Source organism: Hyperoodon ampullatus (genome assembly GCF_949752795.1).
Source record: "Hyperoodon ampullatus genome assembly, chromosome: 18".
Taxonomy (NCBI): Eukaryota; Metazoa; Chordata; class Mammalia; order Artiodactyla; family Ziphiidae; genus Hyperoodon; species Hyperoodon ampullatus.
This window is the reverse complement of record NC_136931.1, coordinates 19,058,337-19,182,130: the sequence shown is the minus strand read 5'-3', so window position 1 is coordinate 19,182,130 and position 123,794 is coordinate 19,058,337. Positions and strand designations below refer to the sequence as shown.

At 53.0% G+C, this 123,794-nt stretch overlaps 11 protein-coding genes across 16 annotated transcripts; 4 read left to right on the top strand and 7 right to left on the bottom strand.

Annotated features, from left to right (window-relative positions):
* Positions 1–9,415: 9,415 nt before the first annotated feature.
* Positions 9,416–13,521, top strand: NUTF2 (nuclear transport factor 2; the record flags this gene model as incomplete). Its single annotated transcript, XM_079722883.1, has 4 exons — positions 9,416–9,514; positions 11,070–11,141; positions 11,226–11,324; positions 13,010–13,521. 4 exons carry the CDS (start codon positions 9,416–9,418, stop codon positions 13,121–13,123), a joined length of 384 nt encoding a protein of 127 aa, XP_079579009.1. The 3' UTR covers positions 13,124–13,521.
* A 1,995-nt stretch (positions 13,522–15,516) lies between these two features.
* EDC4 (enhancer of mRNA decapping 4) lies at positions 15,517–26,618 on the top strand (the record flags this gene model as incomplete). Of its 5 annotated transcripts, none has more annotated exons than XM_079724178.1 (29): positions 15,517–15,601; positions 17,966–18,122; positions 18,530–18,641; positions 18,943–19,042; positions 19,340–19,529; positions 19,636–19,783; positions 19,873–19,977; positions 20,312–20,421; positions 20,504–20,587; positions 20,680–20,775; positions 20,869–20,971; positions 21,092–21,272; positions 21,367–21,439; positions 21,535–21,626; positions 21,702–21,889; positions 21,979–22,094; positions 22,197–22,350; positions 22,689–23,122; positions 23,240–23,311; positions 23,396–23,548; positions 23,634–23,670; positions 23,803–23,980; positions 24,083–24,238; positions 24,344–24,459; positions 24,551–24,716; positions 24,803–24,989; positions 25,082–25,301; positions 25,693–25,856; positions 26,086–26,618. In XM_079724178.1, the coding sequence occupies 29 exons, from the start codon at positions 15,517–15,519 to the stop codon at positions 26,276–26,278; spliced, it is 4,170 nt and encodes a 1,389-aa protein (XP_079580304.1). In that variant the 3' UTR covers positions 26,279–26,618. The 5 variants fall into 5 exon arrangements, with proteins under 5 accessions (XP_079580304.1, XP_079580302.1, XP_079580303.1 ...); XM_079724176.1 differs by having other exon boundaries at positions 23,207–23,311; XM_079724177.1 differs by having other exon boundaries at positions 22,194–22,350.
* Positions 26,619–27,012: 394 nt separating this feature from the next.
* Positions 27,013–28,404, top strand: NRN1L (neuritin 1 like; the record flags this gene model as incomplete). Its single annotated transcript, XM_079723967.1, has 3 exons — positions 27,013–27,088; positions 27,842–27,974; positions 28,092–28,404. 3 exons carry the CDS (start codon positions 27,013–27,015, stop codon positions 28,375–28,377), a joined length of 495 nt encoding a protein of 164 aa, XP_079580093.1. The 3' UTR covers positions 28,378–28,404.
* Positions 28,405–46,510: 18,106 nt separating this feature from the next.
* On the top strand, positions 46,511–68,443 carry PSKH1 (protein serine kinase H1; the record flags this gene model as incomplete). Its single annotated transcript, XM_079723580.1, has 2 exons — positions 46,511–47,467; positions 68,126–68,443. 2 exons carry the CDS (start codon positions 46,511–46,513, stop codon positions 68,441–68,443), a joined length of 1,275 nt encoding a protein of 424 aa, XP_079579706.1.
* Positions 55,924–56,434, bottom strand: LOC307066428 (small ribosomal subunit protein eS12-like). The gene is given in 2 exon segments (XM_079723581.1): positions 55,924–56,177; positions 56,180–56,434. Coding segments are annotated over 2 exon segments (396 nt in total). The 5' UTR covers positions 56,367–56,434; the 3' UTR covers positions 55,924–55,968.
* A 139-nt stretch (positions 68,444–68,582) lies between the features above and the next one.
* CTRL (chymotrypsin like) lies at positions 68,583–71,996 on the bottom strand (the record flags this gene model as incomplete). Its single annotated transcript, XM_079724038.1, has 6 exons — positions 68,583–68,615; positions 70,674–70,845; positions 70,927–71,033; positions 71,201–71,323; positions 71,489–71,767; positions 71,859–71,996. The coding sequence occupies 6 exons, from the start codon at positions 71,994–71,996 to the stop codon at positions 68,583–68,585; spliced, it is 852 nt and encodes a 283-aa protein (XP_079580164.1).
* A 2,606-nt stretch (positions 71,997–74,602) lies between these two features.
* Positions 74,603–77,050, bottom strand: PSMB10 (proteasome 20S subunit beta 10; the record flags this gene model as incomplete). Its single annotated transcript, XM_079724037.1, has 8 exons — positions 74,603–74,769; positions 74,885–75,036; positions 75,674–75,732; positions 75,838–75,953; positions 76,230–76,370; positions 76,479–76,576; positions 76,673–76,760; positions 76,995–77,050. 8 exons carry the CDS (start codon positions 77,048–77,050, stop codon positions 74,658–74,660), a joined length of 822 nt encoding a protein of 273 aa, XP_079580163.1. The 3' UTR covers positions 74,603–74,657.
* A 1,454-nt stretch (positions 77,051–78,504) lies between these two features.
* Positions 78,505–81,707, bottom strand: LCAT (lecithin-cholesterol acyltransferase; the record flags this gene model as incomplete). Its single annotated transcript, XM_079723167.1, has 6 exons — positions 78,505–79,082; positions 79,987–80,211; positions 80,298–80,393; positions 80,486–80,601; positions 80,680–80,836; positions 81,554–81,707. The coding sequence occupies 6 exons, from the start codon at positions 81,705–81,707 to the stop codon at positions 78,508–78,510; spliced, it is 1,323 nt and encodes a 440-aa protein (XP_079579293.1). The 3' UTR covers positions 78,505–78,507.
* Positions 81,708–81,930: 223 nt separating this feature from the next.
* SLC12A4 (solute carrier family 12 member 4) lies at positions 81,931–106,512 on the bottom strand (the record flags this gene model as incomplete). 2 transcript variants are annotated; one of them, XM_079722962.1, is made up of 24 exons in its annotated part: positions 81,931–82,502; positions 82,685–82,818; positions 82,939–83,126; positions 83,303–83,410; positions 83,489–83,620; positions 83,708–83,877; positions 83,990–84,185; positions 84,488–84,656; positions 84,912–85,016; positions 85,216–85,335; positions 85,524–85,622; positions 87,071–87,189; positions 87,601–87,775; positions 88,118–88,175; positions 88,471–88,569; positions 88,647–88,811; positions 89,368–89,582; positions 89,743–89,984; positions 92,757–92,887; positions 94,554–94,608; positions 94,694–94,840; positions 98,910–99,041; positions 100,426–100,520; positions 106,398–106,512. In XM_079722962.1, 24 exons carry the CDS (start codon positions 106,510–106,512, stop codon positions 82,411–82,413), a joined length of 3,261 nt encoding a protein of 1,086 aa, XP_079579088.1. In that variant the 3' UTR covers positions 81,931–82,410. The 2 variants fall into 2 exon arrangements, with proteins under 2 accessions (XP_079579088.1, XP_079579089.1); XM_079722963.1 differs by having other exon boundaries at positions 83,507–83,620.
* A 5,997-nt stretch (positions 106,513–112,509) lies between these two features.
* DPEP3 (dipeptidase 3) lies at positions 112,510–116,757 on the bottom strand (the record flags this gene model as incomplete). The annotated part of the gene is made up of 10 exons (XM_079724394.1): positions 112,510–112,746; positions 112,849–112,984; positions 113,463–113,538; positions 114,072–114,156; positions 114,674–114,850; positions 114,974–115,040; positions 115,285–115,426; positions 115,516–115,645; positions 116,122–116,248; positions 116,519–116,757. 10 exons carry the CDS (start codon positions 116,755–116,757, stop codon positions 112,510–112,512), a joined length of 1,416 nt encoding a protein of 471 aa, XP_079580520.1.
* A 2,214-nt stretch (positions 116,758–118,971) lies between these two features.
* On the bottom strand, positions 118,972–123,288 carry DPEP2 (dipeptidase 2; the record flags this gene model as incomplete). Its single annotated transcript, XM_079724395.1, is given in 11 exon segments — positions 118,972–119,172; positions 119,176–119,229; positions 119,330–119,465; positions 120,116–120,191; positions 120,860–120,944; positions 121,324–121,500; positions 121,621–121,690; positions 121,991–122,132; positions 122,359–122,488; positions 122,774–122,900; positions 123,227–123,288. Coding segments are annotated over 11 exon segments (1,224 nt in total). The 5' UTR covers positions 123,253–123,288.
* Between the last annotated feature and the right edge of the window lie 506 nt (positions 123,289–123,794).

Sequence of the window (123,794 nt, the reverse complement as noted above, 5' to 3'; positions counted from 1 at the left end):
TGTGTCTTTTTGAATTATGGTTTTCTCTGGGTATATGCCCAGTAATGGGATTGCTGGGTCATATGGTAATTTTATTTTTAGTTTTTTAAGGAAACTCCATACTGTTTTCCATAGTGGCTGTATCAATTGACATTCCCACCAACAGTGCAAGAGGGTTCCGATTTCTCCACACCCTCTCCAGCATTTGTTGTTTGTAGATTTTCTTTTTTTTTTTAATAAAATTTATTTATTTATTTTTGGCTGCGTTGGGTCTTCATTGCTGTGCGTAGGCTTTCTCTAGTTGCAGTGAGTTGGGGCTATTCTTCATTGCGGCAGGTGGGCTTTTCATTGCAGTGGCTTCTCTTGTTGCGGAGCACAGGCTCTACACATGCGGGCTTCAGTAGTTGTGGCTCGCGGGCTCTAGAGCGTAGGCTCAGTAGTTGTGGTGCACGGGCTTAGTTGCTCCATGGCATGTGGGATCTTCCCAGACCATAGGTCGAACCTGTGTCCCCTGCGTTGGCCGGCGGATTCTTGGCCACTGTGCCACCAGGGAAGTCCCGTTTGTAGATTTTCTGATGATGCCCATTCTAACTGGTGTGAGGTGATACCTCATTGTAGTTTTGATTTACATTTCTCTAATAATTAGTGATGTTGAGCAACTTTTCATGTGCTTCTTGGCCATCTGTATGTCTTTGGAGAAATGTCTATTTAGGTCTTCTGCCCATTTTTTGGTTGGGTTGTTTATTTTTTTGATATTGAGCTGCATAGGTTGTTTATATGTTTTGGAGATTAATCCTTTGTCCGTTGATTTGTTTGCAAATATTTTCTCCCATTCTGAGGGCTGTCTTTTCATCTTGTTTGTAGTTTCCTTTGCTTTGCAAAAGCTTTTAAGTTTCATTAGGTCCCATTTATTTATTTTTGTTCTTATTTCCATTATTCTAGGAGGTGGATCAAAAAAGATCTTGCTGTGATTTATGTCAAAGAGTGTTCTTCCTATGTTTTCTTCTAAGAGTTTTATAGTGTCCAGTCTTAAATTTAGGTCCTAATCCATTTTGAGTTTATTTTTGTGTATGGTGTTAGGGAGTGTTCTAATTTCATTCTTTTACATGTAGCTGTCCAGTTTTCCCAGCACCACTTATTGAAGAGACGGTCTTTTCTCCACTGTATATCCTTGCCTCCTTTGTCATAGATTAGTTGACCATAGGTGTGTGGGTTTATCTCTGGGCTTTCTATCCTGTTCCATTGATCTATATTTCTGTTTTTGTGCCAGTACCATATTGTCTTCTTTACTGTAGCTTTGTAGTATAGTCTGAAGTCAGGGAGTCTGATTCCTCCAGCTCCGTTTTTTTCCCTCAAGACTGCTTTGGCTATTTGGAGTCTTTTGTGTCTCCATACAAATTTTAAGATTTTTTTGTTCTAGTTCTGTAAAAAATGCCACTGGTAATTTGATAGGGTTTGCATTGAATCTGTAGATTGCTTTGGGTAGTATAGTCATTTTCACAGTATTGATTCTTCCAGTCCAAGAACATGGTATATCTCTCCATCTGTTTGTGTTGTCTTTCATTTCTTTCATAAGTGTCTTATAGTTTCCTTCATACAGGTCTTTTGTCTCCCTAGGTAGGTTTATTCCTAGGTATTTTATTCTTTTTGTTGCAATGGTAAATGGGAGTGTTTCCTCAATTTCTCTTTCAGAGTTTTTCATCATTATTGCATAGGACTGCAAGAGATTTCTGTGCATTAATTTTGTATCCTACAACTTTACCAAATTCATTGATGAGCTCTGGTAGTTTCCTGCTGGCATCTTTAGTATTCTCTATGTATAGTATCATGTCATCTGCAAACAGTGACAGTTTTACTTCTTCTTTTCCAATTCGTATTTTATTTCTTTTTCTTCTCTGACTGCCGTGGCTAGGACTTCCAAAACTATGTTGAATAATAGTGGTGAGAGTGGACATCCTTGTCTTGTTCCTGATCTTAGAGGAAATGCTTTCAGTTTTTCACCATTGAGAATGATGTTTGCTGTGGGTTTATCGTATACGCTGATGGGCCTCTTTTTAAAGTTATTTTTTTCTGAATAGCCATTTGAGGATGTTTGTGTGTGGGGGGTTGGATTTGAGTTGACTACCCCTTCCCCAACTTTGAGATTCTGTGATTCTCTTGCTTTGACCCTATGTGACAGGAATTCTTGAAGACTCTCTCCCTGAAGGAGGCCACAGCGTGTGGGTTATCCCTGCAGTGACTTCCAGGCCTGGAGTCAGTCTGGAGTGACTGATCATTCTGGTAATCACCCTTACCACCAGGTCTGTGTGGCACCTTCTCCTTCTCACCCTATCAGCTGGAATGTGTCTTCCTGAGAGGAATCATTTGCTCAGGTCTGGCTACGACTAGGGAAGTGTCTTAGTGGCCAGGGAAGAGGAACACAAGAGAGCTGGGGTTGGCCCTTCTCACTACCCTGGGCCTTTCTCTTTATTTGTTGCTGGTACCTGCTATGTACCAACTCCTTAAGCAACCAGGCTGGAGTGGGGGCTACGCTGGAGAAGGAGAACCTCCCCCTCATGAGAGGGGTGTGTCCAAAGTACCTGGGAACTGACGGTAGTTTGCCTCAGTAAACTGAGGGAATTCTGGAATGTTTGTTTCTTAAAGCCTCAGGTACTGCATTAGAGCCATTGGGTCTCACCAGGGCAGAAACTGTGGCCCCCTGGAAGGATGTCTGTAAAGAGACATTGGTTCGCTTGCAGAGATGGTCAGGCCCAGGTCAAGGCAAGTTCTCATTTGTAAGTTGTAAACCTGCTTTGACAGGCTGAGCATGCACTTAGAGGCTTTCTGTTCTGATGGCCATGGAGCTTGCTGATTTCAAAGGGGAGGAAAAGGCCTGGGCTCCATTCCTCACAGCCTCATTTTGCCATCTATGCTTTCTGCTGCTTGACATGGGCTCTCAGCTGTTCCAGTCCAGGCCAATTTTGTGGACATTTTAATGCTGACTATGCCAGTGGCCTTCTGTGGTCTTGAATTCTTTCCTAATCTCTCAGAGTCTTGGTTTCTTCATCTACAAAGTTATACTAATCACACCAGCTTTACAGGGCTGTGAGACTCAAATGAGAGAACACAAGTAACTGTTTGGCTTGCAGGAGTTTGACTTACAGTACATGAACCAGCGAGTTCATGGATGGGAGCTCTCTAGGACAGGGGCCTCAGAGATCCCTGAGCCATCTGGGAAGGGGTGGCCATTCAAGGACTGAATAAGCATGGAGCAGAGGGACTACAATGCAGGTCTTGGGATTCACCTTCTGGGCCAGCCAGGGCAGCCTGAAATCTCTGGAGCCCTGTCTTCAAATAGAAGAGAAGGAAAAGGCCCTTAGGGTGCTGGGGGCACCTAGACACCAGGGGTCTGCCCCAGGAAAGGGTTCTGTCCTGGTCAGCCATCTGGGCAGCAGACCTTAGCTGATTTCCCTCCCAACTTCAGGCAGGGGAGTGGTGGACGAGGCTGTTGCCAGTCCTCGGTCAAGGCTGCTCTTTAGTGTGGTGTCCCTACAGGAGACTGAGATACCCACCTTCTTCCTAGCTCTTGACCTAGTATTCCCCTAGCACCTGCCAATGACTGCTTACAGCTGAGTCCTGCTTTATACCCTCAGTTGATTACCCCTAACATCCTCATAATTACTGATGAAGAGACAGGGTCAGAGGGTCATACCATGAGGGAGAGAGAGGAGACGCAAGCTAGAGGCCAGGCCTTTGAGGGAAGTGGTTGTGTGCCTGCTATTCAGCCCCAGGTGTCCCTCAGGTGATCAGAACCTTGTGGGGGGAGGGAGGGTGTTTGGGGCTAAGCCCCACTTCCCACATGCCTCAGACAGATGGCTGGGTGGAAGGCAAAGGATTGTTTCCTGACAACTTGGACAGAAGGTGTGGGAGGAGGAGAAGTGGGTCACTTGGCCACTTAAATTGAACAGGGTTTGCCCAGAACTCACTCCTCCAGAGCAGAGGGGCTGGGCCAGGCACCATGGGAACAGGGGTGCCCCAGTCAGGGAGACGGACCATAAACAAATATGTAAATGTGACAATCTCACGCAGTGACAAGTGCTAAGAAGACGAAACGGGGTGGTGAAGTAAGTAACTGGGTGGCTGCTTTAGACGGAGTGGTCACAGTGTCTGAAGGTGTCTATGAGGAGGTAACATTTGGCCTGACACATATGTGACAAGGAGGCAGACACATGAAGATGTACGAAGAAGGGTGATCCAGGTAGAAGGATCAACAGTTGCAAACCCCTCCAGTGAGACAGGCTCAACATGTTCCAGAAACAGGAAAATGCCCAGAGTGGCTGCAGAGGACGGGAAGTAGTGGGTGGCAAGAGACAAGGTTGGATAGCTGGGAGGCCAGGTCACCCAGGGCCTTGAAGGCAGGGTAAATGGTTGAGACTTTGTCAGTGGGGAATGGGAAGGGAAGTCATTGGAGGGCCGTAGGACAGGATATACAGCACCCCTCAGATCATGGAAAGAGGTGCAGTTTGTTCCTGAAGGACAGGCACTATGCAGCCTTCCCTCTCACTCCCCACAGTGCACGCCTGTGCTCTGGGTTTAAGCCAAGGTTGTCTGTCAGTCCCACCTGTCGGAGTCCTTCTCAGCCTCTGCTTCAGGGCTCTTGGAGGCCTAGCAGACAGTAGGTGTGAGGGTAATAGAGATGGTTGGTGCCAATTTCAAGTGTCCTACTATAAGCTCAACACATCTGGAATTCTCTGCGGACCTTGGTGATGGGCCCTCAGATGTGAGCATCCTTCTGTTTTATTAGTCTGGAGTCAGTAATGTCCTCTTCCTCATCACTCTCCTGCCTCCAGCCCTGACCCAGGTCCAGCTAGGCCAGCATCTATCTCTGCTGAGATGGTAGAATGGGGTTGTGACTTTGAAGATTTGGGAAGACTGTGAGATCATCCCCCGTGAAAACACCCATTGTTTAGTGTGGCAGTCTGCCTGGTGCCTTTGTTTGGAGGCAGAAGCCCTGGTTCAGACCTGTCTTGCCCCTGTCCGAGAAAGCCAAGGTCAGAGATCAGGGCTTCAGCCCTACATGTTGTTCTTTTTTTTTTTTTTAATTTATTTTATTTTTATTTATTTTTGGCTATGTTGGGTCTTCATTGCTGTGCGCGGGCTTTCTCTAGTTGCGGCGAGCGGGGACTACTCTTCCTTGCGGTGCACAGGCTTCGTTGTGGTGGCTTCTTTTGTTGCAGAGCACAGGCTCTAGGCATGCGGGCTTCAGTAGTTGTGGCACGCAGGCTCAGTAGTTGTGGCTCACAGGCTCTAGAGTGCAGGCTCAGTAGTTGTGGCGCACGGGTTTAGTTGCTCTGCGGCGTATGGGATCTTCCTGGACCAGGGCTCGAACCCGTGTCCCCTGCATTGGCAGACGGATTCTTAACCACTGCACCACCAGGGAAGCCCCCATGTTGTTCATTTTTATCTCCAGACTAGTTATCACTGGGAGTCCTGGCTCTGGACTCCACTAAGCCTGGTTCCATCCAGTTCTACCATTTATTAGGCTTGTGACCTTGAGCAAATTAGTTGACCTTGCTGGGCCTCATTTTGCTCATCTCTAACATGGGAGTTGACTCACAGGGTGTTAGAATAAATGCATGTAAAGCCCTTAGCACATTTCTACACGTAATACACATTAGTGAAAATGAGACATTATCAGCCGGACATTGCTGTTTCAAGTTTCAAAATATGGAAACACTGACCCAGAATTTGAGGATAAAAATGAAGTTTTTTCTGTTACCCAATGGAATCTCCTGGGCCAGAGGTTTTAACCTGGGGTCTGTGACAACCTCAGGGAGTATGAATGACTTGAAGTCATTCACAAGGCTGGGGCATCTCTGCCTCTGCGCAAATTTATTGGGAAAGGGCTATGGTTTATGAGACATTTTTAGAGGGTCTTTGCACCCACAGAGACCTAAGGGTCAGTGAAGGCTGATGCTCAGTGGGTGAGAGGTCACCAAGGTCATTTCTGCTCCTCAAGGATCCTGGCCTTAGTCAGCCTAAGTGAAGCAGGAGACGGTGTGGTCAGCAGCCCTCTTGGAAGAGCTGTAGGAGAAGCTGTCATGAAGGTCACTCTCCAGTCTGATGTGAGGCTGCCCCTCAGCCTTGGCATTTTGTTTCTTTCCAGGCGGTTCTTTCCACAATAAATATATTAGAAACAAGGTCAGGGCTGGCTGGCCATCCTGGGGAACATCCTCCCAGCCTGGCCCACCTCTCCCCTATGTTGCATGGGGATGGGAGGTGGGCTCTGCGCCCTGTTGCTTTTTCTGGACTCAGGAATGCTGCCTCCTGGCTATGAGTGCAAATCTTTGTGGAAGATTTGGAGTCAGAAACTATAAATCCTGTAGTTTGCTGGACTCTGTGCTGGGAGGTTGAGGGGGTGGGGTCGGGTGTGGCAGGAACCACACTGGAACCCTCACAGCCCAGAGCCACAGTGTTTAGGCAGAGGAATGAGCCCTGGGTGTGTTGATATGGCTTTGCACGTGGGGTTGGAATCAACAGTTGAGTCTGGAAAGGAGGACCCAAATGTGTGGCATCTGAACAGTGACCTGAGGGGAGGGCGGGCATCACGGCTGGAGGACTCACCTGTGCAAAACACACAGGGAGCAAGCACTCAGAGAGTTCTGGTGTGTTTATGTGTGGAGCTGGATGGAGATAGGAGAGAATGGCTGAGGAGTCAGGGATGGGTGTGGATAGCCACCTGTGGGGCTTTGGGGGTTTGACCTTTAACCCAAGGGTGAGGGTTTTGTAGGGGAGGGACATGGACAGCCTTGTGGTTTAGAGCTCAGGGATGCAAAGTTAGCAGAAAGCAAGCAGTGGCCTTGACCAGAGAACCCAGTATCAGCACTGATGTACTGGGTGAGCTTGGGGCAACCAGCTGAACCTTGGTTTTCCCACCTGTAAAGTGGGCTGACAGTGGCATCTGACCACATGGCGATGTGATCACGACATAAACACATCAGGGTCAAGCAGGCCTTGAACGAGGTTGGTGTTGGCCTCAGCGGCCCCATTTGGCATCTTTAAAGCAAAGACTTCAGTCCACATACTTTTGAAGGTTCCTTCTTCCACTTTCTGGGAGCCCCTGAGCAGTCCTGTTCCTCAGGAGAGCTCACTCTGCCCTGCCCCACTCCACCGGGCCAAGGGGGTCTTCTTGTCCTTTTATCCCTCCACCTCTTTACTCCACCACTACTTCTGCCAAGTAGTTTTTGTATTAGCATGTTATCACACTGTTAAGAACAATGTTGAAAAAGGAAAAAACACCCCCCTACTTCCTTCACCTCACTGTCCCACCACATGGCGCCACTTTTTTTTTTCTTTGGATCAGCTTCTGGCCTTATTTCCCCTCATCCTCCATCTCCAGCTTCTCGGTTTCCTGCCCTAATCTCTTTCTATGGCTCCAGACATTTGCTAATGTTGTTTCCTCTGACTGGCATACTCCTTTCTCCAAGACCTTCCCTGAGGGGTGCTGAGGACAGAGGGGGAGATGGCCCTCATCCATTCCTCCAGCTTTCCCCCTGCCCCAGAGTTCAAGATGCTCAGCAAGGCATCTTGAGAGCATGATGTGGTAGGGTTGGGCCACAATGAGTGAGCCAAGCATAGTGAATACTAGGGTGGAAGGGGCAGAGATGCAAGATGTGGGGCTGTGTCCTGCCTCCAGTAACCCAAGTTTGCATGTGGTACAGTCACAGTCTGATCCCTTGGAAATGTGACCAAGACAGAGCAGCCGGGACCAGCTGTTGATCCTATGTTTTTCCCATTTGTTGATGTATTTCTTGGCAGAGTGTGAACTGGGACACACCTTGTCCCAAGCAGGCATGACCGGGTCCAAGCTTTCTCCTCTGCTTGTTTTAGACTTTCCTGGACATTTCTTAGTCATCCCAGCACTGAGCTGCTATTTTTAGTGCCACCACCTCCTAGGGGACCTAAAATAAAGCTGGCTCAGCTTCCTGGCCCCTCATTGGCTGGAGTGTTGGTCACAGGCAGGGAGATTGGCTGGATTGGGGATAAGCCACTGCCCACTAACACTGTCCTTCCCTCTGGCTTCTCTGGCCTTGGGTGAGGTCATAGGGACTGGAGCAAACTAGCCCTCACCATGTTGAGTTGAGGGCTTTACTAGGTTCCCTTAGTGAGACCACAAGCACTGGCAACATCAGGGTTCCACCCTCTTATACAGAAGGGGACTGAGGCCCTAAGAAGTGCAGTGACTTGCGTGAGATCCCACTACTGCCAATGGTTGTCTGCCAGGGCCAAACCCGCCTCCTTACTGCTTTGGTTCAGAGTTCCTGTTACTAGGAGAGAGGGGGTGGGCTCCTCTACAGTCAGAGATGACTACAGAGCAACACACAGGTCTGCTGTCATGGATCCTGCAGGGAGATGCACGCCACCCTACCCGGGCCTGCCAAAGCGTGAGCGACTCTTTCATCTAGGGCTTGGGTTTTCCGTCTAGCAGCTTGGGGTCCCTGATATCTGTAGCAGGGCGGGGGTTGGGGGGCCCTCCCCTCCCCTCCCTCTCCTCCCCTCCTCAGAGACTGGAGAGGGGCAGCCCTTCTGATGGAGCCAGTGCTGGGATGGGGATGTGAAGACATGACACATTTCCCCCTCACAGCCTTCATTTCCCCTCCCAACATTTCTGTTATTACCTGTGATCCTCTGAACCCATGGTTCCAGCTCTGAAGTGGGTAGATGTAACCCCCATCAGTGACGAAATCATGTCACTTGGCCTCAGTGATGTAAACTGCCCCCTTAAGACAAAGTGTGTGCGGGGGGAGTCCCTCACTGTCTTTGTTGCAAATGGGGCCTTGAGGAGCCATTTCCCCCCACTCTCACTGGGTCTTCTTCCACCTGCCAGTAAGCCCCGGGGGGCAGTGTTGAGGGACTGAGTGCTGAGTCTCAGCAGGACAAGGAGTGGGCCTGAAGGCTGCAATAGAAGACACTCCACATACAGACATCAGTAGTTCCCGACCTGCAAAGTGGGAAGAATAGCAATAACTCTTGCCTTGCAGGTTGTTGAGAGGATTAAATGAAAAGATATGGGGAGAGTGCTTAGCTCCTCCTTAAAAACCCATCCCTCCGTTGGACTTGCTCTGACCTTCCTTTGTCCTGGCTCCACCCTCAGTACCCATCCTGCTGTTTCATCCACCAGAGCCCTTCAAAAGGAGGGTCTGGGTCTGGTCCACCTCTGGGCTCCCTGCACTGGTCTGTACTGAGGGATCGCCTGTCAGTTCCCTGGGCCCTCTCTGTGTTTCCTGGGAGAACAGACCTCAGCAAAAGACTCCTTACTCAAGGAGGTCTGGGAGGGGTGGGAGTCAGTGAGGAGACTGGCTGGCTACCTCCTGCTTCCACGGTACCAAGGTACCAACACTACCCTCCCTGTCTCACTGGACTTGCAGGTCTCAACGAGGCCGGGTGACGCTCCAGAATGGGAGACAAGCCAATTTGGGAGCAGATTGGATCCAGCTTCATTCAACATTACTACCAGTTATTTGATAACGACAGAACCCAACTAGGCGCAATTTATGTAAGTCTTCAGCTCTAGGACCAGAACGGGACCTCAGGGGATCAATGCAGATGTTGGGCCAGTGCCTCCAGTTCACAAGTTCTGGCAGCCCTCACTGAATTTGGCTGTCCCCTTTTATCTGAGCTACTCTCTATGGCACAGGGGGCTTAAGGCCTAGCCCAACTCCCTGGTCCACTCATTGCTTTCTGTCATCTATAAGACTGGACTCTGATACCCTAGGCAGCAAGTTCTGGGCTTGCCATTCCATGATCCTGGGAGTGCCTCTGTTCTAGATTGGGCAGCAGCAGACAGAGGCTAGGGCTCATGGTGCCCTCTGGAGGCAGCAGCTGTAAGCATCAGTGCCCCGCTGATCTCTCCTGGAGGCCCCAGGTCCACCTTCCTTTGGGGGGCCAAAAGCCCCTGAATGCTCATGGGAAACGAATGGGGTTAGTCCAGGGAGGTTGGTGTGTCTTGAGAAACCCTTCTATGCAGGTATGATTTGCTGCTATTTTAGTGATGTTCATATATACCAAGAGTTAATTGTATTTGACCCTGCCCGAGACAGTAATGTGATTGATCAGGCCACCCCTAGCAGGTCTGCCCAGGATAGGAGAGGTAGGAGTCATCCAGCATAGCCTTGCAGTCTGACTGGGCTGTGGGCAAACTCCTTTGTGTCTCCCTCCAAAAAGTCAGGGCCAGTTCAGAAATTTTGAAGAAAAGAAAATGATCTTACCAGTGGAAGAACAAATCCAGCACAGGTATTTGATTGTCATTATCATAGGTAGAGAATTTTAAAAACTCAAACTGGTATGACTCTGGGATCCTTGGCACTTCTACCTTATTGCTTTTAAAATCAATTAAAGCAGGCCTGACCCAGAGAAGAGTTAGCAAGGTCCTAAAAGAGTACTTTATGTATGTCATTTCATATAAACCTCAGCACATGTTCCTTTTAAAGATCAGGAAACTGAGTCTCAGGGGGGGAAAAAAAGAGTAGCTTGCTTAATGTCAGAGCTGGTAAGTAGCAGAGGCACTTTTGAGTTCTGCCCCTGAAGGCTGTGGCAGGAGAGATGGGGTGGGGAAGAAGTGAAGGTAGTGGGTTACATGTTGATGGTAGGGAGGGTTCCAGGCAAGGCCTTGTCAGCCTCTATTCCTCCCTGACCCCATGAGAAGGGCCTCTGTGGAACTCACTGATGGCTTTTCTGGGACTGGTGCTGACTGACCATGCAGCAGCATGGCTTTTGACTGAGCCCTGGCCACATATAGCCAGCCTGGAGCTCGTGCATATCAAAGGCCATACAACTTCTTGAATAAAAGGTGGGAAGTGAACTTACTTATTAATAAGTTCATATTTTGTTATATAGTCTTTCGGAGCTTGGGTTCTGCAGTGCTGGGGTGTAATTAAAGAAGTTGTTCATCCTGTAAAGTTTGGAAGTTACCCTCATTTTCCTTCTTTACAGACAAGGAAACTAAGACATGAACTAATTTCCCCAAGCAAGACCCTTGTCAGGGTCCCTTCAGGGCCTCAGAGATACTCCTTGTGCTCTGAAGCCCTGACCCCAGGTTTCCTGGTTTTCAGATTGATGCGTCATGCCTTACGTGGGAAGGACAGCAATTCCAGGGGAAAGCTGCCATTGTGGAGAAATTGTCTGTAAGTAAGGGCCAGGGCTGGGCTGCAGGCAGCTCCTTCCCCACCCCACTGGCCACAGCCCACCACCCACTCTTTCCTTTGCAGAGCCTTCCGTTCCAGAAAATCCAGCATAGCATCACGGCGCAGGACCATCAGCCCACGCCAGATAGCTGCATCATCAGCATGGTTGTGGGCCAGCTCAAGGTAATAGTGCTGCTGCCTTGCAGTGCTGCTGTCCTGCTTCTCAAGGGACACCCAAAGTGATGCCTAGAGCTGTGTAGCTCAGTACAATAGCCATCAGCCACATGTGGTGATTTTTAAATTACATTAAGTAAAATGAAATAAAATTAAAATATAGTTCCTCAGTTGCATTAGTCATACTTCAAGTGCTTGTGGCCGCCTATTGGACAGCGCAAACATAGAACATTTCTGTTATTGCAACAAGTCCTATTGGAGAGCACTGGTATAGAGCATTTTTGGAAAAGGGACAAGAGGTATAGGAGCAGGATGGGGCTGTGATCCAAGCCACTGGGCCTTTGCACTGCCGCAAGGTGTAGGTGGGCCTTCTGCAGGCAGCTGATCCTGAACTGGAGTCCGTGCTGCCACTCCCCAAGCTGGCTGCTGATTCTTCCACCTGCTGAGCAAAGCAGATTCCTGAAACTCTTGCTTCTCTTTGCATTTCTCCTTCCACTTCTCAAGACCTGTTACCTTCAAAGCCTTCCTGTGGTCCCGTACCCCCCAGGAACTCCTACTTGTTATGCTCTAACAGGCTGAAGCCAGATTCTTGATTTCCAAAAAAAGCCTCTCCTCCTTCCCAAAGCAGGACAAATGAGCTGTCCCTTAACCAGGTTCCAACCTCCTGGGCCTGTGGCATCATGGGGCCCAGAATAACAGGCCCACATGCCTTCTCCCTAGGCTAGGCAGGGCTTCTTGAGTCCGATACAAGGGTGGAAGAAAGTGGGGGCGGCCTAGGCCTCTCCAGCGGACCCAGACGGACCTGGCTTCTGGCCTGTTCTTTCCTGTTAGTTTCTCCTGCCTGTCCAAGATACCGTGCCCAGAGAGTGTGCTCAAATAGGCCTTGGGAGTGAGGAGGTCTCTCCTGGCGTCTTAGTGCCCACTTTCCCAGGCTGGAATCGGGTAGCAGTGCCTCTTCCCACCTGGCTTCAGGTTCTTTCTGGTATTTTTGTCCAACCCCCAAAAGACTGATTTGCCTCCTTGCTGATGATAATTCCTGGAAAAAATAGTGATGTTAGAAACACCGTTGGTTGGCTGGGCTCCTACCTCAACTAGGCCTCATCTGGGTATTCTGCAGTTTGGGTGGAAGTCTCTTGCCTTTCTTTTTTCGTTGCAAATATGTTACATGACAAGAAACAGATTACCTGATAGTGCTGCATTGGTTTTTTTCCCCTGTAGAGCTGTAATCAGTGTGAGCTTGGTTTTGAGCCTTTTCTCATGTACTTGGCCATAGCCAGTATCAGTAGTAGCTTCTCCTGGTTGGACTAACTGGCATAATCAGACGCTAAGATTGTTTAGTTTTCAGATTACTGTGAGTTACATGGTAAGTGCTGCAGAACTCTTTCAAATTGATCACTTGTGCCCAGAAACATGGGTTCAGAGGCACGTACGTTCTCTGCTCTGTTGCTGTAGCTAACTGGTGAGTTGTTCTGCAGTTTGTGTACATAGCAGTGTGAGCTGCCATCTCAAGGCCCCTTTGTGCCCAGTTCAGTGTTTCATACATTGTGTCAATTCACAGTCACACGTACCCTTTAGCTCTCCTAGGATTTGCGCCCAAATTGTAGGGCCTGATCCCAAAGTCAGTGTTCACCTCCTGCTGAACACCCTTCCTGTTCCTTAGCCACCTTACTGAACCATTTTCTCTCTCCTCACAGGCCGATGAAGACCCCATCATGGGGTTCCACCAGATGTTCCTATTAAAGAACATCAATGATGCTTGGGTTTGCACCAATGACATGTTCAGGCTTGCCCTGCACAACTTCGGCTGACCTCCTCCCAGCCAGGCACTCATGCTGTTTCCTCCTCCCTCCTCTTCCCGATATTATTCATGCTCCTCCAGATGCTCCAAATATCATACACAAATGAGCAGGGCCGCGGTGGGAGTGGGCGCAGTGCGCTACTGCTGCCGAGGTATTGTGCATGATGTTTGGACGCTAGACTAGTTGCATCTGACGGGAGAAGTTTGTGTTGTACCAGCGCATGCCTTGGAAAGACTTAAGTAATGCGAAAGGTTGTATTTTTTTTTTTTTTTTTTAATCTACTGACAAGTTGCTCTAGTAACCCAAAGAAGTGAAGGAGAAAGCAGCTGCCTCACCACCGAGATATTGATTTGTTCAGATGTTTCAATGCCTCATGATACAATAAAACCACGAAAATTTTCTTAACAGTTTAAATTGTTTTAATTAGTTTAATAGTTGGCTGGGCATCAGTAACTACCCTGCCTCATTGGCTCTCTCATGTCTCACCCTCCCACCTCTACCCAACTTCAGCGATACCTGTTGCAAGGAGAAAACGCTGAAGCAGCACTCTCAGCTGGCTTCTCTCAGAAGCCCTGTAGGGCATAGTGTTCCCTCCATGGCCCACCTGGTCTTGGGAAAGTGAGCTGCAGACAGGCAGAGCTCAGGTCTGACCTGAAGCTTCCCTTGCACTGAAGCCTCTGCAGTCAGTTCTGACACCTCCTGTGACCTCTACACTGGGTAGGGTCAAGGCTCTAATGACATGTGAGATGACCCAGAACCCCACTGAAGATGGAAAAGCCTTGGCAAAAATGGCCCATTAGCTTCAGGCCCTCTGAACTGAGGGCTCAGCAAGACCAAGTATGAGCAGAGGTTTGAGGGAGAAGGGCCTGTTCTATGCACAGAAGGGTCAGGATCACATCCAGTGTGCCCCGTAAATCCCAAGCCAAGCAGAGGGCAGCTCTGATGCTCTACCATCTGCTGTGGATATCATTACCCAAAGGGGAGTAACTCGAACAGCCAGCCTCCAATGCCCGTGGAGCCAGGCCTGGTTGGGTTGGAGTATAGATTTAGAACTATGAAAGAAAGCATTCTGAGTTTGAGGGATTTAGGTTCTAGGATTTCTCACCCCTGAGACCTCTGCAAGACATCTCTAGGCCTCCTCCAATTCCCTCCCTGACCACACACACACACCTTCACACTATCTTCAAATCCCAGGAAGTCTCAGCTGTTGGGGCAGTTTCTGCTCCTCAGTTTTGGGGACAAGCCTTGCCTAGTACAAATCTAGCCCTTGAGCCCTGAGACCTTGGTGGTGTAAAACTCGTGGCAAGGTAGCAACCACAGGCTAGAACCAAACCCAGGACTTGGGCTGATGCCCTGTTAGGGGTTTTAGGATTGGTGAGGGCACCACAGCTTTGCCTGACCTGCACAGCCCCCTTCCCTCCTGCACTATGGATGGAAGCCAAGGACTTCCTCAGACCCCCACTGGTTGCCTGGCTACACTGGGCACTGGGCTGAATGATGTGCTGTTTGAAAGGACAGCATACTCAGGAGATTTCAGTGGGGCTGATTTCTTGGCTGCTGTGTATTTGGGGGGTGGAGTTTGGGGAGAGAGGTAGAAACCTGCTGCCTCTTAAACCACCCTGTATAAAATCTGCAATACAGCTTTTCCATGTACCTGTGCCTGAAATGTCTGCAATAAAGAGGTGTTTGTAAACTATGGTTCCTTTCTTTTTGCCTGAGGGTGCCAGGTCATGCAGGGGGATGCTGGGAGACATTAGGGAACAATGTGATGTTTGTGGTGGGACCATCTCCTCTGCCCTTGCAATTCCTGGGTCCGTGACTTCACGGGTCCCCACAGGTCTTGGGTTACATTGACCCACTTCCCAAAGGGAAAACCAAGGCTCCTGCCAATTTAGCTTGTTCCTGGGGCATCTGAGGGATTCAGCTTGGGCAACCAAATTGACCCGGTCCTAGGCCCACCATGAGCCCATGCTTTGGGAGTGGACATGGACCGGGCGGGATATCCTGAGGCAAGTAGGGCGCTTTGGGCGGTCCAGTAGGTGGACATTTGCTCTGCCTCAGCCTCAGCCTCGAGGAACTCCCCAGACCCTACCAGCGCAGGGGCAGGACCGCGGTAGGGGCGGGCTCCGGGAGGGGCGAAGCGTCCGACCCCCAGCCCGGAACCTTTCTTCTCCGCTCCGCTCAGGTTCCGGGAGCCGAGTCTGGGGCGGGCCGGAAGTGGAGGCGGTTGGTGGGGTTGGCGGGGCTCAGGGACGCGGCGCGGGCGGCGGTTTGCGAGCTTTGGGTGGACCGAGTGTAGTGACTGGTCCCACTGTCTGGTCCTGGCGGGGTTGTGCTTAGCTGGACGGTGCGCGGCGGCGGCGAACGAACGCGGCGCGGACCCGGTGCCCGCGGCTGGGCCCATGGCCTCCTCCTGCGCGAGCATCGACATCGAGGACGCCACGCAGCACCTGCGGGACATCCTCAAGCTGGACCGGCCCGCGGGGGGTGAGCCGGAACGGTGGGGGTGGGTCCTTGGTGAGCGGGCAGAAGGGCGGTGCGGGCCTCGACCACCCTCATGGCCCTCGGGTCACTCAGGACCGGCTCTGCATCCTCCCGGCTGGTGAGGGCAGACGAGTGTCGGAGCGGCAGATCCCTGAGCGTGCTTGCTGAAGGGCGCAGACCCCTGGGTGCGATCCTTCCCCATCCCGGAGCCGGGCCGTTCTGCCTCGTCCTTCAGCGTCTCGGCTGAAGGTGAGGCACCTTCTCTGAATTCGCAGAGCCCACCAGGTGTCCTGGCCGCAACGTCTCTAGTGTTCCTGGGACTGGCCCGGGTTCCCTACCCTCTTGCCATAGTTCAGAGGCCTAGTCTGGGCTCTGTATGCGGAGTTCTGGATCTAGACCTAGGCGCTGTGCTGAAGAGCCGCTGATCTCCCTATGCAACTTGCCCTTCCTTCTGGAATACAGACTCATGCGATTCTGAAACTGATTTTCGGGAGGAAGGTGACCACCCCCAATTCCGTGTCCTCTTTGGGTTTAAGGCAAATCACAGACTGCACAGTCCTGATTGGATTAGGCTACAAACATCTGCAAGCCTTAGTTTACGTCCATTCGTTTAAACTTTTCTTGGGTTTGCAGTGGTACCTCAAAGCTGCTCCTGCCCTCAGTGAGCTCCTAGGACACAGAGCTAACAAGGTGTAATACAAGGCTATTCTCATTGAAAGAGAGAAGTGTTTGGCACTGTGATGGGGATAGGTTGGGTGGGGTGGGGGCTGGAGAATGCCTGAGAACAGATCTGAGAGAAGAGCAATGTTTAGGCTAGGTCTTGTAATATGGAGAGGGGCTTGGGTGTCAGGAAAGGCATTCTGCAAAGAGGAAATAGCATATGTGAAAGTACCAAAGTTTCATGGCAGGTTCAGGGACCTGTGAAATGTAGTGGTTGAGAGACTGGCTGGTAATGGTGGTGTGGATATGCAGTGGCCAGAGCTGAGAATTGGTGTTTCCTCAGACCCTGTTCTGAAACCTGCTGGAAGGCCCAAACTGGCTCCCTTTGGAAGCAGGCACTGGTGCTCACTCCTGGGTTTAGCTAACCTCTAATCTCTGAGAAAATCTATCTGCTGCCTGGAACCACCAAGCCCTTTTCCCCGGGCCTGGAGTGTGTGCTCCCTGGACTCATGAGCTTGGCCTTGCCCTCTCATGCTTATTAGCTGCTAGCAGACTAGTCTTCACAAAGGTTTGGTAGAGCCTGGCATGGGTAACGTGTAGCTTGTTTGTTTGTCCTCATGGTAGCCTGCCTGGAAGGGAGAGTGGTCAGCGTACCCCTGGGCAGCTAAGGTGGCTCTGATGCAAGTGAGGTGGCCTGCAGTCTTTCCTCTTAACTCTTTGCTTATTGATTGGTACTTGATTCCCCTGTTTGCCAAGTAGCCCTTGCTTGTCTCCTCTCACTGGAGGACCATGTGAGACCTCAGGCAGTTTTGTGACTAGAAACTTGTCATATTCCTTGAATATGAGGCTCTACTCTCCTTGCTACCTGGGAGTTTTGGAGTAGTGTCTGAACCTATGAGGGTGCTTGAAACACGGCCAATGGTAAACAACTGAAAAGCTGGCTTTCCTGATTACACACCCTACCCCATAATTTCTCTACTCTTTGTCCAACTCCTTCATGTCCATTCCTCCAGGGTGGCTTCTTCTGAGCCATTTCCGTGTCAGGCAGTCTCCTTCCTTTCTTACTTCCACATCTTATCATGTCTTTCCATGCCTTAGAAGCCCACCCTCTCTTCTCCAACCCCTCCGCTACTTTGGTGTAGGCCCTGGTATCTCTCACCTGGATTCTCAACTATCCTGCATGCTACTTTAGAGCAGTCAGTCCTCTGGCCATAGCAGATCATGTCACTTTCCCATTTAAAACTTTTGTGGCTCTCATTACTACAGGGAAAATCTAAGCACCCTAGCCTCATACCTGAGACCTCTGCAGCCTTGTTTTCCCTCCATCCTTCCCATGTTTGTGTGTTCTAGCCACGCTGGCTCTGATGGCACCTCGTCTGTAAAGTCTGTCCTGACCCTTCCCATGCCCTTCTTCAAATACACAGAGTCCCTCTGTACTGACCCAGGCCTGAGTATTAATTGGACTCAGAGCATTCTTATACCCTTCCCCCAGGTAGAAGAGCCTCATGCTCATCCTTGGTCCTAGCATGCATTGGGTTCACCATCAGTGTTTATGGAATAAAGGTTGAACAAAGGGCCCTCCTCCCCACTGACAAGCCTTGTTGAGTGTTCCTAGAGCACCTCATGGTTCTTGAGTGAAGCTCTGCAGGAGGAGAGGCCAGTGGGCAGGTGGAATAACTTCATCAGAGTGGCCCTTTCTGTCTCTAGGTCCCAGTGCAGAGAGCCAGCGACCATCTAATGCCTACAATGGAGATCTCAATGGGCTCCTGGTCCCAGACCCCCTCTGCTCAGGTGATGGTACTTCAACAAACAAGCCTGGTCTCCGAGCCATGCCACCTATTAACCTGCAGGAAAAGCAGGTCATGTGAGTGTCTGGGAGATGGCAGTGGTGGCGATGGGGTCTTTGAGGCATTTGTGAACTAAAGGCATAAGGTGAGGGGAGAGGGTCCAGCAGCCTCTGCTGCTTCCCCACTAGATGACCTGGGGTGGAACACTTAAGCACACTGAGTTTGCACTAGGATGAGGGGCAACGACAAGCTCAAGGGCTTGGCCTGGATCTGAAGTTTGGGCACCTGATTTAGCATGGAAGTAGGGCCATTCCCAAGGAGGGAGGTGAGCAAGGGAAGCTGTAGGTTTGGGGACCAGTGAACCAGGCAGAGTTGGGCATCTGGGACTTTACACTTTCACCAGAGTGTCTGTATCTTCTCCCCACAACCCTGCCCATTGAGACTTTGGGTGGACAAGAGTCACGCTGTGCACCCCTCCCCCCAGCTGCCTCTTAGGAGACGACAGTTCCACCTGCATCGGGATTTTGGCCAAGGAGGTGGAGATTGTGGCCAGCAGTGACTCTAGCATCTCGAGCAAGGCACGGGGGAGCAACAAGGTGGGCACCAGGATGTCATGGCATGTATAATGGATGGGGCACACTTAGGCTGTCCCTCCCCCATTCCATGCTGCCAGTACCTATGGGGACTATCCTGACAGACAGGTAGTGTATCCCAGTCTCAGGAAGCCAGGGTTGGCTGCCAAGTCTCTGTGGGAATCTGGCCCCAAGAGTTGTGAATGGGTGGCTGGGCCTGTGCATATGGCCTCTACTGTCCCCAGGCATGCTGGGGGCTACCTCAGCTCCAGGAAAGCTGCCCCAGCCCTCGACTTCTATGACCTTCCTCACTCTTGATTCTCAGGTGAAAATCCAGCCCGTCGCCAAGTATGACTGGGAGCAGAAATACTACTATGGCAACCTGATCGCTGTGTCCAACTCTTTCTTGGCCTATGCTATTCGGGGTGAGTAGGCACAGTACGGAGGAGGGAGGTGTTCTGCTAGTAGTGTTCTGCTAGTTACTGCCAGATGCAGTAATCCAGAGATGCAGCTCTACTGTCCGGTCACTCAGCCCACTCAGACCGTAGAGGTATAATGGAAGGCTTGTCTGTGCTGGCCCCAGCTCTGCCAGGCCTTCTGGAGCCGAGTGAGAAAACAGAGATTGAGACTGGTAGTGGCAGAGAGGCAGGCAAGGGCAGGGTTTCTCTGCTGCTGCCTGGGCCTAGATACCTATTCATGGCCTACCGCTCTCCTGATTCTAGCTGCCAACAACGGCTCAGCGATGGTACGGGTGATCAGTGTCAGCACTTCAGAGAGGACCCTGCTCAAAGGCTTCACAGGCAGCGTGGCTGATCTGGCCTTTGCACACCTCAATTCCCCACAGCTGGCCTGCCTGGATGAGGCAGGCAACCTGTTTGTGTGGCGCTTGGCCCTGGTTAATGGCAAAATTCAGTATCCTTTCCCAGGGTGGGATGGGGGACTGAAGAAAAGTGGGCGGAGCTGGGTCTGCCAGACATACCTCATTATCCACCTGCCTAGCCCTTAACACCCTGCTCAGAGAAGAGATCTTGGTCCATATCCGACAGCCAGAGGGCACTCCACTGAACCACTTCCGCAGGATCATCTGGTGCCCCTTCATCCCCGAAGAGAGTGAGGACTGCTGTGAGGAGGGCAGCCCAACGGTGGCCCTGTTGCATGAGGACCGGGTGAGGGGGCTGGGCATGGGGGGAGAGGAGGGGACCAAGTAGCAATGGTGTGGTCATGGGCTGAACGCTCACCTCCCTGTACCTGCCAGGCTGAGGTATGGGACCTGGACATGCTCCGCTCCAACCACAGCACCTGGCCCGTGGATGTCAGCCAGATCAAGCAGGGCTTCATCGTGGTAAAAGGCCACAGCACAGTAAGCCTGGAACTGACTGCCTTTCCTGCCCTCCTCTCCCCACCCCTTTGTGTCCCTCATCTATTCCCTGTTACCACAGCTGCCCAGATAGCTTTCTAGCACTCTGCCATGGGAACTTGGAGCACAGAGGGACCCGTCTCCTGTGGCCCTCACACCTAACCATGCACCCTATGGATCTGGTCTTCTCTACAGCATCCCGCCCCCATTCATTGTCTTTCATACAAACACGCAGATCCGCTTTGGGTCAGCCTAGCTCACTGCCATCCTCACCTGAGGAGGACTTTCTCCCACCTCTAGTCAGGTGGCAAAGCAAGGCTTTTTGGGTTCTTCCTAGTGCCTAAGTGAAGGGGCCCTCTCACCTGATGGGACTGTCCTGGCTACTGCAAGTCATGATGGCTTCGTCAAGTTCTGGCAGATTTACATTGAGGGGCAGGATGAGCCAAGGTAAGGTGGAGCCTGAGGGCCTGGGCTCCCCCAGGTAGGAGATCAGGTCACCCACTCAGGCCACTCATATACCTGCCTGCAGGTGTTTGCACGAGTGGAAACCTCACGATGGGAGGCCCCTCTCCTGCCTCCTGTTCTGTGACAACCACAAGAAGCAGGATCCTGAGTGAGTGAGTGGGCGGGCAGGAGGGTGGTGGGCTGCACTTGGGGCTCCCAGCAGGGGCCCAGCCAGCCACTCAGTGCCTTGTTGCTTTGCAGGGTCCCTTTCTGGAGGTTCCTCATTACTGGCGCTGACCAGAATCGGGAGCTGAAGATGTGGTGCACGGTGTCCTGGACCTGCCTGCAGACCATTCGGTAAGCAGGGGCTGTGGGGCTGGGCAGGGGCAGGGTTGGGTTCCTTCCACCCTCTCAGTCTCATTCATCCTGCCTTGTGGCCACCCCCTCCAGCTTCTCCCCAGATATCTTCAGCCCAGTGAGGGTGCCCCCCAGCCTCAAGGTTTGCCTGGACCTCTCAGCAGAATACCTGATTCTCAGCGATGTGCAACGGAAGGTGGGCTGCAGTGGGGACACTCTGGGCAGAGCTGATATCATCAGGGAGGACAAGGGTGTGTGTGGCACATCCACAGCTTCCCAGCCCCTGAGCTCAGCTGTGAACTCGCTACCTGTGCAGGTCCTCTACGTGATGGAACTGCTGCAGAACCAGGAGGAGGGCCGTGCCTGCTTCAGCTCCATCTCTGAGTTCCTGCTCACCCACCCTGTGCTGAGCTTCGGTATCCAGGTTGTAAGTCGCTGCCGGCTGCGGCACACTGAGGTGCTGCCAGCCGAGGAGGAGAATGACAGCCTAGGGGCTGGTGAGCTGCTCAGGGTCAGGCATGTGTGTTGGGATGTAGAGGAGTGCTGAGGCACAGAGGGCCAGGGCCTTAGTCGTCCACATTGTCCTTGCAGATGGGACCCACGGAGCGGGTGCCATGGAGTCTGCAGCTGGTGTGCTCATCAAGCTCTTTTGTGTGCACACTAAGTGAGTGTGCTGGGGAGGCCCGCCTGTGCCCTGTCTGTGCCCCTCCCTACCCTGCTGACTCTGACTCTCATATTCTTCCCCTGCTCTCCCTGCAGGGCATTGCAAGATGTACAGATCCGCTTCCAGCCACAGCTGAACCCTGACGTGGTGGTCCCGCTCCCCACACACCCTGCCCATGAGGACTTTGGTGAGTTGGGGGTGACAGGAAAGCAGGTTCTGACTGGGGTCTGAGATCTGACTCAAGTGGCAGCTTTTCCCATAGCATTTGGAGAGTCTCGACCAGAACTGGCTTCTGAGGGCTTGGGATCGGCCACTCACGGCTCCCAGCCTGACCTCCGACGCATCGTGGAGCTGCCTGCACCTGCAGACTTCCTCAGTCTGAGCAGTGAGACCAAGCCCAAGCTGATGACACCTGACGCCTTCATGACACCTAGCACCTCCCTGCAGCAGGTATGCTGTGGGAGGAGTGTGGGGCGCAGGGAGGGAGGCCCTGGGAGTGCCCCCCACAGCCACAGCCCTCGTTCTCCACATCTCCCCAGATCGCTGCATCTCCCAGTAGCAGTAGCAGCAGCAGCAGCAGCAGCAGCAGCAGTTCCTCTCTTACAGCGGTGTCTGCCATGAGCAGTACTTCGGCCGTGGACCCCTCCTTGCCCAGGTGAAATGAGGGTCAGAGTTAGAGCGTGTCAGGGGCTGGTGCCAGGTGATGCCAGGTGATGCCATGCTCTGGCTGCTTACACTTCATCCTTCCTGCCAGCAGGCCACCTGAGGAGCTGACCTTGAGCCCCAAGCTACAGCTGGATGGTGGTCTGACAATGAGCAGCAGCAGCAGCCTGCAGGCAAGCCCACGTAGCCTCCTGCCTGGCCTGCTCCCAAGTCCGGCCGACAAATTGCCTCCCAAAGGGCCCGGGCAGGTGCGTATGTGGGTGTGTGTGAAGTGCAGTGTAGCAGGTATATGGGAGTGGGAAGGCTGGCGGCAGTCTCCTCCCACAGCACCCTGTCTTCTGGTCCTGCTCTTCCTCAGGTGGTCCATGTTTCCCCTGAGGGTATCTCAGTCCCTGGTGTCCCTGGAGGGCAGATCCTCAGCCTTTCCATCCCCACCTCCTCTCTTCCTGGGCTGCGGCCATTTTTGACCTTCCTCCCCCTTCCCCATTGTCCCATCTCTCATCACTACACACACCAGCACTTCGTCTCTGTACTCCTTTTAGTCCTACTTCCCACCACCTAAGTTCCCACCTTTGGCCCACCTCAGGTGCCTACTGCTGCCTCTACACTATCCCTGGAGCTGCAGGAAGTGGAGCCCCTGGGGCTACCCCAGGCGTCCCCCAGCCGCACCCGCTCCCCCGATGTTATCTCCTCAGCTTCCACTGCCCTGTCCCAGGATATCCCTGAGATCGCATCTGAGGCGCTGTCCCGTGGCTTTGGCTCCTCCGCTCCGGAGGGCCTGGAGCCAGACAGTATGGCCTCAGCTGCTTCAGCACTACACCTGCTGTCTCCACGGCCCCGGCCGGGACCCGAGCTTGGCCCCCAGCTTAGCCTGGATGGAAGCCCTGGGGATGGGGATCGGCATAGTACCCCTTCCCTCCTGGAGGCAGCCTTGACCCAGGAGGCCACGGCCCCTGACAGTCAGGTCTGGCCTACGGCACCAGACATCACTCGTGAGACCTGCAGCAGCCTGGCAGAGAGGTGAGGAGCTTAGGAGGGGGAAATGTGCTGATGGTAGGGGCTTCAGATAGAGTCATCCACTGCTGAGTTGGCCTGTCCCCCCAGCCCCCGGAATGGCCTCCAGGAAAAGCACAAGAGCCTGGCCTTTCACCGACCACCTTACCACCTGCTGCAGCAACATGACAGTCAGGACGCCAGTGCCGAGCAAAGGTAGGCACCACCCCGCACTGTTCCTCTCACAGGGAGGGCCAACAAGTGGGTAGGTGCCTATTTCTCTCCCTGCCCTTCCCACAGCGACCATGATGACGAGGTGGCCAGCCTGGCCTCTGCTGCAGGGGGCTTTGGCACCAAAGTTCCCACTCCACGTCTTCCTGCCAAGGACTGGAAGACCAAAGGATCCCCTCGGGCCTCACCCAAGCTCAAGCGAAAGGGCAAAAAGGATGACGGGTAGGACGGGTCCTGGGGCCAGGGAGAGGGGTGGTCTTCAGGCTGCCTGCTTGACATGGCCTGAGGCACTTCTCCTCTATGGCAGGGATTCGTCCGTGGGATCCCGGCTCACAGAGCACCAGGTGAGCGAGCAAACACCCTTTCTGCTTCTGGGACTCCTGCCTGTGGGGGTGGGGTAGGGTCCAAGCCTTCCCCTGGTCTGGTGTGTGGGGATGGGCGGGGCGGGCATCATGTGACTGTTGGTGTTCTGGCAGGTGGCAGAGGCCCCTGAGGACTGGCCAGCACTAATTTGGCAACAGCAGAGAGAGCTGGCGCAGCTTCGGCACAGCCAAGAAGAGCTGCTACAGCGTCTGTGCACCCAACTTGAAGGCCTGCAGAGCACCGTCACGGGCCACGTAGAACGTGCCCTAGAGTCACGGCACGAGCAGGAGCGTATCCTTGTGGGCAGTGGTGCAGCATGGGGCGGCAGCAGCATTCTTGGCCTAGGAAGGGATATGGGACCTGCTGCAGCCCTGTTCCTTAGCTAAAATGCAGAGCGGCGACTGGAGCGGGCACTGGCCGAGGGACAGCAGCGTGGTGGGCAGCTGCAGGAGCAGCTGACGCAACAGCTGTCCCAAGCGCTATCTTCAGCTGTGGCTGGGCGGCTGGAGCGCAGCATACGGGATGAGATCAAGAAGACGGTTCCTCCATGTGAGTTTTGCATGGAGACTTCTGGGTGGGCCAGATGGGAGTGGGGCCCCCTACCTGTCAAGCTTCCTCTCATGGCTCTACCTTTCCCTCCTCACCCTGTCCCAGGTGTGTCTAGGAGTCTGGAGCCCGTGGCAGGCCAACTGAGCAACTCGGTGGCCACCAAACTCACAGCCGTGGAGGGTAGCATGAAAGAGAATATCTCCAAGCTGCTGAAGTCCAAGGTGCTGTGGGGCCCAAGATGAGGGAGGTTGGTGGTTGGTGGTTGGTGGGCTTGGGCTCAGCTTTCAACTCAGCCCCTTCTTCCACCCCCAGAACTTAACAGATGCCATTGCCCGAGCAGCCGCAGACACGTTACAGGGGCCAATGCAGGCCGCCTACCGTGAAGCCTTCCAGAGTGTGGTACTGCCCGCCTTCGAGAAGAGCTGCCAGGCCATGTTCCAGCAGATCAATGATAGCTTCCGACTGGGCACGCAGGAATGTGAGTAGGGTCATATGCCCGAAGAGGGGAAGGGCTATCATCTTCTCCCTACCATCCCTCTCATGGCCCCCATGGTCACTTCTCAGACTTGCAGCAGCTGGAGAGCCACATGAAGAGCCGAAAGGCACGAGAACAGGAGGCGCGGGAGCCCGTGCTGGCCCAGCTGCGGGGCCTGGTCAGCACACTGCAGGGGGCCACTGAGCAGATGGCGGCTACCGTGTCCAGCAGCGTTCGGGCTGAGGTGCAGCACCAACTGCACGTGGCTGTGGGCAGGTGTGTGGGCAGGGCACTGCGCTAGGTGGTGGGTTTGGAAAGGGTCAGACCCAACTGCCTGTCAGCCTCATCTCCCTGACTTGCCTTTGCAGCCTGCAAGAGGCAATTTTAGCACAGGTGCAGCGCATTGTTAAGGGTGAGGTGAGTGTGGCACTCAAGGAGCAGCAGGCTGCTGTCACCTCTAGCATCATGCAGGCCATGCGCTCAGCTGCTGGCACACCTGTCCCTGCCACCCACCTCGACTGCCAAGCCCAGCAAGCCCATATCCTGCAGCTGCTGCAGCAGGGCCACCTCAATCAGGCCTTCCAGCAGGTAAGCCGGGCACTAAGCTCAGATAGTCAGGAGTCTCCTGACAAGACCCACACATCATACATTCCACTCTACCCATCAGGCTTTGGGTGGTCTGGCCTCAGCAGACTCTTTCTGGTTCTCTTTGGCCTCTAGGGCATTTCCCTTGCTTTTCCCTCTGTCTGGACCCTGGATCCCTTCCTTCCTACCTCAGTCTACCTTGTTTCAGAACTACTCTTCTCAGGAAACCTTTCCTGATTCCCTAGAGTAACAACACAGCCGTACAGTGCTCGTCTCTGGGCCCCAAAGCATTCCCCTCAGGATGCCCTACTCTGGTCATCCTCTCCCAGGCCACATAGCCAGACAAGCAGGCATTCCATCCTGACATTAGCTATAAACTCTGTTCTCTACTCAGGCCCTGACAGCTGCCGACCTGAACCTGGTGCTGTACGTGTGTGAAACTGTGGACCCAGGCCAGGTTTTTGGGCAGCCACCTTGCCCCCTCTCCCAGCCTGTACTCCTTTCACTCATCCAGCAACTGGCCTCTGACCTTGGCACTCGAACTGACCTCAAGCTCAGGTGAGTGGGCATAGTCAGGGACTAGGGCTGTGGTGAAGGGCGGGGAGCAGTTCAAAGCAGACTCCCACTCCTGCCTGACTCCCCTCCTTAATTTTCTCCACCAATCCCCTGTCCCCACCCATCTCAGGCTTTGAGGCCTCCGTTATCAGCCTCTGGCCCTCATTGCCACCAGGGGGCACTCCTCTCTGCTGGAGGTCACCTGTAGCCTGTCCTTTTCCTAAACCCTCAGCTACCTGGAAGAGGCTGTGATGCACCTGGACCACAGTGACCCCATCACTCGGGACCACATGGGCTCCGTCATGGCCCAGGTGCGCCAGAAGCTCTTCCAGTTCCTGCAGGCGGAGCCACACAACTCACTTGGCAAAGCGGCCCGGCGTCTCAGCCTCATGCTGCACGGCCTTATGACCCCCAGCCTCCCTTAGCTAAGCCTGCCTTGCCCAGGATGGGGTGGCACTGAAGGTCAGCAGACAGGCCTAGGCCAAAGCAGGGTCATGTCTGCCCTTTACCTGCTCAGGCTCCCACCTCTGGCGTGTTTGATGGGGATAGCACTGGCTATGGTCTATAGGCTGTGGTAGCCAGCAGGTTTAGGCTGGGCCCAGGGTGGGTATTGTGCCTTCTTGGGTTCTGCCATGCCTGGAGCATGACCCCTGAGATTATGACACCACTTTAGTTGAATTTTCCATGTTCCTTTTTACCACCGGTTTGGTTCTTTTTGTTTTTGAAAAACATTGAGAAATTCAATTAAATGCTTTTGGAATAAAATGGAGTATGTGTGTGCTTTTCGTATGTCTTTGGCATGACTTTGATAACTGCCCTTTGTTACCTGCCCCCTCTCCTGGAGCTCTGTCTAGGCCAACCCACCCCAGGGCCCTGGACACCCACCCTCATCTGCCCAACTGCCTTCCCAGATCTCCGCTCTCCATCTCTGAGGCAAGGCAAGGGCCCTGGGATCAGCTCAGCACCACCCCGTGCCCCTGGGTTCTCCTCTCTGGAGTCCCTCCCTTCTTTGCCTATCTGAACTGGGAGGCGGGGCTGCTGGCTGGTTTGAGCTCCACCCTCACCCCCCATCCAATCACAGTTCCTCCTTCTGGGGGCTGGGCCGAAGGGCTGCACTCCAAGCTGCTAGCTCTGGCACTAGGCTCCCAGCCTGGGGACGATGTGCTGCCGCTTCTGTCACCGCCGGCAACCGCCCTGTGCACTGGGGCTGTTGCTGCTGCTGCTGCCGCCCCTTGGTGAGTGCCGGTGTGCTGGACCCAGCCCAGTCCACACACCCCCTCCCCAGCTGGGTGTAGGTTGTGTGGGAGCTGAGGCACAGCCTTCCTGAGCGCTGAGAGTCAGGGTGGAGAGGAGGTGAGAGGGCTCCAGGGGGGCCAGTGGCTTCAGGATGTAAAGTGAGGGTGGGAACTGAACCCTAGTTTCAAAGGGGAAGAGCCCCCAAATTCCACAGTCCCCATCCTGATAAGGGGAGACTTGACCTCTTGTGGGACTCCCAGACCAACCGTGGGATCTTTGAGGTCCTCTCTTAGGGTCGAACCTGGATCCCAACCCCCTCTATTCTGCCCTACCCGTCAGAAAACACCTGTCTCTGGGGAGGGGATGGAAAGGCCAAACAAAGATTGTCTAGGCTGCAGAGAAACTGGACGTTGCCAGGGGACCTGCCTCCTTTCACCATGTCCGTACTCCTTCATTTGGACCATTCTCACCTGACCTGGGACCCAGAAGCTCGGAAGAAGAGCCAACCCCTGGGACGAGGCTTCTCCTTCCCCCATGCCCACCTATCCTGTCCAGGTCTGCCTAGAAGGGGGCAGAGGCAGGTGGTCCCCAGATGTGCCCCTTAGTTCCCTGGGGCACCGCTTTCACGCTGAGTCACGTCCCCAGAACGCTCCCTGGTAAACAAGCCCCTGGGGTTTGGCGGCGGGGGGTGGGGGGGGATGGTGAGGGCACACCGCCTCATCCTATCAACTATTCTCCACCCCCACCCCCAGTCCTTGTATCTCCCCTGGCAGCAACCACAGCGGTCCCAGGCCGCTGTGACACCATATACCAGGGCTTTGCTGAGTGTCTCATCCGCTTGGGGGACGGCATGGGCCGCGGAGGTGAACTGGAGAGCGTCTGCAGGTACGGGCAGGCGTGAGGGCAGCAACCCAACTCCACACCCTTGGGGTCTGAACCTCTTCCCTCCCATTCCAAAGCCCCCTGCCCCACCTAATTCCCTTAACCCCACACCCTTGACAGGTCTTGGAATGATTTCCACACCTGTGCCTCGCGAGTCCTGTTGGGCTGCCCCGAGGAGGCCGCCGCCGTGTGGGAGTCACTACAGCAAGAAGCTCGCCGGGCCCCACACCCAGATAATTTGCACACTCTGTGCGGCACCCCTGTACGCCTTCAGGACCATGGGGCGGGCCCAGAGACCAACCAGGAGACGCTGCGGGCGACAGCGCCAGCACCCACTCTGGCCCCCGAGCCCCCTCTGCTGGCGGCTGCTTTGGCACTCACCTGCCTCCTGGGTCCTCTGGCCTAGCCGGTCTGGCTGGGTAGCAGCACGCCCCGCCCCCCCCCTCCCCACCCCGTGGCTGTCATCGTGGCTCCTCAGGAGGCGCTCGGCTTTCATTAAAGGTATTTATATTTGTACCAAACTCCTTCCTTTCTTTCCACTGCGGCCCACCTGGCTGGGGGGGAGGCCTCAAGAAGCTGATCCCCAGGACGAGATGGGCGGGCTGAAGACCACCATAGGGGACTCAGTCTTTCTCTTCACAAACACTCATTTCCCAGGGGCAGTGCAGAGCTTTCCATTGCCAGCAGGTTCCAAGACTTCTGGTGGTGACCCAAGATGTGTGGGAATGCACATCTTTCTCTGTTCTCCCGGGCTGGCATTCCTAGCCCTACCTGCCCCTCCTGTCCTGGCCCCTAGGGGCCATGTGAGGTGATAGAGGGTCGGCACCCCCACCCTCAGCCAGTCCACCACCCCCCTCCCCAGGTTCTTTCCAGTTTCCAGGCTCCTGTCCATCTCACCTCCTCCTCCCTCTGCTGAACTACCACCTTAGCCTTCAAGACAGAGTTCAGATTAAGTACCCTTTCCTCTCCTTCTCTGGGGTCCTGATTCATCTGGGGGGAGCCTGTTCCAGAAGGTGGGGAGCCCCCATTGGAGTCTACATTCAAGTACCTGAGGTGACCTGGAGCTGCAGAAATTGGGGTCACAATGAGGGTTCCTCTGGCCTCACGCTCTCCACAAGCTTGTTCTTTGAGAAGATGTGTGCAGTGTGAGGTCAGAACAATCCCAGAAGGCTTTCTGGAAGCACAGATGAGTGTGTGATGTGTGAGGGGCCCCAGTTCATCATGGTGAGAAGAGAAGCCAGAATCAGAACGGGCGGAATCCTGAGGGAAGGAGGAGGCCTCAGAGAGGGTGAGACCCTCTATTGATCAGTCATCTACTGTCCCTGCTAGGACCCTCTTCCAAGCCATCACCCCACGACTTGTGTGGGCACTGCCATGGCCTCCTCACTGGCTTCTAGTCTCACTCCCTCCACTTTATTCTCCATTTTCTAAATTGAAAAACTGATCCTGATATTAAACTCCTTTTCATTGTCTATAAGGCCCTATGTAAGCCAGCTATGTGTATATATAGGACATTTTATTCACTCTACTCCTTCAACTCCCCCTCTGTCGTAGCACAGAGGAGTGGTCTACCTGCTCAGTCAGTCCTTGGGTTAAGGGGAGGTTTCAGAGAAGGACCATGATAGAGGGTGATAGGAGGTAAGGATACAAGACTTACAAATGGTGGAGGAGAAGTGGGGCTGAGTTGGAGAGGGCTTTACAAGAGGGGCCCAGGTAATCAGCTGGGAGGGGAGGAGGGGTGGGAGTCCAGAACTTGGCAGGCCAGGTTTGTACTAAAGCCCATGCTGGTAGGTTGTTGGCCCTAGGACAGAATCAGGCCTGACAGGACCCTTGACTAGGCTCCAGGGTGACAGGTGCCTCCAGAGACCTCCACCGTACTTTATCATGTAGGAGCCCTACTTCAGCAACGCTTCCCAAACACCCTCCCATTCCAATTAGCTAAGATGCCTCAGTTAACTCACTCTCTGCCCTGTCTTTTCTCCTGTACTTCATTCACCTTGTATTTTTATCCCCACTTCTCTCTCTCAGCCATTCCTTACCCATCTCACATCACCTGAAGGAGAAGGTTCAGGAAAAAAACCCTCCCAGATCCACCCCCTTTGACCACCAGTATCTTCCAGAAGGAAAGGCCAGCCTTTTATTCTTTGTACATCTGTTCTCTGTGCTCAGAATAACCTTCCTCATTTCCTCCTGGTGAACTCCTACTTCTTGTTCAGTATCACCTACCGCCTCCCTAACCCTGACTCCAAGCTGAATCAGAAGCCTCCTTCAGGTCCACACAGCTCCTGGGCTTTCTTCTGTCTCTGTACGGATAACACTGGTTCACTGTTACTGTCTGGGTCTAGGTCAGAATTCCCCACTCTGGATTCCCCAAGTGTCCTCTTTGTGTCTCTAGCACCCAGCCTAAGGCTGGGTAAAAAGAGTGTACTTGTGGGAGTGCGTGGAATGAAAAACAGAATTGCTAAATCCTGCATAGGAAGTGTTACAGTCAGCAAAATCTTGGACTGAGAATGACTTCAGTATGGAGGATGTGTCTTCTTGGGGCAGCCCTCTTAACCTGAGCATACTATTTGGAGCTGGGGCTCCAAACCCCAAAAGTCTTCCTAGAGCCACCCTTGGTGGGTGGCCAGGAGCAGGCTGCTTCCAGGAGCAGGGGCTCGATTGTGTTGGCCAGCCATCAAAGGGATTACCATCCTCCTGCTGTGACCTACTTTCCCCTGGTTTTTGCCCCCTAAGTCTCTGCTCTTCCCTGGAATTGAGTGACCTGGAGTGTGTGCAGGGGGGTGGGGTTGGGGACAGAATCTGCTCTCTGGCCAGGGGCTTAAGAGCTTTGTGTGTTTTATCCCAGAGCTGCAGGAAAGGGGTGGGCTGGGAGCCAAGTGGACTGGGCCCTAGACACAGCTGCCCAGGCCAGAGCATCATGATAATGGTGCTTCTCACGTTTGCAGTTCTGCAGACATGGAACAGCTTATTGTTCAGGGGAGAATCTGGGGGTTGGATATCCTGAGCCCAGTCCCCTCTGCATCAATATACCTCTTCATCTCAGGGCCCCCGTGTTCTTCACCAGAGCCCAGGCCAGCACCTTCCATAGCAAGGGCTCAATAAATATTTATTGAATTAATTTGCTGAATGTCTGCAAAATAGAGGTGTTGTGTGGAATTCTATATTATTTTCAACCCTCACAATAACTGTGAGGTCAAGATTATGATCCCCATTATACAGATAAGAAACATGAAGCTTAAGGAGGGGAAGATGTCTTGCTTAAGTTCAGTTCACACAACTGTGGAAGTGTCAGAGCTGGGATATGATCCCAAGTTTGCTTGGCCCCTAAGTTCATTCCCTTAAGCATCACACTAGACATATGGAAATAATTTTTTAAGTTTTCTTTTTTATTTTTATTTATTTTATTTTTGGCTGAGTGGCCTGTGGGATTTTAGTTCCCCGACCAGGGATTGAACCCACGCCCCTTGCAGTGGAAGCATGAAGTCTTAACCACTGGACCACCAGAGAAGTCCCTAAAGTTTTCTTTCTTTCTTTTTTTTTTTTTTTTGCGTTACGCGGGCCTCTCACTGTTGTGGCCTCTCCCGTTGCGGAGCACAGGCTCCGGACGCGCAGGCTCAGCGGCCATGGCTCACGGGCCCAGCCACTCCGCGGCATGTGGGATCTTCCCAGACCGGGGCACGAACCCGTGTCCCCTGCATCGGCAGGCAGACTCTCAACCACTGCGCCGTGTCCCCTGCATCGGCAGGCGGACTCTCAACCACTGCGCCACCAGGGAAGCCCAAGTTTTCTTTTTTAATAAAATCTTTTATGAAGCCCTACTACATAAAACAGACTGTGATATTTTATTGGTGTTAATATATGTTTAGGTTTAAAGTATAACATTAGCTTATACAGTTAAAGACAATTCCATGTATGAAGTAAGGGCTCAATAAAGATTTTAAGAAATGAACAGACTGCAATGAGGAAGATGTATGGAGATTACAATCCCACCATCACTCAAAAGTAGTTGTGGCCGGGGGGTTAAGGTGATGGACTAGAAATCCATTGGTGTTTCCCTGCGCAGGTTCAAATCCTGCCGAACTACGCCACCTTTCCCTTATGGTGATGCCTATTGAGTCACAGCCAGTTGGGGAAGACTGCTGTTGCCTTAAAGAAAGAAACTGGATTGTTCTCCAGCCCTGCTCTTTATGGTTGCCCAGTGAAAGACTCCACCAAGCGCGTGGATTGCGCCCCAATAGTAAATATAAGGTAAGTAATAAAAATATTATTAAAGAAGGAAAAAAAATCCCCTTATTACTTGAGACATTTATTTCCCCCCCATCTCCACCCCGAATCTGGGTTGATTGTAAAGTTAAGTGAGATAATTCTGACCCTATAGAGGAACTGTTAATGGTAACAATTTTTCTTTAATCTACTTGTTTTGCAGCCTCAGGTTATACTAAATTTAGTAACAATAAAAACAACAATAATTAAACTGTTACTCTGAAGTTGGCCCCAAACTAATTGCACCTATTCTCAAGTTAACCATTTGCACCTCCGCTGTGATGGAGGTCAAATTCAACATATCTGAGTGCCTGAATTATTTTAATTTCAGTTTAAAAAAATAGATTTGTTAATTAAATCTATACCGATCCTTTGCGGAGTTCCAGAGGCACTTCCAGAAACCTCCTGAAATGCACTACGTCCCCAACCACGCACTATATTGTTATTTTATTTTTGGCCGCGCCCCGCGGCATGCGGGATCTTAGTTTCCCCACCAGGGATCGAACCCGTGGCCCCTGCATTGGGAGTGCGGAGTCTTAACCTCTGGATCTCCATGGAAATCCCCCAACCTCGCACTATAAAGCGCCCTGCCCCTAACCTGAATCTTGAAACTTTCTCCCTACTTCCCACGGTGCCTGCCCCAAACCTAGGGTCGAGACACTTGGAGCGACACAGAGACTCACCTCCTACTCCCGGAGAGAGCCCAACCCCACCCTGAAGCCGTTGATTGGCAAGCCACGCTCGGAGAGCCGCCAACCGCGTAGCCCGGCCCTCTCGAGTCCGCCCCTGCCCCGCCCCGTGGGCGGCCCGGATTTGTTTTGGCGTCAAGCGCGCGCTGTGATGACGCCACGACGCTGACGCCTGAGGATGGCGGCGGCGGCGGTGGCGGTGGCCGGGGCTGTGTCTGCGGCCCGGAGAGGGTCAGCACAGTCGCCCAGACGCCGAAGAGCCCGCCGCCCGCGCGAGGTGAGGCGGCCCGGCCAGGACCGACGGCCCCATGGGCGGGAGGGGCTGACGAGCTGCAGCCACGGTCGCTTCCTGAAGCACTGGGCCCGTCCCTGCCCAGCCCGGAGCCCTCGGCCTGTGCCCGCTGCGCCGGGGCCTAGGGGGAGTGGGTAGCAGGCCAGGCGATGGCTGCTTGGGGTCCCTGGTGTCCGAGGCTTGACTGGCCTTGAAACATGCTGCTGCGCTGGGTAGCCCGTCTCTGAGGCCCCAAGGGCCAATTGGACGTGGTCAGCTGTCCTGCCAGCTGTTCAACCAGTCGACATCGGTCAGGGTGAACCAACCTGGTTGTCCTCATTACCTTCTCGTGTCTGGCACCTACTCCACACCTCCTCTTTTGCTACTGAACGACAGGGTCGGTGGGCAGCTAGTCTCTTCCTTGTTCAGGCTGGGGAAAATCACACCTGAGTCCAGCCGGGTCGCCTGCTTAGTAAGCCAGTTATCCCTCTGCTTTTATAAGGGGAAGCCCAGCTCCCCCACGCTCACTCCCTCTCCTGAAACTGTGAAGTGATAGTTCCCACTTGAAAATCTTAATAAGTGCTTCATTGCCTAAAACGGGCTCGTTGGTACCTGCAGGGTAAAGGCCAAACTTCATAGCAGGGCATTCAGGGCTCTTCATAATCTGGCATAACCCCGAAGTCAACACCTGGGCACTTCTGTCTCCTGCTTACATAGTTTGTTGTTGGGGGTATGTACATCTGCCGTTAGCTCTGTGTTTTAACACCCTTTCGCTTTAGATATGCAATTTTCTCACTTTGTAATACTCTTCTTTCCCCCCACCCCCACCTCCACCCACCAGTTTGGAAAATTTACATCTGTCCTTTAAAATCCACCTTAGATTTAATTTTCTTGGAAAAGCCTCCCTTCACATGTAACCATTGACTCCTCTGTACTTCAATTCATGTGACTACTGTTGGAGTTTATTGTGTTGTGTCACCTGATGGTTGGCCTGGGGATTGTGTCTTCTGTCTGCGTATCAGTGTCTGGCTCTGTGCTTGGCATAAAGTAGGAGCTGAGTCAACTGTGATAGGTTACTGATTTAAGAATGGATACAGATTCAGCTATACTACTGAGCACATATCAGGGGCCAGGACCTGAGATGAGCACAGCAAATGCGAGTGTCCTGTTTGCACATTCACACGTATGCATGTGGTAGGTGGTGCAGCCTTGTCAACCTGATGATCTAAAATCTCCTGGGGTGGTTTTTCAAAATACAAATTCAAGAGTCTCATTTTCGGAGATTTTGATGCAGAATATCTGGAATCTGGTGGGAATCTGTGTTTTTTTAAAACTCTCCAGGTGACTTTACTATGCTCCTTAGTTGAAAATCTTTGTCATCACTCCAGGAAACTGTTGTGTCTTTGTCCAGTGGGAAGGGCCAGCTGTGCCTTGTAGCACACAACTGCTGTTGCAGTCTCATTTCCCATATCCTGGGGAGGCAAGATGATTTGGTGGTTAGAAGTATGGGGTTTGGAATAAGAAAGACTTTGATTCAGTTCTTGACTTTTATGAGATCTTGAGGTTCTTTGAGTCCTAGTTTGCTCATCCCATAATAGGAATAATCATGCCTACTTTATGTGGTTGCAGAGAGGAGTGAGAATGCATATAAGACGCTTAGCACAGTTGGAACTTAGGAAATGGAAGCCACTGTTATTACTAATGGCTGTTCTTCCCGGAGTTCATCCCATGTCAAAAGGGGATCTCATCATAGTAAGCCTGTTTGCTCTTCAGACTGAGTCTTGTGTAGGAAGCTACCTTATGTTATGTGATTTCCTTGAGGTAATTTCTGATCATCAGAGATAGCTCTGACAAAACTGTGCTTCTACTCAGGGCAGTTGCAGCTGGCTATTCCCCTAGAAAAGATGTGGATTGCTGACTCACTGGAGGGCGGGTTTGCTGAATAAGTACGTTGTCCAGGTCTAATTGCAATTCTTGTTAAGTTGTATAAATGAGCTAAAGAAAGTGCAGCTTTCAGGAAACCTGTTTGCCTCTTACACTGAACTAGAGCTGAGCCTCACTTGGAATGGAATACCCCAGAAAATCCTAGTGTCTGTGAAATCTGAACTAGGTACTGGGGTTCTCTGTCACTCACAAGTTCATTGTTAAGTGAGTGAGACTTCGGTTTAGCCGTCTGTTTTTACTTTATAAGTGTGAGCATGTTACTTGGGCAACTTTTTTTTTTTTTTTTTTTTTTTTTTGGCGGTACGCGGGCCTCTCACTGTTGTGGCCTCTTCCATTGCGGAGCACAGGCTCCGGACGCGCAGGCCGAGCGGCCATGGCTCACGGGCCCAGCCGCTCCGCGGCATGTGGGATCCTTCCGGACAGGGGCATGAACCTGTGTCCCCTGCATCGGCAGGCGGACTCTCAACCACTGCGCCACCAGGGAAGCCCTATTTGGGCAACTTTGATCCTCTCCAGTGCCTCCTAACTGTGTGATGTGAATTGGCTATAGGTGTGCCAAAGTACTGACCCTTAAGCTTTGAGATAGCTGAGAACAGCTGTCTCCATTGGCCCAGGGTGCACAAAGAAAAATTTGAGAAGTACAGCCCTGGAAGAAAGGAAACAATTCCGCTTGTTGAGAGCTGGAGAGAGACTTATTTATTTGAACTTTCTTTTCTTCCAGGAATCTTACTCAGTAAGTATTAAGCCAATTTGTGTTGGCTAGGTCATCACTGAGCTAATTCTTGGTACAGCCCTCTGTTGCCATGGCATCTCATGTGATGCTAAAGTAGAAAAATGTGCTGTTTTCATTTGCTAGAGGAAAATTATCGCAGAGGGACCCCTTCCAGGCTGCCAGCCTTGAAGTGGCCTCACAGGGCATCATAAGAGTAATGGATCAGGGGACACTTGGTGTGGAGCCATTTGGGCTGTAAGTTCCTTGAGAACAGAGATTGTAACTGCCTTCTTTTTGTCTGTCACAGCCCCTGGCAGAGTTCCTGGCCCACAGCAGGAGCTCAGTAAATATTTATGGGTTTAACTTTGGGATTTTGGAAGGAGAACCCCAGGTACATTGCCAGAGGCTGTATTTCTGATGATGGGATGGGCAGTGGGTGGGATGTCTCAGATGGAGTTGAGGGTCAGGATAAAATGAGGAGGACACGACAAACTGTTGAACTCTCCTTCTCTCAGCCCTAAAGCAGGAGTCTCTGCTCACCAATTATTACCATGTAGAGCAGTGGTGCATAGAGTCCTTAAGAGGTGGAGTCCTGAGTTACTATATTCCAGAAAGAAGTTATAACAATTCTTATTATGAAATAGTGTTAAAAGTTAAAACATTACGGAAGTGAATAATGAACTGTGTCTTTAGATACAAACACTAATCTTTTTTTTTTTTTTTGCGGTACGCGGGCCTCTCACTGCTGTGGCCTCTCCCGTTGTGGAGCACAGGCTCCGGACGCGCAGGCTTAGCGGCCATGGCTCACGGGCCCAGCCGCTCTCCGGCATGTGGGATCCTCCCGGACCGGGGCACGAACTCGCGTCCCCTGCAAAGGCAGGCGGACTCTCAACCACTGCACCACCAGGGAAGCCCAACACTAATCATTTAAAGAATAATTTGGTGTATATTTGGTATAATAATTTGGTGTATATTCCCCCAGCTTTTTTTTTTTTTTTTTTTTTTTTTTGCGGTACGCGGGCCTCTCACTGTTGTGGCCTCTCCCGTTGCGGAGCACAGCCTCCGGACACGCAGGCCTAGCGGCCACAGCTCACGGGCCCAGCCGCTCCGTGGCATGTGGGATCTTCCCAGATCAGGGCACGAACTCGTGTCCCCTGCCTCGGCAAGCGGACTCTCAACCACTGCGCCACCAGGGAAGCCCCTCCCCCAGCTTTTTTCTTATGTATATACTAGTCTATACATTTCTACAATATGTATTTTTTAACTTTAAAAATATAATATGTGGTGATGACTTTAAAATATAGCAATAGCACAGAAGTATGTAACGTGAGAAGTAAGAGTCTCCCTTCCTTCCACCTGTTCCCCCCACATTCCCACACCCTAGAGGCAGTCACTGTCAACAGCTTCTCTTTTACCTTTCCAGGATATTTTTTTCCCATGTATACGTCTATACCTGTTTAGAAATTTCTCGTTAGACATATACTTCACATATTCTTTTTTTTTTTTTTGGCTGCAATACGCGGCATGCGGAACTACCCCGACCAGGGATTGAACCCCTGCCCCCCTGCAGTGGAAGCGCAGAGTTTAACCACTGGACCACTGGGGAAGTCCCTTCACAAACTGTCTTTTTTTTTTTTTTTTTTTTTGCGGTACGCGGGCCTCTCACTGTTGTGGCCTCTCCCGTTGTGGAGCACAGGCTCCGGACGCGCAGGCTCAGTGGCCATGGCTCACAGGCCCGGCCACTCCACGGCATGTGGGATCTTCCCAGACCGGGGCACGAACCCGTGTCCCCTGCATCGGCAGGCGGACTCTCAACCACTGCGCCACCAGGGAAGCCCCACAAACTGTTTTAAACTCCTTGGTACATCACAGACATGGATACCAGTACAAAGCCACTCAAACTGATGGGTATCTTTCTTTCTTTGTCAATATATATGGATTTACCTCATTCATTTCAACAGCTGCAGAGCATTCCATTATGTGAATGTATCTTAGTTTATTTAATTATTTCCTTCCTGATGAATATTTGGGTTGTTTCCTTTTTTTCATTATTATAAAGAATGGTTCCATGAGGTTTCTTTTGCAAATATATCTTTGTGTACTTGTAGAAGTGGTTTTGTAGAATTATTTCTGAAAATGAAATTGCTGGGTCTTGTGTCAGTTTCCCTGTTTTAATTTTCTAAATATTTATTTATTTTTGGCTGCATTGGGTCTTCGTTGCTGCACGCGGGCTTTCTCTAGTTGTGGCAAGCGGGGGCTACTCTTCATTGTGGTGCGTGGGCTTCTCATTGCGGTGGCTTCTCTTGTTGCAGAGCACGGACTCTAGGCGCGCGGACTTCAGTAGTTGCAGCATGTGGGCTCAGTAGTTGCAACACATGGGCTCAGTAGTTGCGGCACGCAGGCTCTAGAGCGCAGGCTCAGTAGTTGTGGCGCATGGGCTTAGTTGCTCGGCAGCATGTGGGATCTTCCCGGACCAGGGCTTGAACCCATGTCCCCTGCATTGGCAGGCAGATTCTTAGCCACTGCGCCACAAGGGAAGTGCCAGTTCTCCTGTTTCAGAAAGCAGAATCGTGTGGTTCCCCCTAAGGTTGCAGAGGTCCGTGTTCAGGGTTTTGTTTTGTTTTTTTAAATTTTACTGAAGTATAGTTGATTTACAGTGTTGTGTTTAATTTCTGCTGAACAGCAAAGTGACTCAGTTACACATATATATTCTTCTTCATATTCTTTTCCATTATGATGTATCACAGGATATTGAATATAGTTCCCTGTGCTATACAGTAGGACCTTGTTGTTTACCCATTCTATATACAGTAGTTTGCATCTGCTAATACTAGACTCCCAATTCTTCCCTCCCCCCCACCCCTTGGCAACCACAAGTCCATTCTCTATATTTGTGAGTCTGTTTTTGTTTTGTAGATATGTTCACTTGTGTTGTATTTTAGATTCCACATATAAGTGATATCATATGGTATTTGTCTTCCTCTGACTTAACTTTGCTTAGTATGGTAATCTCTAGGTCCATCCATGTTGCTGAAAATGGCATTATTTTAATGGCTGAGTAATATTCCATTCCATACACACACACACGCACACACACCCATCCCCCCCACATCATCTTTATCCATTCATCTGTTGATGGACATTTAGGTTGTTTCCATGTCTTGCCTGTTGTAAATAGTGCTGCTGTGAACATAGGGGTGCATGTATCTTTTTGAATTATAGTTTTTTCTGGGTATATGCCCAGGAGTGGGATTGCTGGATCATATGGCAACTCTATTTTTAGTTTCTTGAGGAACCTCCATACTGTTTTCCATAGTGGCCGCACCAATTTACATTCCTCCCAACAGTGTAAGAGAGTCTCCCTTTTCTCCACACCCTCTCCAGCATTTTTTTTTTTTTTTTTTTTTTTTTTTGCAGTACGCGGGCCTCTCACTGTTGCGGCCTCTCCCGTTGCGGAGCACAGGCTCCGGACGCGCAGGCTCAGTGGCCATGGCTCACGGGCCCAGCCGCTCCGCGGCATGTGGGATCCTCCCGGACCGGGGCACGAACCCGTATCCCCTGCATCGGCAGGCGGACCCTCAACCACTGCGCCACCAGGGAGGCCCTTCCAGCATTTATTATTTGTCCTTTTTTTTTTTTTTTTGCGGTATGCGGGCCTCTCACTGTTGTGGCCTCTCCCGTTGCGGAGCACAGGCTCCGGACGCGCAGGCTCAGCGGCCATGGCTCACGGGCCCAGCCGCTCCGCGGCACGTGGGATCTTCCCGGACCGGGGCACGAACCCGTGTCCCCTGCATCGGCAGGCGGACTCTCAACCACTGTGCCACCAGGGAAGCCCTGTCAATTTTTTAATTATGGCCATTCTGACTGGTGTGAGGTGGTACCTCACTGTTTTGATTTGCATTTTTCTGGTAATTAGCGATGATGAGCATCTTCTCAAGTGCCTATTGGCCATCTGTATGTCTTTTTAGGAGAAATGTCTACTTAGGTCTTCTAACCATTTTTCTTTCTTTTTTTTTTAAAGTTTATTTTATTTGTTTTATATTTATTTTTGGCTGCGTTGGGTCTTTGTTGCTGCACGCGGGCTTTCTCTAGTTGTGGTGAGCGGGGGCTACTCTTTGTTGTGGTGTGCCGGCTTCTCATTGCGATGGCTTCTCTTGTTGTGGAGCACAGGCTCTAGGCATGCGGGCTTCAGTAGTTGTGGCTCATGGGCTCTAGAGCGCAGGCTCAGTAGTTGTGGCACACGGGCTTAGTTGCTCCGTGGCATGTGGGATCTTCCCGGACCAGGGCTCGAACCTGTGTCCCCTGCATTGGCAGGCGGATTCTTAACCGCTGCACCACCAGGGAAACCCTAACCATTTTTCGATTGGTTTGTTTTTTTGTTATTGAATTGTAGGTGCTGGTTGTATATTTTGGAAATTAAGCCCTTGTTGGTCCCATCATTTGCAAATATTTTCTCCCATTCCATAGGTTGTCTTTTTGTTTTGTTTATGGTTTCCTTTGATGTGCAAAAGCTTATAAGTTTGATTAGGTCCCATTTGCTTATTTTTGATTTTATTTCTATTGCCTTGGGAAACTGATCTAGGAAAACATTGGTACGATTTATGTCAGAGAATGTTTTGCCTGTATTCTCTTCTAGGAGTTTTATGGTGTCTTGTCTCATATTTAAGTCTTTAAGCCATTTTGAGTTTATTTTTGTGTGTGGTGTGAGGGTCAGGGGTTTTTATCTAAAGTGACAGACTTCTTTGCCTGCTATCCCTGCTTGCCTCGTGATGGTTAGAAGTGCTGTTTAGCAGTTACTTATTTCTGGGATTCCTGAGAGATTACTGCCTACTTCATTTTGATAGACAAGTCTTTCAAAACATGGGAGCAGAATATAGAGATCTTTGCAGGCAAAAGGTTGTGAAGCTTTGCCGTGGAGAACGGTCTTAGGAGGTGTTATTGGAGAGGGCTGGGTGCCTGCCTGGGAGGCATCCACAGACTTCTGTGGCCAGGAAAATTGTTTCAGGATCCATCCCTGTCCTCTGCTCCTAGGCCCCTGGTCTCCCCACAGATGGGTCTGGCAGTTTATGGACAAACTTGCTTTGGAGTTCAGATAACAATCTGTAAGATCCGAATAGACCCGAGAACTTTGGCTTCCTTTGTTGTTGAGGACATTTATACAGGCGCCCAAAGAGCATGGCTCTGGTTTAAACACCAATCTGGCCTCTTCCTGCCACTTGAAAATTTCTGAGGTTCTGGGATTGTTGCCCTGCAGCAAAAAGAAACCTGAGAACCAGCCCACCTTTCACTCAGTGTTAACAAACATTGAATGCCTGCTCAGAGCTCAGCGCTTTGTTGGGAGCCAGAGAGTTCTAGAAACCTGAGAAGTGGCCCCTTCCCTCAAAAGGCTGACAACTCTAGTGATCCAAAGTAATCTAGAGTATAGCATTGAGTAGTGTGACCCAGATTGTACGTGGAATGCAGGTTTCGGAAGGCATGCCCTTCAGAAAAGATCCTCGGGCTTCCCTGGAGGCGCAGTGGTTAAGAATCCACCTGCCAATGCAGGGGACACGGGTTCGAGCCCTGGTCCAGGAAGATCCCACATGCCGCGGAGCAACTAAGCCCATGCGCCACAACTGCTGAACCTGAGCTCTAGAGCCCATGAGCCAGAACTACTGAGCCAGCGTGCCGCCACTACTGAAGCCCGTGAGCCTAGAGCCTGTGCTCCGCAACAAGAGAAGCCACCGTAATGAGAAGCCTGCGCACCGCAACGAAGAGTAGCCCCTGATCACCACAACTAGAGAAAACCCATGCACAGCAACGAAGACCCAACACAACCAAAAAAAAAAAAAAACAAAGATCCTCAGTAAAGGTTCGTTGATTCATCAGCTGAGTGGTATGAGGAAGGATTGAGGCCTTGACCTGGTGAGTCTGAGCCCAGCTGGGCCCCAGGCACTTCTGGAGTCTATCTGGTTTGGTGGAAGGAGCTCTGGATGGAGAATGAGATTTTGGTTCGTTCTCGGCTGTCACTATCTGAGTGGCTTTGGACAAGTTTCTACCTTTTTGGCGTGTCATTTCTATAAAGTGTGAGCAAGGACAGTAGTGCTGAATGCTCATGCCTACTGCTGCACTCTGTCCAATACACTTACCTTCTTTGAGGAGCGCTTTGGGTCAGGCTTGGAGTTGAAGGTGTGGAGGCCGACTCCAGAGAGTTCAGTACTTTCTGTAAGATGTGTTAGGATTGGTGTCGTGAGACAGAATAGTGACTTGTGAGAGCTGGCGTAGCATGACCTTCCTGGGAGGTCGCTTCTTGAGGCTTTCCTCATTCACCTCCACCCTGGTCACTCTGCTGGGGGCACATACATGAGAGCTGAGGACGGGAAAACACTTTGCCCTCTTCACGGAAGGAATTTTGCCAGCTGTTTCCCTTGTCCCTGTTTGCCTTTTCACCTAACTGATGTGAAAAGAGAATTTAACAGATGTGATTGGAGTGTGCAGCAGCTGTGATCACCTGGAGGTCATCAGCAGTTCCCCGCATCTGAGCTGGCACCTTCTTTCCTCCACTCTCGATCTGTAGTTGGGAAGGTGGAGTACCAGCATCAGCCTATCTTTGAAGAGTTTCTAATTGGAACAAATGTGAGAGAAACTGTGTCCCAGAAAGGAATAAGGAAGGTCAGAGAGGGATAATCCTTGGCTGTCTCACTGCTGACTTGAGATCCTTGCTTAGACTTTGTTTAAAGTGAAAAGTCACGCCTTTTCTTTTGTGAACCTTAGTTTTTCTCATCAGGACCAGACTAGGTATGCACATCTAAACAAAAAGAGCCTGTGGGTACACCTGGAGACAGTTACTTATTTTGCGGATCTAGGGTTGTACCTCCTCCCCAGGAAGAAGTGACATCTGAGTAGCTGTGCTGCATCACCCATGCAATTTGTCTTCTCGCTGAATGGTGGTAGATGTTGTTCACAGTGCGGTCTTGGGGATCAAGGCCTGTGTTCTGCCTCAGGAATCCTGGCCCAAGAGCTTTTTTTTCCTGAGCTGCAGCCCTTTCCTGTATTAAGTCTTGTATTTTCCCTGACGGAAGAGATGAGTCTGCAGAATTCCAAAGTCCACAGTTCTAATCTTTGGCCTCTGTGAAAAAGAACCTTGTTTCTAAATGCCTTTGTTTATTTTTTTAAATAATTTATTTATTTATTTATTTTTGGCTGCGTTGTGTCTTTGTTGCTGCGCACGGGCTTTCTCTAGTTGCGGCAAGCGGGGGCTACTCTTGGTTGCGGTGCGCGGGCTTCTCATTGCGGTGGCTTCTCTTGTTTTGGAGCACGGGCTCTAGGTGCGTGGGCTTCAGTAGTTGTGGCACGCAGTCTCAGTAGTTGTGGGTCGCGGGCTCTAGAGCGCAGGCTCAGTAGTTGTGGCATACGGGCTTAGTTGCTCCGCGGCGTATGAGATCTTCCCGGACCAGGGCTCGAACCCGTGTCCCCTGCATTGGCAGGCGGATTCTTAACCACTGCGCCACCAGGGAATCCCTAAATGCCTGTGTTTAAACATGATTTCCTAAGCTGCTATATGGGATCTCCTGGGCATTTGGGTGAAAACTGCAGCAAATCCTGAAGAGCTGGTGTTGGTTGAGGAATCTTTTCCTCTTATGTGAGGAAAGATAAATCTCATTCTGCTGAGAGTCATACTGACATACTGATTAAAACCTAAGCCCTTAATCTTTGGTCTTTTTGTCTGATGGATTGGTAATCAAGGTCTTTTGTACGTTTCAGAGGTGAGCTTTTTCCTTGGGAACATTGGTCAGTTATTGGTCAGTTATCACCACATTAGCCACATTGGTCAGTTATCACCATCTTGAATTCAGACCCTCACTCAGGGCCTCTGTGTGGGTTCTCTGTGACCCTCAAGGTGCCCCAGCAAAACCTCCCTGGGTCTCCCTCTGCTGCCTTTCATGGTATCTTTTGCTGGCTTTGAAACAGGTTGGGGGTGGGGGTTGGTGTTGCCCCTGGGCAGCCATGGAATCTCTGACCCTGACCAGCTCTTTTCCTTCTTCTTTTTTGTTTTTAAATTAATTTTTATTGGAGTGTAGTTGATTTACAATGTTGTGTTAGTTTCTGCTGTACAGCAAAGTGAATCAGTTATACGTATACATATATGCACTCTTTTTTAGATTCTGTTCCCATATAAGTCATTACAGGGTATTGAGTAGAGTTCCCTGTGCTATACAGTAGGTCCTTATTATCTATTTTATATATAGCAGTGTGTATATGTCAACTCCAATCTCCCAATTTATCCCCCCTTTTCCCCCTTGGTTGACCAGATCTTTTCAACCATTAGGTTCTACATCCAGCCACCCCACTGCAGCACTTCCAGAACTGAACTCTTCCTACTGCTTCCCAAACCTGTCCCTCCTGCTGCGCTCCTGACCTTCTGCCCAGGAGCTGGAGTGAGGGAATGGAGTGTTGTCCTCTCCTCCCTTTCACCCCTATGTCCAGCCTCCAGTCCCTGTCATTTCTCCTGCTGACCTCTCTCCATTCCGCCACCCTGTCTGTGCTGCTACCCTCCTCACTGGCCCTTTCAGTCCACTTTGACCCTCCTCCAGTTCAGCCTTATACTTCTTTCTAAACGCAGAGTCGCCTCTCCTTGTAAACCCTTTGGTAGCTTCCTTTCACCTCCCAGGAAGGTCCTGGCTCCTCGCTGTAACTTGGGGTGCTCTCCACAACCTAGTTCCTGCTGACCTTCCAACACTTCAGCCCCCAGTCCTGTCTTCACATCACCAGACTGCACATTCCCAGGCACGGGGTGCTGCTCTGGGCCTCTGAGCCTTTGAGTGTGTCATTCTCTCTGCCTGAAACAACATTCCCACCTTTCCTCACCTGCCTCATTCTTACTTCAAATTCAGCGTGGGGGTCGCCTCCTCCAGGAAGCTTTCCCTAATCCCTGTGTCATTCTTGTGTCATTCATGTATCTACTATTGTTTCTCAGGCCTAACATTTACTTTGTTATATTGAAATTACCTGTTTTGATGTTTTGCTCTTCATTTAGACTGTGAGTTTATTGACCATGTTTTGCCTGTATTGGGTATGTTAAAATATACCTGCACTGGACGTCTTATTCATTCCTGTATCCCAAGTAGATGTTCGGTAAACGCTTGTTCTGAGTTGATCATTTTATCCCCAATTCTGTATATCCTAATTAATAGGAAATTCTCAGCTCTTTTCTTTCACCCCTGGGGCCCTCAGATAGACTGAGAGAAGGGCAGCCTGGATAGAAGTGACCTCTGGAAAGTGGTACTTCAGCACTTCAACTTGTCCAGGGCCCCACCAGCCACAGGGTATTGATAGTTGGAACATCTTTGTCTGGAAAACAAATGGGAAAGTCTCCTGGATCCTCATCCCATGGAAGCAGAGTGCCCCGATCCACAGCCTGAGTCTCATCTGGATGAAGTTGTTAGTGTCCTTTCTGAGCTCAAGGCCCCCTCTGCCTCTTTTTTTTTGGCTGCACTGCTGCTTCTTTGCTGCGCGGGCTTTCTCTAGTTGCGGCAAGCGGGGACTACTCTTCGATGTGGTGCACGGGATTCTCGTTGTGGTGGCTTCTCTTGGTGTGGAGCATGGGCTCTAGGCACGTGGGCTTCAGTAGTTTTGGCACGCAGGCTCAGTAGTTGTGGCACACGGGCTTAGTTGCTCCATGGCATGTGGGGTCTTCCCGGACCAGGGCTCGAACCCGTGTCCCCTGCATTGGCAGGTGGATTCTTAAGCACTGTGCCACCAGGGAAGTTCTCCCCTCTGCCTCCTAAATGAAACCCAGGCTAGTTTGTTGGCTCTCTGGTGGCAGTGTGCTAAGACTTGTGGTTCCTACTTCACTGGAACTGATTTTAGCCATTTCTGAGACTTGTGTGGCATTTTAACCATCTATGTGGTAAACTGGGGAAGTGAGAGACCCTGGAACAGGGTGTTAAACTGCCAGGGTGAAGATGGTGCATTAGAAAAGTAGTGCGAGCCACCCAGGGAAGAGTGAGGTTAGGGCAGCACCCAGAGCAGTGGGTGGTGGTGGGTTGTTGCAGTGGGGGATCAACCCCTGCAGGAGGCCTAGAGGGCCAGGAAGGTATCCATGAGGGAGGAGGCCTTGGGGAAGTGGCTTTCTACACCCTGGTGGGTGATAGTGTTGGAGAACAGGCCTCCAACACTCCACGCCCCCGTTTCAGAAAAGATGAGTCAGAGTAATAAGAGGAATAATTTTAACCTTTAAAAAACATAGGACTTCAACTATGCTAAGGGACCCAGGGAGAGTAGGGAGGAGGGTGGAGGCAGTGACAGCTGAGCCTGGTGCATGTTCCTGCCCCTCTTCAGAGTTGAAGAGCAGCATGAAAATTATACCCAGGGAGATGTACATCAAGACCACGGAACTCAGACCCAGTCTTTCATCTGGATCCTTCATGGCATCTGGGCTCCTAGCACTCAGGGACCAAAGCCATTCTCCCTTCCAGGGAACCATACCAGAGTCAGGTCTTCAGGCTGGGTTTATCCAGGGCCAGGGGGGAGGGGGTAAGGAGGATGGCTGGGATCCCTCCAGAAGTGTCCCTGGCTATGCTGAGTTCCTTTCTTCTGTCTGTGTAGGTGTAGACGGGGCACTGCCTGCAGAGCAGGTTCTGCCAGCCTCGCTAGAGAGGATGCCCCTGTGTCCGTGATGGGCTGTGGGACAAGCAAGGTCCTTCCCGAGCCGCCCAAGGATGTCCAGCTGGATCTGGTCAAGAAGGTGGAGCCCTTCAGTGGCACTAAGAGCGATGTGTACAAGCACTTCATTACAGAGGTGGACAGTGTTGGCCCTCTCAAAGCTGGGTTCCCAGAAGCCAGTCAGGGTGCAAACCCCTGCCCTGGTGCCCCCACTACCGGCCACACAGAGCCTCCCTCAGAACCGCCACGCAGGGCCAGGGTGGCTAAGTACAGGGCCAAGTTCGACCCACGTGTGACGGCCAAGTACGACATCAAAGCCCTGATTGGCCGAGGCAGCTTCAGCCGAGTGGTGCGTGTGGAGCACCGGGCAACCCGGCAGCCATATGCCATTAAGATGATTGAGACCAAGTACCGGGAGGGGCGGGAGGTGTGTGAGTCGGAGCTGCGTGTGCTGCGCCGGGTGCGCCACGCCAACATCATCCAGCTGGTGGAGGTGTTTGAGACACAGGAGCGCGTGTACATGGTGATGGAGCTGGCCACTGGTGGAGAGCTCTTTGACCGCATCATCGCCAAGGGTTCTTTCACTGAGCGTGACGCCACTCGAGTGCTGCAGATGGTACTGGATGGCGTCCGGTATCTGCACGCACTGGGCATCACACACCGAGACCTCAAGCCTGAGAATCTGCTCTACTACCACCCAGGCACTGACTCCAAGATCATCATCACGGACTTTGGCCTGGCCAGTGCCCGCAAGAAGGGTGACGACTGCCTGATGAAGACCACCTGTGGCACGCCCGAGTACATTGCCCCTGAGGTCCTGGTCCGCAAGCCCTACACCAACTCAGTCGACATGTGGGCGCTGGGCGTCATCGCCTACATCCTGCTCAGTGGCACCATGCCCTTTGAGGATGACAACCGCACCCGGCTGTACCGGCAGATCCTCAGGGGCAAGTACAGTTACTCGGGGGAGGTGAGTCTTCTGTCTCGGGGATGTTGGGAGGCCCCTGGGTGGGTGGGGGCTCCTATCCTACAGCCCTTAATCAGGGGCATGCTCTCAGGGCCATGTTCGTGGGGCCAGACAGATGATGTAAAAATGGTAAAGTGAGACTAGTAGGGTATCTTAGCTTGGATTTCCCCAAAAGTGAGCCCTGAGACAAGGACTTGAGAGCAGATAGTTTAATTGGAATGTGATTCCAGTAAGCACAAGTGAAGGGTGGGGAAAGTGAGGCAGAAAGGGAATGGAGTGGACTGCCACTGTGGGCCATTGGAACTCAGTTCCACTGGGGACCCTGTGAATAATCATGTGGAATGTGCTCAGAATTGTACCACTGAGGGGCAGGAAAGAGGGTGGGTTTTAATCCACTGACTCTTGTATGAGTCGAGAATTTCTTTGCAGGGGCTTTAAATCCCTGGCACTTCCGGGCTGTTCTGAATGCCAACTAGTGGTGGAGAAAGTCCTCAGGCAAAGAAGCAGAGAGATACAGGCACTGGCCATGGGAAGCTGTCAGCACGCACATGAGCACTGCAGCTGCAGGCGAGCCCAGAGGTGGGCTGAGAGGAAGCAGGACAGGGCATCCATAGCATCTGGTCCAGAGGACTAGGGCAAGCTGGTGACCATGCCCTGTCTAAAGGAACAGCTGCTTCTCATCTCAACCCAGTTTTGCCACAGAGCAGGGCGGACTCCATGCACCCAGACATTCCAGTTTTTTAAAGAGAAGCCAGAAAATCTGATCTTAAAGTGTTAAAATATAATTCATATATTTAAGCAGTACCATGTGCTTAACCCAGCAAATGCTTACTTCTGGCCCTAATTCAACCAGCAGACCATCAGTTTGTGTCTTTGGATCCATTGATAGTCCTGATGCCTGAAAAGCCCTGTTAGGTTTCAGCACTGCTGGGAGCTGAAGGGAGGTGCAGAAAGAGTAAGAACTGGTTGGTCCTCAGACAGGATGCTGACCGGGTAGGAGACAAGGCTCACCACAGGAAACGGTGAGCACAGCAAGCTGGATAGAATGTTATTGGGGAGGTTGTGAAGAAAAGAATGTGTGATGGCTTTATGTGGGAGGTGAGGTAAGCTTTGCAGGATGACAGGATTCTGCCAAGGCAGTGAGGGCCCCTCCCCAAGTGCCCCCTGCAGAGCTCTCCCCACAGTGTTCCTCTCAGGCCTGCACTGCTACCCATGCCTCGTGAACAACCCATGGAGAGGGGAGGGAGCTCTGGGACCAGCTCCCTTCTGCAGCCCAGCTTTCCTTCCAGGAATGTTGGACTGGACCCTCCTTGGTCTCAACCAATTGGCCCAGAGCAGCATTTCCTACAGGAGTTGCCCCAAAGCCTCATGAAGACAAAGTGCCTGCAGTGTTTGTGATCCTGTGCTCGATCATCTTCCCTGTCAGCTTCAGGACATGGTCGTGGGGTCAGTCAAGGATTTCCCTCCTGTGAGCATGGGGGCTGGCCTTCCCTAGGGGGTCCCCACATCACGTGCCTCAGGGTGGTGAGAGGAAGGGAGGGAAGCCACCTTCTTCTGGCCAACTCTGTGCTGACCACAGGTGAAGGAGAAACTGGGACATTCTCCAGCTCTCCCCTAAAGTTTTTCATGTTTTCTTCTGTGCTCCAAATGGATTCAACAAAACAAACGCCAGCTGGCTGGGAAGCCCAGGCTGTGATGCAGTGCTCACAGCGGACACCGCCCTGCTCACCCTTTGGGCTGGGTTTCATCACCGGTCAGAAGAGCCAGAATCCACCTCATAGAGGCAGTGTTGTGCCAGGGCCCTGCCTGGCTTGCCCTTGGAGCTCTGTGTGGTGTAGCTTAGCTACAGGAGGCAGGGAGGTTTCCCAAGAGTTGCTGACAAAGGAAAGATTCTTTCCAGAAGTCTGCAGGTTTGCCCAAGAGTTCCTGATTCTGGCAGTTGCTGATCAGGCAGTTTATCTATGGGAGCTTACAGAGTCTTGCTAACTGGCTATTGATTATCTGAGGGTGAGAGAATGACAGATAAATAGGGTGGGGAATGAACTCAGGCTTCCTGCTCCTATTGTGGCCACAGCCTGGGTCCTGAGACTCTGCTTCCTGCTCTGCTGGAATCACGTGGCACAGGTCTGGGGCTCCCGGTGTGTGTGGGGGCACTGCCCAACGTTTGGCCCCCAGTGCCCTTCATCTGAAGCTGAAAACATCCAGATTCAAATCCCTGGCCAGCACTGATGGCACCTGTTACCAGGAGCTTGGCAGACCCCAAGAGGAGATTCCACCACCATCTGCAGAGAGCTCTGGATTGGGAGGAGTTTGTCTGGGGTATTTCCTGGGTAAGGAGGCCTTATCATTAGATCAGGCCCTCTGAGCTGGAGACCAGGCATCTTTCTCTTTTGCTTGTAATTGCCTACCTGTAAGTGCACTGGGGACGATGCAGAGAGACATGAGGGCCTGTTCGCCATCCCCATGAAACTTGAGATTGCCCGGGAGAAAGGACTGGGAATAGGAAATGGCCACAGAACGAACCCTTGTTGGCAGGCACATGCCAGCACAGGCCTGGGCAGTCTGGAACATGGGCCATGGGGCGCAGGTCAGGTAGTGGATTGGCCCCCCTTCTTAGGACTGGGCCCTGCCCCCATCCTCACCCAACCATCTGTCTTCTACTGTGTGATGGTCATTTGCCCCTATGAAGGCATTCTGAGTAAGCGAGGCCCTGTCTGAGAGCCTCAGGGAGGTGTTTGCATCTAGCTTCTTGTGCAAATAAGGGACTGCCCACTTTGAACTCAGCAGGGTTTGGAGGTGTGCATTCCTCACCTGACAGTAAGTCCCATGGCACTTGGTGCCTTTCTAATAGGCACCCTGCCCCCTTATAGTGGTTTCTCATGTATACCACACTGTCTGGTGTGCTTGTTTCCCAGGGGCTCTATCCATGCAGCCCTCTTTCAGGCTCAGTAGTTTCTGTGGACTTGAATAGAGGACTTCCTTCAGGAGGTGGGCTTTGAGGAGGAGGAAGCTCAGAGAAGGGGATATTGCTCACTGTGCTCCAGAATAAACAGGAGATTGTTTGGGAATAACAGCAGAGGTTGATGAGGCTGGGCCAGGCCTGGTGTTTGTTGCTGGGAGCTCTGGAGTGCCAGGGATTATTTGGAGATTCCAAGCATTAGGTGGGAGGGAGCCCTCTGGGTTCTTGACAGTGAAGGGGAAATGTAACAGGAAGTGTTGTGGGAGACTAGCTGGAGGGAAACTAACTGGGGGCTGTTGGAATAATCCCAGTTTGGAATGGGGGAGCCTGGTGTCCTGGGGACGTTTGGGTCAGATCAAGGATTCTAGCGAGTGGGCTCAACATAGTACATGTGAGCCATAGTTGAGAAAGAGAAGGAGTTGGGGGGCAGAGCCCTTCTGCAGCTCTGCAGGAGGAGCATCATCTTACGAGGCAGATTGAGAAAAGACCCCAAGCTGCCCTCTGCCCCGGAGGGTGCGTAGAGTCCTGCTTTGACATCCCCACATGGGACCCAGCAGTGGAGGGATGCACACAAGTGGGGCCTCCTTCAGCACCTGCCCCCCACAATGCTGACACTCTAGCCCCCAGCCCTGGCCCCACGCTCCACCCCATTCCCTACACGCCATGGGCCCGAGATGTTTGCTCCTTTCACTCCTCACACTATGCTTTTGCTCAGGATTTTCCCTCTGTTCCCAATGTCAGCCTAAGAAATTTGACTGGCTCTCAATCATCCAATTCAAAGATTGCTTCCATTAAGAATCATGCCAACCATTGCCATTGTGTAGCCTACTGAGTACCAGGCACAGGTCTGAGGGTTCTACACCCAGCATGTCTAATCTCTACAATAATCTTGTCAGTGGGTATAATCCCCTCATTTTATAGATTAGTAAACTGAGGCTAGTGAGGTTAAGTAGCTTGTCCAGGGTCTCACAGAGGGTGGCAGGCCTGGGATTTGAATCCAGGCCATCTTGGCTTCAGAGTTCTTGGCCTTCCCATGCTCACAGTCTACTTTCCCTGACACATACGCCTCAGCGTGCTGCTGGAGTCTTTGTTTCAGCACTTTCCCAGGCTGTCATCTGTGGACATCTTTTCCCTCCCCGGCCTGTAAGGTTCTTGAGGACAGCATGTGTATCAATACATATGCTCCCAATACTTTCTCCTGCTTCTCTTGAGGGAAGCACCAGTGGTTGCTGGTGAGGCCCTGGGCAAGGACCCAGAAGGGACTGTCAGGTAGACTAGGCTGCTCCTGCTGGCTGGGAGTGTTCTCTTCTGGGGCTGGGCTCCAGGAGGAAGTGGGGAGCCTGCTGGAGATGCTCTTAGGGGGTTGTTGGCCAGACCTGCTTAGAAGCAAATGTAGGAATCTTGGAAGAGGAGAGAGTTCTGGAAAGGAAAGCCTGTGACAGGTGATTTTGAGAGGAGAAATCTGAATTTTTATCCGGTGACTGGAGGTGCTGGAGTGGCGAGGGCCGAGCTAGGGTCATGTTGGAAGTGATCGGGAGATACACGTTGGCCAGATGTGAGGAGGGCCTTTGTGAGTGTGAGAGCAGTTTGAAGACACAAAGAGTCACCTTGAAAGAGGGAGCTTCCTGTCATGGGAGGCCTGGAGCAGCTGCTTTATAAGGAGTGACACAGAAGGTGAGTCACCATCTGTAGACCGTACTAGAGGACTGTTATGGTCCCGCCAACTTGGAGATTCTGTGATTCACCTGACATGAAATGCGACGTTGTGGGCCTAACGTTATTGCTTTTGTCAAGAGTTCTATTCCTAGAGGCAGGATGGATGAAGAGGCTCTTGTGGGAATGATGACAGAGTGATGCCATCAGCAGCTTTGCTGTCTGCCACGTTTAGCAACTTTTAATTGTCACCCTCCTCTGCTTGGGCAGTCTCTGAGCTGTGGGCGAGCCCAGGTGACTGCGCCAGGAACAGGTGGGCTTGGGCAAAGGTTCTCAGAGCCTTGTTCAGGAGAGTGAGTGCTGCCAGGCGGAGGACAGAATCCTGGTGGGAGACGAAGCTCACCTGCAGGACTGATCTGCCACTTCCCGGGGGATTGTGTTGGTGGGAGGTGGCTTTCCAGGGGTGGGTCTCTGGGCTGCAGGCTGACCATCCATCAACTTGGGCCAAGGGGCACTTGCTCAGGGGCTGTGAGTTACACCATGTGGTAGTTCTGATAGCCCTGCAATAGGATGAGTGCCCAGAGCCAGAGCTGACATTTACATTCCCATCCCAGCTGTTTGCCACTTCATAAAGTGACTCTGACACTTGCCATTCTACTCTGGGATGTTGAGGGTAAAATGAAGTGCAGGGCATGTGGTGTGTTCTGGTGCTCTCCACGTGAAGGGCGCCAGTGCCTGTGGGGACTGCTCATGCAGCCTGCTTCATATGCTCTGACGGAGCGGCCAGGTGAGCAGGGATAAGACCTTGCCCCAGAGCCATGGGGTGGACTGCACAGGGGATGTGGGAGAGCTGGAGACTGGACGTGTGTGGGCAGCAGAGCAGAATGCAAGGAGGCAGGTGGTGTATTTCTGGGCTCGTGCTTGGATTCTGCTGGATGCCTTTAATTGCCTCTTGTTCCCATGGCCAGTGTGGACAGGGGCTCATGTGCCACCCCTGGGCCACCGCTTGGCTCCTTGGAGCCCCATCCTCTTGGCATCCCTCTGCTGTTGTTGCCCTGGTAACACACTCACCTCCTGTGGTGGCAGAAACATGCCCATATCCCCACATTGTTGCATTTAGCATTTTTGCCAAAACGCCTTGCTCCGACCACCTACAGCATCTGGTTATCCCAAGGTCCTTTCATTACTGCTGTTTCCCACCCCCCTGCTGAGGTCTCCTCCAACAAAGGGGTATATTGTGGGTTGCGTTCAGAGCAGCTTCTGGTGCCCTATCCATCCCCTCCCTCTCCTGCTCTTCCCATTGTCTGTCTCCACCTCGATAGCTCTGCCCTTTCACAGGCCCTATTGCTTCTAGGCCCTTGAGTTCCTCTGGGACCTGCTGGGGCTCTTGTTTCTCCCACATTCTGACCTCTTTAAATCTGCTTATGACCTCCCACGCTCATCCCCTGCCTGCCCCCACTGAGGTGGTTAAAGGTGACCTGATCCAACCACACCCCACGGCCGTGCCTCTCCAGACTCTCCTTCCTCGTAGGTGTCTCTGTCTCCCAGTGCGATTGTGGTGCCTAGACCTGAGCTTTGCTGCAGCATGGCCCGACCAGCCTGGAGCAGGAGACTGAGTCACCTTCGTCTCTTCACTCATCCTGCCAACCCATGTAGACCTAGTGCCTGCCCTGAGCTGAGTCCTTTGTACCCAGGGTTCCAGGGACACAAACCTCTGGGGACAGAGGCCACAGTACGGGTGATATGCTGACAGCCACCAGGGATCCAAACTGCCTCAGAAATTAGAATGGGAAGAAGTTAAAAAAAAAACAAAACAGGTTAGGCCCTGGAAATCACCTCACTTCAGCAGAACCCTTGAGTGGAGATAGAAGAGACCATTATGTAGCTAGCTCTGAAATCCAGAACCTTCTAGGGCTGTTCCAGGACATTGTTTTTTTTGTTCTTGTTTTTTTTTTTTAATTTAATTTAATTTATTTTTTATACCATAGGTTCTTATTAGTTATCTGTTTTATACATATTAGTGTAAATATGTCAATCCCAATCTCCCAATTCATCCCCCCACCACTTTCCCCCGTTGGTGTACGTACATTTGTTCTCTACATCTGTGTCTCTGTTTCTGCCCTGCAAACCAGTTCATCTGTACCATTTTTCTAGCTTCCACATGTATGCGTTAATATACGATATTTGTTTTTCTCTTTCTGACTTGCTTCACTCTGTGTGACAGTCTCTAGATCCATCTGCGTCTCTACAAATGACCCAATTTCGTTCCTTTTTATGGCTGAGTAATATTCCATTGTATCTATGTACCACATCTTCTTTATCCATTTGTCTGTCGATGGGCATTTATGGGCATTCCATGACCTGGCTATTGTAAATAGTGCTGCAGTGAACATTGGGGTGCATGTGTCTTTTTGAATTATGGTTTTCTAAGGGTATATGCCCAGTAGTGGGATTGCTGGGTCATACGGTAATTCTATTTTTAGTTTTTTAAGGGACCTCCATTCTGTTCTCCATAGTGGTTGTATCAATTTACATTCCTACCAACAGTGCAAGAGGGTTCCGATTTCTCCACACCCTCTCCAGCATTTGGTGTTGTAGATTTTCTGACGATGCCCATTCTGACTGGTGTGAGGTGATACCTCACTGTAGTTTTGATTTACATTTCTCTAATAATTAGTGATGTTGAGCAGCTTTTCATGTGCTTCTTGGCCATCTGTATGTCTTCTTTGGAGAAATGTCTATTTAGGTCTTCTGCCTGTTTTTTGATTGGGTTGTTTGTTTTTTAAATATTGAGCTGCATGAGCTATTTATATATTTTGGAGTTTAATCCTTTGTCTGTTTCTCATTTGCAAATATTTTCTGCCATTCTGAGCATTGTCTTTTCTCAACTTTTTTTTTAAAATTTATTTATTTATTTTATTTATTTTTGGCTGTGTTGGGTCTTCGTTGCTGCACGCGGGCTTTCTCTAACTGCGGTGAGCGGGGGCTTCTCATTGCAGTGGCTTCTCTTGTTGCGGAGCATGGGCGCTAGGCATGTGGGCTTCAGTTGTGGCACGCAGGCTCTAGAGCGCAGGCTCAGTAGTTGTGGCGCACGGGCTTAGTTGCTCCGCGGCATGTGGGATCTTCCCAGACAAAGCTCGAACCCATGTCCCCTGCATTGGCAGGCAGATTCTTAACCGCTGCGCCACCAAGGAAGCCCTGTCTTTTCATCTTGATTGTAGTTTCCCTTTAAGTTTCATTAGATTCCATTTGTTTATTTTTGTTTTTATTTCCATTACTGTGGGAGGTGGATCAAAAAAGATCTTGCTGTGATTTATGTCAAAGAATGTTCTTCCTATGTTTTCCTCTAAGAGTTTTATAGTGTCTGGTCTTACATTTAGGTCTCTAATCCATTTTGAGTTATTTTGAGTTTATTTTGTGTATGGTGTTAGGGAGTGTTCTAATTTCATTCTTTTACATGTAGCTGTCCGGTTCTCCCAGCACCACTTATTGTAAAAGACTGTCTTTTCTCCATTGTATATCCTTGCCTCCTTTGTCATAGATTAGTTGACCATAGGTGCGTGGGTTTATCTCTGGGCTTTCTATCCTGTTCCATTGATCTGTATTTCTGTTTTTGTGCCAGTACCATATTGTCTTCTTTACTGTAGCTTTGTAGTATAGTCTGAAGTCAGGGAGTCTGATTCCTCCAGCTTCGTTTTTTTCCCTCAAGACTGCTTTGGCTATTCAGGGTCTTTTGTGTCTCCATACAAATTTTAAGATATTTTGTTCTAGTTCTGTAAAAAATGCCACTGGTAATTTGATAGGGTTTGCATTGAATCTGTAGATTGCTTTGGGTAGTGTAGTCATCTTTTTTTTTTTTTTTGAGGAACAAGAGCCCAGTTTTTTTATTTGATCATTTCTTGCATTTGAAGTACTCCTCGATGACATCCTTGGCCTGAGACTCTTTGCCATAGTCCTTAACCACCACACAGCTGCAGCCAACCACTTTACAGGGTTTTCCCTCTCTGTCAATTTTACAGAGGCCTACCCATTCCCCTAGTTTCTTGTTGTCATCAACCTTAATCAGGTTGATTTGGTGCTCAGCACAAAGGGCCTCCACCACTTGACATACATAGGCTCATCACAGTTGGACGTAAGCACACAGAGATGGGCTTGGCGCTTGTCTAAGGCTTTGGCAGCTTCGCGAATTCCACGTGCTAGGCCATCGTGGATGAGGGCGGTCTTAAGCACCTCTTGCAGAGCAGTATTAACGTCCATTACACCTCCAGCAGCAATGCCTTCCTCGGCCATGGCGGTGGGTTACCGGTGGAGCCGAATCTTGAGTGCACCCGCGCCTCCGCCTCCGCATGGCTCCGCGGCGGCAGGGCAGTATAGTCATCTTCACAATATTGATTCTTCCAATCCAAGAACATGGTATATCTCTCTATCTGTTTGTGTCATCTTTGATTTCTTTCACCAGTGTCTTATGGTTTTCTGAGTACAGGTCTTTTACCTCCTTAAGTAGGTTTATTCCTAGATATTTTATTCTTTTTGTTGCAGTGGTGAATGGGAGTGTTTCCTTAATTTCTCTTTCTGATCTTTCATTGTTAGTGTATAGGAATGCAAGAGATTTCTGTGCATTAATTTTGTATCCTGCAACTTTACCAAATTCGTTGATGAGCTCTAGTAGTTTTCTGGTGGCATCATTAGGATTCTCTATGTATAGTATCATGTCATCTGCAAACAGTGACAATTTTACTTCTTTTCCAATTTGTATTTCTTTTATTTCTTTTTCTTCTCTGGTTGCTGTGGCTAAGACTTCCAAAACTATGTTGAATAATAGTGGTGAGAGTGGACATCCTTGTCTTGTTCCTGATCTTTGAGGAAATGCTTTCAGTCTTTCACCATTGAGAATGATGTTTGCTGTGGGTTTGTCGTATATGGCCTTTATTATGTTGAGGTAGGTTCCCTCTATGCCCACTTTCTGGAGAGTTTTTATCATAAAAGGGTGTTGAATTTTGTCAAAAGCTTTTTCTGCATCTATTGAGATATCATATGGTTCTTATCCTTCAGTTTGTTAATATGGTGTATCACATTGATTGATTTGCATATATTGAAGAATCCTTGCATCCCTGGGATAAATCCCACTTGATCATGGTGTTTGATCCTTTTAATGTGTTGTTGGATTCTGTTTGCTAGTATTTTGTTGAGGATTTTTGCATCTATATCCATCAGTGATACTGGTCTGCAATTTTCTTCTTTTGTAGTATCTTTGTCTGGTTTAGGTATGAGGGTGATGGTGGCCTCATAGAATGAGTTTGGGAATGTTCCTTCCTCTGCAATTTTTTGGAAGAGTTTGAGAAGGATGGGTGTTAGCTCTTCTCTAAATGTTTGATAGAATTCACCTGTGAAGCAATCTGATCCTAGACTTTTGTTTGTTGGAAGATTTTTCATCACAGTTTCAATTTCATTACTTGTGATTGGTCTGTTCATATTTTCTATTTCTTCCTGGTTCAGTCTTGGAAGGTTATACCTTTCTAAGAATTTGTCCATTTCTTCCAGGTTGTCCATTTTATTGGCATAGAGTCGCTTGTAGTAGTCTCTTGTGATGCTTTGTATTTCTGCAGTGTCCATTGTAACTTCTCCTTTTTCATTTCTAATTTTATTGATTTGAGTCCTCTCCCTCTTTTTCTTGATGAATCTGGCTAAAGGTTGATCAATTTTGTTTATCTTTTCAAAGAACCAGCTTTTAGTTTTATTGATCTTTGCTCTTGTTTTCTTTGTTTCTATTTCATTTATTTCTGCTCTGATCTTTATGATTTCTTTCCTTCTACTAACTTTGGATTTTGTTTGTTCTTCTTTCTCTAGTTCCTTTAGGTGTAAGGTTAGATTGTTTATTTGAGATTTTTCTTGTTTCTTGAGGTAGGCTTGTATTGCTATAAACTTCCCTCTCAGAACTGCTTTTGCTGCATCCCATAGGTTTTGGATCATCGTGTTTTCATTGTAATTTGTCTGTAGGTATTTTTTGATTTCCTCTTTGATCTCTTCAGTGATGTCTTGGTTATTTAGTAACGTATTGTTTAGCCTCCATGTGTTTGTGTTTTTTACGTTTTTTTTTTTTCCCTGTAATTGATTTCTAATCTCCTAGTGTTTTGGTTGGAAAAGATGCTTGATATGGTTTCAGTTTTCTTAAATTTACCGAGGCTTGATTTGTGACCCAAGACGTGATATATCCTGGAGCATGTTCCGTGTGCACTTGAGAAGAAAGTGTAATCTGCTGTTTTTGGATGGAATGTCCTATAAATATCAATTAAATCTATCTGGTCTATTGTGTCATTTAAAGCTTGTGTTTCCTTATTTTTTCTGTCTGGATGATATGTCCATTGGTGTAAATCAGGTGTTAAAGTCCCCCACTATTATTGTGTTACTGTCGATTTCCTCTTTTATAGCTGTTAGCAGTTGCCTTATGTATTGAGGTGCTCCTGTGTTGGGTACATATATATTTATAATTGTTATATGCTCTTCTTGGATTGGTCCCTTGATCATTATATAGTGTCCTTCCTTGTCTCTTGTAACATTCTTTATTTTAAAGTCTATTTTATCTGATATGAGTATTGCTACTCCAGCTTTCTTTTGATTTCCATTTGTATGGAATATCTTTTTCCATCCCCTGACTTTCAGTCTGTATGTGTCCCTAGGTCTGAAGTGGGTCTCTTGTAGACAGCATATAGATGGGTCTTGTTTTTGTATCCATTCAGCAAGCCTGTGTCTTTTGCTTGGAGCATTTAATCCATTCACCTTTAAGGTAATTATCCATATGTATGTTCCTATTACCATTTTCTTAATTGTTATGGGTTTGTTTTTGTAGGTCCTTTTCTTCTCTTGTGTTTCCCACTTAGAGAAGTTCCTTTAGCATTTGTTGTAGAGCTGGTTTTGTGGTGCTGAATTCTCTTAGCTTTTGCTTGTCTGTAGAGCTTTTGATTTCTCCATCGAATCTGATGAGATCCTTGCCGGGTAGAGTAATCTTTTTTGGTTTTTTTAACATCTTTATTGGCGTATAATTGCTTTACAATGGTGTGTTAGTTTCTGCTTTATAACAAAGTGAATCAGCTGTACATATACATATATCTCCATGTCTCCTCCCTCTTGTGTCTCCTTCCCATACATATATCTCCATATCTCCTCCCTCTTGTGTCTCCCTCCCATCCTCTCTATCCCACCCCTCTAGGTGGTCACAGAGCACCGAGCTGATCTCCCTGTGCTATGCAGCTGCTTCCCACTCGCTATCTATTTTACATTTGGTAGTGTATATATGTCCATGCCACTCCCTCACTTCGTCCCAGCTTACCCTTCCCCCTCCCTGTGTCCTCAAGTCCATTCTCTACATCTGCATCTTTATTCCTGTCCTGCCCCTAGGTTCTTCAGAACCATTTTTTTTTAAGATTCCATATATATGTGTTAGCATACAGTATTGCCCCCGGGTAGAGTAATCTTGGTTGTAGCTTCTTCCCTTTCATCACTTTATATATATTGTGCCACTCCCTTCTGGCTTGTAGAGTTTCTGCTGAGAAATCAGCTGTTAACCTTATGGGAGTTCCCTTGTATGTTATTTGTCGTTTTTCCCTTGCTGCTTTCAATAATTTTTCTTTGTCTTCCTTTTTTGTCAGTTTGATTACTATGTGTCTCGGCGTGTTTCTCCTTGGGTTTATCCTGCCTGGGACTCTCTGCACTTCCTGGACTTGGGTGGCTATTTCCTTTCCCATGTTAGGGAAGTTTTCGACTATAATCTCTTCACATATTTTCTCTGGTCCTTTCTCTCTCTCTTCTCCTTCTGGGACCCCTATAATGCAAATGTTGTTGTGTTTAATGTTGTCCCAGAGATCTCTTAGGCTGTCTTCATTTCTTTTCATTCTTTTTTCTTTATTCTGTTCTGCAGCAGTGAATTCCACCATTGTGTCTTCCAGGTCACTTATCCGTTCTTCTGCCTCAGGTATTCTGCTGTTGATTCCTTCTACTGTATTTTTCATTTCAGTTATTGTATTCTTCATCTTTGTTTGTTTGTTCCTTAATTCTTCTAGGTGTTTGTTCTTTAATTCTTCTAGGTCTTTGTTAAACATTTCTTGCATTTTCTCGATCTTTGCCTCCATTCTTTTTCCGAGGTCCTGGATCATCTTTACTATCATTATTCTGAATTATTTTTCTGGCAGGTTGCCTATCTCCACTTCATTTAGTTGTTTTTCTGGGGTTTTATCTTGTTCCTTCTCTGGTACAAAGTCCTCTACCTTTTCATTTTGTCTGTCTTTCTGTGAATGTGGTTTTCCTTCCACAGGCTGCAGAATTGTAGTTCTTCTTGCTTCTGCTGTCTGCCCTCTGGTGGATGAGGCTATCTAAGAGACTTGTGCAGGCTTTCTGATGGGAGGGACTGGTGGTGGGTAGAGCTGGGTGTTGCTCTGGTGGGCCCAGGACATTGTTAAAAGCAGACATTACTTGGTTGCTGACACAGGTTGCCAACATCCCTGATTACAGAACAGGCACACAGCATCCTTCCTCACTCTTGAGTTGCACTCTGTCTCCCTCCTGTCTCTGTCCTTCACATTGCAGACTCTGGGCAGGGACAGGTTGGGGAGCAAGATTTCATTTTGTTATTCATCTCAAGTTTTATTTTTTTAATTTATTATTATTATTTTTTTGAATTTTATTTATTTTTTATACAGCAGGTTCTTATTAGTTATCTATTTTATACATATTAGTGTATATATGTCAATCCCAATCTCCCAATTCATCCCACCATCCCCAGCCCCCACTTTCCCCCCTTGGTGTCCATACGTTTGTTCTGTACATCTATGTCTCTATTTCTGCCTTGCAGACTGGTTCATCTGTACCATTTTTCTAGATTCCACATATATGCATTAATATACGATATTTGTTTTTCTCTTTCTGACTTGCTTCACTCTGTATGACAGTCTCTGGATCCATCCATGTCTTTACAAATGACCCAGTTTTGTTCCCTTTTTATGGCTGAGTAATATACCGTTGTATATATGTACCACATCTTTATCCATTCGTCTGTCGTTGGGCATTTAGGTTGCTTCCAAGACCTGGCTATTGTAAGTGGTGCTGCAGTGAACATTGGGGTGCATGTGTCTTTTTTTTTTTTACATCTTTATTGGAGTATAATTGCTTTACAGTGTTGTGTTAGTTTTTGCTGTATAACAAAGTGAATCTGCTATATGCATACATATATCCCCATATCCCCTCCCTCTTTTGTCTCCCTCCCACCCTCCTTATCCCATCCCTCTAGGTGGTTGCAAAGCACAGAGCTGATCTCCCTGTGCCATGCAGCTGCTTCCCACTAGCTATCTATTTTACATTTGATAGTGTATATATGTCAATGCTACTCTCTTACTTGGTCTCAGCTTACCCTTCCCCACTCCGTGTCCTCAAGTCCATTCTCTACGTCTGTGTCTTTATTTCTGTCCTGCCCCTGGGTTCATCAGGACAATTTTTTTTTTAGATTCCATATATATATGTGTTAGCATACAGTATTTGTTTTTCTCTCTTTGACTTAACTTCACTCTGTATGACACTCTAGGTCCATCCACCTCACTACAAATAACTCAATTTCGTTTCTTTTTATGGCTGAGTAATATTCCATTGTATATATGTGCAATATCTTCTTTATCCATTCATCTGTCAGTGGACACTTAGGTTGCTTCCATGTCCTGGCTATTGTAAATAGTGCTACAGTGAACATTGGGGTGCATATGTCTTTTTGAACTATGGTTTTCTCAGGGTATATGCCCAGTAGTGGGATTGCTAGGTCATATGGTAGTTCTATTTTTAGTTTTTTAAGGAACCTCCATACTGTTCTCCATAGTGGCTGTATTAATTTACATTCCCACTAACAGTGCAAGAGGGTTCCCTTTTTTCCTCACCCTCTCCAGCATTTGTTGTTTGTAGATTTTCTGATCATGCCCATTCTAACCGGTGTGAGGTGATACCTCCTTGTAGTTTTGAGTTGCATTTCTCTAATAATTTAAAATATTTTCTTGGCTGCACTGTACAGCATGTGGGATCTTAGTTCCTCAACCAGGGATTGAACCCACACCCCCTGCATTGGAAGCACAGAGTCTTAACCACTGGACTGCCAGGGAAGTCCCCATCTCAAGTTTTAGAACGCAGCTTTACCATCCTTTAAGTTGTCACGCCTTTTCTCATTTATTTTTATCTTCAAGATTCTCCACCTCTTATATATATATATAAATTTATTTATTTATTTATATTTGGCTGCGTTGGGTCTTCATTGCTGTGCGCGGTCTTTCTTTAGTTGTGTCGAGCAGGGGCTACTCTTCATTGCGGTGCGTGAGCTTCTCATTTCGGCGGCTTCTCTTGTTGCGGAGGATGGGCTTGAGGCGCGCAGGCTTCAGTAGTTGTGGCACGCGGGCTCTAGCGCGCAGGCTCAGTAGTTGTGGCTCGTGGGCTCTAGAGTGCAGGCTCAGTAGTTGTGGCGCACAGGCTTAGTTGCTCCGCAGCACGTGGGATCTTCCTGGACCAGGGCTCGAACCCGTGTCCCCCGCATTGGCAGGTGAATTCTTAACCACTGTGCCACCAGGGAAGCTCCTCTGCCTCTTTTTAAACCTCTATTATCTTCCTCCTTTTTCTCCTGTCAGCCTCTCTCCCTCAACATCTTTCTCTTTTCTGCTGCTCAGGTCCCCCCACCCACAGCGTGGTCTCAGCGTGGTGGATACTGTCTGTTCTGGAAGTCCAGACACCAGGATGGTGAGTGTCTTGACCAGAGGAGGAGATGCTGGCTCTACAGCCCCACAGTGTCTAATTGTGCTGATTTTTTCAAAACACTTTTCTTCATGGTTAACATCAAAGTGTGCTGTTCTTATCACACTAATAGTTCTGCTCTCCTGAGTAAACCTGAAGCTCCATTTCCCAGAATTTCCTCTGTGCCTTTCTCTCTGCTCTCATTCAGGCCCATGTCAGTACAGGAAGGAGGGCTGTGAATGTGGGAATGCTGGATCTGAAGAGACATGTTGAGACAAAGTTGAGGGAAGAATTGAGTCATGGGAGCAAAACCCAGGCTTCTTTCTCCCCCTTCTTCCCCTAGCATCTCTTTGCCTGGGCTTCCTTCTCTGCCAGGGAACCTTCCCCAGTGTCATCATGGGCTGGAAGAGAACGCATAAAGGTCAAGACATCAAGTCAGCTTAAATGTTAGATGCTCTAGTTCTCTTCCTCACATGCGGCCAAGTGGGTAAAAAAGATGGGGAGCCATCTTCTTACAACCCAGGACTTTATAAACTGGAAGAGACTTAGAATTCATTGTATTCAGCTCCTTCATATTAACAGTGAGGAGGCTGTGATTTCTTTACGGTCAGCCGAGACGGTAGACCTAGAACGCAGGTCACTGGGCTTCCAGCCCAACACTTCAATCTGTCACTCAGATGCCATCCCAAAGAGACGCTAGGCCTTTTTCTCCCCTTACTTGAGAGCCGTCAGACCTGCTTACCAGAGGGAGTCTAGGGTAAGCCCCGTGAGCTGGGTTTGCTGCTGGAAGGAAGCAGCTTCCTCCTCCCTCTGCAGCCTAGGCCTCGAGAGCTGGTTCCAGCCCTTGTTCCCTTAGCCCTGGGGCTCAAGGCAGGACCATGGAAGTAGCTTGGGTAACATTCTTGCCAGGCCCTTGTGACATTAGAGCTAGAGCAAGTGAATGAGACTGGGACGGGAGGAAGTATGTCCTCTGAGCTGGAGTGGCAAACCCTTTCTGGTCTGGTGCCTCCCTCTGAAGGTAGAGTTGGATTCAGCTGCTGAGTGTCACCAGGAGTGACTGGTCCCACAGAAGCAGGGCGATGAGGAGGGTGAAGTTGGTTAGGAAGCGCTTATGGGGGAGATCCTTCTTCTACCCGATTGGTTTCTCTGCTGTTACAGCATCAGGAGTAGGTATCCGAACTGCAAGGACTCTGGGGGTTACAGGGTAGGCAGAAGGGCGGCCAGCTCGATGGTCAGAAACAGGGTGGAGGTGACACCCTTCCTCCTACAGCCTCTTCTTGTCCTCCTCTTGGGGCAGGACCCCTCACCCACACAGCTCATGAAAGACTGACTTGTGGACAGGAGGGTGCGGGCTGTCACCGAGTATTGCAGCTGTCCTCTGCACACTCAGGTCTCAGGGAGGCCTGAGTGTCTGGAGGCAAGGCCGACTGACATTTTGATGTTCCCTTTCATGCCCCATGCCCTTTGCCAGCCCAGAAATGGGTGGAAGCCTCTAGGAGACTGGCCAGGTGGTACCTGGGGCCTGTCCCTTCTGCCACCCACCTGAGGCTTACGTGTGTCCCTGATCTGGCCCCATGTATACTGAGGCAAACCTTCTGTCCTTTACCCACAGCTGGCAGTTAGGGCTGTGGAAACTGAAGAGCATGACAATTTATCATTTTCCTTTTTCCTCATGCCCATTTTTCTTTTTCTTTCTTTTGGCTCCACCGTTCGGCATGTGGGATCTTAGTTCCCTGACCAGGGGTCAGACCCGTGCCCCCTGCAGTGGAAGAGTGGAATCCTAACCACTGGACTGCCAGGGAATTTCCCGTTTTTCTTTTCCTCACTTGGCTGCATATGAGGAACAGAATGTTACCTGGCCAGTCAGTCAGAGGCTGCCAGACATACTCATGTGGCTCCAGAGGCCCGAGCATGTTGGGGAAGTAGGTGGGTTGGCCTACATGTGTTGATCGCTTTCTTTTTTTTTTTAATTTGGTTGTGCTGGGTCTTAGTTGCGGCAGGTGGGCTCCTTAGTTGCAGCAGGCAGGCTCCTTAGTTGCAGCTCGAGGGCGCCTTAGTTGCTGCTTGAGGGCTCTTTAGTTGCGTCTTGCCGGCTCCTTAGTTGTGGCTCGCTGGCTCCTTAGTTGCGGCATGTGAACTCTTAGTTGCGGCATGCATGTGGGATCTAGTTTCCTGACCAGGGATCGAACCCGGGCCCCTTGCACTGGGAGCACGGAGTCTTAACCGCATTGCCACCAGGGAGGTCCCGATCGCTTTCTCAGGAGGTGCTGAATTGGACTTGGCCAGAAGTGTGGCCATGGGTGAGTGTGGAAGGCCTTGCTTCTCCTTTATGAGACCTGTTGGAGACCTCCAAGGGGCCACTATCCTGGAGGTCAGCATAAGCCCCTGCCCCGCTGTCAGTGGGCTGGCTCGAGGACCACCTTCCCGTGTTTGTCCTGTTTGACTTCCCGCTGCAGGTCCCTCAGTGTGTGAGGGTTAGGCTGGGTGCCATTGCACAGCCCGGTTCTCATGTCAGGACAGCTCGAGTCACATTGTCTTAGGGGACCCACCTGCGCACAGTTCTTCAAAGATGGGGAGAGCTGGGGCCTGCCAGAGAGGGTGGGCAGGCCCTCAGACTAATGAGCCCATCAGCATTCCTCACACTGCTGCCTGTACAAGGTAATTGGAGAGGCGAGCGCCTGGGGGAGGAGGAGGGGCAGATCAATCCGGCTCACTTTGGCGATCATGGCAACAAGCAGCAGGGGTTGACCGCTGGTGTGAGCCTGTGTCACTCTGGAGGTGGAGATGCTTAAGGTGGAGATGCTTGAGCGTGTCTAGTGAGAGGCCCATCTGAGACTGCACTGGACTGGTTTGGAGCTGCAGGGGGCCTTGGTTTGTTTGGCTGGGTATGGATATGAAGTGGGGATACCTCCGATCCATCCGTATTCAGGTTCCTGACTTGTGAGTCCAGGTTCGCCACTTTTTATTGTGTCATTTGCAGAGGAGTTGCCTCTCTTCTGGCTTGACTGGACCAAGGGCCAGGGGCAGAATCCATGTCCCGGCCCTGTTTGGCTGGCCTGGCCTGGCAGCTCTGTCTTGGAGCTGTCCCACCAACAGGCCAGGCTGAGCTGCAGTGTTCCCCAGTGATTTCTCCTTTTCTTGGAGACCATAAAAGCCGCAGTGCAGCACAAGCACAGGTATTCCCATGACCTGTTCCAGCTCTAGGTTTGCTTTGTCCCTCAGTGGCCCCATTATGCCTGTGTCTTTCCATTTCTCAGTTGAGTGACGGGGACCACACTGTGTCTGTGGTCTAGATTGGCTGGCCCCTCACAGTGGCTCTTTGTGTTCAGGTGGCAGCAGCAAGCCATGGAGCTTTCTTGAACTGAGAGCCCACAGCTACTGTGGCAGCTGTCTAGTCCAGTCACCCTGCGTGTCAGCCTCAGTATCAGAGCCCTGAGTTACACAGGCCTGCAGGGAAATGTGGACCAGGCTTCCTGCGTGGGAGGGCTGTTGCTCCTCGCTCTCCCTCACTGCTCTCAGACAGCACGGGATTTATGGGCCCTAACTGCCCTCCTCCTGGAGGCCAGTCGCTTGCCAGGAATCACTGGGAGCTGACCCATTGGTGAGGAGGACCCTGTTAGGTGGCTATTTAGAAATCTAGGCTTTCTGTGACTTTCTTCCAGTTCAGCTCAGTAAAAGTTGAGATTTGCCTTCCAAAGGGCAAGTAAGGATAACAACTACAAGTAGCTCCACCCCTTCTTCAGGACTCCCGATGAGTCTTTTCCTTGTTTCCTACCCCACCCACTGCCTCCCGGTACATCGACATCAGTGGGGAAAGGCATGGGGGAAGAGTTGGGGGTCAAGGAAGCCTGACTGGGGGTAGCGATAACTGTGTTAGTGTGTCTGCTGAGTGGGCATGCAGCTACCCCAAATGTGGGCTCTCACACTTTCCTGAGCCCCTTGGAGAGTGTGTTCAGGGGCTCCTCAAGGTGAAGGGCACCATGGGGTAGAACAGTCAGACCTCTCACCAGACAGGAAGGAGGGTGATAGTACCCCTGGCATCCCAGCCGAACCACCTGGAGCAGGCTCAGCTGAAGTCCCAGCCACCCACCCTTTGGAGAGTGTCAGAGCCCGTGCCAGAGTGCTCCTAAGAGACGCAGGGACTCGGAGAAGTGCTGCATCTGCCCTCCTTCAGCAGAATAAGTCAAGGGCCCGGGCATCTGAGCCCCACATCCTGGAAGCAGCTGCAGGAGAGGACACCCATCAGGTGCCATGCATGGGTTGTTTACTCGCTGAGCCTCTATCTACTGAGTGCCTCCTGTATGCCCGGCACCAGGCACTGGTGAATAGCTAAGCATGGTCTAATGGGAACAATAAACTTGAAATTATTCGAATAGTTGCTTAGCACTGGGGGCTAAGAGAGCGAGTGTGAGCAAGTGTCCTTTAACCTGAGAACCTGAGGATTCAGCCAGGTGAAGACAGTTTGTGCAGGCTGAGGCCCTGAGACAGACGGCTGTTCGGTGTGTGGCTGAGATGAGGCAGCCGTGGGTGCATGTAGCAGAGCAGGCTTTGTGCTGAGGAAAGAATGTACTAAAACGAGGCTGGCACAGGGTACTGCCAGGAGCCCCTGTGTGGCTTAGAGAGGTCATGCAGACATGAGAAGCACCCCTGAGAAGAGTCCTGATCCCTGCTGGGCTCCCAGGATCCCCCTGCCATCCCAGCAGATGGAGAAATCTAGTTGCCTTGAATTGTTTCCTTTTCTCCTCATGGCTGAGAGGCTGAGGCTGAGGCTGAGGCTGATGCAGAGAATGCAGTGATTACTTTGGCCACTTTTTCAGTTGGAAGGGAGGGCGAACCCTGTTTTTAAGGACTAGGAAGTGGCCCGGTATGGGCATCCAGTGATGGGAGCTTAAGTCCGGCTCAAGATATGGTGGAAGGTTTGGGTCATTCTCATTAAATCACCCTGAGTTATGGTGGTCCTAGGGTAGGTTGGGTGGTCTTGACGGGGGCCACCTCCTTGAACCAGGCTTTGAGTCCAGGGCACCTTTGAAGTTTGCTCCTCAGGGAGGGGGTGGATCCTTCTCCTCCTATCACACTCCTTGTCACTCAGAGAACAGCCTCTGCTCAGTGGCCTGGGTCAGCACTGGGTGGGAAGGGGAGGCCCGGAATGCTCTACATGGGAGGAGCCGGGCAGTTCCTCTCTCTAGGGGGAGAGTGCAGGGCTACTGGACAGGTCTGAGTGTTGTGTAGGTGACATCATCAGGATGTTGAGGGCAATGTTGAGTGTGCTCGCTCTAATGCTTGTCCTTGGCTTCTAGCCCTGGCCCAGTGTGTCCAACCTGGCCAAGGACTTCATTGACCGCCTGCTGACAGTGGACCCCGGCGCCCGTATGACAGCACTGCAGGCCCTGAGGCATCCGTGGGTGGTGAGCATGGCAGCCTCCTCGTCTATGAAGAATCTGCACCGCTCCATCTCCCAGAACCTCCTCAAACGCGCCTCCTCGCGCTGCCAGAGCACCAAATCTGCCCAGTCCACGCGTTCCAGCCGCTCTACACGATCCAACAAGTCTCGCCGAGTGCGGGAGCGAGAGCTGCGGGAGCTCAACCTGCGCTACCAGCAGCAGTACAATGGCTGAGCTGCCAGGCTGGGGTGCTGACATGGCATGGCCCCAGCCTGGCCACACATTGCTGTGCCATCTGGGCCCACCGCCCTCTCTAGAGATAGGTCTGTATGGTCAGTGGTAGGTGAATGGCCCCAGCCCCTTCTCTGTGCCTTCAGCAGTCCCCATCTTCACCCTGGGCCTGAGTCTGGTGCGACAGAGTGGAGGGAGCCCTGGGGCATACGAGCCCCCTGAACAAGGAGCCTGGTCTGGCACTAATGCTCCTTTTGCTGGACGACTGCTCTGGTACATACTGGGGGAAGGGCAGGACCTGGTCTTCAGTCTCCTCACCTCTTGGCTCTTCCCTAGACCAAAGGAGCATGCAGTGCCAGGTAGAGGGTGTCCTGTGGTCCCAGGACTCTTTGGGACAGTTACTTCTGGAATCCCCCCTTTCCTCTACCAAGCCTTCCTGTCTGCCCTCCCCCGGCCCCACATTCCATGGCATCCTGATCCTCATGATTATGCTCCAGTGAGAGGCCCAGGTAGGCCCACAGCTTGTGCCTTGGCTGGACTCTCAGCCCCTGGCTAAGTCTAAACAGCCTCCCACCTCCCAGCCAAGATCTGTCTTCCTTCATGGTGCCCCCAGGGACCCCTCCCGGCCCCAGGACTTGCCAGGATCTCTGGTGGTAGGACCATGGAATGGTCCTTGGCCCTCTGGACTGTGTGGCCATGTTGGCAGCAGGCTTGCTCCAGGCTCCAGCCTCTCTCTATGAGAGTTCCTGCCCACCAGCCTACTGCACTCAGTGCCTTCTTTACAGAGCCTGTTATCACCTCCCTCTCCCCCTCGGATGCCCATTCTATTCCCCAGGTGCCTCCTTCCCAACTGTGCGGGGTTAAAAGGAGCCCCACTGCTGCTACCTGGGGGATGGGGGCACCTGGGCCAAAGCAAAGGGCAGGGGCTCCTGAGGGAGAAGCCCCATCAGGATTCCAGTGTCAGCCTTGGTTCCACCCTTGGTGTTGCCTCTCCCTTCAGGTGCTGCTGTTCCCTCCTCTGCAGCTGCATGAAGGAGCCATCTAGTGTCTGGCATGCGTGTGGGCGGCCTAGGAATGAGCACCATGCTCTCCCTTTATCCTCCAAGAGGAAGTCGGAAGGAAGGAGCTGCTGCATTGAGGGAGGGTCCCCGGGGTGCTCAACCCTATCTCCTTCTGCTGAGCTTCTGCGCAGCTCCCCTTGGAACTTAGCCATACTGTGTGACCTGCCTCTGAACCCTGAGTGCCTGGGGCACTGACCTTCTCACGGTGGCCTTGCTCAGTCCAGCCTGTCCCTGCTTCTTTTCACAGCATTACCCTTCCATTCTGGGCCCCGCTGAATCTCCGTCTGGAGGGAGCACCTGCGAGAGGTGGGTGGAATTGGGTGGCTGCTTTCCCAGAGGTCTGAGCCAGACCATCCTGCTGTCAGTCATGGTGCCTCCCCTCCACCACAGGCGGGGCTGGAACCCAAGCCCTGTCCCTCCACAGCTGCTTTCAGTGGGTGGGAAGGAGCCAGGGCCCAGCTTCAGCCTTAGCTGGACTGCAGGTCCCCTGCCAGCAGGGAGGGTTTGGCTCTCAGTTCCTCCCAGTGGGTTCCCTTGGGCTAGGCCCTCCTCTTTTTGCATGTGCCACCTCCAGTGGGAAACCAAGCCAAAAGGGACCACTCTGGGCCAAGTCATTCGTGCCTTGTACACCCCCTCCTCCTGTCTCTAGTTCTCCTAGCACAAGGCAGTGGAAAGCCCAAGCCCCATGGCCTCAGAATTCCCCCTACTTCCCCAAGTGCCTCTGGGGATTTATTTCCTCTTTTGGCCAGGATGGGCCTGGTCCTGAAGGTAGGACAGAGGGAGTTTGGAGACTTGGGCCTTTATGCCATGGACTGTGGATGGAAAATGTGCAGTTATTTATTTTGTGTACTCAAGTTTGTAAATGTATCCTTCGTACTCAATAAACAGGCTGCCTTCCCCAGGGAAAGCTGCCCATTCATTCCGACAGCCCAGTCTCTTACTGTGGACAAGAGGTTGCCCAGGAGGCGGTGGGGAGGTGGGGAGAGCCCAGCCTGGTCACGGCTAGTCTAGGAGGATCCTGACTCCTCAACACCTGCCGTGCCAGAAGACAAAGTCCGCTTGGGGAATGGGGCCCCCAAGAGCCTCTCCTTTTCCCTGAACCAGGAAGACAGACAGGCATACACAAAAGGACAGAGCCTGGGGTCTTTATTGGACTGAGATGGGGAGAGGACCTGTGGTGGGCTTGGCTGTAGGCTATGATTGATCCAGGTACCGAACTTGCTAACCCGAGTGTACGTGGCAGGCGTGCGCACGTTGCAGTCATTGGTGCCCCAGGAGACAATACCAGTGAGCACCCACGTGTCCCCCTTCTGGCAGACAAGCGGGCCTCCAGTCACCCCGATGGAAGGAGAGGGGAGAAGTCAGTGTGGGGGGTGGGAGTGCCACAGGACAGTGCAGAGGACAGGACAGGGTGCCAGTGCTCACCTGGCACGAGGAGGCCCCGAGGCCCCTGCACAGATCATAGAGTTGGTGATGCGTGAGCCCCAGTATTGCTGGCACCAACTCACGGTGACCAGGGGCAGAACCACCTGCTGCAGGTGTGCGGGAGTCACACTGCCTGTGGGCCGGGAGTGGGTGGTTAGGTCCCAGATGACTTGTCCCCACCCTGCCCTCCCACCCAGAGTTTTGGCCCGAGTTCCTACCCACACTGCTGAGGCGGCCGCAGCCAGTGGTGACACGTGAGGCCTTAAGGCAGCACCTCATTTGAGGAAGCCAGGCGAACTGGCGAGATGCGTGTTGTGTACTGGGCTGGGGAGGTGAGCTTTAGTAGCATCAGATCATTGTTCATGGTGGTGGGGTTCCAGAAAGGGTGCGTGATGGCCTGCGGAGCCAGAAAGGGGCCATGCAGGATGGGGGTGGACACAGGCCCTCAGGGTGATGGGTGCTGAGGGGACCAGGCCAGGGCGTGCTCTGAATTCCTCACCCCCAGAGCCCACACACCTACACTGCTCACTCTTCCTTCCCCACCTGCAGCCCGAGCACTGACCCACAAGATGGGCAGAACCTGCAAAGGCTCAGTGCTGGGTGATAGGTCGTACTCGTCCAGGATGGCCAAGTGGCAGCCAGGGCCGCAGTGAGAGTGGGGTTGGGCAGCCACAAGGAAGGCAGAGTGACAAGAGAGGGGCCTCCAGGGCAAGGAGGCGGGGAGGTGGGGGCTGGGGGGGGTGCAGGTAGAAGGGAAGCACTCACACAACATTGCAGTGGGCAGCAGTGACCACCCAGGACTGACGAGGCAACCACCGCAGAAGTGGAAGCCGTTGCTGTCCTGGCATCAAGGGTCAGAAGTGGGGGTGGGCCCAGGCTACACCCAGGCATGAAACACCTGAAACCCTGCCCCACCCCCAGGGTGCATGTACCTGCAACGACACCTGCCAGGGCCACGAGCCCAGCACTGCATTCTCCCCATCGACAATCCTCTGGCTGAAGCTCAGCACCGGTCTGATGGCAGGAACGCCGTAACCTGACCACTGGGCTGGTGAGGACCTGCTTCCCATGTCCCAGCACACCTCTCCTCTCCTCCTCCTGGGTGCCCCCAGGCTGTGCCCCCCAGAGGGGTCCAGATCAAGAGGGGTCATCACTACCCCTTCTCACCCTGAGCACCTCTGGGCCTCTATAGCTATCTCAGTTGGCCCCATCCACCCAGCCCCCAAGTTCTGTCCATTCTTCCTCATCTCTCTCCAACCTACTCCCCACCATTCCCCAACTCCACCCCACCCCCAATCCCAGGCCATTTTTCTCCCTGTCCCCAGGAATATTCCTGTCTCCTTCCTAGCCTCTGCACTCCCTCCAGACCTCAACGGTCCATACCCCACATGCAACCAGAAGGCTCTTCCTAAACTACACGTCCAACCTTTGCTTCTCAGCTTCCTAAACCCTCCCCGGCTCTTGGGCCCAGCCCAAGCTCCTGTCCCATTTGGGAGACTGGCCCCTGACCCCTTCTTGCCTCCTCCCAGCCTTGCCACATCCTTTCTCCTTTGCCCACTCTGTCCACCTGCTTCCCTTCTAGCCAGCCTGGCCCCTGCCCTGAGCCCTTGAGCAGGAAGCCTGGGCTGCTGCTGGGAGCTGGGTTGCCCTAAGGCTGTTCAGTCAGGGCTGGGCCAGGCCCACTCACCCCAGGAGGAGCCATGGAGGACCACAGTAAGGATGAGGCTGAGCAGCAACACTGTGGCAGGCATGAGGTTGAGAACTGGGCCTGGCTTTATGGTTCTCTTCATCCTTGAGCCAAAGTCCCAGGACTGAGGCCAGGCAGCTGTGGAGGTTCAGCTCCCTGCCATGCTCTAGGCAGGAGGAGAGTCTCTTTAGGTCAAAGTCCTCCACCCACGCCTTGACTTACCAGAGCGAGCCCAGGTGTGAGGCTCTCACCTCCTCCACCCCCCAAAGCCTGGCCCCTGACTGGATCCCTGAACCACCTCACATCTCAAATGTTGAGCACCAGGTGCCAAGGACTTGTGGTTAGACTTAACGGTAACCACCTGGTGGCTGGGATCAGGGAAGTCTCCCAGGGCTATCAGGAGCACCAAACTCACAGAAGCCCGCTCAGCACCCAGGGGTGTTCCTGACTGGTAGACGGAATGTCCACCGGCACCAGCTCTGCTGTGGAAGGGCCAGGGCCAGGATGGGGGTGCTGGCGGGTTGCAAATCCTATCACCTCAGTGATCAACTTGGAACGGGTGTCACGGTTTGCTCATCAACTTGGAATGGGTGTCACGGTTTGCTCAGGGAGATGCTGACTCTCCTGCCACATGGTGTGTTTGGACCCATACCTTCATCTGTCTGGCTCCAAAGCCCACACTGTTCGTGATGAGATGATACACCTAGGAGGGGCCTTGTGCACAGGAGGGCAAGGTATGAGCCCTTGGTGACTGGCTGATCCTGGATGGAGATCAGGGGTGGAAGGATGACAGCCATCAAATCTCTGACAGCCTCCAGGCCTTGGGGCTCCCATGGACAAGCCCCTGGTATCTACAGTCCATTCACTGTAGAGCCCCAAGCTGAGCCTGAACCTAGGGAGAGAAGACACCCCTGTGTGCAAAGTTGCAACAGGTAAGTTGGCTTGCCTCCTTCTAGGGGTGTGAGGGCTTTGGCTGATTCAAGAACACATCAGTCAAAAAAATAAGATGAGTTAATTGCTGACTAGAGGGAAGGATAGATAGATACATGGTAAAGCAAATATAACAAAATACTAATTGTAAAGTCTGCAGTGGTTATATAGGTGTTCAACTTTTTTCCAGATTTTATGTTTTAAGATTTTCATAATAAAATACTGAGGGAAAAAGCATAATCAGGGACCCAGGGATGTCCAGCCTGGAGTAGACACTCCCCAGGGGTTGGGCAGACTCTCTCTAACAGTTCCAAAGCTCCAGGGGAGCTCAGCCATTCTCTCCCAAGGCAGGATGCTCCCACTAGCACCCTGCTCTTGGGCTGACACTCAGTGGGTGCTCAGCAAAAGTCTGCTGGATAAATGTGTCATGTCATCTCTCCCCACGAGTGCTGTGACCCCTGGCACCCAGAAAACTTGGAGCCAATCCCCTTAGTCACAGCCCAACACGTGCAAACAGAAGCTCAGCATCATGTTAGCACCTCAGGTATGCCTGGTCATCAGAGGGGTTTCACAGATAAAGGCGTTGCAGCGGTGAGGAGTGCGCTTGTGAGAACTTGCCCTTGGAATCAGGGAGCAGCTCCCCCACCAGCATTTTAGCCATCAGTGGGGATGGGGGGCTCTGACTGAGAGCTGTAGGCTGTGTCCTTGGCCACTGTTGAGCCAGGTAAAGGCTCTATGTGGGGGCAGTACATAGGACCTTTTGGGTTGTACAACAGCCCTCAGTGGACTACAGGGCAAGAGCAAGGCGTGGGAGTGGTAGGGGGAGCCTCTGTAGTGTGCAGAGTCAGGAGGGGGGGCTTTCCACTTTGAGCCTGTGATACTTGCCAGGGCTGGGGTTCTGGAGGGGTAGATGCCTAAGGTGATGGGTGAAGTGCACCCCTTAGGCTAGGCACTGAAGCCATGGGAGGAAGTGGCCCCTGCAGGGATACCTTAGGCACAGAGCCCTGCTGGCTGCTTGTCCCCCTCCACCCAAGAAGGACACAGCCATCTGTCTAGGTATTGGTGTTTTCTGGGTTTATTCCTCCTTGTTCCAAGCTCTAAGCCTCAGCCTACTTCACTCCACATCCATGGCCTGCACAGTTTCCTCCAGCAGCTCCAGGGTCAGCGGCATCACTGTCTCCGACAGGACAGCTGTGGTCCCAGGGGCAAAGCGGTACCGGCTGGACCTGGGAAGGAGAAAGGATGACCTCATCAAGTGGCCCGTCCTCTCTTTGCAGCCCCCTATTTCCCTTGCTACCACCCCATCCTCCCCTGTGATTCCCCCATCTCCCATGCTCCTACCTCTCTATAGGCTCTGTGGGAGAGCTCAGTGTTCGCAGCAGCTTGGCGCTGGTCCCAGTGATCACACATGCATCCACACTGCCCCCAGAGCCCAAGTCACCCAGGATCCCTGCAGTGATGGCTTCCACCAGCAGCTCCTGCGCTGCCTCCAGCTGTAAAGATGTGTGTGTGAGTCCTGATGGACCCTTTAATATCACCCTCAGGCTACAGCCTGGAGACGGTTAATCTTGAAGGCTGGACTATTTACCATTTGCTCACACCCAAACTCCTCTCTCTCCCTACACCCCCATCTCCACCCCAGGCTCCTCTACCCTGGTTTCAGTATCCCCCTCTCCAGAGACCCCAGTGTTCCCACTGCCCCCATCTTCACAAACTTCTCTGAGTCACACTTGTGGCTCTGCTTCCAGTAGCCTGTTCACCCACCCCCAATCCCTGGCTCACTGCTTTTTTCTTTCTGGGCCATAAGCACCTATAAAGTGACATATGCCTTCTGCTTCCATCCACCCCAAACAAAATCCAGACTCCAGACCCCACCTGCTGTTCCCTTCTCCCTAAACACCAAATGGCCCTCTCTGAGTTTTGACTTCTGGGACAGTCCAAGCTTTGGCACTGTTGGAATAGCACTTCACCCTCACTCCACTGGCCCCTCAGTCTCCACTCAGTCGTCACCTCCGAGAAGCCTAGCTCTAGAGTAGGCCAGGGTACCTCTGCGTTTCCCCAGCTCCCGGGTGTGCACTTCCCACCAATGCACGCGGGGGTGGGGGCGGGGGCGGGGGAGATGTCGCTCACCGTCATGTTCGGCTGGAACCGGTCCTCTAGCACTGCCAGGGCCGCATCCTGGCCGGAGCCTGCAGGCAGGAAGGGCATCTGAGGTCAGCCGCGGCCTCCCAGTCGCGGGATAAACGTTGAGGTCCCACGGGCGGGGTTCGCGGGAAGGGGGCGGAAGCGCTCACCCATGGCCGTGAAGGGCAGACGGCTGTAGGAGCCGTGGGGGTGCACGCAGTAGAGCTGCGGTCCGGTGACGTCTACGCCGCCCACAATCAGCGAGGCGCCCACGTACCCCCGGTACCTTTTCGCGGAGTGGGTGCGGTCAGTCGAACGCACAGGAATCCAGGTCCCGCCCCTCCGCGATACCGCCCCTGCACCCGAGCCCCGTCCCTTCCCGTGGTCTGGCGCCCCGTGACCAACAGCGTTCCTTCCTGCCACTCTCTTAGCTTCTCTTAGGCCAGCCTCTTCCGGTCTCTCGGACCTCGCGGCCCCGCCCTTTCTCCTATCAAGCCTCTTCTCAGCCCGGCCCTCCCCGCAACTGCCCCACCCCAGGATCATTTTAGCCCCGCCCCAGCACCGGAAGAGCGTCTGGCGCAACGCGCGGGTGACCGTGGCCACGCGGGGCTCGCGGCCTGTGGACAGCGCGTGTAGCTCCATGTTGGACGCCGCCATCCGCGTGGTCATCTCTGCGTCCGCGGCTACTCCAGCCCCACAGCAGCTGAAGGCGAAGGGAGGGTTCGTGTGGGCGGGACTAGGATGTGCTGGGACCCGGGATGGGAACGAGGGGGCGGTTCTTGAGGGGGGAACTGGGCGGGGGAATGCTCACTAGATTTTAGGGGTGATGAAGTGGATCTTTTCGCAGCTCTGGTACGCCACGATCGAATCGTTAGTGGCCCGCGTATCCGCGCCCAGGATGACCCCGTCCTGCGGGGGGGGGGGGGGGAGGAGCCTTTGGCTCAGTGCCCACCTCCCATTCCCGGCCGCTCCTCTTGAGGGTTACAATCCCAACGCCCTACTCACTCGGAACACAAGGCCTGCGATGGTGGTTCCGGTCTTGCGTGCATGAGGGACACGAAGCCCCGGGAGGGAGCGTTCCAAGGCTGCGTTTCTGGAAACGGAGGGGAGAAACCCAGGTTTCAGTTCTTCTGGGACCGCCATCACATCCCCTAACTCCGTCCCGGTTTCCCTCACCTTTCGGGTAAGCCTGGGAACCCAAGTCGTTCCACACACGTACCTTCCCCCACCCTCGCCCCCAGGAATGTTAAAGACCCTGGGGCTCCCACTCCCGGAAGCCCCCACTGAGGGCGTAGGCAGCTGGGGAACCAACCATTCCCCCACTCACCTCTCGCAGTTTTCGAAGGAGAAGCCCTTTTGGGGTTCTAGCGCTGTCTTCTGCATCTCCAGGTGGGCAGGGGGTCAGAGGAGTGGGATCAACACGGAGGGAGGAAGGCCAAAGCCTTGACCTCTCTCGGGCTGCACTACTGAGCTTTCTCCTTTCGCTTTCACCTTCCCTCAGAGCATGCCAGCCCCTTTTTTCTGCATCCTCTCTTTCACTTTCACCTTCAGCTCTAGTCCTAGGCAGCTTGGGAAGGGGGAAATGCCCCTTGCCTGGCTCTCCATGCTGCTCCTGGGCCCTCTGAACAGAGGGACAGATCCCTCCTCTCTGGCCACTGTCCAGCCTGAGCCCCGAGCTCTGCCTGCCCTGACCCCAACCCTAACCTCAGGTCCCAATGCCCTGAGGCTGTCACATTGACCAGGTCTCTGTTCTCATTGTTAGTGGCCTTCCAACAGCATCAGTCATGGCTGCCATTTGTCATTCTCCCAACTCCTGCCTCTTTTGCTACCTTTGCCTTCTTCCTAAAACCTCAAACACCGAGGCTCAGTCCTTGGCCAAGGTGATGCTGATCCTTCCGTCTTCCATGTCTCGGATGCTGTCTTCCCTCTCTCAAGAGGGGCACCGTAGGTGTCCATCTGGTGGCTCATAGGCATGCTGGGCTCTACCCATGCCTAAGCCTTATTTCACATCCCAAATGACCCTTTATCCACTTCTTTCTCCTAATTACTGCTTGTTTCAGCTAGCATCCTCTCTCCCCTGGACACTGCACTGGCCTCTCTGGTTTCCCCACACTTCCTGCCCCTCACCCTCCACCCCAGGCTACACTCTGCCCTGCAGAGAGGGGGCTCTTTTCTAGATTGGAGATCTGGTCACACTCTTTCCCTGGTTAAACCCTGTATCAGCTGCATGCTGCTCTTAGGTTGAAACCAGTCTTTACAGTTACGCTTCTCATTCCATCTGATCTCAGCACAGGCACCACCTCCTCTGGGAAGCCTTCCCTGACCCACAAGAATCCCCACCTTGTTCCTCCCTAAACTTTTCTCTCAGATCACTTAGCTCCATTAATTAAATCTTCAGTATTGAAATGACCTATTTAGTGGCTGTCACTCTCCTAGATGCTAAACTCTTGTGCCTCTGTCACCCACCTAGCACTCAAAAGTCTCTGTCTAGAGGTGGGTTCTCACCTGCCCTTTTGGGAGCTAGGAGGGGCAGCTCAGATCTTCTCCATCCTGCACCCTAGGCTCCACGTACCCCCATTCTACAGCTGTGTGTGCAGCTCCCTCCAGTCCCCATGCCCAGAGCAGAGGCAGGCACAGAGAGGCTGCTTAAATAGCTCAACCAGAAGAGTGCTGTACATCTCAGGGTGCCCAATTCAATCCCAGGCTCTAGCAAAGCTCTTCTTGCCCTATGCTCCACAAAGCACCAGGTCTGCAGATGAATGAATCCTGGTGTGAGGACCTTAGTGCCTTTCCCTGAACCCATAACACATGTCAGGGCTTATAGCAGCGAAGGAAGGTCTTTATTCAGGGGGCATGGGCCTTGGGCTGGCAGTTGGGGGTACGGCAGTGCTATTTCGGTAGGTACCCAGCAGGATGGCATTGATGTGCTCCAGTGTCTGGTTGCTGAAGACCATATTGAGGTGCTGTATCCCAGGCAGAGGCAGCAGGTGCACAGGCTGCTGTTGGCGGCCCTGCCACTGGGCACAGAGCTCGGTGCTGCGCGTGGCCACGGTGTCATCCCCGTCCTCATAGAGCACACCCACAGGGTCCGTGTAGGGGAAGCCATGGTCAAAGATGTAGGTGCTGGGTGTGGGCAGGCCCACGCCATACAGACAGTATACTTCCACTCCAGGTGCTGGGAGCCCTGCCAGCAGGTCACGTGACTGTAACCACATGTACCAGCCTTCCTCAAAGTGCAGGTCTGTAAAGAAGCGCTGCAAGTCACGGCTTGTGTAGTTGAAGGTGGGGGTGGAAATGAACACGTGGTCCTCGGGCCATGCCTGGCTGGAGGGAAACATCCAGGGGGACGCTGTTGTCATGCGCTGCTCCTCTTTCAGCTTGATGCTGGACATGATTGGGATGCCCTGGTTGTCACCTGTGGACACAGAGCAAGGTGGGGCAGGGAGCCAGTCCTGGCTACCCCCAGCCCACAACTTGCCCCCCAGCCCAAGCTCAGCTGGATGCTCAACCTTGTCTTGCCCACTCCAAACATCGACTCCAAGTCATGGACTAGAACTGGCCTGGCGTTCAGGAGGTGCTCCGTGTGTACTTGTTAAGTGAGAAGCCCTAGTGGCACCTCGGTGAGGCAGAGCTGTAGAGCTTCAGCAGGCGGACGGGGAGGGGTTTCCTGTGTGTGTGAACAGGGGGGGAAGGTGCTGGCAGTTCTCTCTCAGGCAAGTGTCTGTTGGCCCCTGTGGCCTGTGCTGCACAGGGCTCAGAGCTGTGTTCTGGGAAGAATGAAATGAGACCAATCTCTGTTTGACACTCATTGATATAGTCTGGGGAGTGTTTCCTTCACTTAAGCTCCTAGGGGTAAGGCCATGTCTGGCTGTGCTCAGAATACAGTGGGTGCTCCGCAGGTGGTAGCTATGCCACTCCTTGGGGAAGGGCACGAGGGGCTCCCGGGGTCTGGCCCTGGCTTAGGGCAGATCCCTGGGCAAAGGGGCTCCTGGGAGCAGAAGGCAGCCAAAAGTTGAGTGGGTAGGACCTGAAGCTACAAGGAACAGACCTCAGCAATGAGTCAGATTGCTGGGGTTAACTTCCTCTTTGTTTACTTCCCCTTTGTCATCGCTGAGACACTGTCAGGAGACACTCTAATGGTCCAGGCCAGGCTCACTGCTCTCAGAGGGCCAATGAAAGGGGCTGTGCCCCAGAGGTGGTAGACAACACCCCCAGCCTGGCATTGTGAGAAGAAACGGGAGTGAGGGCAGGCCCACGGTCAGCTTCATTCCACCCCCCATCCCTCCCCATGGGACACAAGTGATCAGAGGCCCTCTCACCTGAGGCCAAGATTATCATGGGCTTGATGGAGCCACCCCAGGGAGCCCCAAGAGAGATGAAACCATCGATGAAGCGGTCCTTCCAGGCCTGGGGCTGGCGCAGTAAGAAATAGAGCAAGTGCAGGCAGCCGAGGCTGTGCCCAATGAGGAAGACAGGCCTTCTGTAGGTAGCGTGCATTTCCTCCACTAGCCCAGCAAGCTTCAGGTAGTACTCCTCCTGCTGGCCTGCAGCGGGGGGTGGATGGGTCAGCACAGCTGGGACTAGGGGCCACCTGCCCTGCCCCAAGCCCCCTATGCACAGAGACACTCACTGGGCTCCAGCCGCCAGTCGTAGGGGGCGGCCCGCACCGTCTCATCCCGCACATACCCATTGTTGACCAGGTTCTGAACCAGTGTGTGCATGTAACCTGTGGGCGAGGCAGCGGCACTGGGGGTTCTGGCCGTGGCTCCTGCAAGCCCACCAAGCCTAGAGCCCCACAATTTCCTGCAACACACACACCTGCCAACTTGCTGTTGTCCAGATACTCAACAGAGTAGGTCTTGCCAAAGCCGGGAACACGGATCTGTACACCGGGGGCATTGGATACTCGCCCAGAGCTGCGGTTGTAGACAACCCTGGGGGCAGTGGGACAGTCAGCGGAGCGGCAACCAAGGAGCAGGGTGGGGGGCTAGGCCAGAGGGAATGGCACGAACCTGGTGTTATCAATCCAGCAGTCTACCCCAACGGGTAGGAACATATTGAGATCCAGCCAGATGGTGAAAAAGTCGTCTGTCTTGCGGTAGCACATCCAGTTCACCACATTTGGTTTGTCCAGCTTGGCTTCCAGCTGATTCCCCAGGCAGCCAGGCACTGCGGGCACCAGCCTTCACTCTGGATCCCTCCCACTTCCCTGCAGTGGACCCCACCCCGGTCTCACCTCCCCAACACTACAGTGACCAGCCCCACCCTTTCACCTCCCACACCCTCCACCCCCAGGGACGAAGGACAAGATCCACTATTTCTGATCACATCCCCCACCCCGTCCCCCGAAAGCCCAGGCTCCCCTCAGTCAGGGAAGGTACAGGGGCCAAGGCCACTGACCCCTGCCCCCACCAAGCAAACATGTAGCGTGGCTCTCCATCACTGCCAAAGTCCAAGGGGAGAACAAATAGTACGAGGGAGTGGGGCCGGGCCTAGGAGTAGGGGCAGGACCTGACGAGCCTCTCCTGCTCTCCTGGGCTGGGCACCTTGTCCTTGCCGGGGTGGGGGTTGAGGAAGGAGTGGTGGGGCTTGGACCGGGGTCCAGTGGCTACAGCTGACCACAGCTTGTAATGCCCAGGCCAAGCCCTCAGGCACACCCACCCTCTACTCCAGCCACCTCCGGGAGACAACTCTGAGACACGAGAACTGTGGTGCGAGAAGGGGTTGATTTCTCTGCAGGACAAGCCTTTGGCCCCTCCAGACGCTGAGGCAGGGATCAGGGCTAATGCAAGGGCAGAAGGGCCTCGGCAGGCTCTGCTACCAGGGGCTGGGGCCCAGATTCCCCAAGGTCTGCCCTGGTGTATCAGGGGCCTGGTGGGGGCTTACCGAGGATGACGGGCCGTGTGTGGTTACTGAGCTCAGCCTTGGGCGTGGTGTGCGGGGGGAAGAGCACATTGAAGAGCCAGAAGGGGGCGGCGGGGGGAAGCAGCAGCCCCAGCAGCAGCAGGACCCACTGCCGTGGGGAGCCAGGCGGCCCCATTCCAGCCCTTGTGCCTAGTGCCCAGTGAAGCAGTCCTGGGCTGGCCTTATCTGGAGTGGGGGTGGGAGGGGCCCCAGGGTCAGTGGGAGGGACAGCCTGGCCAATGGGGGTGGCCAGAGATTTCCGGAAAGGGGCACAGCCTCAGGGAGCCGGCTCTGGGCCTGGGTTCAGTTCCGCCTTCTTCCCTTGGTGCCAGGGGAAACAGAGCCGGGGCAGCGGGAGGCCCAGAAGTACACAATGTTTTATTGAAAAAAGTCAGGCTTCAGCTGGCTGGTTCCATTCAGCTCGGCTTGGTGGGAGTCCCTGCCCACAGTAGCCTGAGTCAGATCTCCCTGCAGGCCAGCTGGGCCAGACCCCTCCCTGGTCGCCCTTCCCCTCCTCTCTGATGGTGACATTCAAACAATAAATATGCAATAAATAGCGCTCCTGGGCCAGCTGCCTTCAAACCCCACATCAGCTCCCACCAGTCTTCTGAGTCAGGACAGGCGTCCTGGGGTGCTGGACAGGAAGTCCCCAAACCTCTTAGGGTCTTGCAGGACCTCAGATCCACCTCCACTGCCAGGTCTGGGCCCAGTCTCCAAGGAGACCTAGCAAAGCTGGGTCCAGGGCAGGGCTGGGCAAAGCAGGGCTGGCGGGCGGGTGCTGGGAGGGGGCTGTTTGTTACCCTGGACACCTCCACTCTAGGCCACAAGTCTGTACTGGCTCAGGAGTAGATGGTGATGACTTCACGGCCACCACCACGGACCAACAGCACCCGTTCGAGGCCCTCAGTCAGCACCTCCAGGAACTCCATGTCTGTAGGGCATCGGGTCAAGGAGGCAGCACCCAGGGAAGCACCAAGGGGCACCCAGGGAAGTTTGGCCCGTCAGTCAGAGCTGGGTGCCCTGGCACCCCCAGGGTACCCAGGGAGAGGAGCTCCTGGCCTGACCTCACACACTGTCCACCTCCCCACTGCCCGCCTCTTTACAAAGGGATACAGTTCTCATCGCCCTCGCTGTTCTTGGGTGGGCCGGGCATGTTCAGTAGGACCAGGCGGGCGTCATGGGAGCGTGTGACAATGACTTCATTGAGCTTCACAGCCGTGTGCATGCGCCGCACATTGGATTGGTCCCTGCAGAGAATGCAGCTGATCATGGGCCCCGCCCCTGGCCCACCCACAGGGCTTGTCTGCCCCCATCCCATCTCCAACCCCAGACCCTAATGTGGCTGGGTCCACCTCTGCTGCACTCACGGCTTAATATGTACCAGCTCCCGGAAGTTGTCGGGGGCATGGCTGGGGTCCCAGGGCTCTGCTGCCATATATTTGTCCCGTGTCCATGTCATCTGGATCTTGTCAGTCCCAGCTGCAGACTCTTCCTCCTCGTCTGAGTACAGGCTCTCCAGCCGCAGGGCTGAGTGCCGGTCCTTGACCAGCTGGGCCTGAGGACAATCAGAGGAAGTCGCCTCGGTGCCATGGGAAAGGGTGGGCCTGGCTGGCCCAGCGTGATCACCCAGCCTTAGGGAAATGGGTGGGGCTGGGGTGAATCATTCTGATGCCCCCACCTGATGGCGTCTCCCAAGGCTTGACCCTGCCCTGGACCGAGAAGGCCACTGACCTCTCGCTCCCGCTCAGTCTTGGTCAGCCTCATCTGCCGCAGCATCTGGGAGCGCTGCTCCATCATCAGTGTCCGCTCGTAGGTATATGCAGAGATGTCACTGTTATGCTGGGGAGAGGGTGAGCCATGAGGACCGCGCTATGTGGGGCAGGGTATCCACAGGGCTACGTCGGGCAGGTAGCTTACCATCTCCACCACTTCCACCTCTGCCTCGAGGCGCAGGTGGTACAGGAAGACAGCCAGATCCTTCTTCATCTGGATGCTGTTGTCATCCATCTGGGCCACCGTGAAGATGCGCATCCGGCACTTCCTCCAGACCTGTGGCAACAGAAAGTGGTGGTTCAATCACACCCCACCCCTTCAAGGGCCCAGCCCCTCTCACCGGGGCCCAACCGCCTGGCCCACCTTGTGCTGGCGTAACAGGAAGGGCAAGAGCATGAGCATGCCGCCGTCGTGGACAATCCACCACACATCGATGTGGCCCTCCAGGTAGCGCTCGTGGTTGCTGGGATAGAAGGCTATGTTCTTGGGCACGAGCAGGGCCAGGTGGGCGGCCGTGGTGCAGCGCACGGTGTCTGGGGAGGAGGGGCACTACTGATCGTCAGCCTGTGACCCTCTGGCCTCTGTCCCCACTTGACCCCTGCCCCTGTCCTATGTGGTCGAGCCCAGGCCCTGACCCTCACGCACCAATAAAGGTCTTCCAGGCACGTGGGTCCTCACTCTGTCGCCAGCCGTAGGGCCAGCCCAGCACCACGGAGTTATGCCTCATGCCACCCAGGCCGCAAGACTGGATGAGGTGGGCCAGCCCCTCACGCACCTTGCTGGCCACCACCACCTGGCAGAAGCCCTTCACCTTCTCAATCTCCATCATGTTCTTGATTGTCTGTGGGGAACACAGCGGGGTCAGAAAGCAAGGCCATCGGCGTCCCCTCTGCTGGGGTCCCCACCAAGGCCCCTAGGGCGCAGAGGGTGGGGGTGGGGGAGGAGACGGGGGCAAGCTGCCCACCCAGATGCCATGTTTTCAAGATGGGACAGTTATAACCCCCTTGCTCCAGCTCTCAGCTGGCAGCAGTGCTGTCCACCTGGCTGGCCAGCACTGGTCCCCTCCCCTGTGCACCAGCTGCAGCCCAGACATCTCTAGTCCAGCTCAGTGTCCTCCCAACACCACCCCCTTACAGCAGGCACCTGCTCAGCGGCCTGGGCCTCGCCATAGCTCTCCAAGAAGCTGCCCTGGATGACAGAACCAACAATGGTCAGGCCCTTGCCGGCCTTAAGCTGGGAGGCGAAAGTGAGGAGCCGTGGGTACTTCACATGAAGGTCCTCATCTAGCTTCAGCAGCACCAGCAGCTGAGGCCTGTGGTGGCCGAATGGAGAGGGAGCCTGAGACCAGGGCCAGAGGTTTCCAGGGAGCCCAGCCCCTTCCCTTCCTGGCTCACAGGCCCCTACAGGTAGCAGTGATCCAAGGGCCAAATAAGCAGGAAGGCGCCCCTGGCAACTCAGGACAGGGAGCACGGACTAGGGAGGGGGAGCCAGCACCTCTCGACTCTCCCACCCTCACAGTGCTCCCTGAGAACCTGGACTGGGCCCCGCCAGGCCGGGCGTGACTCACCGCCAGTTCTTGGTGTGAGGAGGTCCCTCCTCTAGCCGCAACAGTGCATAGCGGGCAGCACTCAGGGACAGGCCTCGGATCCCGTCGCCCCACTCCTTCTCAGCCCTGCAGAAGCCCCCACAAGCTGGTGAGCCCCTGGTCCCACCCAGGCGTTGTGTCCGTGTGTAGGTGAGATGAAGGGGCCAGGCCCAAGTCACAGTCCCCCAGCCCCAGCACCATGGTGGCTAACAAAGGACGGCTCAGCTCCCCACAACCCAATGAAGAGTGGCCCAATGGCCCCAAGCAGGCGGCAGCCCTCACTCACCCTTGGTACTCAATGTACTTGTAGATCATGCCGGCAATGAGCATGGCGACCAGGGCATAGTACCAGGACGAGACAAACATAAGAGCCAGGCAGAGGCTCATGCCCAGGAAGGACAGCGCCCTGGGCCAGAGAGTGGGAAAGGGCCAGAATCAGGGAGAGACCAATAGGGCCCCAGGCCCAGACCCCCAATCTCTCACCAATACCAACTGCTGCCCGGAAAATTCAAACCCCATCCAGAATGGGGCTCCTGGCTTCCCCAATAGCTCTTGTGTCAGAGGACCTGGCTCAGGGGCCCAGCTGGCACTTACCAGTGATAGTACTTGAACCGAGGCCGCCAGTTGGGGGTCCTTAGGAGCGTCTGCACAGCACAGGCCAGGTTCACAAACAGGTAACACATCAGGAAGAACCTGCAGCACAGGGAGTGGCTGGTACAGAGTGGCCTCCTTGGCAGCCAGGTACCTGATGTCCCTGCCCTTCCAGGCTGGGCCTGGATGAGGAACCAGGACATGTCATGGCCCTGCCCTGCACAGGCTCAGGCAGGTCTTCTCAGCCTCACCATGCCCAGTCCCACAGCCTGATGCAGATGGAATACTGCAGCAGTGTCCGCAGAACCAGGTCTTAGAGGATGGGGAAGTGTTCGCAGGCAGAGGAGGGGAGGGGGCTGCAGGCAGCGGGGGACAGCTGTGGAAGAGGATGGTGTCAAGGAGGGCTCAGCGTCTGGAGACGGCTAGACAACAGGCCTCTGGCCTGGGTGACCAGTTGGATGAGGGGCTGTCATGAATGTGGGGAGAGTGGGTCAGGGGAAGACAAGGGCCATTTTGAATCACTGAGTTAGACACTGCGGTGGGTGTGGGAGACTGGGACGGGGGAGGCCTACTGCATGAGCCCTCCAGGAATGACAGCCGAGGGGCAGAGGTCTGAGTGGAGGGGACGCCAACCTCCACCCTCAGCTGGTACGAAGAGGAAGGACAGACAAGAAGGCAGCAGGGCTTACGAAAGAGGGAGTGCCAGGGGGCAGGGACTCCCATGAGGTGTCCCATTAGGGCTGCCAGGAGGAGCCACGTGATAAAGGCTGAGGTACATCCTCTGACTTGGCCAGTAAGGGGCCACCACCCAAGAAGACTGTGGCAAGAACAGTTTCAGGTGTGCGCTGACGTGTGGGTGGAGCTGGGCAGTAATGGGCGGAGGTGTGCTGGGGGGAACAAGAGAGCACTGACTCCAGCAGGCCTGGCTGGGGCTGGGGGTTGGCTACTTCGGGGGCAAGGGGGTCCCTCTCAGTCTCACAGGCTGAGTGGGGCAGTGAAGGCTGGCTCAGTCATAACTGAACAAGCAAAAGGAGCATCGGCAGTGGAGCAAGATGTGTGAGGAGAGGTGGAGTGGGCCCCAACCCTGGCAGAGGTGAACACAGCAAGGACACGAGCCCTGCTGCCAGGACCCCTGGAAATTGCCACGTGCTCACCACCTCCTGCAGGGCACTGGCAGATTCAGATGCCCAGCATTCCAGAACTTTAAAAGCAAACAACTTTGAAAACGGAAGAGGTAGTGGTGGCCTCATCAAGGTGCTAGAGACCAGTGCTTGCCCTGACCCTGCTCTGGGGGTCTCCCACAGAGGCACATGGGACCTACTGGTCTCTTTAAAATTTCTGAGTAAGTGCCAGGCTCGCTCCAGAAGGCAAAAGTGGCTGAGCTCTGCCAGGCAAACATCCCCCCATACAGCCTGACACATCTCCCTACTGCGCCCTCAACACCAGACAGGGTCACAGAGCTGCTGGGCTGGGCCCCCGGCTGAGGGGTGCTGAGTGCAAGGAGCCTTTCCCAAGACCATCCCCCAGCCCTGCCCTGAGCCCCAGCTCACATGGATAGAATGGGGGCCACCATGTCAAGGGAGGCGATGAGGATGCCCAGCTCAGCGATGAGTGCTGTCAGGAGGAGTGCCCACGTTGGTTCACCATTTGCCTTGCCATGGCCAAAAACCTGCAAGCACCAGGGTCAGTGGGGTCAGAAGTGAAGAAGTTGGTTCCACTGCCCCCATTCCACACCTAAGGCCACAAGTCACAGCCTGGTCTCTATCATGAAGTCCCTCTGGGGCTCAGGTCACACCCATGCCTATCCTGATAGGTACAAATTCCTCTGCCCTCCACTTCCTCAGGCCTCTCTGCTGTGGATGAGCCACAGACAGGCCTTGGGGATTCTGGGCCCAAGCAGCTCTGCCAACGGCAGGGCAGGGCCAGGGCCAGGGCAGCTCTCAGCAGCTCTCCGTGGATAGCTGCATGGCCCTGGCCCCCAGCAGGATAAAACGCACCCATACTTATCTCCTATCTCTCTCCCCCAGCCGGTGTGAGGGGCCAGGAGCACCCAGGCGGTGGGGGAGTGCAGAAGGCTCACCCGGAGGAAGGGGATGATGTTGTCCTTGGCGATGGCCTGCAACAGGCGTGGTGCCCCAGTGAGGCTCTGTAGGCCGGCGCCGCAGGTTGAGAAGAAGGAGCCGATGACGATGACCCAGGGCGACGGCCAGGCTAACGTGCCCACCACCAGGTTCCTGCTGACGCCATCGCCGTACCTGCAGGGGCCGGGCTCAGGCCATGTTCCATGCAAGGAGCCCCCCAAACCCTGGGTGGGGTCGCCCAGAGTGAGGGTTGGCAGGGGTCAGGAAGGATGGCTATGGTGGACAGAGCTCTGGCCCCTCAGCAGAGGCCAGGCCACCAGCCCCTATCCTTTCCCCTCAGCCCAGCCCCGATCTGATGTCACCATCCTCTCAGAAGCAACAGTTCTGCTGGGGCCTGACCCACCACTGGCAACCAGCAGCCTGAGGACATGTGTGGAACCACGTGTGCAAGGGGGGCCGGTGTCAGGGCAGCAAAAGCTGAGCCCAGTGCCACGGGGAGGGGCCCAGATCACTCACTTGTCCCGGAGGACCACACCCTCGATGCAGGCGCCAAAGAGAACCACGCTGCTGAAGTCTGTGGCTACGTCAAGGAAAGCTCGGCCTCCGCTGCCACTGCCGTCCCCGTGCATCCCCGCACAGCGCCCAAGGGCCCCTCGCCTAAGCCTTAGCTGGCAAACTCAGCTGGGACACCTGCAGCTGCGGGTTTCGTGTTGTGTACACACCCCTTGAGTGTGCGCGTGTGTGTGAGGGGTGAGGTACACATGCACGCATAGGGAGTTTGTCTGCGTGTGCCAGCTGGTGACTTATACACAGGCCAAGTGCCTCCTGTCCCCCGCTTCCCCACCCACCCCAGGCCTGGGAAAGGATACACACAAGGGAGGTTGTAACAATGGCCAGAATGGTCCCCACTGGAATGGACTTCTGTGCATCTCGGAGGTCCCCGGAGCGGTTTGAGCCAGCCATAATGCCTCCAAAAACAAGGAAACTCCCTCAGGGGCTCCCCGGGAGTGGGGGCAGGGCAGGGTGGGTGGGCAGGAGGGCTCACCTGTTACGGAGGGGAAGAAGATGCCGACTAGCACGGTGAAGGACGTGGCGATGTCGGCCACCACGTACAGGGGCAGGCTCTCCTTCAGGCCAAGGGCGTCTGTGGAGGGCAGCCCGTACTTCTCCACGACCTCACCCTTCTCCAGGTAGGTGCTCCACAGGTTTTCTGTGGGGGCAGCAGCATCACCACTGCAGCCCCACCTACTTCCCAGGGAAGTTTGGGGCAGCCCAGCCAGAGGCTGCAAATGTAAGAGGTTCTCGGGGTTCAGGGGGGTGACTTCAGCCGAATGGCTACGGTGTCAGCCACCGGGCTGCTCTGGCCACAGAGAAGGAGCTGTCTGGCTAGAAGTCTGAAAGGCGAAGGTGGCTGAACCACCATCACCTGCCACTGCCTGCCTCCTAGACAGAGGCCCTTTATGGCTCCTGTGAGAACAATCACAGGCAGGGTCAGGGGCTGGTGGCGGGGGAGAAATGGGCTGCCAGAACTTTCTGGGGGTTGTTGCAGGCCTGGGACACTGGCCAAACAGGCTCCGTTCACCCGAAACCCAGCTGCCAGGAGCCAGGCTGAGAGGACACGGCTGGGCTGGGAAGGCAGCCAGAACCGCCTCCCATTCCTGAGCTGGCCACACAAGGACGGATCTGTGCTAATCCGTCCTTCCGTGCTCATTCCCTACCTCCTGCTCAGTGTGGGGGGCAGGAGCAGGACAGGAGGGAGGACGCACCCTGGAGCACGCCAGCAGCTGCACCAGGGATGCCAGGGATCTCAGTCACATTGTTGAGCAGAAAGTAGGGGTCGCAGGAGTCTGCGGTGAGGTTGGGGCTGTGGCAGAAGAGGCTCCAGAGCCGAGTGGCCACGGTCTCATTGTCCACCACGGCTGTCTTGGCACAGACATCAAACTGGTCCCGGGACAGGGTCCTATTGCCCAGCATACATACTCTGTGTGGGGGGTGGGGGTGGGGACAGAAGCATCAGCACCTGTTCAGCTGGAGACCCCAACCTGCTCCCACCCTGTAGCCTCTACAACTCAAGGCATCAAAGGCCATCCACGTGGGAAGGATGTCAGTGCAATGCCTGGATGTATTCCCAGGTTACTTACGGAAACACGGGAGGGTCAAAAATAGACTTGATGCCCCCAGCATAGATGGAGAGGATGGAGATGATCACACAGGCCAGGAAGAGCGAGGCAAATTTGTTCACATACTTGACGCCAACAAACACCACCAGGGTCATGAAGGTCAGAAAAATGGTCCCATACACCCGCATATTGTTCAAGGTGGCACTCGACATGTCATGAGTGCCTGTTGGGTAAAAAATGGCGGCTGGTGGGGCAATGTAGGTCTGAAACAAGAAGACAGATAGAGGAGGTTCAATCTTCCTATGTGGAGAGCCAAGCCCAATATTTTGGTTTTCTTTTTAGGAGTATCCAGAGGGGAGTTCCCTGGCGGTCCAGTGGTTAGGGCTCAGTGCTTTCACTGCCGTGGCCCAGGTTCAATCCCTGGTTGGGGAACTAAGACCCCATAAGCTGCACGGCCAAAAAAAAACAAAACCAAAAAAGAGTATTCAGAAAAAGCCAGTCACAAAAGAGCATATATTGTATGAGTCCATTTATATGACAAGTCCAGAATAGGTAAACCTGATGAAATCTTTATCTATCTATCTATCTATCTATCTGGCTGTGCCGGGTCTTAGGTGCAGCACGTGGGATCTTTGTTGCTGCGTGCGGGATCTTCGTGGTGGCATGCAGGATCTTTTAGTTGCAGCATGCGGGATCTAGTTCCTGACCAGGGATCGAACCCGGGCCCCCTGCATGGGGAGCATGGAGTCTTAACCACTAGACCACCAGGGAAGTCCCTGATTAAATCTTATTGAAGACAGAAAGCAGATTAATGGGTGCCTAGGGCTGGGGGGAATGGAGAGTGATCACTAACGACCATGGGGTTTCTTCTTGGGGTGATGAAAATGTTCTAAAATTGACTGTGGTGATCGTTGTACAACTTTATGAATATACTAAAAACCACCCAATTGTATACTTTAAATGGGTAGTGAATTCTATGGTATGTGAATTATCTCTTCATAAAGCCATTATTGGCTTCCCTGGTGGCACAGTGGTTAAGAATCCGCCTGCCAATGCAGGGGACACGGGTTCGAGCCCTCGTCCAGGAAGATCCCACATGCCGCGGAGCAACTAAGCCCGTGTGCCACAACTACTGAGCCTGCGCTCTAGAGGCCGTAAGCCACAACTACTGAAGCCCGCACACCTAGAGACCGTGCTCCGCAACAAGAGAAGCCACCACAATGAGCAGCCCGCGCACCGCAACGAAGAGTAGCCCCCACTCACCGCAACTAGAGAAAGCCCACGCACAGCAACAAATACCCAACGCAGCCAAAAATAAATAAATTAAAATAAATTAAAAAACAAAAAAAAGCCATTATTTACAAAAAAGAAAAAAAGGATCCAGACACAGGAGTTGACCTGAATAGCTAAATAGCAGAAGTGGAACAGTTTGAGGAGCAACAAAACAATGACAGTACAGGATTATGAGCCAAAGAATAAAATAAATATCCAGGAGTCCATGGGACTTCCCTGGTGGCGCAGTGGTTGGGAGGCTGCCTGCCAATTCAGGGGACACGGGTTTGAGCCCTGGTTTGGGAAGATCCCACATGCTGCAGAGCAACTAAGCCTGCATGCCACAGCTACTGAGCCTGTGCTCTAGAGCCCGCAGGCCGCAACTACTGCGCCCACGCACCACGACTACTGAAGCCCGCTTGCCTAGAGACCGTGCTCCGCAACAAGAGAAGCCACCGCAATGAGAAGCCTGCACACCAAGACAGAGTAGTCCCTGCTCGCCACAGCTAGAGAAAGCCCGTGCACAGCAACGAAGACCCAACGCAGCCAAAAATCAATAAATAAATAAATTAAAAATATATATATATATCTATATATATATCTATCCAGGAGTCCATACTGATATAAATACATGGTTGAATAAATAAACAAATGGAAAAAGGACAATTTCCTTACAGAAGAAATCAACATAACAAATGTAGGAATGTGGGTTGGGGCTTCCCTGGTGGCGCAGTGGTTGAGAGTCCGCCTGCCGATGCACGGGACATGGGTTTGAGCCCTGGTCTGGGAAGATCCCACATGCTGCGGAGCAACTAAGCTCATGCGCCGCAACTAAGCTCATGCGCCGCAACTACTGAGCCTGCGCTCTAGAGCCCGTGAGCCACAACTACTGAAGGCTGCACACCTAGAGCCTGTGCTCTGCAACAAGAGAAGCCACCGCCATGAGAAGCCCGCGCACCACAACGAAGAGTAGCCCCCGCTCTCAGCAACTAGAGAAAACCCGCGTGCAGCAGCGAAGACCCAATGCAGCCAAAAATTAAATAAATGAATAAATAAATTTATAAAAAGAAAAACAAACAACAAAACCCCCAGAATATCCAGGAACAGGCTCCACGCAACAGACAGGGGACCTGGAGGTGGGAATAGACAGGCAGTTCCTCTAAACATCTACTGTCTGGATGCCCAGGGGTGGGCACTTTTTACCCTGTACTCCCCACTGCTCCTCCCCCTCTTCTCCCACCACAAGGGCAGTTCAGTGGGAAGCGGGAAACTGAGTCAGAGCACACAGGAGGCCCACAGAGGGGGCACTGACCTCCAAACAGGGTCCTGTGGCTGTTCACCCTGATTTATGGATGAGGATAAGACGGACCTGAAGGGCTTTATTAGCACAGAGCCCTGGGGGAGACAGAGCTGGCCAGAGCCCACATGAGCCTGGGAGGCAGGCTCCGCGTAACCAACAAGATCTGTCACTGAGTTAAATGCAGTAGTTCACAGACCACCTGCCATGGTTGAAATGTTGCCCGAGTGGATGGAACATCCAGGGTCAAGGTGAAGACAGCCAGGCCCCTTCCTTGCCTGGCCCAAACTGGGAAAGGGCTGAAGGGGAGACTGGCTTGAACAAAGATCTTTCTCCCTCTAAGAGGCCTCCCTCATTATAAGCCCTAGACCCTGACCAGAGGTGAAGGGAGCATGAGCCGCCTGGGCCTATGGGAAATGGACTGTTTGGACAAGACCAGAGTTGGCCAGGCCTTAGCCTGACTCACCAGCAGGATCTCAATGGCCCCCAGGATGTACATAGCCGCTGCAAATGTTGTTCCCAGGTAGAAGCACAGGCCAACAGCCCCTCCAAATTCTGGTCCCAGCGAGCGGGAGATCATGAAATAGGAGCCCCCAGCTACAACAGAAAAAGCATACATAGGTCAAGGCTGGTTCTTCTTCAAGGGGGCCTCTCCCATGACAACCCTTCACAACCATCCAGAGGGACAGGGACTGCTTTTCCCATTTACGAACGAGCAGAAGGGTTAGAAGACTTGCCCAAGGCAGCATGGTTAATAAGTTGGACCTGATTTCTATTTGACTCCAACACCCAGCACGGGCCAGTGACATGAATACTCTGCTGGGGCAGCTCTAGGTCCGCAGCAAAGCCTAAGTGGCCTACTGTCCCCCAACTCCCTGCAGTTAGGTCAGTCCCCGCAGCCTCCCCTGGTTGGGTGTGTCCTATCTCAGCACGCCTCACCCCTCCCAAGGGCTATGTCTGTTAGTCTGACCCTCCAAACCAGGGCAGGGACTGTCTAGCTTTTTGCCCCTAGGGCCGGCCACTGGGTGAATGTCCATGGCTGACCCTCCTGCCCTGAGTCTGTGCTTCCATCAGAGTCTAACACCCCTGGCAAGACAGTCAACATTGGACTCCAGGGCCAGGGAGGGTGCAGGGGACAAGGACAATCCCATGCTGCTGGTTGAATCTGCTCCTGATGAAACTTCTCTGGTGAAAAATCTGGGAACAGGGATCAAGAAGCTTTAAAAAGGCTAATAATCCCTTTCATGCTGTAATCCCACCTCTAGGACCCTCTCCTAAGGAAACTGCCAGGGGCGTGAACAAAGATCAGTGTGCAAGGCTGTTTATGACAATAATGTTTACAATACTGAAAAAGGAGAACCCAAGAGTAGGAGAATAACAACAAAAATTAGGTAATGTCAATCTTGTTTTAAAAAAACAAATGAACTGTTTCCAGCACTTGAGAAACACACAGACACACACACAGACACACACACACACACACAGTTTGGGGAAAACAATACATCTCAATACTTTACAAGACCCTAAGACCATGTATGAAAAGGCTAACAGTTATGACCTTAGGATGGTGGGATTATGGGTACTTTTCATTTTCTTTTCTACATTCTTTGCACTTTCAAACCCTCTATGGTAAACATATATTGCCTATTTTCCCCTATTACTTTTATACTAATGCTAATAAAGCTGTTATTTGAAAAAAATAGAAAAGGATTCAAACACAGAAGCTAACCTGAATAGCCAAATAGCCAAAGTGGAACAGTTCAAGCAAAACAATAAATAATGATGGTACTAAGATTATGAGCCAAAGAACAAAATAAATATCCAGGAGTCCACAGTGATATAAATACATGGTTGAGTAAGTAAATAAACAGAGTCTCTGAAAACCGGCCAAGTCCAATCTCACCATCCCGGCTGAAAACCCTCTGCATTGTCTATCCTGTAATCCACAGTGTGGCCCAGACTCCTTGGCTTGGGCCACCAGGTATGCCCCATCACCTTCTTTATCAGCCCCAGGCCCCGCTTTTTAAAAAATCACTTTTATCCCAAAAAAAAAAAAAAAAAGCCCAAACAAACAAAACACAAAACAACAGCAATCTCAAACTCTGTCAAGCAGGGATGCTCCTAAGTGGTAGCACTGTCATGGCGTCAAGGACTAAGATCCCACCAGAAAACTGCCTGGGGGGGTGGGCAATGAGTGTTCCTAGGCACGTCAAGGTGGATTCTGGGCCCATCCTCTCCTCAGGCCTGAGTGGTGCTCACCCACCTGGAACCACGCCGTTGGTGGCAATGGCGCTCATGGAGATGGCCGTCAGCAAGGTCTGTGGAAAGGAGGGCCTAGGTGAGCAGCTCAGCTGGGTGGGCTCTGGGGGGCGGCCGTGGCCCTGCCCCAGCTGGGATACTCACACAGCAGCAGCAAATGAGCACAATGAGGAGGGCCTGCAGCACACCAGCCGTGCCCACCATCCAGGTCAGCCGCAGGAAGAGGATAACCCCGAAGATATTCTGCAGGCAGGGCAGGTACACCCCCATGAGGGTGCCCATGCTGGGTGCCTATGGAACAAGAGGGGAAGGGGGAGACAGAGCATCAGAGGGGCCCAGATGCTCCATGGAAGGCCAGCCCCTAGTCACGTGACAGTCCCCCGCCCCCAGGGTGTTCTACCAGAGAACAGGTTGGAGAGGGATATTCCAAGTGGAGTCCTGGGGAGTGCAGGGGGTAAGATGAGAGGATGTCTGTGTTGACTTTCATACATGAAGAAACAGTTTGGGACTAAGGTATAAAACCTGATTCTTTTCAAAACCCCACGTGTTGGGCTTCCCTGGTGGCACAGTGGTTGGGAGTCCACCTGCCAATGCGGGGGGCGCGGGTTTGTGCCCCGGTCCGGGAGGATCCCGCATGCCGCGGAGCGGCTGGGCCCGTGAGCCGTGGCCGCTGGGCCTGCGCGTCCGGAGCCTGTGCTCCACGGCGGGAGAGGCCACAGCAGTGAGAGGCCCGCATACCGCAAAAAAAAAAATCAAAAAAAACCCCCCAAAAAACCCACGTGTGAGCTTTTGAGCCTCACCTCCCCCTCATGGAACTGCCCCCTTCCCTTCCTCTCTTCCTTTATACTTCTGGAAAGTGAGGTCTGTGTCAGATCTCCACCTTCCCACCCAGCATGCCCCATGTCACCCAAGCCAGAGTCTAAGAAGTTGTTCCTGACCCTCCCTCTCTCCAACACCCCAGTTCAGTCCAGTGGACACTGAGTCCTGCCCAGTCTGCCTCTCAAGCTGCCCTGAGATCAGCCTTCCTTGCCTCAGCCTTAGTCCCCTGAACCGGGGACACTACATCTGGGGCACCTGGATGGTGCCTTCTTGTGCCCGTCAACCTCTCCACACTCCAGCCCGCTCTGCTGCCAGAACAGGTGTCTGAAAACCAAGTCCAATCTCATCGTCCCTATTAAAACCCCTCTGCAGGGCTTCCCTGGTGGCGCAGTGGTTGAGAGTCCGCCTGCCGATGCAGGGGACATGGGTTCGTGCCCCGGTCCGGGAAGATCCCACGTGCCACGGAGCGGCTGGGCCCGTGAGCCATGGCTGCTGAGCCTGCGCGTCCGGAGCCTGTGCTCCGCAATGGGAGAGGCCACAACAGTGAGAGGCCTGCATACTGCAAAAAAAAAAAAAAAAAAAAAAAAAAAAAACCTCTGCATTGTCTATACTGTAATGCATAGCGTGGGCCAGGCTCCTTGGCTTGGGCCACCAGGCCTGCCCCCATCACCTCTGTCAGTCTCAGCCCCTGACAACATCAGTCCCTCAGAGCCTCTGAACCAGGGCATGCGCTGGGCTCTGCCTGGGAGGGTTACCCCTGCCTCACTGCCTGACAAATTCCTCTTCAGTTAAACCTTCAGGAGACTTAACTGTTTCCTCTTCCAGGAAGTTCCCTCAGGTTGCCTTAGCTGGAGTTGGTACTTCCTCTTGCATCCCCTCAGCATCTGATATACCCTTCCATCATAGTGGTCACGGTAACTGTTCACTCGAATGACCATACTGGGTAGACGTGGCTTGTTCACTGTTCTGTATCAGCAGGCCCTGCTGGTACTCAAAAGGTGCTCCTGAGCCCAGCGAGTGATGCCTTAGAAGGCCTCTGGGATAACCTCTTGGGAAAATCCTAAATAGAGTAGAGACTCAGGCTGGAGGGCAGGTAGGGAAGGTCTAACGGGCATATCCAGGCAGGATTTCTCAGCTACCTAAGGGTAGAGTAGGGGCCAAACAGGAGGCCAGGGCAGGCACTGAAGCACAGAATTAGGGCTGGTGCCTTCTTCTTCTTCTTCTTCTTTTTTTTAACATTTATTTGGCTGCGCTGGGTCTTAGTTGTGGCATGTGGGCTCTTAGTTGCGGGATGCAGGATCTAGTCCCCTGGCCAGGGATCGAACCCAGGCCCCCTGCATTAAGGAGTGCAGAGTCTTAACCACTAGACCACCAGGGGAGTCCCATGGGCTGGTGCCTTCTTGAAGAACTGAGCCTCACATGAGAGCAGCCCAGAGGAGTGGGGCCCTGAGAGCTTCCACCAGAGCCCCAGCAAAGCCTGCTGCCCTGGAGCTGGGGTGGGAGAAAGAACTCTGGCCACAGGAACTCTTCTCAAGGGTCCAGGCCTGGGGCAGGATCTGTGTGCAGCCTTAAGGACCACAGAAGGGCCTAGAAGGGCCCGAGTAAAAACAAATGGTCCCTCAAACTGTCCTGCACAGTGTAGGTGACGGATACACCTCATCTGGGCTCTATCTGAGCCCTTCTCAGAGGCCCTGGACCACCCGCTGGATAGAAGCAGCTCCCAGCCCCCCATTTGAGGCTGAGTCACTCTGGGAAAAGGGCAGTGTGGGAAAGGGCAGGGCCGGAAATGCTTTCTGCATCTCCAAATAACCTCTGGCAGCCTCAGAAGGTCACCAGGCCACAGGCGGAGCAGCTGCTACGGAGAGGCTGCCTTGGGTCTTGGTGTGGTCTGGTTGGAGGACCGCCCTTCCGGCTTTAAGCTTTCCTTTTCTGAGGCCCCTGTTCAGACCTGCCTGGGCGGGGGCCACAGCTCAGCGGCCCCAGCTCCCTAGCTTCCTCCTGACTCTCTGTGGACTTGACCAGGCTCCTGCTTTCTCCATGAAAAAGCCATTGGCGCTGGGACACTCAGCCATCCTCTCACATCTTTAACCTAGGGCCAGGTGAGCTGGCAGGTAAGCTGAGGCTGGACCCCAGCATCCTCACAGGCTCCTCATAAGGCCAAGGGACCAAGGCCCTTCACCAACTCAGAACTTCTGACACCTTGTTGAGATGTACACTAGCCTTTCTTAGGGACCTTTAAACTCCCAGCCACCAGCTTCCTGGGCTTGGTCTGAAGGGACAGGGAGGAGGCTTTTATCCAAGGATCCCACCACCCACTGCAGGGCTAAACACAGATAGCCACAGATAGTCAGGGTTCTCTGCTATCTGCAGTTCAGAAAATATCAGCAAAATCACAACCAGCAGGATAGGGTGGGGGTCACGTCTGTGTGACCTCAAGATCTCAGCTGCCCTCTCAAGCGTGGGCTAGTTTGCCTCCCAGAAGTGAGGGGTGCACATCAGCCTCTCGCCTTGGCCCACCTGAGTAAGGTCCAAATCTCATGGGCAGGTCTGAGGCTGGGGATTTGGCTTATTCCAACCAAGAGCTCCTCCTGCCTGTGCTGACCTCCAGCAAGAATACTACAGCTAGTGCCAGACTCAAGCTCCTTCCAAATCACAGCTTCTTCCCAAACCTCAGGGAGTCAGTAGATATGGAGGGAATGTTCTTTGCCTCCAAAGTGAAAACGTAGGGGGGAAAAAAACCCAGCATTCAGTTAAACTGAGCCCTGTCACACAGGGGAGCTGAGCAAAGATGTGCAAAGTCATCCCGAAGAGAGGACGGCTGGAGGGCCAGAGGCCTGGATAGCGACTAGAGATGGGACCAGCAGAGGGACAGGGAAGCCCCAAGAGGCATGCTCCTATCACCCCCAACCCTGGCGTTCAAGAAACCCAGGGGCTGTCAGAGGGGTCTGCCAGTGGAGCCAACACAGTGAGAGGCAGAAGGGTTTAGTCAACTGCTCTAGGTCACGCCCTGAGGGACAACCAGGTTCCTGGATCCAAAGGTAATATCCTTATCCATCCTGATGGGATGCCAGTGATCTGGCATTCGACATAGTCACATACCTCACAGTAAGCCCACAAGTCTCCCAGCCTTATGCACTGATCTTGTTTAGCTTAGTCACCTTAGGCAAGTTACTTAATACCCCAACGCTCAAGCTTCCTCATCTGTAAAATGGGGATGACAATAGCACCGGCCTCACAGCTTTGTTGAGAAGACGACATACAAGACCCCAAGCCCACTGCTTAGCGTGATGCCTCACACACAGAGAGGCCTAAGTAACGTCACGTTCCACTGTTATTTTTGAGGGCCTCCCTGGTCCTACGCCCTGAGGGCCACCTCCTTGGCCCACTCCTTGAAGCCTCCTTGAGCCCAAAGCACTCAGTGCCCATCCTCCATGCTCACCAAACCCGGCACCTACTTCCCCCAGGATGCTCAATGCTCAACTCCATGGTGTTGAATCTGTCTTCCTAGGAGCGGCCTCTCTGCTGCCCCTGACCAGCTCACCTTGGCTGCTCTCCGGCGGGTGCCCTCTCCACTCTCAGCCTCCTCATGCTCCTTGGCGCCCTGTGTGAGGTTGGTGTAGCTGACGAGCTTGCCCAGAAGAGATGATACCTTTGGGCGGATGTCCAGCTCTTCCTGTAAACAGAGCCACAGGGCAATCTAGCAACTGGCACCAGGCTACCTGTGTGTAGCCAGCAGCCTGGCCTCTGGCCCCTTGCCAAGCCCTGAGGCAGGCCTGGGCTCTTGCCTGGGGAAGCCCAAGCCAGCCCACTGGGCAGGTGCGGGTGCCACACCCCAGCACTCACTTCTCTCTGCCCCACCTTGGCTACAATCACTACTAGCCCATTTGCAAAACTACCTGCCTTGCGGGGAAAGGGCAGGACAGGGCATGGCTGGCAGACAGGCGAATGGCACGCTTCAGTCTTCCTGTTTGGCCTGGCCACCTCCCAGCTATGAGTAGGCCTCTGGGACTCATATCTGCCCTCAACAAAAAAGCCACCCTAGTCACTCCAGGGAACCAAGAAAGTCAAAAGAGGTGTGGGACAAGTGAAGTCTCTCTTATCTGCCCAAACCCTGATTGTCCTGGATGGTCTTCTCCACCAGGCCTCACACCATGTGAGTAACCCACCTCAATCCCCAAGGTGGGATCCTGGAGCCCTAGCCCATCTGCAGGTGGCGCCAGGTCAAGAGGCCTCCTAGGGCTCCAGCTCCCACGCAGCATCTAGCACAGCTTCCCCAGCACTGTGCCTCCGCCTGCCTCTGGCCCACATTTAGTCTTTCCCTGTCTATCAGCTCCCTTCTGACCCTACACACAAGGAGAAACTGGTCTGGAGTAAGAAGTGAAGATGCAGGTCTTTGCAGGTATATGGAGATTGAAGAGCCTATGAGACTTCTATGGGGCAGCTGAATGTGTGGGTCAGAATTTAGGGGCCTAAACCATGACTTCAATCCAGATACAACTTCTGAGCTTGAGTCTGAAAATGATAAAATTCAAGTTCAAAGGCACAAAATTGGGAATGTTTCCAAAGAGACATCCAGTGAGGTTGCAAATATGGCTAGAGGGGGCAGATCCGGTGAGCAGGACCAGGGCTCAGTAAACCTGATGGGGACAGAGTTGGAGGAGTCAACCAGGAAGGCCAGGGAAGAGTTCACAGGAGAGGGAAGAATCGTGGACTATGAGGAGTCCTAGAAGTGAAGGGGACAAAGGAAATCCTGAGGCAAGAAATACTGAGAGGTGGTGACCTTGCTGAGGGGCTGCATGGAAGTCAAAGGTGAACACCCCTGGAGGTGGTAATGGAGTACAGTGGCCTCTGGGAAAGCAGTTTCAGTACAAAGGGCCGAGGGAACCACAGCCTGGCTGCCAAGGGAGTGAGACAGACAAGGGGACACTGGAGGAGAAGCCGAGACATAAGGAGGCACAACATCCAGCCTGTCTGCTTAGCTAAAGCTTGGGTCCTGACAGGTCCCTGCCCACCCACCTCCCTGCCACACCTGTGGCCCAGAGTGGCTCCTCAGCTACCTCAAACAGTGCCAGGTTCCTGTCATGGTAGTCACTTCCTCTGGAAGCTTCCATGGGACAAAGAAAAGGGCTGCTCTCTTTGTGGTTGCCATGTCCTGTGGAGAGAGAGGAACGGAATCCCAGTCAGGGGCTGCCTACTGAACCCCCAGCATGCACTTCTCCCCAGCAGGCGTGCCATCATCTCTGTGGAGCACTCTGTGGGCCAGTGTTACCATGCTGGGCCCGTTTCCCCATCATACCCTGCCAGCCTCCTTGAAAGGGCCAGAATTGGCAGTGGCCAATGATCAAAACCCAGCATGTAGGGCTTCCCTGGTGGCGCAGTGGTTAAGAATCCGCCTGCCAACGCAGGGGACATGGGTTCAAGCACTGGTCCGGGAAGATCCCACATGCCGCGGAGCAACTAAGCCTGTGCGCCACAACTACTGAGCCTGCGCTCTAGAGCCCGTGCGCCACAACTACTGAGCCTGCGTGCCACAACTACTGAAGACCATGTGCCTAGAGCCCGTGCTTCGCAACAAGAGAAGCCACTGCAATGAAAAGCCCGCACACCGCAGCGAAGAGTAGCCCCTACCCGCCTCAACTAGAGAAAAACCCACGCGCAGCAATGAAGACCCAACTCAGCCAAAAATAAAATAAATTTTAAAAAGAGGGCTTCCCTGGTGGCACGGTGGTAGGGAGTCCGCCTGTCGCTGCAGGGGACACGGGTTCGTGCTCCGGTCCGGGAAGATTCCACATGACGCGGAGCGGCTGGGCCCGTGAGCCATGGCCACTGAGCCTGCGTGTCCGGAGCCTGTGCTCCGCAACGGGAGAGGCCACAACAGTGAGAGGTCTGCGTACCGCAAAAGCGTGTACACTCATCTAGCAGAGGGCACAGGTGTGAAGGGCCCAGACAGCACGTGTTAACACCAAGGGGCAGAGTCAACTGCGGGAGGGCGTGGCCCAGTCATGGCCCACCTTCAGACCACCCCTGAGACACACTCCCATTTTCCAACCCTTTGGGAATATCCAGTGTGCCGGGTGCCCAGGGCTCCGTGTCTTCAGGGCTCCCCCCAGGCGCTGCCCTCCAGACAGATGAAGCCACACGGGGCTCCTTCTGCCACCATGGCCAGCCGGCCACCTACTATCCACCCCACCATGCACTGTGCAGGGGCGTCCTTGAGGGCCACCCGATGCATGCCGGGAGGAGGGGCAAGCAGGAGACTGGCCAGAGAGCGGAAGTGGGTGCCTGAAGCTGTCTAGGGTCATCTAGGAAAGCCCTACGGAAGCCTGACCAGGTGGGTGTGGGACTAAGCAGGACTGTTGGCAGGACCCTCTTGTTGACCTACCTCCCTGTCCCCAGATCGCGACTGCTTGCTCCAGACTAGGCATGTGGCCAATCCCAGCATCCACCTACCCCCCAGGCTGGTGAGGCAGTGCCTCAGAACCAAGAAAACCTCACAGAAAGGAGCCAGATGCACCTTTTTTTTATACGCCTGCCTCAACTCGCAAAGCTTGGCTGCATTTTCTGGCCACCGGCATTCACACTCTTCCCTGTTTTCCAAACTGTGTCCACTGTGAGTCTCAGTGGGTGACATTCCCAGCTTTTCATCAAGAAGAAGACACCAAGTACTCCTTTTTTAGTTACTAACAGTAAAACCCCCTTCAGACAGTCTGACAGCTGCAGTGGCAGTGGCTGGAGGCTTCACAGCAAATGGAAAGATGACATCTTGGTTCAAAGAAGCCACGTTGGTGTTGGATGGCAATGACTGTGGCAGCAGTGTTGGCCTGGTGTCCAGGGATGGAGGTGGCAACAGAAGTGTCTTCACTGATCCAGCCTAGTGGGGTATGCCAGCCATGCCTGGTTTTGTGAGAGCTACCTGCCAACCTTTTCTGGTTAAATAGCCCACAATCCATTTCTCTTGTTTGCAGCTAAGAATACTGAACGATGATACATCCTCTTCCATCTGATACATCCTCTTGCCATCAGTATGAGACTTAATTTGCCTTCTCTGAGCCAACAATCACTCAGCAGGTGCTGCCCTGTGGATTCTCTACTGTCCAAAGAGACGGACAGGGAAAGCATGCTGATGACAATTTCTGGGGTAAAATCAGCTGTTCCTTCCCACAGTATGTAAAAGTGGTACATCGCCTCATCTAGGAACCTGGACTAGCTAAGTAAGCCAAGCAGCTCAGTCCCAGAAGCTACATGGCTGTATGTAGGGCAATGCCAACGGCACAGTGGACAAAGGTAGTGGGAGTTCAGGCCAATCTACAGAACCATGTTAAAGCCTCGTGGGGGGACTTCCCTGGTGGCGCAGTGGTTAAGAATCTGCCTGTCAATGCAGGGGACACGGGTTAGGGCCCTGGTCCGGGAAGATCCCACATGCCACGGAGCAACTAAGCCAGTGCGCCACAACTACTGAGCCTGCATGCCCAACTATTAAACCCACGTGCCTAGAGCCTGTGCTCCGCAAGGAGAAGCCACCGCAATGAGAAGCCCGCGCACTGCAACAAAGAGTAGCCCCCATTCACCACAACTAGAGAAAGCCCGCGCGCAGCAACGAAGATCCAACGTGCCCCAAAATAAATTTTAAAAAAAGCCTCGTGGGGTCACGTAGCTCCTCAGACACCCTGTGACATTTGCTGTGCCCTTGATGCTTGTTCAGGATAAGGAGCCACAACCAAAATCTGAAAACCCAGTAACAATGCCCATTACACTGACAGCCCTTCAGTGAGAAGCCTCTGAAAAGTACTCTTGGATTTTTGTGACAAAAAAATATATCCCCTGAATAAGTCAGAGGCTTCATTTTGTCAAAAAAAAGGCAACTATAAGAGCTCATCTTATTTCCCTTTCTACCTTGGCTGCCAGGAACCTCTAAGCTAAATTTATTTTTTAGATGTAGTCACCATCTACCTCGTCTCAGAGTCCTTGCCTCTTTCCTCTGCATGGTTTTGACCTGACAGTAACAGTCTCTTGGGGAGGCATTTCTGTTGCATATCTCTTCTGATTCTTTTGTGGAAGTAGGTTGAAAGTAAAGTATAAATTATTCTAAACTCCTGCACTGCATCCTGCCCCACCATTGTTACCTCATCTCTCTGAGGACTGCACTAGTATACAGAAAACACAGAGCTGAGCACACAGCAGCTCCCCCAAAATGCCTGTGGATGGTCCTCTAAGACCCAGCTGATCCTTGTCCCTCAGCCATGAGTCCAGGGCAGCTCAGAGCCCTTGCAAGGGTTACCTCTAGTCCTCACAGCAACACTCCAGTAGATATCATTTACCCCCTTTCAGTAACAAGGAATGTAAAGCTCAGAGATTCAGAGGCAAGGTCACTCAGTGAGAGGGCCAAACTTGGGTCCCAGGATCCACCAGAGCCAGGTAGGAGCTGATTTGTAGGTTCTACTCCTATTTTGGACCCCCACCCATCCCAGGAGGCACCCCAGGGTGCAGTACAAGCCTTTAACTAGAGAAGAGTGTCTGGGGTTTGCAATTTGGCCAGGGTGTGCATACCCAAGGCTCTTGGTGCTCAGTGGCCAGCAGACTAGCTTGGATTCCTGAACCTCCCACTGTGTGACCCAGGGCAACCTGCCTACCCTCTCTGTGTTGCCTTGGTTTCCTTTTCTGTGAAGTACAGCTAGTAACACCTACTCTTCCAACTGCCCAGATGCATCAGAAAAGGGACAATCTGGTGCCAGACACCCAGCAGGGATTCCGTGGAGTTCCCCAAAACATCATTTAAAGACAGCTCCCATGGGATTGTGGGAACTGGGTGGGTTGGGGGGTTGGTGTCTAAGCAGTGCCTGGATATCTGTACTGCCCTCAGCTATTCCAAAAATTCCAGGGCAGGTCTGGGCATGCCTGCCAGGCCAAAGCTGCTCAGATACCACCTGAGACCCCTGGTGAACCACAGCATGAAGGCTGGGCCTGGGCGCTGCCTGTGAGGTACACATATATGTGTGTTCCTGCCAGCAGCTGTGAATGTACCAGCTGCAAGCAGGGATCCAGGTGACATTCCTGATCCCTCTGCTCATAGGTATCTGCCAGGGGTACCCCTCTAGAGCCTCTTCACCCCCTGCCCACAGGCCACGTGAGCTGGATGAACAGGCCCATCTAGGCCTTTGGAGCAGAGGTATGGGCCTTGAGAGATTCAGACACCAAGCTGGGGGGGTCCCCATAAGATGGACCTGAGGGGTCACTATTTTTGTGCCCCTGACCCTTTGCAGCCCCCACCAAGCAGGCTCATAACCACTCACCAGGGTGCAGAGTGTCCCCCATACCGTAGACGCAGTCAAGATCTGGCTGAAAGGGAGGAAGAGGAGGAAGAAGGGGGATAGTGGGAGGAGCTGGCCCAGCCTGGAGGGACCTGGCAGGACTTAGCCAATGTGGCTCCAGTTCCCTGTGAGAGGCCAAGGCGGGGCCAGAGGCAGGGCTCCCGCTCTGCCTACCCACTGGTCCAGGCTGATCTTAGGGATGCAGCCCAGCCCAGCCCAGCCTCTGGGGAGAGCGAGCCTCCAAGGGCTAACAGAGGAGCAGGGGTGGATGCTGGCTCCTGCTCTGGCCACTGGAACAAGGCTAGGGGCAGGTGCCAGCATGGGCCAGGGGTTGAGGTGTGTGTACCCACACAGCTGTCAAGCCTGTTAAATGACCATGATGTCCAGCAGCCTATGCCACTGTCCTGTGCCATCTCCTCACACAGCAGTCAGGTGACACACATATAGCCATCACCCACATCAGGCATGGATCACCTCAGTCATGTCACCATCACAGACAGATCAGAGTCAGATCAACATCACATCACCTGATACATGCCAACACACATGTTCCCTGCATATCTCCATCATGGTCAGTCACAGACGAAGCATTTGTCATCAGTCACATCACCATCCTCATCATCGATAACCCTGCAGGAATGGTGGCCCACAAGAAGTGCTATCCCGACGCCACCTTCACTCTGCGGTACCCCACAGCTATACACTTGCACAAGCACAATTACACATGCATATGCTGCTACACATACAGACACATGTTCTCGGCAGTGTTCACACTCCAAGAGTGGGCCCTGCAAGGACAGCCCCCTGGGGGGCTCCTGGGGGAGGAGATGGTGAAAGGGTCAAGGGCAGGCACCTACGAGGGGAGGAGGGGTTTACCTTCAGGCCCAGTTTAACATCTAGGTAAAGAGTTAGGGCTCTGGAGTCTCCAACCCTCGATTTGAATCCCCTAGAGCAAGTTACATAAAGGCTCCATGCCTCAATTCACTCCTTCCTAAGCGTGAGTAACATGACCTATCCCATGGGGGAAATTAGGAGGATTAAACGAGTTAATTCACTTCAAGCGCCTAGACAAGCCTGGTCCCGTGTGAGTGCTCCACAGATGCCCACTGTACCTACAGATGTAAGCTGGGATCCACGCAAGTGCACTCACAGGCAGTTACCCACAGACCCCCTCAGGCAGGCACAGCCTTCTTTCCAGGGTCCGGGAGTGCTGGGAGGGAAGGGGGAAGGGGAGGGGAGGGGAGGAGAGAGAGGGTAGTCTTAGGGAAAGAGATGCTGCCGCACAAAAGTGTAGGCAAGACGGTAAGAGCTTAGGGGTGGTTCACAGGAGGTAGGAGGTGAAGGGTCTGGGGTCCGGACTGCGGTCGTTGCTCCCAGCCGGGAAGGGCCAGAGACGGAGGCTCAGCGCTCTCCGCGCCCCGGGCGGCCCGGCTGGCCCGGCAGGCCTGGCCACGTCTGCAGCCCCCGCCCGCGGCCCGCAAGGGAGGAGCTGGGGCGGGGAGGGAGGCCCGACCGCAGCCGCGGGCGCCGGGGGCCGAGGAAAATTGTTTCTGAGCGCGCGGAGTAAGGCACTGCTGGCGGCGACTCAGTCTAAGAAAAGTTGGGCCCGCATCGACGTGTGCGCGCGCCGGCCGGCGTCGGTGTGAGAGCGGGCCCCGCGTGGCCAGCTTCCCTGCCCCCGCCCCCGCCCCCGCCAAGGACCCCTCCGGGCGCGTCCTCACCCTCCGAGTCCTCTCGATCGGCGCGCTCCCCGTAGTCCACCCAACTGAGACCCTCGAGGTTGTCATAGTCGCCGCGCCGCGGCCCGTCCACCGGCACCACGGTGAAGTGAGGCATCGTGCGCGCTCGGTCCCGCCGCGCCCGCCGCCCCTGCCGCCTGCCTGACTGTCCCCGCTGGCCCGGGCCGGCGCGCCCCGCCCGCTCACATTCCTCCCCGCTGCGCTCACTTCCTCCGCCCGCCCCCCGGGCCGCCCCTCGGGGGCGGGGAGCAGGAGGGGCTCGAGCCGGCTCCTCCCTGAGGGGGGAGCCCAGGCGGAGTGAAGCCCCCGGGGCGGGAGTAGTACTCCACGCGCTGTGTAGGCCCGATTCCTGTGTGACCTCGGGTGGTGAGCCGCCCTCTCTGAGCCTTAGTTGCGGTACTTGTAAAATGGGGAAATGTGCTTCCACCTCTTGGGGCTGCTTGAGGGCCGTGAGGTGGGGTACGGGGTGCATTGGCCCTGCGCTTTGTGCCTAGTGAGCGCTCAGTGACATTTCTGTGATTCAGGGACGGGGAAGGATAGGGAGGAGCGCGAAGGTCATTCCGGCCCTGCCCAGGGCCTCCCACCATTCCTGAGTACCTCCTCCCCATTTTCATCATCTCTCTCTTCCACCTCTCTCCTCCGCAACCTTGGGAACGGAAACCCAGGAAAGTCCCCTCCCTTCCCCCACCCTCCATGTCTCCCTGTTGGAGGCTGCTGGGGATTCCTGCCCCTTCAGTAGCGGCTGCTTCCTCCTCGGTGGGAAGGACACCCATCCCCCTCGCCCGGCCCCGTTTGCCTCTTTGGACGCTGCATTGGATTCTTTAGCCAAGTTCTTTCATCTCAGTTTTATCTTTTACTATCTCACCTCTTAGGGATTCCTTTACCCAAGCCATTTACTTCTTTGCTCTTAAATTTTCTTTCACGTTCTACTCCACTGCTTAAGATAACTTATCCAGTTGGCTTTACTTTAACATCTTTATCTTTCTAGGCCATTCTTTTAGCTATTTGTTTCTCTACCAGAAAAGCCCAGAGGCCACCCCACACCTCTGTCTCCATTTTTTCTCTCCCTTTTATGACTCAGAGGGCTTTAGAATATCAGAATTAGTGGTATCTTTCCAACCTACCTCAGACTCTGCACCCTCTGACCTCCAACTCTGGGGCAGAATAAGGGATCAGAGTCGCTGGGCCCTGCAGGAAGACCTCGGAGCTGACCCCTATTCTGGCCCCTACCCCACAGTCATCCTGTCCAGGGTCTGTTGCTTTGTCCTGTCCTTCATGCCACCTTCACCTGCCCACAGTAGCAGCCTTCCAGTGGACTCCCTGCTCCTGGTAGAGCCACCTCTTCTGAAGAAAAAGCCCAAGCTCTTCTCTTGGTCCACAAGACCCTGCTCCCTCTGGCCCCTCCAACCTCTCCAGCCGCATCTCTCCCTATCCTCCTCCCCAGCCTCAGTCTTTCTGGCTGAGCACCACGGAAGACCAGATGCTCAGATGCTTTGGCTTCTTTCACTTCCTCAAACTCAAGGAGTTTCTGTGCAGCACTTGCACCTGGGAGAATGCCTTTCTACCCTCTGCCCCCACCCTCATTTACCAAACTCCTCTGTATGGAGGAGGCCTCAGCTTGGAGTACCACTTCCCCAGAAGACTTCTCTGAAACACACCCCACCTCCCCCCTACCCCGCTTCACCCTCCCCTGGATTGTGTTCCCCTGGGGCACTTTCCCTTCATAGGACCCACTGCAGGGAGAAAGTGTTGGTGGAGATCTTTAATGTTTTTCATGCCCACTAGACTGTGGATTTCACATTGGCCGGACCATTTTGGTCTCATTACCTTGGTATCTTCAGTCCTGGTCCCAACACATTTTTTGACTAAAGAATGAACAGGTGCCCCCTCCTTGGTCTTCCCTGATGCTCTGCAAAGGTTCCCCATAGTTCTTACCTGGCCTCTCTCCTCAGGGGTGGGGTCAGGTGCTGTGTGGAAGATAGGCCACCACAGCACAACTGAAACCTTAGACTCTGGGGGACTCTGTAGCTAGGATACAACTTCTCCCATACTTTTTTTTTTTTTTTCCGGTACGCGGGCCTCTCCCGTTGCGGAGCACAGGCTCCGGACGCGCAGGCTCAGCGGCCATGGCTCACGGGCCCAGCCACTCCGCGGCATGTGGGATCTTCCCGGCCCAGGGCAGGAACCCGTGTCCGCTGCATCCGCAGGCGGACTCTCAACCATTGCATCACCAGGGAAGCCCTCAATGCAGTTTTTATCAGTTTACACTGCCACCAGCAGGGTATGAGAGAATACCTGCTGCTCCACACCCTTACAAACACTTGGTATTGTTCATCTGTTGAATTTTAGTTATCCTTTTTTGTGAGTTTTATTTTGCATGTCCTTAGTGACTAGTAAGGTTGACTACCTTTTCATTTTCTTTTTTTCTTTTTTTCGTATTTATTTATTTGGCCACGCCAGGTCATTTTTTCTTTTTTTTAACATCTTTTTTTGAATTTTATTTTATTTATTTTTTTATACATAGGTTCTTATTTGTTATCTATGTTATACATATTAGTGTATATATGTCAATCCCAATCTCCCAATTCATCCCACCACCACCATTCCCCCTGCCACTTTTCCCCGTTGGTGTCCATACGTTTGTTCTCTACATCTGTGTCTCTATTTCTGCCCTGCAAACCAGTTCATCTGTACCATTTTTCTAGCTTCCACATATATGCGTTAATATGTGATATATATTTTTCTCTTTCTGACTTACTTCACTCTGTGTGACAGTCTCTAGATCCATCCATGTCTCTACAAATGACCCAATTTCGTTCCTTTTTATGGCTGAGTAATATTCCATTGTATATACGTACCACATCTTCTTTATCCATTCATCTGTCGATGGGCATTTAGGTTGCTTCCATGACCTGGCTATTGTAAATAGTGCTGTAATGAACATTGGGGTGCATGTGTCTTTTTTTTTTTCCTTTAACATCTTTATTGGAGTATAATTGCTTTACAATGGTGTGTTAGTTTCTGCTGTATAACAAAGTGAATCGGCTCTATGTATACATATATCCCCATATCTCCTCCCTCTTGTGTCTCCCTCCCACCCTCCCTATCCCACCCATTTAGGTGGTCACAAAGCACCGAGCTAATATCCCTGTGCTATGCAACTGCTTCCCACTAGCTATCTATTTTACATTTGTTATTGTATATATGTCAATGCCACTCTCTTACTTCGTCCCAGCTTACACTTCCCCCTCCCCGTGTCCTCAAGTCCATTCTCTATGTCTGCGTCTTTATTCCTGTCCTGCCCCTAGGTTCATCAAAACCATTTTTTTAGATTCCATATATATGTGTTAGCATACGGTATTTGTTTCTCTCTTGATGACTTACTTCACTCTGTATGACAGACTCTAGGTCCATCCACCTCATTACAAATAACTCAATTTCGTTCCTTTTTATGGCTGAGTAATATTCCATTGTATATATGCGCCACATCTTCTTTAGCCATTCATCTGTCGATGGACACTTAGGTTGCTTCTATGTCCTGGCTACTGTAAATAGTGCTGCAATGAACTTTGGGGTGCATGTGTCTTTTTGAATTATGGTTTTCTCTGGGTACGTGCCCAGTAGTGGGATTGCTGGGTCATATGGTAGTTCTATTTTTAATTTTTTAAGGAACCTCCATACTGTTCTCCATAGTGGCTGTATCAATTTACATTCCCACCAACAGTGCAAGAGGCTTCCCTTTTCTCCACACCCTCTCCAGCATTTGTTGTTTGTAGATTTTCTGATGATGCCCATTCTGACTGGTGTGAGGTGATACCTCATTGTAGTTTTGATTTGCATTTCTCTAATAATTAGTGATGTTGAGCAGCTTTTCATGTGCTTCTTGGCCATCTGTATGTCTTGGAAAAATGTCTATTTAGGTCTTCTGCCCATTTTTTGATTGGGGTGTTTGTTTCTTTAATATTGAGCTGCATGAGCTGTTTATATATTTTAGAGATTAATCCTTTGCCCATTGATTCGTTTGCAAATATTTTCTCCCATTCTGAGGGTTGACTTTTCATCTTGTTTATAGTTTCCTTTGCTGTGCAAAAGCTTTTAAGTTTCATTAGGTCCCATTTGTTTATTTTTGTTTTTGTTTCCATTGCTCAAGGGAGTGGGTCAAAAAAGATCTTGCTGTGATTTATATCAAAGTTTTATAGTGTCCGGTCTCACATTTAGGTCTTTAATCCAATTTGAGTTTATTTTTTTGTATGGTGTTAGTGTTCATAATTTCATTCTTTTACATGTAGCTGTCCAGTTTTCCCATCACTCATTGAAGAGCGTGCTGGGTCTTCGTTGCAGCACTCGGGATCTTCATTGCTGGTGCAGGGTCTTCGTTGTGGCATGTGGGATCTTTTAAGCTGTGGCATGTGAACTCTTAGTTGCAGCATGTGCGATCTAGTTCCCTGACCAGGAATCAAAGCTGGGCCCCGTGCATTGGGAGCGCTGAGTCTTAGCCACTGGACCACCAGGGAAGTCCCTTTCTAAGAGTTTTGTACTTTTATCTTTCGCATTTGGATCAATAACATATTCAGATAGTATTATTTTGTATGTTTTATTCTATATGGTGTGAAATAGGGGTCAATATTCTTTTTTTTTTTTTCACAAATGGATATCCAGTTTTTCCAGTTTGTCCTTATGGGTTCATTCAGGTTCTCCTCCACCTCACATCCAGCTCTCCTTTTTAACTCTGGCCCAGCTTACCTGTACAAATTTAATACCCAACACCAGATCAAGCAGCCTTTTCCATTGTCTCCTATATGTACATAAAGTCTAATCCCTATAATAAATCTCTTATTTTATATCATTCATTGTGGATCTACTTATCTGATCAAATATTTACGATATGATGCTCTTAAAGTGGGAAGACTCACTCTACTTGATGTCAAGACTTGTTTTAAAGTTGCTGAGATGGGACTTCCCTGGTGGTTCAGTGGTTAAGAACCTGCCTACCAATGCAGGGGACACTGAGCCCCGGTCCGGGAAGATCCCACATGCCGCGGAGCAACTAAGCCCGTGCGCTACAATTACTGAGCCTGCGCTCTAGAGCCCGCGAGCCACAACTACTAAGTCTGCGTGCCACAACTACTGAAGCCCGCGCGCCTAGAGCCCATGATCCCCAACAAGAGAAGCCACCGCAATGAGAAGCCTGCGCACCGCAACGAAGAGTAGCCCCCTCTCGCCGCAACTAGAGAAAGCCCGCGTGCAGCAACGAAGACCCAACGCAGCCAAAAATAAATTAGAAAAAATAAAGTTGCCGTGATTAAAACTTTATAGTATTGATAATACAATAAACAAATAGCCCAAATAAATGGAACAGAATTTATGTCATACGTGGCACTGTAGTCTCTCTGCTAATTTCGAGTTCCCATGGAAGGAACTTCGATCTGGCTCCGGCCCACCCTTGTGGATTGGGAGAGGAAAGTGGTCCGAGATGGAAGGCCTGTAGTAAGCTGAGCAGATGGCACTATGTTCCTTTTTTTTTTCTTCCCAAGACCTGATTTCTCCACCTCCATTAAAAACTCAGTTTAAGAAAAAAAAAGAGGACCTTATCTGAAAAATCTAAAAGCTTTTCAAGCTTCCTCTCTTGATATTTCCAAACAAGTTAGTTTATGCTACAAAAGGTATCACCCTTTAAAAATAAACAAACAAAAAAACAAAAAAAATTTTTAAACCTTTCAGAGAGAGATTGGGAACTACCACTGTCACACTCCATGATGGGATCAACTCTGCACTTGATTCCTTAGTGCTCTTCTGTGGGCACAGGCTTTTAGAATAAGAATAAGGTAAGATGCCTCTGCCTTTCCTGAGAAAGACAAAGCTGGAGGCCAATGGGAACCACCCATCTTGAGCAGTTGGGGCTAGAACATAAGACGGCTCACCAACCAAGAGCCCACCAGACCCAACCCCCCTGCCTGTGAAGGAGGAAGGACATTCACACCTGGCTCTGTACCCAAATGTTTATTCTCAGCATACCTATGTTTGTGCCTGGACCACTAGGAGGGGAACTTTGTGAGACTTTGACACAGTGACCTCTGGAGGACTGGCCAGGTCACTAGAGCCATAAGATGAGGATTGAGAAGGTGGAAGCAGCCATGAGGCCTAGAACGACGTGTGGGGAGGCTTTTGAGGGCCTCTGGAGGGCCTGATTGGTTGGCCACTTGTTTCCCACCCGGTGTGTGGCCAGGTGTTCAGTCTGAGGCTGAGTCAGGTGGGAGTGGCACGACCTGCCCACCTGCCTGTTTGGAAATTCATCCTCCGCAGGGCTCTGGCCACTGTTTTCCTCTCTCACCTGGGGATGAAAGTCAGCAGTCAGTGGCTTCCCCAGCACCCACCCCCCCACGCCCGCCACCTGCTGAAACACTGAACCATCTTTTTGCCCAGCCCAGCATACCTGTTCCACTTGTCTGAAGACCCGCAGCAGGTTTCCACGAAGGACACCCTGCAGCTCTTCCTCCCTCCAGCCACGCCTCAGCAACTCCTCTATCAGTACCGGGTATGTGGACATGTCCTCCAGCCCCTGTGGGAACCTGTGTGGCCACCAGCTGGCTAGCTGTGGACCCGATCCTGGCCTAGGGCCCACTGTCACAGCAGCCCCAGCTACATGGGGGAAATGAAGGTCCGTGTTCTTCAGGCTACTGAATGGAACTTTGGAAGCTCCTTGAAGACTGAGCTTCTGCAGCATTTACCTGCTGAGCAGATGCTCAGTCCACAGCACATCTGCTGGGCTGGGAGTGGAGCATGTGCTGGGCAGATGAGGTCTCCTGTGAGGGGGTGGGTACTTAACAACTGTGATGGCTTGGAGTGGGAATGGGTCCACTGGGCCACAGGAGGGACAGGGAGAGTCCAGGAAACAGGTCCTGGGAGTGGGGAGATGTCAGGTGGGCTGGAAGACCAGAGTCTGTGGTGGAGGCCTGAAGGATGGGAGGACCATGGGATAAGGAACTGAGACTAAAGGACTCCCCACTGAACCCCCCCACCCAAGACAAACCCCAGGGAAACACTCACCGGCCAGACCCATCATAGTTTCCGCTAATCCCGATGAAATCAGATCCAGTGATGGCTCTGATGTGATCAAAGTGATCTAGGGGGTGAGGGTTGTGGTGGGCAGCACAAGGCTGGAGTTAGATCCTGGGACCAGCCCTGGTCTGAGGGAACTCAGTGTGGCCAATTCCCCTGCCCACAGCACTCCAGGACATAACAGCTGACTCCACAGAGCTCCCAGCCCATTGTGAGTTCTGCAGTGGCTATAGGCTAGACACTGGACCCAGAGTGAACCTCAGGGCCACCAACCCCTTTGGATCTTTTCCTGCCCAGGAGCCACCACGCCTCTGGGTTCCTTGAGAGCCTGGTTGCAGGGCTCTGCCTGTCCTTTCCAGAGATGTGGGAGCAAACGTGAGACTCAGAGGCAGAGGCAATTACCTCCCCAAAACCCATCAGCACTGGTTGTAGCCGTAGATCTGGGTTCAGGGCAGTGAAGAGCTGTGTCTGCTCCCCTGAGCTGTTGGGAGGCCTGCCCAGGGCCCAGCAGGTATGCCAGATGCCTAGAGCTGTCCTGAGGGCCCCAGCGGCCACAGGCCAAGCTACAACTGCACAAGGAGTCAAAGCAGGGCTCACCTGCCACGGTGGACACGTTAGCAAACAGGTTACACGGCAGCACCCCCGTGGACAGTGACACCATCACAATGCCACCATTTTTCTTCTACATGGATAAACAAATGGACACTCAGGTTGGCACTTCCAGCCTGTTGGCCTGCCACCTATGCCCTGGGGGCCCTGATAGGGTAAGTGCTCACTCCTCGCCTGAGGGGTTGGGTAAGGCTTCACTCCTCTTGGCCCCTGGGTGGAACAGATTTGGCCTTGAGTTTCAGAGATGGGGGAGGGTTAACCAGCCTTGGGTCCAAGGGTGAGTGAGGCCTGGGCTGGTAGCTTTGTTCAGGGTCAAGGGTCTTTGGATAGGGACTTCCCTAGTGGCACAGTGGTTAAGACTCCCCACTCCCAATGCAGGGGGCCCGGGTTCGATCCCTGGTCAGGGAACTAGATCCCACACGCATGCCGCAACTAAGAGTTCTCATGCTGCAACTAAGGAGCCCGCCTGCCGCAACAAAGACCCAGAGCAACCAAATAAATGAATAAATAAATAAATATTTTTTTTAAAAAAAGGATCTTTGGATGAAGCATGCCTAGTCCCAGGTTTGAGGGCTGGGGTGGCTGCTCACCAGAAGTTGCAGGATGTCATCGGGAACATTCAGCATATTGTCGCACACGGCCTTGGCAGCTGAGTGGGAGAAGATCACAGGGGCCCTTGACACCTTCAGGGCTTGCCGCGCCAAGGTGTCCGACCCGTAGGACAAGTCCACCATCATGCCCAGGCGGTTCATTTCCCCTATCACCTTCTGCAGGGACAGGTGGGGTTTTTTTTTTTGCGGGGGGTGGGGGGTGGGTGTCGGAAGGGACACACGTGTATGCACATATCTGTAGGGAACGTGCGGGGTAGGATATGGAAAAGGAGTCCTTACCTCACCAAAGCTTGTCAACCCACTGATGTCGGTGTAGAAGTGTTGAAACTTGGTGGAACTCTCTGCCCTGAAGGACAGCCAGAGGAAGGCAATCTAGCAGGCCCTACCTTGGCCAACAGAGCCTGGACTTCCAGGCTCTTTGTCCATCCATCCCACCTCAGAACAGGGTGAGGATCCGGACCAGCTGCTTTCTGGGAGTGTGAGGGACCAGCTGAGACCCCACAGCCTCCCTCTGTGGACCCCTGTCCTCACCTCTCTGGCAGTTTCCCCACCATGCGTCTACCGTTCCACCCTGGCCAGGCACTGCTCACCAGGGCGTGTTGCAGGTGAAGGTGAGTGTCAGGTAGCGTACTCCCAGCAGATAGAAACTGCGCAGCACAGAGAGGCTGCTGTCTAGTGAGTGACCACCCTCCACACCAATAAGGCAAGCCAGCTTTTGAGTGCTGTTCAGTCCTAGAAGAGGGCAGAGAATCAAGCGGTCAGAGCCCAGGGCCAGAACCACCAGAGTGAGGCCCTGACTATCCTCCCATTCCCCAGCCCACCTCTGGCTGAGGTCACAAGCTCCAGTTCAGAGTAGGAGGCACACACGCGACGAATGAGGTCAATCTGCTCCAGCGTGAGGCGCACAGCATCCTGGTCCTGGGTGTGGCATGGTGCGTAGGCTGACCAGAACTGGGGGTTGGCCCAGGGGTCCAGAATGAGATCAGGGTGGTCTCCAAGTGCCCTTGGCCTGCTACTCCTCCTCAGCCCCCAAGGTACTCATCTGGGTCAGTGGCCCTGAGTGTGGCACTGCATGACCCCGTGGTACCTTGATGACTATTCAGCTTGTTGCCAGCAGCCAAACTGGCAGGACCCGTCCTCACCTGCTGTTTGTCCATGTGCTATGTGAATGCCCCAAAGGCAATCCACCATATCCTTTGTGGTTTCAGAGCGCCCACGCTCGCCAGGGATTTTCTGATCACTTTCTTGGAGTCTCCACAGAACCTGGGCACCCATGCCACTGGCCTGCTTTGACCTCCAACACCCCTGCACTCTCCAGCAGCCCCATGATGGCAGACTGCATGTCCTCTGATAGTCAGAGGTCTGTCTACCCAGGTTCCTGTGCCCCTCACATTCCCCAGCGGCCGTTAAGTGTGTCCCTCTGGTACCTGGGCACCCACGAGGCCATCCCTGAACTTGTCCAGGCTGGTTTGGCCAAGGCTGAAATTGTGCAGGTTGCCCTCCTGTAGCTCGTTCCGGAAATGCTGTTTCAGGAACAGGGGCAGGTGGTTCTGGCTGGGGGGGTCAAGACAAAGTAAGAGTAGGGGGCGTGGCCTCCAGGTCCTGGGCCTGTTCTGTCCCAGCCCACCTCCCCCCTCACACAGACGGTAGTCCTGAGGAGGAATTCTTAGGTAGGGGGCTCCACCGGCAACGGGGTAATGGGGACGAAGACGCCATGGGTGATGGAGGAGAGAGGGGTGGTGTGAGAGAGTCTCCTACTAGCCCTTCCTCTCCCGCCCAGAGGCCGGTTCAGCCCCAACCAGCCGGCACGGCGCACTGACGCACCCATCCACAAGCCGGAAGTCCCGCATCAGGGCCCGCGCGCGCTCATGCAGACTCGGGGCTCTCGGGGAGCCCGGCACTGTTGGGGCGCTGGAGGTGTCCGGCCTGGTCGAGGCGCTGGGGGTTCCCTGCGTGGTCCGGGCGCGGGTTACCGGCCACAGCAGCAGCCACAGCAGGAGCAGCAGACGCAGAAGAGGCCGCCAGGTGAGCGCGCGGGGAGCCTTGAGGCCTACGGGCTGCATGCTGCACAGGGCCGAGCAGGCGGGCAGAGGCGGGTCTCGAGAGCCTGAGAGGGGCGGGCGAGGGTCAGAGGGCGACGATGGGGTCCCAACCGTCGATGTAGGTGACCCAGCGGCGCGGCCTCGTCTGAAGCGGCTGGAGTCTGGACGCTCGACAGACGCGCGGGGACCCACAATGCCGCCTCACAGCGTGGCCGCCAGGGGGCGATAGGATCTTCCCGCCCCGACTAGGACGGCGCCCTAGTGGGCCAGGCTGGTCTCTGTTGCGAGCGCCCGCTAGCGATGCATCGCGGGCTCCCTCCGCCCCTGCTCCCGGCCCTCCAGCCACCCCTCCCGAGCTGTGTGTACCTACTGACTCGGGGAGGAGGCCCGTGGGGGAACTGGGAGGGGTCCAGGAATCTTCCTAATTTTACTTCTAGCCAGGCAGGTCGCAGGTCCAAGTGCGGTTTTAGTTGCAGGGATATGCCCGCCCTCCAACGGGTTAAATATTCCATGAAATTCTAGGAAGAATTAGAATTCCGAAGAGTGAATTAGATCTTTATGTTTTGACTGACAGAAAAGTGATTCCATATATATATATTTTTTTTTTCTTTTTTTTGCGGTACGCGGGCCTCTCACTGTTGTGGCCTCTCCCGTTGCGGGGCACAGGCTCCGGACGCGCAGGCTTAGCGGCCATGGCTCACGGGCCCAGCCGCTCCGTGGCATGTGGGATCTTCCCGGACCGGGGCACAAACCCGTGTCCCCTGCATCGGCAGGTGGGCTCTCAACCACTGCGCCACCAGGGAAGCCCTATGACAGCTTTTAAGATAATCTTTGGGGGAATTCCCTGGTGGTCCAGTGGTTAGGACTCTGCATTCTCCTTACCGAAGGCAAGGGTTCAGTTCCTGGTCGGGAAACTAAAATCCCACAAACCGCACAGCATGGCAAAAAAAAAAAAAAAAAAAAAAAAAAACCAAAACCAAAAAACAACCTTTGGTCTTTGGCTCCTTGAAGTTTGATTTTTTTTTCTGTTAAGTTTGATTTTGAAATGCATTTGGTGGCATTATGAATAGTGCAGATATAAATATTATTTCATATACCATTTTAGGGAACTGGGGAATATATATATGCATTCCTCTTGGATATATAGCCGGGATGAAATTGCTCAGCCAATGGGATATGTGTAGATTGTTAGTATTAACTATTATCTTTTATTAGTCATTATCTTTTTTAATCATGCTATTTATTATTACTACCTCTCATTAGTTTTTAAATGAACTTATTTATTTTATTTTATTTATTTATTTTTGACTGCGTTGGGTCTTCATTGCTGCGCGTGGGCTTTCTCTAGCTGTGGCGGGCGGGGGCCACTCCCGCTGCAGTGAGTGGGCTTCTCAGTGCGGCGGCCTCTCCCGTTGCAGAGCATAGGCTCTAGGTACACGGGGCTCAGTAGTTGTGGCGCACGGGCTTAGTTGCTCCGTGGCATGTTGGATCTTCCCAGACCAGGGTTCGAATCCATGTCCCCTGCATTGGCAGGTGGATTCTTAACCACTGCGCCCCCAGGGAAGCCCTACCTCTCATTATTAACTCAGTGTATTAACTAAATTTTGGCTATAATTAGTGCAGTTGCTATTATCATTAATGAACTGGGGGAAGATGGGGTGGTTGCCTAAGTAGCCTGAACCGATTAGAGAGGAAGTCCCTGAGGAACAGGGGAGGAGGTGTGCCCACATCCAGAGCAGTCTAGCCATTGGAGGTCCATGGCCCATTAAGTAGCCTGAGATTCTGGGCTCTGTCCAAATAGGTACAAAGATCATTTGTGATCTAGGCATGTTCTCTTCTTGGGCATCTGAACCAGCATTCCCTGAAAGATCCCCAGGTGGTACTCAGTGGGTCAGGATCTGGATTTAGGTGAGCTACACAGAGGGAACGGAGTAAGGTCCACCCTCCTGCAGCCAGAGCCACCCACTGTCTTCTTCCAGTGCTGAGCCAAGCCACCTGGGTGTCCTCAGGCCACTGCCAACAGGTCTTCCTTGAGTATCCAGTGTCTAAACTGCAGGGTCCCCCACCAAAGCCCAGTATTGGGAGCCTGCGCCACAGACCCCACCAGGGAGAAGGACACTCATGCTGATTCCATTTCTAAAGCATTTATTTTCACGAAATGTTTGTGCTTGCGTGCAAGGAAACTTTGTGGGGTATCTGTGGCTGCCAAAGTGACATCTGGCAGGATTAACTGGATCACCAGAGCCAAATAATGAGGACTGGGAAGGCAGCAATAACTGTGAGGCCTGGGCCCATGTGGGGGCAAGATTTTGAGAATGACCACTTAGGTGACAACATGGGATTCCCACGAACCTCACCTCTGGTTAGTTTCTGGTCTGGAGCCACATCCTCTCTGTGATGCAGACATGGGAGGACGGAGCGGCAAGAGCTGCCCAGCTACTCATCTGGGAACTCATCCTCCAAGCGACTCTGTCCCTCGTTCTCCTCCCGTACCTGGAGGCGGCAGTCAGCGGGCAGCTCCTCTCACAGCACCCCCGCGTACACCTGCTCAGACCACCTGCTCAGAGCTACTCTTTTGCCCAGCCCAGCATACCTGTCCCACCTGTCTGAAGACCCGCCGCACGTTTCCTCGAAGCACACCCCAGAGCTCTTCCTCACTCCAGCCACGCCCCAGCAACTCCTCTATCAGTACCGGGTATATGGACACGTCCTCCAGCCCCTTTGGGAACCTGTGTGGCCACCAGCCAGCCAGCTATTGGGCCTCAGACCTGTTCCCTAGTCCTGAGTCAGAACCAAAGCCCTATGTGTCCAGGGTCCACTGAACCCCAGCCCTGTTCAAATACGGAAAATGGAGACTTGGAGAGAGTAAATGATTCACTCCTGCTCTTCATCCTTCAGAGGAAGGCCCCCAAAGCGCCTCGACTATTCACCAAAAGTCATCGAATTGTACTGTTAAGATCTATGCCTTTCACTGAATGCAATTTTTGCCTCCACTTATAAAGAGAAGAAAAGCTTTTTAAGAACTGGGTTGACCCCCCCTGAATGCACAGGCCCAACTGCAGGCAGAGAAGATGGTCAGCCCAGCCCAGACCTTGCTAAGAGTCTGCTCAGAGGCCGTGGGCCTGCTGGCACTGGATGGGCGCATATGCTGGGCAGATGAGCTCTGTGTGGTGTTTTAGACAAATATGATGACCTAGAGCAGGGCCAAACAGACAGGAGAGCCCAGGAAGCAGACCCTGGGAGAGGGGAGATACCAGTTGGGCCAGCACACCTGAGGCTATGGTCAAGGCCATGAGGACCACAGTGTGGTGGGCACGGTGGCTGTGAAAGCCCCACTGCTGCCCAGCCAACCCAAGACAAGCCACAGGGAAGCACTCACTGGCCAGCCCCATCATAATCTCTGCCAATCCCGATGAATTTGCATCCAGTGGCTGCCCTGATGTGGTCGAAGTGATCTGAAGAATGGAAAGTCAGCAGTGTGAGGCTTCCAGGGCAGGGGTGGGGGTGATGACTGGCCTCTGTTGATTCCCCTTTTTGCAGCCTGTGGGCCAAACAGGCCAGTTCCTTCATGGCCTGGCACCGAGAGTACCAACTAGAGGGCCCTGAGGTTTGATCTGAAGTGATCCCAGCTGGCTCTAGACTGGACTTCAGATTTGGAGAGGACCCCAGAGCCCCCTGTTTGGGCCATTTCCCACCCAAGTTTCACCCTGCCTCCCAGTCTCCTTGAGAACCTGTGGGCGCTCCTTTCCCCGGGTGTGGAGGATGAGAGAGGAACAAGAGTACAACTGATGAAAACCCCAGAGACCTAAGGAGCTGTCCAGTCCCTTAGCCAGAGGTAGGGGCAGTGCACTTTAGGAGCCCCTGCAGAGGCACAGATGGGCAGCACCCGGGCTCTGTGTCTGACAGCCTCCCTGATACCCATCAGTATTGTAGTTTTGATTCTGTGGCTCCAGTTCCACATGGCACCGAGGTGCTGTGTACTGTCCATTATTGGATTTTTGGGAGCTGTACCTATTGCCAACAGGTGGGTCAAACCACTGGGGCTCTTCTGAAGTCCTCCCCAAATGTGGACCCAGCTTCAGCTCCAAATCAGAGTTTTCAGAGAGCCCAGGGTGAGGCTCACCTGCCACAGTAGACACGTTGGCTAATGGGTGGCACTGCAGCACCCGCATGGACAAGGACACCATCACGATGCCACCGTTCTTCTTCTGCAGGGGCGGACTGGTGGACAGTCAGCTTGGCCCCTAGCACAGCCACCTGCCTGTTCACTCTCTTGACCCCTGTGAGGAAGGTGTTCAGCTCTGGCTTTGAGGTCAGAGTCGTCTCCTCTCTGGGTTTGTGTGAATGGAGGAGCCGCAGCCCTGGTCTGGGTGGTGTCTTGGCCCTGGGTTTCCGGGTTTGGAGGAGTATCTTACCACCTAGACCCCCACCTAGGGCTCAAGAGTTCAGGGGCTGTGGACCGTGGGTTTTGGGGGCAGAAGATATTTAACCTGGGGTTTGAGGAAATTGAGGGAGAAGAGGCTCAGGTTCAAGGGCTCCTGGTTTGAACCTCTTGCTTTAGGTTTGAGGGCCAAGGCAGTCTCTCACCAGAAGCTGCAGGATATCATCAGGAACATTCCGAGTGTTCTTGCACATACCCCTGCCAGCTGAGTGGGAGAAGATGAGAGGTGCCTGTGACACTTCTAGGGCTCGCCGTGCCACAGCATCTGAGACATGGGACAAGTCCACCATCATGCCCAGGTGGTTCATTTCTGCCACCACCTTCTGCAGGGACAGGATGGGGAGAGGGCATCAGGGCTGCATTTATCTTGTGCACATTTATCTGTAGGGAACAGGCGGGGCTGTACATTCATGTGGGGCAGGGTATGGAACCCGGGTCCTTACCTCGCCAAAGCCGGTCAGCCGACTGACATTGCTGTAGAAGGGGTGGATACCCTTTGCTGAGCTCTGTGCCCTGCAGGATGGCCAGGAGGCAGTCTGACCGGTGGCCATGACTTGGCTACAAGAGCCTAGAAAGAGGTTCTGTCGAACCGTCTACACCTGCAACTCCCTGGTGCAAGAGGAGGGACCCAAACTGGGCTGTGCCTGGCAGTAAGAGGGCCCTTCTGGGGATTCAGTCTTGTTCTGCAACCTCCATTCCCCTCCCCACCCCAGGGTCAGGGCCGGATCCCAGGGGTAAACTTGCTTTGGGCCCCAGCGTGATCTTGGGCAGATCCCTGCCTCACTGGGCCCTTACCATTTGCACTGTGCTCACCAGGGCATGTTGCAGGTGTGGGTGAGTGTCACATAGTGCACACACAGCGCACAGAAGGTACGGAAGATGGAGAGGCTACTGTCCAGTGAGTGGCCGCCCTCCACACCAATGAGGCAAGCCAACTTCCGGGTATTGTTGAGAGCTGGGGGCAGGTAGGTCAGATGATCATTTTCAGAGGCAGGGGTAGCTTACTGAAGTCCCTAACACCTACCACCACCAGTCTGTTTACCTTTTGTTTTTTTTTGTTTTTTGGCCGTGCCACGCAGCATGAGGGCTCTTAGTTCCCCCACCGGGGATCAAACCCGAGCCCCCTGCAGTGGAAGCGTGGAGTCTTAACCTTTGGACTACCAGGGAAGTCCCCCATCTACCTTTAACTGAGGTCACAAGCTCCAGCTCAGAATAGGAGGCACACATGAAGCGGATGAAGTGAATTCGCTCCAGGGTGAGGTGCACAGCATCCCGTTCGTGGGTCTGGCATGGGATGCAGGCTGACCAGAACTGAGGGAAGGCCAGGGCTTAGTTTGGGCTTTGGAACTCCTTGGGCTTCTCATAGCCTCCTCAGCTGGCACAGCACTCACTGTGCCCAGAAGTCACATGTGGTACTTGGAAGCCCGTCAAGTTGGCTCACTGTGACCCCTGTAGCCCCTAGCATCCATGGCATGGCACTTTCTAGGTCACTATGGTAACTTAGTTCTAATGTGACTAACCTGTGGTCTCTGAGGCCCCCAAACTGCCCCACATTCCCCGGCAGCCATGGTGGCACCTTGTGTGTCCCTTTGGTAACTGGGCACCCACGAGACCCTCTTTCAGCCTGTCCAAGCTGGTCTGGCCATGGCTGAAATTGTGCAGATTAGCATCCTGTAGCCCATTGTGGTAAAACTGCCTCAGGACCAGGGGCATGTCCTTGTGGCTGGAGGGAGGTCAAGGCAAATGGGTGGGCTCCTTAGGTCTTGGGATCAGGCAGGACACATTGCCTGGCTTGGGCCAGCCTGGGGGTCCCCCACCTCACACTGTCACACAGACTATACTAGGAGCAGCTGAGGCCTGGGCTGAGGGGTTCCCACCAGGGAGGGGATGACAGAGAAGGGGAAGGGCATCCATAGATGATGGAGAGGACATCCAGGGGTGGTGTGAGGGAGCCTCCCCACTAGCTCTGCATGCTCCGGACCTCCTCCCCTGCCCAGGGCCAGGCTAGGCCCCCACCGGCCCCCGGCAGCCCGCACACACTGCAGCCACCCGTCCACAAGCGGGAAGCCCCGCATCAGGGCCCGCGTGCGCTCCCGCGGACTTGGGGTACTGGAGGTGCCCGGCGTGGTCTGCACGGGTTACCGGCCGCAGCAGCAGACCCAGCAGGAGCAGCAGACACAGCAGAGGCCGCTGGCTGAGTGCGCGGGGACCTTCGAGGCCCCCGGGCCGCAAGCTGCGCAGGGCCAGGCAGGCGGGCAGAGGCGGGTCTGAGAGGGGCGGGCGATGGGGTTCTGCCCGTCGACACAGGCCACCCAGCGGTGCGGCCTCGCGAGGGGGGCGGGTTGAAGGAGGGGATACAGAGTCACAGGACCCTGCGACCCGTGTGCGGAGAGCCGCGATCCGCGAAGCCCGGCAGCCACAGGGCGGCACTGCCCTCCCGCCCCCTGCTCAGAGGCAGCTCCCGCGGGCTAAGCTGGCCTCTGCGGAGAGCCCACTCGCCTCCTGTCGCGGGTTCCCTCCGCCCCTGCCTCTCTTCCCACTCCCACTGCTCCGAGGGGGCGCCCTAGGTTGCTCTCCTCCGCCTCTAACCTTCCTGTCCAAGCTGGGGTGCTTCTCT